The sequence below is a fragment of the Ammodytes marinus genome (genome assembly GCF_949987685.1).
Source record: "Ammodytes marinus genome assembly, chromosome: 9".
Lineage (NCBI taxonomy): Eukaryota > Metazoa > Chordata > Actinopteri > Uranoscopiformes > Ammodytidae > Ammodytes > Ammodytes marinus.
The window spans coordinates 11,077,339-11,218,843 of record NC_137213.1 but is presented as its reverse complement, the minus strand read 5'-3'; the positions used below and the strand labels follow the sequence as shown (position 1 = coordinate 11,218,843).

Here is a 141,505-nt window from a genome sequence, read left to right as displayed (position 1 = left end):
AGGCTTTTTGAACGCACATCAAAACAACCTCAGCAAACCCAGGGACGCATTCCTGAGGCGTTTAATGTGAGGGCAAATAGGCAACCACTTCAATAAAATACCTTTTTGGGTAGAATTGCATAAGTCAGAAAAACCAAGCGCTGGCCGGATCGGGGTGAAACGCAGGATACACCAACGGTTGAAGGTTTACCTGAAGTTTTTAAGGACTATTTAAAGAGAGCAGATTTATTGGGTTGACAGGTTTACAGCAGACATACATGCAAGTGGTATGTGCAGGTACAAAAACTTGATTGAGTGAATACTGAGGCTGTCATGTCAATGTATATCAAGATGTTGATCAGTGCCGCCACCCCTGAGCAGAATTCATTCATTGAATCTATGTAAAATATATAGAAGAGGAGGTAGGAGAAAAAGCTCTGGCACATGTCTATTTTTACATGCCGTTTTTTGAGGTTGCCGAGACAATAACAAGTTGAGGCCTGCGAAGGCCATCCTATTTTAATTATATTGTACCAAAGCTCCCCCGCCCCATCTCCCTCTCCTTTCCGCAACCCCTTCCCTTCACAAACACACACAAAATGGCATCACATTACACGCTAACATCCCTGCTCCCCGCGCCATGTAATTATACAATTGGCAGAAAACATTTTATTTTTAGGGTCAGTAAATGTTTGACTTCTGCTGTTGTGTGCGCGGCTGAGAGAACAGGCAGGGGTATTTCACTATAAAAATGTTAACAGCTCAAGCTTCATTGTCCAGTTTGAGGATTTTATGAACTGTAGGCGTTTACTTTTGTTGAAATGTTTCCAGTTCCAGCATCATCCTAGAAAAGCACACAGCGTTCTCAGTTTAACAGGTGTGACTAGTTAAAGCTACTTTGATTACTGTACGATGGGTGGAAGTATCACTACTGAGATCCTGTGCATTAATTAAGTATTGAATGGACAATGTGATTATAAATGTTCATTATTCATCCCTGGAGGATTGTCAACCATATACAGTACAATAATTGTCTGATTAAGGTAGCCTGTAGTTGACATGTAGTTGACTTTCACAATAATATATCACGATGCCAAGTCAGAAGTAGCAAACAGCAGATTGTGTCATGAAATGATAAATAATGACCCAGAACAGCAGCACCATTTATTTTTATCTAATTAGATTTTTTAAATGCTTATTGCAGCCAGAGAGTGAGTTTGAAAAGCCAAAGCTCTCTAAAGGCTGGCAAATGTGTCTGTGAGTAAGTGGGATTGGTCGCCTACAGCACATTAGACCCCTGATCGCGTTATAATGTAAATCTTTCAGGTGGCAACATGGTGAATTTCATTTTGTTAAACCGTGAAATGGTGCGAGGAAAACTACAGATGGACTCTGTAGAATGGCCATTATTTTCTTTCGGAAAAGTAAAATCTGAGTCATCGGATCTCCAACCTCCCGATGAGTAATTCTCAAATGTTTTCGACATGATCAGATCAGATACTGCACATGTTCTGATCAGCACTACAACAATGAAGGGAGGCACGACCATTGTAAGTCTTTGAAGTAAATAAAACAGAACATGAACAAGTCACGTTTTTTCTTTTTTGTGTGTGTGTGACAAAAACACGTAGAAGTATCTTTCTCTAAGGGTAAGTCTGGTGATGTTCTATATGTTCTTTAGTGTGAACAAATATCATGGAATGATTAAAACCAACAATACATGTATCCTACTGAATAGTTTGGTCTGTGCAGCTAAAGCTTGATATATGTTATCCCTCTGTGACAAATAGATCCATTGTTTTAAAAAACTGGGATTGTGCAGAGATATTTCACAATTTCCTATTACGCTTGGTGGTGAATATGACTACGATTCAGAAAATGGTGACAGATTTTACTTTTACAGTATGTATGCAGCCAATGCTTTTTGTAGAACTTTCTATGTGAGGGTCTGAACAGTGCATGGCTAATTACTCAGCGAGAACTAGAGTCATTATGCTCATCAGCATCGCTTTTGGCAATGAGTACAAGACTGCACATGGTTTGTGCTATTATTTATTACTCATAATAATGTTCATGGCATAGGTATTTTAATTTGAAATAGAACAAAGACTTAGGAGAGATAATTGCTGCTGCCGTGTGCTGAGACTTGTCTGTCTAACGTCTTGGTGTCCATCACACATCTTCTAAGAGCAGACAAGAACTTGCGGCTCTTCTCACTTTGTAAGTCATTGACCAGAGGGAGGATCAGGCGTGATGGCCACAGTGCCAGCTTGAGGTCTTTACCACATGTTCTTACAATCAGTCTTCACCCCTCTTTTGTTTTCCAAGCCGTGCGATCACGCTAAGCAAACTGTTTGCAGAAGTCGAGGCCTTATCTTAGATTTAGAATTAAATAAAACATTTACTTTAGAAGTTATTGGATCTGGTGATGTGCCAGGTTGTTATCTAATCAACAGCAGGAGGAGATTGAAAACATGCCAACAAGTTTCATAATGCAGCACTGTAATTATCCTCAGGTCTCCCCGTGTGGTTAATCTTATCTAACAGTGCCTAAAGGTATCCGATTATCAAGAACTGGAACAGATTTGAGTTTTTATCCTTGCCAAATGAATTGTGTGTGCATACTGTCGACCGAGAAATATACACACAAACAAAAAATACCAAATGGAAAGGAGAAAGAAGCAAGCTTGATATGTGGGACCGATCTCTCTTTCGCAAGATCCCCAAATCCCATCTTGGCCGAATTGTGTTATCTCGGGCAAATGGAGTTTGATGAGGGGACAATAAACGGCACACCCACGGTTGCGGTTGTGGTGACTCATACTGAAAAAAAAAGCTGCTGGCACATTCACACTAGAACCTTCTCAAACGTTTAATTACACACAAGCATGCAGAATATTTTTCGAGTGATACAAGGAGTTCCTAAATGATTTACAGCCTATTGACTTAACAACTTGTTTGCTTTTACCACAAAGTAGCAGAAAACCACCAATGTTTTTTTGCAGCAATAATTTTATTTTTTTATGTAACAGATAACATGCTGTTTGTCTTTTTGAAAGAGTCAGTTCATCATTATCATAAAACATTTTTTCTCAAATACATTTTAGTGTTATCGATCCATGCAGAGGGATATGGTTTTATTCGGGAAATGCCCTTCTTCTGACAATAAAAAAGATGACTTGTGAACTCTTTCTCAAAAGATGTGTTGCTGTTTTTCTTTTTTTCACAAGCTTGTATTAATAGACTATAAGGGTTATGTGTTGGCCCCCTAACCCTCACAGGACTTCACATTAATGTTAATGTTGGGGAAAGATTGTGATTTTGGTTGAATATGAAGCACGCGACAATAATCACAATAGAAACCCCAGCAAAGTGTCACTTTAACCTAATCAAATTCTTGCACATTTACATTTGAGCTGGCATATAAATCTAGAAATTATATGAAAAGCAGTACCTTAGAGATTACTTTACTACGAGATACTACCCTTTTAATGTGTTTTACTGGTATGTGCTTGTTATAAATTTGATGTTTTTTGTTGTATCCTTTTCTTCATGGACCCTTTATTCCTTCATGCAACCTGAGATCTTCAGGCTGAAATGTCCAGACTGTTCCTCTTTCAAGGTTATACACCTATGGTGAGCCTTCTGGCTTTAGAAAGACCAAAGACCGAGGAGCTCCAACTGGAGAACTCTAATCTAATGCAGTATCATAAAGCGTCTATTAATCTACTTCTAATAGACATTGGCTTCTGCTCTCTTTATCTTTACCTCTTTTATTGTTAGTCTTTTTTTTTATTACATCCTGTTGAGAATTGCATGTTGAGTCTAGTGAACCGGCTCTGATGTTATAATGAATCACAGCTATTTAAAAAGGACGCCGCTGCTGGATGATTCCAGTTAAAAGCCAAACTGTTTCACATTCTAAGCAAAGCAGGAAGTTAATCAACCTTAGACAAGAAATTACCTGGGAAATTCCAAAGAGAGAACATGGACATTGTTCAGTTCCAGTATATACTTTATGAACAATAATAAGCCTTTACCAGAATAAATTATCCTACCTGAGCTTTACTGATCGCTGTTACTGTCTGAGAAAAAACAAAACACACACCTCTGTTTCATATTGCCTGAATGTTTTTCTAACAACACAATTGAGATTTACTTCTATTGTCATTCTTGATGAGTTTGGAGACAGAAGGACCTCAGGGCTACAGCTTCATTACCTGCACTCAGTGTTTGGTGTTGATGGTAGGTGGAGAAGGGGGGGTTACTTTACTCCGAGATGCTATCAGATGACAGAGTATTTACCTCCATTGGTGTTTTCTGTAATTAAAGAGTTTGCCTTTACTAAATGCTGTGACCACTAATCACAACAATTGTGATCCTCCAGTGGCCTTTCATTGTCTCGTGGATCCACTTCTCCATTAGCTTCGAAAAACAGACTAACTCCGACAGATGTCATTGGAATACTTTGATTTCAGATCATTTCTCTACCGCTATTTACAATATAAAACCATTGGTCTTACTCTAATGTGTTTCGTATGTCATTGCACCATTGAAATATGACACCAACATCGCACAAAATCTGCAGCCTCCGGGGAACGCCATGCCTTAAGGAAACCACTGAGAAGCCTTGGCTGTGTTAAGCTGGACAGCTTATCTACAACACATCTCCAGGGCTGCTTAAAAAGTTAAAAAGTCTGCAATTATAGGCTGTCACAAAGGAAGACATGATGAGTTAAGCTGACCTGGCTGCTGCAACAGCATCAAACACCGATGTAGCACTTCATCCTTGTCAATCCATAACTTATTTTTTCTCTGTGAGGTTTTTCTAAACATTTTAGTAAATGTTAGCGGTGAAGAACAATGGGGATTTAGGATGAAGCCCTCCAGCTTCAGAAAACAATCAGACAAAGACAATTGATTTGTTTTTTTGGTTTGTTTTTGTTTTGACGTGGCTCACACAGAGCATAAAGAATAGCTTACACACATAATGTTGAAAATGAAACAAAAAAAATATGCATAGTTAATCACATAAACCTGATTTCACGTGGGGACATAATATTGTTGTATACCTTAGCCGTTACAGTTTTTTTAATGCACTTCGCCCTGACTTTTCATTCAAAGGCCCAAACACAGATAAGTTGTTGCTTTCAAACGTTACTATACAAACTGTTCCAAGAACTTAGTCCCTCAAGCAAAATCCACAGAACTTCGCCAACATTTGTTGGATCTCATTTTGTTGAAATATCATTCAGTATTATTGTTGGACTACTTTTTCTCCATTGTCAGCGTGGACAATGAAACATAATGCCTCCACTGAGACGCTTATAATATCAAGAAACATGACCTCTGTCATGCATGGGCAATGCGATATCGCTGCAGCAAGCCATGTGATGTCATTTCCTCCGGGCGTTCAATTTAGCAGGGCAGTGGGAGATTAAAGGTCTTTCCGATGTGCTTCCTCTACATCTGAAGAAGCGCCCGTGCTCCCCCTTCTAATTTGCCTCCCGCCTGCCATTTACTTTGTGCACAGATTGGAGCCTTTGAAGTGGCCAAGCTTTCTTGAAAATAATGTAATTGTGTGTGTGTGTGTGTGTGTGTGTGTGTGTGTGTGTGTGTGTGTGTGTGTGTGTGTGTGTGTGTGTGTGTGTGTGTGTGTCTGCGTGCGTGTGTGTGTGTGCGTGTGTGTGTGTGTGTGTGTGTGAGTGTGAGTGTGTGTGTGTGTGCCCTCAAAAGCTCCAGCACTGTCTTGATAATAGAAAATATAAGAGTTTAACAAAAGGTGGGTTTCCTGCCGTCCTCATTCCCATGTAACACAATGCAGGTAAACAATAGATGGCAGCTCAGTCACCGTCATTGTCCACAGAGATCCACTGCGAGCTTCAGTTACATCGGTCCCGCGCACATCCCTCCACTGACTCCACTGAGGAGGTAACATTGGGTTTATCTGCATGACCGTCAGTATAAGGTTGCATATGATGAAGGGTTTGAGTTTCCAAATGCTACTGTATATGTGCTTTGTTTACATATTTGGGAGTACAGTTCTCCATGCTGAACACAAGATATTATCCCACATTACTTCATGAGTTTACATTTACTATTACTATTGTTAAAACTGCATGCCAATTCCTTCTTGAGATGCTTTTCCACATGCTGTATTTTTTTTAATTGTAAAATATAAGCTGCTCTTCGATATTTCCATTAAAAGAAACAAGCACATTTCCAAAATTAGCTTCAAAGTTGCTTCTCTTTGTCCACAAAGTTGTTCTGAGAGAGGGAGTCTGTTATCAGGCCCTCTGCTTGGTCAGTCTGCTGACGGACATTAAAACGTTCCCTCGATCTGATAGCAGCCGAGGCTTTGATGAGTAAAGCGAAACAATGGCTCTGCAAAGAGAGAAATCATAACACAGACCCGCGGGGAGAAGGAGAGCAGATATGGATATGAAGGTTTGATTACGGCATCCTGCAGGGACAACGTGGAGTCCAAACACAAATACTGTATGGTACATTCCTTCATCCTGAATGTGTGATTTGAATGTGGACTGTTTCTCAATGTTTAATCACAAATTGTTTACATGTGTGCATTGTTGTGCTAAAGGGTTGGTAAGCCTCCCACAATTGCACTAATACAGAATTGTTTCAAGTATATTCTAAGAAGAAAAGTATTTTTTTTCTAGCCCTGCGACGTCAGTTTTATTATTTCTTTCAGTGTCAGACATACATTTTTGGAGATTTCCTGACACAGGATTCTTTATATATATACTGTAGGACATTGGCTGGAATATTCTCATTGCACTGATATAGTGTAAGTTGTTTTAAGAAATTAAGGTTTTTATGACTCAATTGGTTAATGTGACTCAATGATCATCACCACTTTTTCTATTTTACCTTCAAAAATTGCAACAAAACCAGGGTCACTTTTAGCACCATTGGGCTTCCGTACTGTTTTTAAAATGAATGCTACAGTACATCAGGTAAACAACACATGGTTTTATGTCTCATGACTGTTGTTGAGGTAGCCTACCACTGATTCAATCCATTGTACTTGTTCACTCTTTGGGATTGTTGTAAATCCAGACCAGCAGCCGTTTGTCCACATTCTATTTTGGTGGCCTGATGGACTGCATTCAAAAGACCTCACAGGAGCCACTGGCAGCCAGTTGCCCACACCGCCAATTCTCCAGCACTCAGCAAGACAATATTATTAGAGGGCCCCCCCTCACAATGCAAGTGGCCCCTCACAATGCAGGGCTCCCATTAACAATGACGAGCGGGGACTAAAGCAGCAATCAATGCAGGACTCCCGATGAGGCAGACTAGGGCTCTGCAGACGTCTGGGCTGGGGATTTAACCGGAGGCCTCGGGCCATCGTAGGTGACTGCAGGCAACCTGAGACACAGTGTGAGTGGAAGGGAAGGGGGGAGGGAGGCGGCAAAGGTGAATCAATTGAGACAAATCTAAAGATTGAAGAGAAGTTTAGGTGATTTATCCTGCATATCGCCGCACAATTTGTTGTTTAGTGATTTCACATGTTTCTGGAAAAATTCAGTTCAAAACATACAAATGATCTCATCACATCCAGATGTTTGCAGCAGCTACGATGTGCAGCAGAATACTTTAGTCTTCTTTGTAGATGATTCAAGATTGAAGATCCTTTATTTGTTATGTGCACACCAATTACAGGATCAAGACATGCCTCATCCATCTACCCCAGGCTTGGGGCCTGTAACATGGAGAGATTATTGGGCACAGACCGAGGGGCCCAAGGAGTCAAGGGGCCTCACCTAAGCCAGTCGAAATGACTGTTCTTATCATTTCTCAAGTCAGGTAGGTATACCCATGATCCCAGTCCATTAATATTGATTATACCCCAGGTATACTGGTTACATTCAGATACAGTATGCATCTTAATATACAGTAGGGCACAGCAGCACATTGTGCACAATTGTGCATTAATGTTATCTGCAGTAAGCCTTACCAAAAATACGGGGGTTAGGGGGACATAGCTACATGGTATGGGATGCAAATAACATACAGCATATAATATTGACTGAACAATGGCTCCCAGCAATGTAAATTATCTTGGGGTAAGAAATAGTTAACCCAGAACATACCTAGTTTATTGTGTTTATCTTAGAATTAACAAAGATATAAATGGGCTGTTTATGTGATATCCGTATCTTTAGTTATTTATTCATCACCCTAGCCAAGTGTCTGTCACTTTTATTTTTTGGATGCAGTGATCAGCCCTCAAAGCCAAAACACAATTACACAACCCAGATAAGTGCTATTTATCTACACAAACATTCATTAGTCAATTTAAAGTGGCTTTCGCGTGTGGAAACAGAACTCAGCAACAAAAAGAAACACTGGAAAAAGATTGCTGATCTTCTGTGGTCTGATATAATCCAATACGATCTCATGAATCCAGCCAAAAAGGCCTGGTGAACCAGTTCCAGTTCTAACTGAAAATAGAAAAAGGAAATCTGAACAAATGGGAGGGTAAACGCATGCTTGCCTCTGTGTGTCTGTTTGCCATTTGTGTGTACACGTGCGTGTGTGTGTTTGTGTGTGTTAGAACGCGTTTGTTAGAGCACGCATGTGTGTTTGTTTGTGTTAGAACGTGCATGTGTGTTTGGTGTGTGTGTTTTCTGACACGCCGCATAAATATTTGCCATCTCTTACCAAATGAGTGTGCTGATGTGGATTTAAAAACTAACATTACCGAGGATGAAATAATGAGCTTGTGGTTTCAGGGAGCCAGAGGGAAACACGCTTGGACAAATAGGGATAGTGAGTAAATGGGGCCTTTGTCGAGCTCTGTGATACTTCTCGCTCTGCACAAACAGAAAGGAGGTGTTGGAGGTGATTAGGAAAACAAATGTCAAGTTCTTTCACTCTGCTATCAGCTCTTTTCAACTCGCTCCAGCACAGGTGCATGGTGTGTGTGTTTGTGTGTGTTTAAGTGAGTGGTGTGTGTGGAAGCACGCCCCACTGCAGCAGAGTTGTGCCGCTGATAGTAACGGATTGACTTGATATCACCTTTAATCAAATCTTACAATACTCTTGGATTTAAATATAAAGTTTGACAGAATCAGACATATGCTATAGTTTCTCAGCAATCCATTTTTTATCATCTGGTCGCAATTTGTTGGGAGAATAATGTGACAAGTTGAGCACACTTTTTCTTTTTGCAAAGTCAACAAGCTACAAAACAACTCAAGGATCCTGGGTTCACTCCACCAACAGGTTGAGTCAGGAGGTGCATAAAGATCACATGCCTACTACCGTGTACCATCACTTGCCTTATACTTTCATGACTTGATGCGCCTCATAAATGGTAAATAATTACAAAGTAATGGAGAGGTTCGGCACAGTGAGCGCATAGAGAAAAGCAGAGACGAAACAGAGTCAGTGCTCTTTTTTCTTATTTTTCTCTCCCTGTCAACAGAAGTGCATGTTCAGTTTATGATGTGCTCATTAAAATACTTGCACAGTCTTAGATACTGGTTTACAGCGGGGTCATGCTCAAGGAACTCCTCTGTGAATCATTTTATTACAGTTTTATTGCTCCGAGATGTAAACAGAGCAGGTGAAAACAAACACTCTCTCGAAAGGTTTGCAGGAGTTTTCCAGCTTTGTTGGACATTGTGTGCGTATCTGCGGGAGGCACAGTAAACTTAAACTGAGAAAATACAGTTTTGAAGTGTCGTGTCAACTCAGAGAAGTCCCTCTTTTTTATGGGTGTGCAGATTTACCAGTTATGATACTCCCAACAAAATACAAAGAAGCAGTTGGTGTTTTTTTATTATTATCGTGGCATAAGATGCTCAAAATACAGTACAAGTGTGTATTGTTTTTATAAATTGACGGACGTGCTCCAACGGAGACGTTCGTTTACATGAATCCATATCTTACTATAAAAACACACTGAAGGTGTGTTCGTGGATGAGACCTGAGCGGACAGGTACACACACACACACACATGGAATGTAGTAATAGTTTTATAAGCCTGTTCAACACAAAACACACCTTCTCTGTGACTACAAAAACATGTCCAGGGTTGATTTATAGGTATTACTCAACGAAAGTCTAGAATGGAAACCTCGCTATTGTCCAACAGCTACGAAACATAACATATCTTTCTAACATCAGTCACTGCAAAAAATCAAAACTGAAGCGATCGAGTTCCAGCACCATGACATTGATGAATCAGCTTCACCTTATCAATAGAAGATATATCACTTATCACTCATAAAGATTAGTCAAAAATGAAAAAAACTAATTGCTTTAAAGCTAATGTCAACGCCCAGTGCTTTGCAAACAGTTTTGACATTCTTTGAACTCTGCATTTACCTTGGACGATAGCAGGGACATTATCAGTTGAGAGGGATGAGTGAAGAAAAGCACGCAGATTTCCTTGAAATGCACAAGAGGAGAAGAAAACATGAGGTTGATAGATGATAGGGTTCAATTTTCTCTCTGATTTCTCTCCATCTCTTGCCTTAAATAGGCCTATTATGCTTTTCACTTATTTGGCCCATTTTCCTTATTTTACTGCAGCTCTCTGTGTAAGCATTTTTTTCTCCTGTTCGCTTCAGATTTAATTGTAGTTTATTTCCATTACAATTTGGCCCATGTGAGATTTGTGACATAAAAATCAGATCCAAACTCGTACCAGACACGCCACCTGTAATATGCCAGCGCGTCTACAACAAAAGTCTTTCATCTGCTGATTTGTATTAATATTGCTAGGCTGAGCCAGAGGTAGCATGAAGCAACATGACACACAACAACAGTGAAGCCAGCGAAACCGCAAAGATGACTAATATTTGGAGATGTGCCACAGTTCAGACAGAACATTTTCACTACAAATTCTATACAACTCAGGTAATAAATAAAACATTTGAATCAAGTTTAGTCTTTGTGTGTGTGTGTGTGTGTGTGTGTGTGTGTGTGTGTGTGTGTGTGTGTGTGTGTGTGTGTGTGTGTGTGTGTGTGTGTGTGTGTGTGTGTGTGTGTGTGTGTGTGTGTGTATCACATATGTGCACCAGAGAACCACCGGATAAAAAAGGCATAGTCACCTGTTGCATTAAACAGTTTTTGCCTTGTGCATTATATGTAATTTCCTTCACGGAATGCTCAATTGCCAGACGTCACTTGAGAATGGGCCTTCTCCTACAATGAAAAGTCAAGAAGCCCATATTTACACACATATAAGCAAACCCAGAAATTTTACAGATTCCGCTTCTGAAAGGATCTTATCTTTACAGCTTTTTGTTCTGCTACTGTGTTCCCTTTTTCTGCATCTCTCTATACATCTCTCCGTCTCCCCTCCCACAGTTGAGAAGTCATGTCAAGTCTGTCTTCAGCTGTGGGGTCAGGCCCGGGGCACTGCTTTGTCACCAGGTGAGAGGAGAATCCCCCTGGTACTCATGTTTATCACTGTGGCTCTGAGGAGCTGCTGAGTGAGCTCAGTGTAAAGATGGGATTAACCCCTTCACACTTTCTGGTTGACCACAGGGTGAACTGTCATGCCTCTAACTCAACTCCCCTTGTTTTTACTTCTTTTGTCTGGAGGAGCATCTGAAATATTCCAATCATTTAAAGAGCCCTTTTCTTTGCTGAGAGGTCGGCCTGGAACAGAGCTCCTTGGTCCGTTTGTGAAGGAGAAACAGGAGAAGTTGTGGGGCCTGAATGCCGACATTTGAAGAATTATTCGGGGATTCATTCCTGAGATGCCAGAGGAGTGAATGCCTGGGGAAAAAATCATATAATCTAAAGTGACTAAAATATTAGAGAAATATCTTTAAAGGTGTCATCATCCAATCAGTCAAGACCATAGGTAACGTAGTATCAGATCTGCGATCATTTGGTTTAATTTAATGTCAGCAAGAGGGGGACTGCCTATAATCTGACGGCCTACTAAGTGTGTGTGGGGGGGTCTGCTCCAATGTCTGATAACATCATGCATTATTTCTCAGCGGATGTCTATGGGAAGATTTAAATCGCTGACAGCCTACATCAATTCCTTCAAACACGAAAGATCGCAGACCAAACCTTTTAAGTTGAAAACAGCAATGCTAAAATGATGGGTGGAGACATAAGATGCTGCCAATTACTGTGACAGATCGATCAGCTAAATCAAAGTTTGAAGAGGAGACAAAAGTTCATAATGTGCGTTCTGTACATGAATGCATGTTGGAGAATTAGACTTTCCATTGAAACAGAATTTAATGAATACATCCATTTGTTTGTCTTTCAAATGATTATTTAGCTCTAATGCATTGTTGTGATTTGAAATATTTTTCATAGTTTATTTTTATCATAAACTTGTTTTGTTTTAGTGGTTGAAAGAAGGCCATCCATTTATTTGTTCCGTCAGAGTTTCCGTTTGAAGAATTATCTCTGGTAATAAAGGTAAAGTTGTTCGTGACATACAGCAATGTTAGCTTGTCTATATATCAGCTCGTATAGGTTACCCAACGTGGAATGTACAGTATATTATCATTTTCTTTGCAGTCACACATTTAAATTGGCCCATTACTCATAATGCAAATAACCATGCCATAAGAAAACATGAAGTGGGCACAGAAGGTCTTCCATAGGACTTCTTATATAGTGTCCTGGAGTTGGTCTGAGGACACTACGGAGCTCCTTATGGGCACAGTGACCTCCCAGGCAGTGTTTGCTCTCCGACGCAGCACGGACATGTTTTCACTGTGGATACTGGGCTCATAAAACACACTAATTAGAGGGCATCCTTCAGCTGAGTGCAGTTATCAGTCAGGCATTCTATGTTTATGGCCATTTTTTTCTGTCGCTATAAAATCCTCTCGCTGAAGTGGTGTGTAGCTGACTTAAGGAGCCCGGGGCAGAGATAAGACACCTATAATGTCTCCGTATCAGCAAGGATGATGTTAAAGCTGTCTCCATGTGGCTATACAACCCTTGGTCAGGCACCAATACAAGGCTCCCTCTGACAGCCGCCCACGTATGTTTCCGAAGAACTCTGTGTGTGCACAGTGCACTTATATAAGCGTGTTATGTTATAAACATTGTACTTAGGATTCTTCGAAAGATAAGAAAAAAAGCTTAATCCCCATGCATGTGCTTTTGACAACACTGCAGATTCCATCATGAGGCCGTCTCTTGAATGACATGTGAAATGTAGATTTAAAGAGAAGAAAGATGCACAGTGAGGGCTTCTGTTGTCTTTGTAGCCATGTTGCGACTACGCTAGCATGCAAAAAACGCAGATAGGAATAACTCGCAAAAGCTTAGGTCGAACAGATAGCCTACTGAAGGCATGAGAAAAGATAGACTGTCCGGGTCCCATCCAGCAAGCATGCCATGAGTCACGGCGTCTTGGGCAAACAACGTTGTCTGGCGTGAGTCATTGCCACTGACACATGGGCATCAAGAACACGTGGACGGGCACACTACGGGCAAGTCCAGGCAAAGGGCTGCATCCAGCCTGGCAGCCCTTTAGACCTGGATAAATCCTTCTGCTCTGCAGTAATTCACATCAAATCCTTCCTCTGCGGCAATGTGTAAGAGAGTGTGTATGCACGTGAATGCAAACGTTTTGGTTTGGTGGCACCTTCCTTTTTTCCACTGTTGTCTTGGCCTTTACTGTGTGTCTAGTTTGGTCCATCTCTTCTTGGTCCACCTTTAGTAGGATCCTGCACCTCCTTCCGCTCACATGGCCATATGCTCAGCCCCGCGCTGAGTCACTAAGTCAACAAGCAAGTTGTCTTCTTGTCTTTGGCTCTGAACATTTCCCATCACATTGTCCAAGTCTGGTCTGGCCTCAGAGACAGCGAAAACAGTTATTTGCGCACCTGTATGAAAAAAGTATGTGCAATATATATAAACTTAACATGAATTTGATTTTGTCAAGGCAAGTTTCCAAAAGCAACACACACACACACACACACACACACACACACACACACACACACACACACACACACACACACACACACCTGTCACCCTGGCAGTTATGCAGGCTTTGCATATCCTGTGTGCCTTTTCAAACAGGATTTAAAGATTACTATTTTTCAGTGAACAAAGTCATATACCGTGTTGTATATTTATTCACTGTTTTCCAGGAACTAAAGTATATACAGACATGTGGCAACTACCAGTTGAGGTATTTGTGAGGTTATTGTAAGGCAGGGTTGGTGGGTTGGTTAGTCTGTTGTTTGACGGTGTTCCCACAGAGTCGAACAGGGCAAGCTTTCTTCAACCTGACAACAGATGAGACTTTGTGCCAAATGATGAATGCCTTGAGAACATTCAGAACTCCTGGTAGAAACTCTTTTGTTGTGTAAATGTTTGCCCATACAGTTTGTAATTAATTTGGTGGAATGTGGCTATTCCTGCTGATGCCTTCGGGGGAGAATGAAAAATAGAAACTTGACAAACCATCCCTAGTCTTAGGACTAGTACCTACGTACTTCTGTGATATAATTTAATTACTTTTTTTGAATAAAAATTAGCATCTACTAGATTTCATTTGCCGTTTATTTTAAATTCTCAACTTGTTTGAAATAACTTTTCCAAATGACTTAAAACAGATGGCATATTTGATGTAAATTGTAAACAAGGTCTATGGTTACAATCTGCATTGAGCAAGAAAGGTGTAGCTGTTGCTGAAAGGGTACTTTAAATAGGGTAAATAAATATCAATAAATAAGTTCATGATGAGCAAGGTTATACAATATTATTACAAATGTGTGATTAAACCCCCTGGTGAGAATGTGTATTCTGTCAATTTTGTTGCAAGGCGGAACAATTGTTGTAACGTTACCCCCCCTACGGACTGATGAGATGAGAGAACATACAAGGAAGTTGGAGCGGTAATCACGTTGTCTTTAGCTCATCGAACGATTTCCAAGTTATATGCATTGTATTATAAGTAAATTCAAACAAATCTCTGTTAGAACCTCTTTTCGTTACAAGCAGCCAACGAGGTATTGTATTTTTGTGATTTCATTTCTTTATTAGTGTTTATTGATGCGAACTATTATCTGACGTACTGTATTGTACTGTGTTTAAGTTCTCACGGCGTGGATGGTGTGTACAGCAAGAAGAAAGGCATCAATAAACGCCCGTTTGACAAAAAGGAACCGTTCCTGTGTTGCCGTGTATCGAAAGGAGTTACAGTGAGAACTCGACTGCCTTCGCGGGTAGGAGAGACACGGGACCATACGGTGGAAGAAGACGACAGAAGCAAGATCAACGAACATTGATAGCTAAGTTTCCATTCATGCTAGCGCATCTCGAAGACGTAGGTTAGCCTGCCTGTCAATCAAGTCGATTTCCAGGACAAAGAAGCCTCGCCAAAGCCGAGTGGTGGGAGAAGAAGTTCCTGGAATTTACAAGGACTCAGGTTATCGCTTTGCAAACGGTGCTTTGTATGAAGGTTTCAAACTAGTATTATGTTCATTTGCTGATATTGTCGAACTGTATGTGTTTAACTGCAAATTAGTCCAACTGCAGACTAAGAAGGCTTTAGTTTCAAACGGTACAACGGCATAATTCAAAAGGAAGATTGTGTAATTTCGATTTATTGTGCCAGGTGTAAAAGGCATTCTTAAGTTAAAGAAATATTTGCATATTTCTGTTTATTAAGCCAGATTTATAAGACATTTTTGAGTTTGGTCAAGACTTGTACATTTTCTGTTTATTAAGCAAAAGGCATTTTAAGTTGAATTTATAAGTCTATGGGAGATTCAATGTACATATAAATCCAAAATTAAGTGATTATCAAAATAGGCCCAAGTAACTTCCTCTTAGTAACAACTTTCTGCACAAGCCTGTAGGAAGCATTTGCAGTATTAGCAAGTAAACAGTAGGCTATTCAAGTCAAAAATATCCTAGGCTAAATAGGCCTAACTTAAAGGACTAGGTATTTCAAATAATTTAAAACTACTACCAAATTAGTTTAATTAATCTTCTCAACACATTGTCAATTGACAAGCCTCATTATTTCAATATGTCAGATTCAAACACAAGCTCACACATTACCGAACAACATACAGACAAACTAGCTCAGCCCGAGGTTGATGCCCAAGCTGTAGAAGGAGAAGACACTGTGCGAAGAAGCAAAAGAACTCGAACCTTGACGGAAAAAGGGAAAGAGCTTCAAGAAGAAAAATCAAAAGGCATTCATCGCAGATACAGGATTGCTTATGAGAAATGGAAGTGTAACGCAAAGGTAACTAAAGAGTTGATGAGTGATGAAATCTCAGAGGAAGAATTAAACAACTTGATTGATAATCTGCAGGCCACATGCACTGACGTTAAGACAACATATGAAGAACTCCGTCAAATACAAGCTCCTGATGCAGACGTGCGACGTAAAGTGGATGCATGTGTAGCGATGTCTGAGTTCATGATTAAAAGAGCACAACAACTTGTTGACGGCGATGCTGCAGTGAATGAGGAGCAATGGCCAGACGTCGGCTCCATTTTCAATTCATCAAGTCCATCATTAAAGTCCCTATACCTCCGCTCAGAACACAACACTCAGTTGAGTAATCATTCAGTCAAGAGAGTTGAGGCTGTAGCTGAAGCAGCTGCTGCCAAAGAAGTGTTGTCAGTGCTAGAGGAGCAGGACAAGGAAGTCGCTGAACTTCAAAGATTAGAAGCTGAAGAAAAGCTACGCGCTGCACAGTTTGAGGCTGAAGAGAAGCTACGCACTGCACAATTTGAGGCTGAATTGCTAGCTAGACAACAGGCAATGAAAAATCAACTCCGAAAGCTTGAACGCCTAGAAGAAGTAAAAAGGCTGAACGCAGCCACAGCCCGAGTCAAGGTGTACGATGGACACAGTGACAAGTCCGAAGTAGGTAGCCTACCACATTATGTCAAACTACCATATCATTCACAAACCCTCAAAGCATCAAGCCCTGCATTCATTCTTCAACAAACTCAAGTACAAAGTCATTATCGCCCCGACGTTCAATCAGTCGCACAAGTTCCACCAAAGGTGCAGGCACATGGTCCTGATTTAGCAACTGCTCTCGCTGAAGCCATGAGTGCTAATCGTCTCCCAATACCTGAACCTACAGTATACATGGGAGATCCCATAAAGTACAACGACTGGAAATTGTCATTTCAAATACTAATTGACCGAAAAGGCATTCCAAAAAATGAGAAACTCTACTACTTGAGAAAGTATCTAAGCGGTGCTGCGAAGAAAGCTGTTGAAGGACTCTTCCTGATCGGCACAGAGGCAGCGTACGACACTGCATGGGAGCTGCTAGAGAAGCGCTTTGGAGACCCTTTCGTAATCGGGAAGTCCTTCAGAGACAAGCTCCATGCGTGGCCAAAGGTAAACTCTAAAGACGGATGCGAACTCAGAGAACTTGCAGATTTCCTCCAGAGCTGTGAGGCTGCAATACCTCATATTAAGACGCTAGAGATTCTCAACGACTGCACTGAAAGTCAGAAGATCTTGTCAAAGCTCCCAGACTGGCTTGTGTCGAGATGGAATCGTAAAGCCATGGAAGCAAGACAAGCAAAGGCTGAATATCCTTCTTTCAAAGAGTTGGTGAACTTCTTATCAAAGGAAGCAGACCTGGCGTGTGACCCAATATCCTCTGTCCAAGCACTCAAGAATACACAGAATGAGAAACCAAGGCAGACAAGGACTGAATCCATAAAGGCAAAAACATTGTCAACAAATACAACACAGAACACTGTCTCTTGTGTCTTCTGCAAGAAGTCTGGACATCGGCTGGAGAAGTGTTTTAAGTTTGTGGAAAAGACAGTCCCAGATCGCATCAAATTCGTACAAGAAGAAAAACTCTGCTTCGGCTGTCTAAAGACCGGTCACCACTCCAGAAATTGTGAGGATAAGAGCAAGTGTGATACATGCAGACGAAGACATCCAACATGCTTGCATGACGACAACTTCCAAAGGAGTTCTCAAGCAAAGAAAGTGGAGCGCGACTCAAATAAGGCCAGAGGAACAGAGCAAACCCCTGCAACTGCCACTGCAACCACCAATAGAGTTGCCCAAAGCAATCAAGGCTCACACACATCCTCAATAGTACCAGTCTGGGTCTCCTCCACAAAACAGCCTGACCATGAGATCTTAACATATGCATTGCTGGATACGCAGAGTGACACGACATTCGTCCTTAACCAAGTTGCTCAAGAGCACAACACGAAGAAAGAGAATGCCTGTCTGCGACTTTCCACAATGTCTTCAGTTTCTACAGTCATATCCTGTCAAAAACTGTACAACCTTCAAGTGAGAGGCTACAACATGGACAAAGTGATTTCACTACCACCTCTCTTTTCACGCGAGTTCATTCCTGCTGAGAGGTCGCACATTCCCACCTCAGAGACAGCTCAAAAATGGCCTCATCTTGAACCATTGGTCGACAAGATTCCTCCACCATTGGACTGCCAAGTCGGCCTACTGATAGGTTACAACTGCCATCAAGCTCTTCTTCCCAGAGAAATCCTTTGCGGAGAAGAAGGCCATCCATATGGTCAACGGACCGACCTTGGATGGAGCATTGTAGGCTGTTCCAAGCCAGCTACTGAGTATGAAGATGCAATAGGTGTGAGCCATAGGGTCATTGTACGACAAGTGACTCCTGCCGCACAACCTCTAAGTCGACTCAAGGAAGAAGTACACTTTGTCTGCAGAAATCAGGTCAAAGAGCTGAATCCGTCGGAAATCATCAAAGCACTTGAAATGGATTTTGCAGATCATTCAACAGACGACAATCCAGTCTCTCAAGAGGATCTTCTCTTCATGTCAAGAGTGAAAGAGGGGATAAGACAGAAAGACGATGGGCACTATGAACTACCACTTCCGTTCAAGAAGGAGAAACCCAGTCTGCCAAATAACGAAAGATGTGCAGCTAACAGATTAGCAGCACTGGAGAGACGACTAAGAAAGAACGAACAGTACTACAATGACTATGTTCTATTCATGAATGACATCATTGCTCGTGGAGACGCTGTCAAGGTCCCAGAGTCTGAACTCCACAAGCAACCAGCATGGTATATTCCGCACCACGGAGTCTACCACCCTCACAAACCAGGGAAGATACGAGTAGTCTTCGACTGTTCTGCACGTTTTCAAGATACATCGCTCAATGATCACCTCTTAACTGGACCAGACCTGACGAACGCTTTGGTTGGTGTGCTGATCCGATTCAGGAAGGGCCCAATCGCCATAATGTGTGACATTGAGAAGATGTTTCACCAATTCCACGTGGCAAGGGAACACCAGGACTACTTGAGGTTCCTCTGGTGGGATAAAGGTGATATGAACTCTAAACCCTCGGTGTACAAGATGCGCGTGCACTTGTTTGGGGCAGCTTCATCACCCGGCTGCTCCAACTTTGCCCTCAAGCACCTTGCCGCACAAGGCCGCGGACACTACAAAGAAGAGACAATAAGGTTCATCCAAAGAAGTTTTTACGTCGACGATGGCTTAACAAGTGTTTCTACAACCACAGAGGCAATTAGCCTGATCAAAGAGTCAAGAGCCCTATGCAGAACGGGAAACTTGAGACTACACAAGTTTGTGTCAAACAGTAAGGATGTTATCAACTCAGTGCCACCAACAGAATGTACCCAAGTCAAGGATCAAGACATGGCACTAGGAGAACACATCGAACGAGCCCTTGGTGTCCAGTGGTGTGTTGAAGCAGACGAGTTTCAATTCAGGATCCTCGTGAAGGACAAACCACTTACTAGAAGAGGAGTGCTCTCAACTGTCGCCTCTGTCTTCGACCCACTTGGCTTTGTGGCGCCATTCATACTGCTCGGTAAGCAGATTCTTCAAACACTGTGCAGCGAGAAGGTAACCTGGGACGAAGCGCTTCCAGAACACGTCCGCCCACGGTGGGAGTTATGGCTGAGAGACTTACCTGAGCTGGCATCTTTGAAAATCCCAAGAAGTTACTCACCTGATGAATCCGGGAAGACTTCAAAATATGAACTACACAACTTTTCAGACGCAAGTCGCATAGGCTACGGTGCCTGTTCGTACCTTCGAGTCACAAGTGAAACCGGGCAGGTCAGCTGTTCACTCATCATGGGAAAGTCGAGGGTCGCCCCCACGAAACTGACCACAATCCCAAGACTCGAACTATCATCTGCAGTAACCTCTGTGCGCAGTGGTGACTTCATCAGAGGAGAGCTGGAAATAGAAGCTCTGCCAGAGTACTACTGGACCGACTCAAAGGTAGTGCTAGGCTATGTGAATAATGATGCCAAGAGATTCCATACATTCGTTGCGAACCGCATACAGCGAATCAAATCAAGTACCGACTCTGCACAATGGCACCATGTCCGCTCCGAAGACAACCCAGCAGACCTGGCGTCTAGAGGAGCCAGTGCAGCCCAATTGAAGGACTCTTGTTGGTTGAAGGGACCAGACTTCCTTTGGCAACCAAATCTGTCAATCAAAGAACCAATAGTAGAAATGGATGACGCTGACCCAGAACTGCGGAAAGCCTGTGTTCATACTGTCAAAGTCGAAATCAAAAACCCATTGCTCAGCCGTCTAAGTAAGTTCTCAGATTGGTCAAGAGCTGTGAAGGCTGTCGCCAGACTAAAGAAATACGTCAGGAAACGTAGTGGAGGTCAAGTAGGGACCGGCAAAACTACAAACCTGGAAGAGAGACGCGAAGCAGAGCTGTTCATCATCAAGCTTACACAAGAGGAAGCCTTTGCTGATGAACTAAAGAAAATCAAATGCAATGGAGCTGAAAAACTCTGCAAGCGCAACAAGCTCTACCGACTGAATGCTTACCTCGATGTGAATGATATCCTCAGGGTGGGAGGACGGTTGTCTCAGTCAGCTCTGCATCACGATGTGAAGCACCCAGCAATACTGCCACGGAAAGCACACGTGTCAGACCTGATTGTCAAGTATCACCACGAACGTGTACACCACCAAGGAAGAGGGATGACAATGAATGAGATACGCGCAAATGGAATATGGATTCTTGGATGCGGAAGTGTCGTCTCCTCTCACATCTACAAGTGCGTCCCATGCAGAAAGTATAGGAGAACCACAGAAGTTCAATAAATGGCAGATCTCCCAGAAGAGAGAACTCTGACAAGTCCTCCATTTACCTACTGTGGACTCGACTGCTTCGGTCCATTCCTTGTGAAAGAAGGAAGAAAAGAACTTAAACGATATGGGTTGATCTTTACCTGCTTATGCTCTAGAGCAGTGCATATAGAGACCCTAGACGACATGACCACTGATGCGTTCATTAACGCTCTCAGAACATTCATAGCCATCAGAGGCCCCGTGCGACAACTGAGGTGTGATCGGGGGACGAATTTTATGGGTGCTAGAAGAGAGTTTGCAGAGCTACTCAAGAGCATGGATCAAGAGCGCCAAAGGGAAATCGGTTGTGAATTCATTGTGAACATCCCATCAGCAAGTCATATGGGTGGAGTCTGGGAGCGCCAAATTCGAACAATTAGAAGCATCCTGACGACCATGCTTGACAAGTGGGCAAACAGACTTGATACCACAAGCTTAAAGACGCTCATGTACGAAACAATGGCCATTATCAACAGCCGACCTTTGAGTGTTGAACATCTTCACGACCCGACGGCTCCAGAGCCTCTTACGCCAAACCATATTCTCACCATGAAATCTGCAGTCATACTGCCACCGCCTGGACAGTTCTGTAAAGAGGATCTGTATCTGCACAAGAGATGGAGAAAGGTGCAGTTCTTGACAAATGAATTCTGGCAAAGATGGAAACGGGAATATCTGCTGAACCAACAACAACGTCAGAAATGGCACGGACCATCAAGGAACTCACAAGTGAACGACATTGTTATCCTCAAGGACGAGTGCGCTCCAAGAAATGAATGGAAGCTCGCAAGAGTAATCAAAGCTCAGCCTGGAAGAGATGGCAAAGTGCGCAAGCTGAAGCTGGTGCTCAGCGAGACTTCTGTCGACAAGGGCAAACCTCACACAAGACTGATTCATTTAGAAAGACCTATTCATAAAATAGTAACATTAGTAGAAGCCGTTTAAGACGCACACATACACACAGTCATGCACACATGCATACAGATACTTGAAACTAGTAAAAAAAAAAAGGGAAATCCCGCATTTCAGGTCAATGAGTGATTTGGTGGGAGTGTAGCTGTTGCTGAAAGGGTACTTTAAATAGGGTAAATAAATATCAATAAATAAGTTCATGATGAGCAAGGTTATACAATATTATTACAAATGTGTGATTAAACCCCCTGGTGAGAATGTGTATTCTGTCAATTTTGTTGCAAGGCGGAACAATTGTTGTAACGTTACCCCCCCTACGGACTGATGAGATGAGAGAACATACAAGGAAGTTGGAGCGGTAATCACGTTGTCTTTAGCTCATCGAACGATTTCCAAGTTATATGCATTGTATTATAAGTAAATTCAAACAAATCTCTGTTAGAACCTCTTTTCGTTACAAGCAGCCAACGAGGTATTGTATTTTTGTGATTTCATTTCTTTATTAGTGTTTATTGATGCGAACTATTATCTGACGTACTGTATTGTACTGTGTTTAAGTTCTCACGGCGTGGATGGTGTGTACAGCAAGAAGAAAGGCATCAATAAACGCCCGTTTGACAAAAAGGAACCGTTCCTGTGTTGCCGTGTATCGAAAGGAGTTACAAAAGGCAAATGTTACCTTCTATATTTGTCTCGATTAGGCCCCTCTGAGCAAAAGACTGGTTGGCTTTTTGAATTAATATCCTTGTCTTAATATAGCCTTTAATACATCTCTCATCATTGGTCTTGCGGAGTGCCTTCAGTGTTTTATTTTCTGTTATCAGGTGTTTCATATTCAAAAGCAGTTGATGTTTCCCTGGACTACCTCCATGTGAAACTAATTGAGCATTTGGCCTCTGCATACCTTTCTAGTTGATTTGATTTAAATTTCCTATTAAAATCTTGCATGATATCAGAGAAATAATCACAACTGTGTTCGCTGTTTCAACTTTCTATCTTTTTGGCGAATGTGTTCACTATAGTTAGCGTATGACACAATCTGCAAAAGGCTGCACAGTTTTCCAATTTTTGATTAATATTAAACAAACTGTTTCATGGCCAAAATGTTGGCTACTCCTCTGTCTTCAATGTCTGTATGGCAGCAGCAGGTGATGAAAGAAAGAGAAGGAAAAGAAAGCTCAACTGGAAAAGCTGGGTTTTTAGTTATACTTAACTGAAAAATAAATATATTTGGGAAACATTCGTATTTGTTTAATTGTCGAGAGTAAGATGAGAAGATAGATACCACTTTTCATAGCTGTGCATTAAGTAGAGCCCTGAGTCGATTAGCCTAGCTTAGCATAAAGAGCCGCTGATGAGCACAGTTAGCCAGACTCAATTCAAGGTTTGATAATATACCCACAAGCACCTTTAAATCGTATTTATTAACACAGAGATGTAAGAATAATACATTAAAGGATAAGTAAGTGATATGGTCCTTTTAGCCTTCCTTCCTGAACGAGAAGCCGTCTTTGTCAGATAGTGCCGTGATGGAGAGCAGCGAGTCATCGTTCACGGGCACAGAGACAAATATCACTTACTTCTCCTTTAAGTGTGAGTTAGAGGCTGTTACAAATTCTGCATCTGCCTGACACAGGAACATCTCACAGCCTTGAGCAGACTTAGAAGTATGGCCTACTGATACCATCCAAAAACAACTTATTACATAGAACACCACCATAAAACCACAACTTTGTGGTTTTATAAACTCAGTTTTTGTGCAGATGAAAAAAAAAGGATAAAACGTATATTTGTGAGCTTATGAGGCATTGATAAGTGCATTCTGCTAGCTTTGGATTGAGCCAAGATAGAGGCCTATGTGTTATTTATGGCTGCACTGTTCCTTTAAATTAAAGTATTCTAGCTTGACATATCATATTTTAACAACATTCAGTCCAACTTATTTCCTATCTTTGAAAACCTTAGAAGACTCCACGGAATTGAAAATACAACTCTGAAAGTTTCAATTATGTTTGGCTGCACAGCAAGAGATTGACTGACCCACAGTCAGTGTTGTGTTCCATGCCAGACCACGGCTTTGCTAAAATCACATATTTGACATTCTGTATTTGATAACTTACATGTCAAACTCTGGATGTTTGGAAGTGTATAGTTTACGCAGGTTACAGTAAAGGCATACAGATGCGGGGAGTTAAAAAGTACTTGATCCCTAACGTTCACAACTCAGCTGCGCCATGTCAAAGCCATGCTGGAAATAAAGTATCTGGTGTTTAGAGCCAAGAAGCTGTTGTACTTTTCAGTTATGAAATATATGAGAGTGATAAGGGGAAATCCTAATTGAGAACACATGTTGTGCTACAAATGAAGCTTTAAAAAAAAAAATAGCTGCCACTGACATCTGCAATGACAACTCGTAATCCAAAGGAATGTGACAGGTTGAATGAACATTTTTCATGTTTTTTTTTGGTCCCTCATAACCCTGGTCTAGTGTACATTTGACATCTGCTGTTGTACTTTGTATGATCCACCCTGGAGTGACTTGAAAGTGAAGCCCCAAAGTCTCAGCGGTCACTCAGGGTCTGCTGAAGAAGGGTTGAAGACAAGGTCTCCGGGGTCCTGATGCGGCCGCTACACTGGACACCACAGACCTGAGGTTTAGAAGAGAGAATGGCAGGCGTTTTTTATATATATTTTTCTACTTCTTCTTTTTCTTTTTTTTTCTTCAGGGTCGCGTAAACACCAGCGCCAGACCTGAGTGGGATCAAAGTGCTCATTAAAGAAGCCCACAACCCTGAGAAATGGCAGACCAAATAGCAGCCCATGGTGGCTGGCGAAAACTAAATCTGGAACAAGGGCACGCATTCATTTCCCAGGAATGGGGTGTCTTAGGCAATTGCCATTGAGCAACGACAGTGCTTTAAACAGTAGGTTTTTAAAGCCGTAGTAAGACATGGCTGGGTTTTGATTTGGATGAACAGAGGAAGAAATTGTGATAGATAGATAGATAGATAGATAGATAGCTGGATGGATGGATGGATGGATGGATGGATGGATGGATGGATGGATGGATGGATGGATGGATGGATGGATGGATGGATGGATGGATAGATAGATAGATAGATAGATAGATAGATAGATAGATAGATAGATAGATAGCTAGATAGATAGATAGATAGATAGATAGATAGATAGATAGATAGATAGATAGATAGATAGATAGATAGATAGATAGATAGATAGATAGATAGATAGATAGATAGATAGATAGATAGATAGATAGATAGATAGATAGATAGATAGATAGATAGATAGCTAGATAGATAGATAGATAGATAGATAGATAGATAGATAGATAGATAGATAGATAGATAGATAGATAGATAGATAGATAGATAGATAGATAGATAGATAGATAGATAGATAGATAGATAGATAGATAGATAGATAGATATAGATAGATAGATAGATAGATAGATAGATAGATAGATAGATAGATAGATAGATAGATAGATATAGATAGATAGATAGATAGATAGAAACACTCATCTTGATTTGGATGTTGCATTAAAATCAGTGGATGAAATTCTTAAGAAATACTTTAATATGTGGACAATTCACTTTGTGTCATGTGCAGAAGTTCTATTTACGTTGTGTTTCTCTCAAACATTAATGCGTCTTGACAAGCCGTACAACAATATGGAAACGATTGCGTCATTAAAAAGCAAAATGGTCCACATAGAGAGAAAGCCCTGCCGGCTATTCAGATCAGTGCAGCTCCTGCATGATCAACAGGTCTATAAACAGGTGACCAACCTCCAGTTAAAACAACATGCATGGAAAGAAAATGTGCATTAGGTCTAATTTTCATACCATGGAGGTGTCATAGTTTCTGCTCGTTTAACGGTTTCCGCCAGCTGGGCTAAATAGTGGAAATGCAGGGTTTGTGTGTGTAAGAGTAACACACTGAGGCATCTGTTGTACGCGGGTGAACACAGGAGCGTGATTCACAGTCGGCTACTGATTCAAGCTTTTTTTTCTCTCCCTCTCTCTTTTCGAGGTCACGATCAGAATCAAACTGCCTGCTTCTATCGACTGGCAAGACACAGAAAAACAACCTTTGATGTGGCGGCTGAGTGAAAGCAAAAACACGAAAGCACAATTGCATATATCCCCGCTTACAGGCTTCTTCGGAGGCTCAATCAGAGAAAACGTTAACATTTGCACGCGGGACAATAGGTTCTCCAGTTCCGAACGTATAAATCAAAATGGCCTTGTGTAAACAGAGGGAAACGAGTCAATCTGGAATCATCTGTTGATGTAGATTTCTATTTGAGTCTTTGTGATTATGGCTTTCCCACCATTGCTCTGTAATTATAGGCCTGCGCTCCCCCTCAGCAGTAAGGTTCACATTACAAGTGTGGTTATCAACATGTGTGTGAGAGCGAGTGAGAATGTGTGAGAGTGAGTGTACGTGACGGGCAGTGGAGGAGTGACAGTGCAGGCTGAGCATGCTTGTGGTTGACCTGTTACCCTTGACGTCCAGTGCGGAGGCCTAATTATCAGAAATCATGCCTCTGGTGAGAGTTCATGTACACAGTGTGATACATGAGTACACTGGTGACAGGCATGCATTTTCATCAGTGTAAGAAAATACATTACCTTTACTAAAGGTCTACTGAAGGCAAATTTTGATGCTATTTGAGTATTTATATTTCATGCTGGTATATTTTCAGTACATTGTAGAGGGTAATAATGTACCTTCTACTTCACCAGATTAATTCGAAAGCTATATTTGCTAGTGACTGTCCAGATTAAGATTTTGTTTAAAAAAATGATGATGATGTTATACTGTATAATGTATTATTATGGAATAAACTACCAAACATTGCATGGGATAGATAACATTTTCTCCACCATAGCCAGCTGCAACTATAACACACTGCTAATATATTCATTTATCACCATTTGCAATCAATAACACCATGATGAGGGAAAATCTGCGTACTTTATTTATGATACATTTTGCAGACAATACTGTTGTGATAATACTGTTGCAAAACTTTTGACAATAATAGCAGAATTTTACAGTGTAATTACAATTTTGTGTTGAAAAATCCATGAGATTTCAGTGTTGGTTGATTTGGGGACACCTGTGGTGAATAACGGTAACAGCAAGTGTGTTCTAATAGAATATGACATCACACACTATTCCCTGTTTAATAGACACTGTGCTGTTTTTTCTATGGTGAGTTGTACAGTGAGATTTTGGAGATTATGAATCAATTCAATTTTGTGATATTACACTTGGACAGGTGTGTCGCATAACTGCACATTGCACAAATCCAAAATGTATTTCATTGTTAGGAGTAGTCTACATGAACTGAACCAATTTTGTTTTTGTTTCATTGTGAAAACATATATCCAAGAGGTGCATTGTTTAAATCCAGAAACACAAAAATCTTAATCACCTATTAAGTAAACTTTAATAAAACGTTTTTTTTGTTCTGCTATCCCAGATAATACCAAATGTTACTTTAAGTACTCTATTGAACTGTATTATCCCCTCCGCGCGCGCACACACACACACACACACACACACACACACACACACACACACACACACCATCATTCTAACATTCAGTCAACACATCATACAAATCACAATGTAACAAGATGATCTAATCTAATGCAGGAATTTTAGTTTTTTAATAGATGGTGTTTCTCTTTGTTGCTTAAGTTGTAAGTATATGTAGACTTCTTCCACCACTGATGTGTGCCTGTTGTGAACACAGCCAAAAAAATCTAAAGGATTAGGCAAAATGCTGTTTCCTCTGACAAACGGGAGGACCGCTTGAGGAGAAACGCAGGCTTCCAGTTTTTAGGTAAAACCACATTCGGACTGTGGAATTTTGATTCTCCAGAGAAGTCATCAGTCAAACGGAGGACAGGACTGAGTTGTAGTTTCTTTAAGCTCAAGAGACAGCGCCAACGGTCCCACTTTTTAAGTGTAGATAGAGATATTCCCAGATGAGGCTTAGACAGGCCTAACCCCGAATGATGAATTAGGCTATTCACCTCTCCCAAATCCACACAGGCCTCTGTGTGTTTTGTCACATGAAAACACAAGGTTGCCTCTTGTACCCCAGGCCCAAGTATGTAAAAACAGAGGAAATAGCTGAAAGAAAAGGTGTCATTTTTCTTCATCTGAAAGAGGGCATGTGTGTGTGTGTGTGTGTGTGTGTGTGTGTGTGTGTGTGTGTGTGTGTGTGTGTGTGTGTGTGTGTGTGTGTGTGTGTGTGTACGCCTCAGAGAGAGTGAGTGAGAAAAAGAGAGAGCGCCTGCATGCGTGAGAGGCACATTGAGGGAAAGTGAGAGCGCGAAAGGGAGAAAGAGAAACCGGCCACTAATTCGCTGATCTCAGCTGATTACATTTTCCCGTCCAGACGGTAGACATTCCTCCAACCTGCGGCCACAACCATCGGGCCCCTCGGTTTTTCACTCTGCAGCAGAGTCCCATTAGATGTACACAAACCTGAGTCTATGCAGGCCACAGAAACAGGTGGGCGTGAGGGGTGAGACTGTTCACTGAAACCCTGCTAGAGGTCAGCACACCACAATATCTTCACATAAAACTTTGGAGGGAACCCATGAGGATTCAGAGTTAGAAGATTTTTAACCCCTTTGTATGTCTGTTTTCTCATGGATGTCAAAAATGGAGTAAAATAAAGTGATTCTTTGAGGTCTCTGTTGGTTTTATTGGCTGTGAAAAAACGTCCTCTGTGCCTAAAAGAGTTAAACATCAGATGTGTTTGCTGCTGTAAATACAGACTTGGCACGTGATGTGCCTCAGTTGATCAGAGTGAAGCTGTCATTCCCACAGGGAGTAAACCGCTCCGCATCTGTAGGTCGGCGTGTGAAACAGCAGGATCTGCCGCCAGCCAGTGTGACCCTGGGAAGACATGACATGGCATAAATGTTCTTCGTCCGTGTCGTCCGTGTCGTCCGTGTGTGTGTGTGTGTGTGTGTGTGTGTGTGTGTGTGTGTGTGTGCGTGTGTGTGTGTTTGTGTGTGTGTTGGTGAAAAAGTATTTAGATGATGTAAATAACTCATACATTTATTATGAATTATGAATGTTGATGTTATACAGTATACTACATTATTGTTAATCCAGATCAATGTGTAACATTTTACTGCTTTAGCTGGTCAAGATGGAGCTATACTTTTAACTATTTATATACAGTTAGATAATTTAGTGCAGTCATTCTCAACCTTGCTTTGAACTTCTCTATTTAGCCCTTTTTTTGTGTGATCTTGACACAATGTTTTAAGTTTGTTATTCATGGACAACAACCAAGTGCAACATTGAATGTCTTCTAGAAGAAAGGCTTTTCACCCATTTGCAACAGCTATAAAAAAAATTGCCAGGATCAAACAACAAGTCGTATAAACTTGTTATTTTCTATCAGAACCCGACCCTTACAACAAACAGACATCTGTAACATGACAAGGGGCCCCAACTGGACGATGCTCTTTGTTTAGGCCTAAAAGGTTATATTGGAGTAGAAGTGGAAAATGCCGTGAAGTGGAACTACTCGACTTCTAAATTGTACTTGAATAAATGTGCTTAGTTACTTTCCACCACCGCTGTACACCGGCACACTCACACGCACAGTCAAAACACACACCTCAGCCCAGCGACAGCATCAGTTTTTCCGCCATGAGGGCCACAAAGGTCAGGGAAACACTGGCAGCGCTTCAACAGGCCCCCCTCCTCCCTGCCCCCTCTCTGTTCCTCAGCCGGCCGCACGTTTACTATCAACAGGAAACATCTTTCGCGGTAAAGGAAGTGTTACTCTCTAATTGGCCTGTTGTGATTCAGTGACCAGTGCGCTCTCAGCCAATGGGAGGGGGCTTATTTTAAGAGGCGGTATAAAACGGAGCCGAGGCCCTTCCCGAACGCTTAGACGGCACAAAGTTCTCACACCGTCTATACACGATGTGCTCTCGTCTCGACTTCTGCAAACTTGTGAAGACTGCGCATAGACGCATTACTAAGCACATCTGGTTTCATTGTTGTTTCATGGATCCCATAACACATCCCGAAAACCACAGTCTAAGCAAAATAAAAATGTGGGGAAACCCAGAGACTAAAAAAAAACTGACCTCATTACGATTCCCCAGTCTTGGCAAATGCTTTCGTCCTCACACATTTTGTGTTCAGACGAAAAACAATCCTTGTATCCAGTAATGTATCGAATCATGAATCATACAGGAGCTAACACACATATGAAGGTGAGAGGAAGTTCCCATTCAGAGGGATTTACTGTTTTCTTTTTTCTTTTATATTTCTTTTTGCTTTTGGAGTTCTGCCTCATGACGGAGCAGTTACCCCCTCAGCTGCCACTGATGCCACAATCTAATTTTTTAGCCTGCACATTCTTAAAGGTGAGGGTGCTTGCCAATTTTGACTTTTTTCATACATTTTTTTTCTTTGCTTCAATGGACCGTGAGAGGCATGAGAGCAGAGAGCCAAAAATATCATTACACAGAGGGTGACATTATGGGGAGCGCGGCCCAGCCACGGGGAGCCATGACGGAGTTCCCTGATTAGTGAGTTACCACGCAGAGACAAAGGGCCTCTGAAATCACAGGAAACAGAACAATCAAAGAGCCAGCACACATTCCAAGAAAAGCAGCGCGCCACAGAAACACAACATGATCCAGGACGTCGCTGCGCCTGAACATCTGATGAAAGCTTCAGCAGAGCAAGTGCGGTGAATTAATAGTAAAGAATGAGGCCGGGCCACCGAGCAGAAATCTTAAATTACGGAAACGCATACATCAGATGCTATCTTTGATCGCTGTTGCTCATGTTTTTCCTGCTGAGAGAGGGAAAAGCTGAAAAAAGACATGAATCCGACGCATATTTGAATAAGGACTGACCCTAATTATAACCTCCATACTGGTTGAATTGGTCTCACAATGTCTCCCAACAGCCAGGTATTTTCAGACACTTGCGGATGCAAAAAACCCCCCCAAATAAACACAACCGGGCCCACACAGCTTCCCTGTGATCCATTAGATCTTAGGCCTCTTGGTTTGGGAAATAACTGGCTCCATCCCTCTCTCCAAAATGGCAGCTCTGTTTCCGCTGCATTGGTTTGCTGGATTAGAACAATTCCCCACCAGCCCATAATTTGTGGGATTCTCATAACACGCCACGCCCTGCCATACGTTTCCATTATAAGCCCATTATGTCCTGTGATGAGGATATTTTTAAGGATGATGGAGGACATGGTATTCAGTCTTTGGTGAAGGACCCTCTGGGTTTAAAGGCTGCTTTGGGTTATGGTCGACACTCGGATGAGCTTCCAGCCGCTAAATGTCTCAGATTTCCCCTCAATTGTTCAGTAGCAGGTAACAACAGGGTTTAGTTGCAAAACCTCAATGTGGGCTCACAAATTCTTGGTCAAGTAGAGATGAAGGGGAATCTATTTTCGGCTAAATGCACTGTTTATCTCTGTGTGTAAAACCAGTGGGGAACCTCTTCCCCCCACAAGTCAGGGCCACTTCTCTAACTTGTGGCGTGTGTGGCTACCGATGTGATGCGGTTGCTAAATTATCTGTTTTCTCTTTCGCCTTTGTCACATCCCCCTCTGTGTGCGATATAAACTACCAAATTGATAACAAGTTAATACTGAGATAAATAGCAACATGACACCTTGATAGAGAGTTTCAGTATTGAGTATTACCACAAGATGAGAAAAGTGACTATTTTTCATATCCCTCAATTGCAGAGAACAGAGCAAGCTGTGAGCCCTTTCTCTGTGTGTCCAGGCTAACAGCGCATCAGTCAGGCTTGTGCAACGCAATGGGGCGAGGGAGAAAAAGCGGCAGAGGAGAATAAATCTTTGCATGGTCGACCTCAGAGTCTGCAAAAACAAATTAGGGCCCGGCAGTCGCCTTGGCTCACTTCTGAGACGCGCACATTATATACACAACTGGTGTACATGTGTTCCTGCTAATCGCTGATTTCGAAGACAACATTCGACGTGGGCCTTGAGTGTGAGGGAAGAATGTGGTATCTCTGTCACGATGCCTGTGTGAGGTCCAACGCTGCTGAGCCGATTGTAGACAAAGCACAGAAAAAGAGACACGCGGAGATCAAGAGACAATGGGAAAAGCAGCTTTCACATGTGACAGTTTGGCTGAGCAAGAAGGGTTACAGTGTGATGCCGGAGTGGTGAATGATGCATCAGTGTTCCTGATAAGACAAATAAGCTTTGACACATGCCTCTCTGACTAAAAAAAGGGGGGGATGCTCGTTTTTTTTTCCATTACACTATCCCTCCGTGAACACAACTCACCACACACCACACATGAAGCTACACAGATTTGCATAGCTGCACATGCAGATGCACACATACATACACATAAAAACATTGATATGGCAGTAATTGCTGCATTCTTGCCTTTAACTTTAGAAAGATAGTATTTGGAGCTCAAAAAGGCGCGCCACATAAGGTAGAGAGAAACTGTGATTGTTCATTACAAACCTGCAAGTTTGCACAAACCCACAACACACAGAGGCTTTGCACTCGCACACACGAAACACACTTCAGGAAATTATGGCCAAACTGTGAGAAGATTCACTGTTCTAAAAACAGGAAGTGGTTACCAGCTGCATTTAACCAGAGGTACACCTCTGTAATACTGACAGTCGAAATACACTGACAAACTTGCAATATGTGACTACTTTAAAACTCAAAAGCAGAAATGAGAAAACTGTTCCCCTGTCTCATTCAAATATATGTTTTATGGTTTATTTTCACGAAAGACGCACGTTCAAACCAAGAAGCGGCTGCGTGTCACTAAAAAGTTGCGCACATGCATGCAGGCCTCTTTTAAAGAACGTCTCTATCCCCTTTCACGAAAGAATGTCTGAATTGCATAATATGCCAGGCAGGTAGATTAGCAAAGGCTTATTCTCCTGGACCGTGTCTGCCTGTGCCTCAGGTTAAGCAGAGCAGCTGCTTCTGAGAATGTCAACCAGAGCTGCAGGGGCCCTCCTTCTTAAATGAGCACACATGCATTTATGGATCAAGTGTGCTTATGCCCTCGGCCTGCCGCAGGTTGAAGTACAGGAGTCGTCCTGCTGCCAGAGTAGTGCCCGGGCACGCTGACTGATTGCAAGGGCTTAGACGGGAACAAAAACATGAAGGGCATTAATCGAGCCAACAGTCATTATCAGAGCCTTAAGTGTCAGCGGCTCAGGGGACAACAAGGCAACAGGGCTTGTTACAAGCCGGTGTGAGAACAGGTTCTGACAGTTGAGCTGAGCTGCAAGCCAGATCGGCCTGATAATAAGTGCTTAACGTGTAGATCAGGTGAGTTTTAAGTGGTCAGTCAAGTTGCCTCAGAGCACTAGCCACTTTGACCTTTGACCCTTAAAGAAGCCCGTGAGACATGGTCCGCAGGCTCAGATTTTGGGACTGTTGCTATGTGCCGGCTTTCCCCGCTAGATCATAGCGCATGCCGTTGTTAAGCACTTTGTTTGTGTGTGTGTGTGTGTGTGTGTGTGTGTGTGTGTGTGTGTGTGTGTAAGCAGTGTGTAAGCCACGTTATACCGTCACTATAAAGTGCGATATTACTATTAACCCTACTATAGACCTGAACCTGCCTTGAGATATTAGATAAATATGCATTGAAGCCTAGAATTGGATAGTTATATTGTTATGTAATCATCTTGGTAGGTTTCAACTATGCTTCTAGTTTAGTCTCCACCCCTCAGCATTACAGCTTTGATAAGAATCGGCCCCTGTCTATTTTTCACCCTGCAGAAAGCCCATAAATTATGTCCTGATCAATAGAGGGCCCCATTCAGGAAATGAGTGAAGAGGCACAGATGATACAAGAGATACAGGTTATTAAAGAGCCGGGGGGAGAAGGGGGAGTTTGAAGTTAACCAGTCGGGTGAGGCCCCTCACGGTTAATTATACCTCAGCTGAAGTGTTAAATAGACCAGTAACCTGCGCTGAAGCCAGGTGTAGTAAATAAATCAATTAGGTATGCAGCCTCTGAAGTAATTTGATTCTCTATGCTCCCTGGGGTGTTTTCAAAATGATTTTTGACTGCGTGGGCATTTTCAGTTCTGTTATAGTAGTAGTGAAACACAACCGCATTTAAAAGTAGATTAAAGTCCTCCAACTGTAAAAGACTTTGTACAGATTTTAAATCAGTTTACATCAGTGGATCGCACACAGCCACAAAAGAAACTGCTGAAAGTTGGAGAGGAAACCGACATGCGGCTCAGCAAACCACTCTCTCCGTTGAGGTAGCACCCACCTGGTTAGCTGACAAAACCACTCTACAAACACCAATTCCTGTCAGCAGGCTAAGAGTGAAAGAGGGACACATCAAAATATGAATGGTGCACGTGCCAAATGGTCGGTGCACACCGGATCTCGTTTGTTTGTCAACCACAGGTTGTTATCTTCTCTGCCGTTTTGCAGCCAAACCCAAAAATCTAAATTACTCAGTTGAAGATACACCCTCAGCACCTGAACACTCCCTTTAACTGTTCTAACTGTCCAAGGTCGAGAAAACATGATTTTGCACTTGTTACACCCAGAAATCACTTAACAATTTGTATTTTTCTCAATATGAAACCACCATTGTGGCCACCATTGATGAAGAATCTGTTAATCAACCAAAAATACAGTTTCAATATTACAATGTGTGAGCCAGCAATACGTGATAGAAAGTACACTAGATACCATCTGTCAGCATTTTTCTCACCCCTAACCCGCTTGAAAAGCAGGGGTGTTTTATGACAGTTTGACTCGGGGTTAATGTCCCCGTGTGCCTTTGAGATAGCATCTGGGATGTGCAGAGGAACCTGTCTCACCTCCCCAGAGCCACGGCCTGATGAGTTATTCACTGAGTGAGTGCTGGACGGCTTGAAGGCAGACTGCTGCATCCTGAATGACCAGAATGAGAATACCTATGTGGATTGGAGTTGATGTAATAGTTCTTACCAAACCACTCTGCACTCTCGTTTCAAACACCACACTTCCAGCGTATCCCTCTGGGTCACAATAATGGCAGTCAGGTTCAGGTATGAGTTATCTTCATTGATGTGGTTTGAATTAATATTTTTATCAAAACAATGTATCAAATGTCAATCTGTGTCGATCATTAACCTAAAGAGGATTATCACATAATTCTGAAGCTTCCCTCAACTTTACGAAGCATAGTAGAAAATTTCACCTCATGAAGTCAAGAGGATTCCGTTGAAGTGATTCAAAATGTAGAAGGATATTTTTGCGTTCACATGAATAAGTCTTAAAGCCATTCCACACTTCCAGTTTGCGACACAGGAAAACTGTGTCGTGCCCAAGCTCGATAACCCTGATGACAACATTAGGGTTACTTTTATAAACCTCGGAAAAATCTCTCCAGAGTTACCGTAGTCACTGTTTGTGCAAAATCTGTGGCATGTATCCTTACAAAATAAAATACTCAACAGTCACACCCAGTCTTTGATATGTGATATCTAAGGTCCCGAATATTAGATTGAGAAACTCTCCCCATACAAATGTAGTCATGTCTTCCTGTTGTAGCTTTGTCACATTCACCGAGAGGCTACATCTCACTGACACATACATCCCCACCTTTTGACCCCCGTACTTACAGCTTAAAGCGGAGCAATAAATGCCTCCCACTTGATTTCATACACAATGACTTGTTGTCACTACACAGTTTCCTTTATTTCACCATCACATCATAACTCATACTCACTTATTTCCCAAACAACTCCCCAATAAGCTCCTAAGAGTTTGGCCTGAAATGGTGTCAGGCTTTGGCCCTTTAAGGGCCCCATGTTTTCAATGTCATGCATTTAGAAAAACAACAACGCCATTTCATGAGTACAGGATCAATATCCACTCCCTGAAAGAGCGTGGTTCTGTGAAAACAGACGAGTGCACTCAAGGAATCGTAACCAGGGGCCTGTTTCAGGTAGCTGGTTTTACATACTCTGGGTTTAACCCTGCGCTCTGAGTTGGTAAACTCAGAGCGCAGGGTTGATAAGCAACTCTGGGTTTTCGGTTTCAGAACAGTGGATCAGCGTTGGGTTAATCAACTCTGAGCGTGTTCACTCTGGGTGGAGCGTGTGCATAAAAGCCATCGTCAATGGATCGCTGATAACATGATTCACCATGGAAACAGAAGAAACAAATGATTGATCCTCCCACTTCTCCACTTCTCAAAAAAGAAAAAAAGAAATCTCCGCTCCTCCCACTAGAGTTAGAAATATTAACGAATGAGCTTATGGTAGCCTATGGAGAAGAATTAACGGGATATTGTCTCATAACTCTGATCTAATCTCCTCGGCAATTCAGAAAAAAAAACAGCAAACATTTTTTGTCAAGAGAATAATTTCGCTTCCGTATGAGAAGCCATAGTCTATTTTAAAAAGTTACGCATATCAGCTGTAAAGTAATAAAGCTGGCGCGGCACAGCATTGCTGCTGACAGTGTTTTATATTTGCTGTATAATATGTTGGCAAGCTATAGTCTAATAGCCTACTGTGCAGCAAACAGAACAGACTGTCGCTTCTTTTAAATGGGGAGTGAAAGACATTAACGTCAGGACACATTAGGTGACAGTTTCCATTGAAGAGCCTGATTGATTTATTACCAGATCCATTTTCCTCAAGTGATCACAGTTTACATTATTATATCATTTTTATATTCATATTAGGCTATTTAACGAGGCTCGTCTGTGACTTTAGGATCGCAGAAGTGAACTGTAACGATCGCGTGCAGCCGCAGCGTTACGTTAATCCACCTGACATAAATCTGTTCAGTGACACAGACGTTAAAAAACATACAATACAAATAGGTTTATTAATCTGAATGTAGAGCATGTCACGATGTGTAAGGTGGCCGCCTATATGAACGGACCGAGGGCTGAGAACAAGGCTACTGATCAGATAAATGATCGGTCAAACGTAAAATCATCAGGAAATGATAAAAACATCCCGATGGAGATTTCTATAGAGTGATTTTGCTTCAAACTGTACAGGGACGCGTGTGACAGTGACACTCTTTCTTCAGTCGGAGCTGCAGCGTAAAGTGAAAACAAACTCGGGTAGGTCTAACCACCTACCCAGCAGGTTAGACCCACGGCGTATGTTGCCGCAGTAACTGACTCTCGGTTGCACTGAACCTGCTACCTGAAACGGAAAACCCAGAGTTTCCACCAACTCAGCGCGAACAAACTCTGGGTTGCCTCAAAACCAGCTACCTGAAACAGGCCCCAGGTGTAGGAGAGGAAATACCTGGAGCATTCCTTGCTGGAGGAATGTTTTTATAAGCCCTTTTACAAATGTCGCCATTTCGAGGTGTGTACACTATAAAGTGCACTGCAGGCAGGATCACTCCATCAAGTGGAGCGTGGCTTCAATGGGGAACCTGTGTCGGAGTCGGGGTTATGCTATTTGAACAGCTGGCACAGTTTAGTTCGGCATGTTCAAATGTGCACAGGTCTGAGACTGTCGTACCACACAGAGGGAAAAAACACAGGCCTCCCCGAGCTCTCAGAAGGATAGACTCCACTTTATACAGTGTCATCATATTGGAAGTGAAACAGTTGATTTGACCTGCTGACATCAGATGGGTCAGAAATCAGTGCAGAACAGAACAGAACAGAACAGAACAGAACAGAAAGAGCTAAATACTGTTTAAATTGACAGATCTAAGGAATAGTCAAAGGCTTTCTGCATTATGAACAGTCACTACATGAGCTTTAAAGGCGCAGTTTGACTATATGGAAAGTACCCCCATTTGATTTCTTGACAAAAGTTCAATGAGAAAAATTGATACCATTCTCGAAGTTGAACGCTAAATATGGAGCTACAGCCATCTTAACTAAGCTTAGCTTTGTATAAATACTGGACATGGGGTGAAACAGCTACCCTGGCTCTACTCCACAACAAGTTCTTGTTTTTCTGAAATCTCAGTACAAGGTGTTGGAGACACTAGACTAGCTGTTTGGTCTGTTTCCAGTGGTTGTGCCAAGCTTCCGGGCTATAACTTTGTTTATAAGCTAGTGTACAAACATTACAATCGATTTGATTTTATTCTCTAACTCTCACTAAGCAAAGCAAATGTGAGTATCCCAAAAGGTCGAAATACTCTTTTATGGTGTAGAATAACGCATCGAAATAATTCCTATAATAATTCATCTGTGTCCGAAGGCCATCCTAAAATGTTCCATTCTTCTCAGAGTGGTCCACTTCAGGACCCCTGAGAACCTGCCCATTCTCATTTATCAAATAAAAAGCACCTTTCTTAGCACTTTGGAGAAGAAAAAAAACATTTTCACAGCCAGTGAAGCCATGTGTGTGTGGTATGACGAGTGGGACCGGTATGATTCCTGGTGTTAACAGCTAATAAATTGGGGCCCATCCCCCCGGTGCTCTACTGGCTCAATTATATCCACATGTAGCCATTACTCCTGCCATGTTAGCCGGAGTGAGCTGCATATTTTTAAAAGGTTGGTTTCCATAACACTTGCTGAAAGCCAGGTTGGTTGTCGAGACACATGTTTGGGTTCTGTGGAAGCCAGACGCTGGCTGTTTTTTAATGCAAAAGTGCTGTGGAAACGCAGCAGGGGCCAGTGTGTTCCCTTTGTTTCCAAGAGTCTCACCTCAGTAATGTGTGGAGAGACAATTAACATGTTTATTACCTGGAAGCTGCACAAGATAAAATTCGGTTTTCTTCCATGTTCTAAAGAGAGAGCAGTTTTCCATTTTTAGTTTGTTCAACCAAACTGTTTCGAGTGTGATGTAGCGTTATTGTCATTTTGTAGTATGTGGTGCTGCTGAACTGTACTGCGTTAATATCTAATATTTGGTCTACTCTTGTTGATATAAATGGGATGGGAAACATATTTAAAATAACTTTCGGTAGTAGATTAAGTCGTCCCTACATCCATTATCGTGATGATATCGGGATTATTTTAGCCCATATCAAAATACATTTATTTCATAAATACGGTAATCTGAGTTTGAGCATGGATAAAACAATGTGTGTTCTGTTGAAGAAATTGTAAAGATATATATTGTAGATATTTGCCTCACTGGTTGACACTGTAACAGGTTGCATTGATCTCCCTGTCTTCTAAAGCATAAAGTAGTTTGTATTTACTCACAAACAATGTAAACAGCCAGCCAGTGTCATGCAACGCATTATTCAAATGAGTTTGGCGCAATTAACGGCAGGTTACTGGCAGCTCTGTTTGGTGACAGTTATCTTCAGTGAAACTCAACTGTTCTTCATAGAAATGCTAATTGACCACAGAAACCTTGTTGAATGCTCCCCAGCAGGTACGAGCGGTAGTTCAGGACTCACTGCCTGGTCCCCTTACTGTTTTTTTTTACAAATGTTTGAGGTTTTTCCGAAATTGGAGCAGGACTAGAGCCAGCTCTTTGAATGTCATGCCATTGGCGCGTGCCAACCTTTTCTGCTAAACATTTCTCTCTCCCCCCGTCCTTCCCCCTCCTACTTTTTCCAACAGGGGGGTTGGAGAGCCTCAATGCTATCATTCTTTGATTCTGTTTGAATCTGGCCGTGTGTGAGCAGGAAAAGGAGCCAAATGTGCTTCCTGAGTGGTCCAGGGGGGTGGGGGGGGAACTCTGTTATAAGCAAGGGGTGGGCGGATAAAAATAACCGGGGTATATAAGCCCAGAGCAGGATCCCACTCACTCTCAAACTCTCACTGCCTCTCGCACAGTCAGGACGTCCCGTGTAGGCCCGATGCTACCTCTCACACTTACACACTGTTTTTCCATGGAAGTTAACAGAGTATGCCACACGAGGCTGAGCATGATGTGTCCAAATTCTCACCACAGTGACGGAACACTTACAGACCTGATCCAGACATAAAGCATGCCTGTATTCATGTCACTGACTTGAACAGCCCAATAACAGCTTACGGGTGACAACACGAAGTTTCATCATGGAGCATATGAGACGACGTCTATATGACGAGCTACGTAACCCACCCTTCTGAGCTGTTGTTTTTGAAGCAAATACAAAATCATGAGGCAAATCTCTGATTCACTGTTTTGTTGTTGACGTCACAGGTGTGCAGCTTGTTTTCTTTCCCAAAACTTTACATTTTAGATGAGGTAGAGGAACACTGATTTCCATGTGGAGGGACGCTTTTTTATGTATAATAGTGTTTTCTCGTTCGTCTCTTTTGCTGTTTCCAAAATATATATACTTTTGCACTTGGTTTGAGGAATCTTGTTTCTGTTTGTCTGGGGTTCGGACTAAGAAGTTCAACTTTTTTAAATAGGCTGTCTTTTTTTGATTTACATAAGTGATTAAAAACTGCAAGTCACATAGAAGAAAGGAAATCTCAAAATGATCTTGTAGGCTATTAAAGCAGTGAAGGAATGCTTGAAATCTCAACATCAACATTATTCTTATTTATACGTGAAAAAGTTGTTGTAAGAACAAGTGCATTGAGAAAGAGAATATTTTAAAGAGTTAGTGTCACTATGGCTTCTGCAAGAACATGTCAACAAGTTCATGACTGGTTTACAACTTGACAACTTGATGATAACTTGGTCACTAAACCGCAGATAAGTCCGAGCCAATAGCACACGTGTTTACCATTGTGAAATGACACAGCGAGTTGCCCAATGGTAAAACTATTGTGTAAATCTCGATTCAGGGAAAGAGATTTTTTTTAAAGGGCTTCTTTGGAAATGTTGCTCCTCCACAGTCAACACTTGTTTCATGCAACGATTTCAGCCGCTTCCTCAAATGTCAAATGTGTGGCTGACTTGAGGCTGCAGGGAAGAGAGAGGGAGCTTTTTGATGAAAGGACACAGGGTCAAGAATCCCTACCAGCTCCAAGGTGTTTGTCCTATAGTTGACCTCTGACCTCTCTGTGGAGGGCGCTATCAAAGGGAGAATTTCCTTCAGGGATCAAGTGAGTGCCAGCTGCATTATGAACTTCTTACAAACCTCTTTAGCTGAACCCTCCACTCGTTTTTCAGTCGAACGTTTGTCCCACCCAATCGTAAGTTAAGTCCCCGAATTCGCCCAAATGTAAATTCTCCGGTCGGGTACGTACACTTCTCCACAGGAAGTGATGAAGCAGAATGAAACACAAACCTTGACTCTTAAACGTCACGCGAATTAGTGAGCGCTCCCTCCTGGGAAACACCAGACTCGCCAACTGCACTTTTCTTTTTCTGCCTTTCTCATCTCTTTGCTGCACGTCATAGAGGAGAGCCCCGGCTGTGTGTAGTTTCACATGATTTCGGCCAACTCTAGTACTCAGGTTTCAGATGTGACTGGCTGATATTTGAATCCACCAGGTTGTCCAGTGAAGTCTTTATACAGTTATGTTGCAAATCTGCTGTTAAACCAGGTCTGGTTGCATAATAGTATGCAACTGAGTGTGTGAAACTAATGGATAAACCAGCCAGGCTAATAATATGAAAAGCTTCCACATCGTAGTGTGAGTTGTGGGTAGAACCAGTAAGTAATGTGTGGTCTGTAATATTTTGAGTTAAAGTAATTTAATGGTAAGATGGTCTGGAAAGGTGGATTTATTTAACTAATTTCCTAATGTATGGTTACAGAAATGGAACTTTACTTGTCTTTCTAAAGGTTAATCGCGTGTAGTCACTGCATTTGTCCAGCACATAAGGCCCCCATGAAACCACAAATTGGCATTTTACACTTTGCTTTTGTAGGAGATACGTGTTCATTAGTGAGCTTTAGAGGTGCTTGGAGTACAATTTTTGCTACCTTTGGATATGAGAAAGGCTAGCTGTGTGTCCTTGTTTCCACTAAGCAAGTACTAAGCTAAACAAGCAGTCTTTTGGCTGTAGCATCATTTGAACTCACAAATATGAAAGGGGTATCAGGGGCATCAGGGTTAGCTCATGTAACGCACTGAAAGAAAGCAGGTAAGTCTGTTTCCCAAAAAATTATGAACTAGTTCTTTAAGAGCAGGACCCTCAACCCCAAACAAAAAGGGGAGGTCATAAAAAGTTTGTGTGTGTCATGTGAAGTTCAGTTTATCATATTCCATTACCACCACAGCCAATGATATCAACAAGTGAGAACATACACCACAGTGAGTAAAACAATGTTGCAACAGGCTTTTGAAGGAAAATAAAACTGTATGATGTGATCTCAAGAGGTCAGCGGTGGATGAAGTTCCCTAAATTGGAATTTTGCAGCATTACAAAGCGTTAAAGGTAAAGCTGAGTAGCAGGGGGGAAGTGAAAGCACTCTCACTGGTAGCAGCAGATCAGCGAAGGGCCTGCCTGCTGCACGGAGCCCGGGGTCAGAGTCAGCAGTCAGGGGTTCAGACATCAGGCCGACCTCTTCACTGCTGCTGCTAGAAACACACTTCCTCTCCGGCCTTACTGGACTCCTGCCGCGTGACACACTTTCCACTGAACACACACACACAGCACAGATCAGGGATCAGGATGTGGAAAGCAACACAGACAGAGTTTACTGGGGCTGCTGGTGGACATGACAGCTTGACGAGAGGTGAAGTGTCTCTCGTGAAGGCCTCACTGTGTTTGTTCAGAGTGTCATCATGCTGATAATTCTTCTTTTTTTTAAGAGGATGAATTCCCCTCTTCGGGATACTATAAGTAGCCTACAATACTGAAGTACTTACTTACTTATTCTTTACTTGATTTTTACCATTAATGCCACTTAATAGGCCTACTTAAACTGCCTGACATGTTAACTAGCCCAACAGTATTCAACAAAGTAAAAATGAGCAAAAGGACCAGATAAATGTTTGTTAACAAAAAAAAAGAAATAACCAGAATACAAATTTAAATAAATGTAATTACACTGAAATAAATGCAAAACGTGCATAGACCTTACTTTGATTGTGGTCCCTTTCTTCATATTGCAGGTATTTTATTAATGTGGGATTTTATCCATAAACTATATGTGTTATTGCTTAATTTGGGTTGGGGGGGTGGGGAGGGGTATGAGAAGATTATCTCAACATTTAGATATCAACTTCAGGTGATTGACGTAATAACCAAAACAATAATTTGAATGATTAAAATATGCTAAATTAAGAGTTACAGTTGGCCTAACGACCTCTGGAGCCAAAGGATTCCCACCGAGACAATTCTGACTGGCTCCACGTCAGAAACCAGATCCCCAGGGCCGCCGCTCCTTATACGCAGAGTACGCAGACTGCGTAGGGCACCAAGTTCCTGGGGGGGCACCCCAAAAAAAAAAAAATTATAATTTTTTTTTTTTTTTTTTTTTTTTAATTAAAAAGGAAAAAGAGATGGTCCGGGGGCCCCCCAAAATAGTTTATTTTTTTTTAAAGTTCATGATAATCATTACATTACAAAAAATATATAAATTAGTTATGAACAGGCCCATCGTTGTTTTTTCTTAATTGTGTAACCTATCCAGGGGTGGATTACTGCACAGGCACACCGGGCACAGGCCCAGGGGCCCAAGGGCTCAGGGGGGCCCTTAGCCAGAGATACTGATAGTAACTTTTCATGTTGCATAGTCAAAGAGCTCAGTCACTGATGTCAATAACAGGGTCCAAAAAGGAATAGCCTAAATATAAATACTCATTAAAATGTAACAAGATAGAAATCATCATGGGCCCCTCAACTAGTAGGGGAGAAATACAAAAGCAAGTTAAAAACAACAGCATTAGTAGCTCTGTCTAAGGGGGTTGAAGGCCCCCTCACACATACACAAATAAACTTTATATGTGTGAATTCTAAATTGTTCATATCGGTTGGTTACGTTGTAACCTAGGTTCTCTGAGTGGAGAGACTATCTCTCCACCCTACATATTCCATATGTACGGGGGCTGGAGAGATAGTCTTGACACGATAGAGAACGGTTGGTTACGTTGTAACCTAGGTTCTCTGAGTGGAGAGACTATCTCTCCACCCTACATATTCCATATGTACGGGGGCTGGAGAGATAGTCTTGACACGATAGAGAACGGTTGGTTACGTTGTAACCTAGGTTCTCTGAGTGGAGAGACTATCTCTCCAGCCCCCGTACATATGGAATATGTAGGGTGGAGAGATAGTCTTGACACGATAGAGAACCACCCTTTATCTGTTGAAATGGGCCCCTCCATCATAGAACATGGGTCTGCAGACCAATCTACTGTTTTTACAGTTGCAGAGTAAAGAGTGCTACCTGTTTAAGAAAAATCTGAAAAATAATGTTCCTTCTGCATCTCATGATTTGATATCTCTCTAGTCTCTAAAATTTCCTCACAAAGTGCACCAGATTGATGCATTTTACTTTAAAAAGGTAAAAAAAATTCCACCCACCCCCCAACAAGGTACAGGGTCCCTCCAACAATACCCCAAAATCCTGTGGGAAACACTGACTTCCTTATTATGTTTTTGCCATTAATTGTATGTATCCGTGTAGAAAATTCAGTGTACCTGACTGGATAGGGACAAGTGAGGGGCCCTTTAAGAGTGTAAGCCCAGGGGTCCATTATCTCATAATCAGTCTATGATCCTATCACTCAATTCCTTTGCAAAGGCAGTTTTTTCACAAGTTAAGCTGTTCTTTCTGTTAGTAAATGCTGGCAAATGTGCCAAAAAGCAGTCGCAGAGATCTTGCAAGGGCAAAAAAAATTTGCTCGCGCCCTGCGGACGCGAGCTTCTGGGTGTTTTTTTTGGGGGGGGGGATGGGGGGGGCATCACTGACAATTTCTGCTTAGGGCACCCAAAAGCGTAGCAGCGGCCCTGCCTTTGGCAGAAACAGCAAACAAGCGGGCAGGAGTTGTAATGTAAATTCGTCTCCAATCGACACCGCAGCAGCAGCCCCCCTCTGTCCGTCATTTACACCTGAATGGGACGTTACCTTAAATCATGTTTACATCACTAGTGGTTAGAGCGTTAAAGAGCCGTGAAACCCGTTATCAGACGACCCTGGCGCCTGTTTGGACAAGCCTGCTGCGAGGGAACAAAAAAACCTTCTTCCATTTATGATAATGAGCCGAGAGCGAGACGCGCCAAACAGGTGGAGGCAATGGAATATATCTTCATCTGCACATCACACAGCACATTACATCATTTATAACACGTTTTTTCAACATACAATAATGGTTTATGGACACTTTTATAAACACTAATGTGAAAGTTTGAAGGCAGTAAAGAATTGATTTGGGCATTTTCTTGGGTAACACATTTGTGTGAGGCTCGAAATGATGCAATCACAGGGAAGTCTTAAGAAAAAATGTCTGGTGCGATTCAACCCATACATTGTAATGGTCTTCTGTGACATTTTTGTGCCAAGTTTTGTAAGTAGTAGGCTATGCGCCATGATCTCAATTCCCTGCTTGTATTTATTACATTTTTAAATCTTATTTAGTTCTGTATCTTTCCTTCCATTGCTTCAACCCACACCTCTGATTATTATAATATGTTTTATTAATGTTAAATCAAAAAAGCTATATCTCCTTTTGTTGTGGTGATTAAGTGAAGAACTGCCAACACTTCAATTAAATTGTTGGTGCGGCTTGGCCTGCAGCGCTTTTCTGTCATTAGGGCTTGTTCTTTTCGGCATATTACGTAAGAAGGCTATGGTTGCTATAGCCTATTGCTCGTGTGTTTATAATTTGCCATCAAACATTTTTTTTTTCAGCTCAGGTGGGTTGGTCCGTTGAGTGTCTGCGTCAGCCTTTGGGGGCGGGCTTGTGCTTTATAGGTTCCTCTACGCTGCTGCCTGTCACACAGAGAGCAACTGAATCCACTGCTTGCAGGAGCCGCTTTATAAAGAGCTAAATTTACCAAACTTTACGTTGTTTCCTGAGCTCTCACAATTGGCCAGGCGCTCTCGGGCCAGAGAGTTATAAGGTTCGGAGGACCTCCTACCACTTTTAAACTTGTTCATGTCTTTGGAGCGCAGCTGTGAGAGGCGACAGTGAAATAGTCGCACGGACTTTTCTTGCGCGACTGCCGCTCAACGTAACTTTGACAAAGAGATATATATTATTTCTCCAAACTATGGCCTTATCCGGAGTGATGCTACCTTCATTTGCGACATTCTCAAACCAAAGAGAAAGAACCTGGGAAAACGTAAGTTAAAAGATCCTGTCATATTTTAAAATCTGTGTGTCACTTTATTTCACCTGTTTTGATCTGGATGGTAATGTTAATATCTTGCAAAGCTGCTGGACACAATTGATTTGCCCTAGAAGAGCAAGAAAACACATGTACATTCTTTATTCTAACAAAAAATATTACCGAACAACTTGTCCAGTTGGATATCACCTGCAGTCTTTCATGCTCAATTTTTGAAGGACTTCTATCTAATAATTTCTCTTTATTCTTTCAGAGGTGGAAAGGAGACATGGACAAACTAGTCTCCAGCAGCTGCTCCATGCTTGAAATGGTACACAACCTGGACAATCACTGCAAAAAGGACGACGAGGATCTCAGTAATTTCTTGGATCTGGATTTTATTCTCGCCAACACAACTGGCTCAGACAGCGTGGCGGAATTTGTGGGCACGATTGACCCCAGCATGTACACGACTGGAAACTCGGTGCCTTCCTCCTACCAGTCAGACGACCACCGCTCCCCGCCGCCCCCGTACGGCGCCAGCCCCATGACAGAGCTGCTCCGCGCCGAGGGTACAGGCAACAACTATGGCATTACGCGCAACCCAGGCGTTCAGGGGAGATTTTACGTCAACGCGGTGCATTTTCCACGCCAGGACATCAAAGTAGAGCCACCTATGGACGGTTATGGCCCCGTTTGTGGCATGGTGCCCCAAAGCTGCAGCAAAATCAAACAAGAAGGGAACGTTTCATGCATGATGTCCTTCGAGCAGCCCCGGGTGGCCATCTCCCCGCGGGCAGCGAGCAGCATGACCCCCCCTCTCAGTCCCGATGCCCAGGGAGCCTCTGACTGCCAGGCGCATCTGTGCCAGCCCATGAACTTCTCACAGAAGTACCACACGCCGGCGGCTTTCCCGCACCACCATCCTCAGGCTCCCCAGATGCAGATGACCTACCACGCTCAGCACACTGCACACTTTGGCATGTACGACGAAGGTCTGGGCATGCAGCCCGGCGCACAGAGGGTGATGCTCACACCCCCCTCATCTCCCCTCGAGCTCCTGGAGTCCAAGCCCAAGAGAGGAAGGCGCACGTGGCCGCGGAAGCGCACTGCCACGCACACCTGCACTTATGCCGGCTGCGGGAAAACCTACACCAAGAGCTCACACCTGAAGGCACATCTCCGAACTCACACCGGTAAGTTTGAGCTCATATCCATCAACGATAGTGTCAAGTCTGTGCGCAATTACACAAATCATCAAAACCATGTTTCCCTCCAGAGCACAGGCTAATATTCTTCCATTTTTTCTCAACGCAGGTGAGAAGCCATACCACTGCAGCTGGGAAGGCTGTGGATGGAAATTCGCCCGCTCCGATGAGCTGACCCGTCATTTCCGCAAACACACAGGACACAGGCCCTTCCAGTGCCACCTGTGTGAACGCGCCTTCTCCAGGTCTGACCACCTTGCACTTCACATGAAGAGACACATGTGAAGGAGCCCACATAAGGACTTGGGGTTCATTGGGGGGGTATTTTTATTGTGATTCAACTGATGTATTTTTTATTTAAGTTGTTTTCCACATGATCATCATAAAGTTTTTTTTATATATATATAATATTGAATTACAGAAGTTTGTGTTATTATTTTCTAATAACGTAGCTGGTACTACTTTGGTTCTAGAAAAAGCTTTAGAAAAGCTTTGTTTGCTTTGGAGCAGGCCGACCAAGAAGGGGCTGGCCCTGTACATACTACTCTTCTTTGACAGAACTGGAATGCTGTGTTTGACACAAAAGTGCCTTTCTTTGACTCTGTGCTACTGTAAAACTCTTCGTGACAGAACGGCGTGGCCATGAAATAGTAACTTGTTCTTGTTAACAGGGGGGGAAATGCATACGCAGTTGCCTCACATGGGAAAAGACAATGTTTAATTTAAACTGCCTCAATGTCTGAATGGCCTGAACTTTTAATTGCTTTCTACTATTTGGAGTTGATGTTGTGTAGAACTCTTGAATCCAGACCGTCTGTTCACTATCAGGGCTTGATGTCCTGTGCATTATTTTTCACTTAAATTTATATAAATATGTACATGGATTTTATACTGTCAAATGTATTTATTGTAAATATTAAAACACAATGAAATTGAATGTTTGACTCTCTAGTATTCATACATGCTTAGTCATTTTTGACACAGCTTGTTCACACATTTAGTTCAATGAACCACATCCACCCACTCAACGAGGACAGGTTCCACACTGTGCGCACACCAGGTCTAAGTAGGAGCAGACCAACAGATCAGTTACACTAAACAGGTTACACACGTTGCCATTGTATACCCACTTTAATTTAAAACATTCTCACTTGATTTCCACTGTGATGTCTTGCAGCTGCGAGACAGAGAAGGGCAGCCGCTTGTGGGCTTAGCCTATAAATACAAACACTCTATTTCCATAATTACAGAGTGAGCAGGGAGATGTCTGGACAGAGGGGCACAGCAAACCCTCATCAGGGAGCCCATAGACTCCCTTTCTGATGGGTAGAAATTATAGTAGGACATCAAAGGGCCTTAATACTACAATTACACAGTCAGTCTGCACTATAGTTTCAAAGTATCCGAGTCCGTGCATATTATGTCGGCGTGGTGTCCATGAGCATTTGTCTGTGCCGCATCAAAGGCTACATTGAGTGGATGTATCAAAGCCAGATGGGATTGAAAAAAATGCAGATAAATATTTAAAAAAATCTTTAAATATGTGGTTGATGATTGACAAAATACTCTGCGTTCTGTTGCATTGAGCATTTAAAAAAAAATATTGATTAAACCACACCTTTCATCACAAGTGGTGTCACAGTTCCACTAAAATTCACCCTTATAAAATAAAGTGTATTTATGGGAAGTGTCTTAAATATGCTGATCAACACTTCAATAGAATGTATCTACATGTTTAAGAGGAAGTACACACTAGAAAAAGATCTGCAGTTGATGCAAATGTAATATTTTCATTTAACTTTTTGTCCAATATTGATGCAGGACTACAAGAAATAAACAATCTATCCTCAATGTACAACTCTGTACTGTACATTTTTTCAATTGTCAGATAAAGACCTAAGAATAGAGTTGACTCAAGTCCTTCCTTCATAACTCGTCATGTCTATACAATGCTGACCCATTGTTCCTCGAGGCCATCGACTGCATGTCATTTCTATATTTAACGCTGATACCTTTATTTCACAGTCAAACTATTTGTGACCTGCTGCGACAAGTTACTGGCTCACATTTATCATTTTCTTTAAAAACTTACCTTATTCCAGGAATGTTAAAAATCACTTTTATTCAATTAAAAGTTATAACAGCTTTGAGCCGCTCAAAACTCTTGAGATTGTTTTAGAATCACATACATACTGTGCAATATTACATGCTACAATGTTGGTAAGTTATGATAAATAAGGCGCTGTCACTCTGTACATGTCCAGTAAGCTCTGGAATATACGATGCATACATTATGTGCCCAAATAAACCTGATTAGTGTTAGATAATTACACGCAAGCAAAGTTTTAAGGCATTTCAACCAACTGTCCTCCAACTGGATTATAAGACAATAATGAACAGAAAAAAAGTAGTCCAAAGAAGAAAAAAAGATTCCATGGTTGATTTTGAGTGTTCAGCAAAAAAGAAAAAAAAAATGGTAAGAGATGTCACTGTGCATCAGTGGTAGTGTGAATCAGTAAGGACATAGCTGAGTGTAAAAGCACCAGTATCAACATGTAGGTTTACCCTTTTTTCATTTTGTAGAGGCTTTTAGTTGTATGGGAGTGCAGGTTGTTTGGGCGTTACAACAAGAAAACCAATGATAAACCATCTGACAAACACCAAGCTGTTGACATCAGAGGGGATGGTGCAACAGCGCTCCAAGTGGATGGAACTTTGTCCAATAGACAGAAGGGGAAGACTAAGACTTGGATGATTATCGCTGGCATCTTAATCATTGTAAATACAAGAGGGGCACTGGAGGCTAAATCATAATTAACTGCATCTATGTTGGGGCTAAAAACGTTATTAGGGATTAACAAAACATCAAGTTTTTACTTTGATGTGTATATATCCCTGTTGAGGGTTTGATTATATTCAAATAATTCTTCAATTCATATACTTTAAGGCCATAAGTAGTCGATATGCAAGCATAATTGGCAAAAATAATAATACAAAAAATACTTTTGAAATTATAGATCTAAATCCTGCCACTGATGATGTGATCACTAAGCTCCAGTCCTGTAAGACTTCCTGCTTTTTAAAGATGGACTCCGCTCTTCCATGGCTTATACATCAAGCCATCATCTAACAATATTTACAGTACACAAAGGAGTTTCTTTAAAAAAGACATTTGAAATTGGACAAGCTCGACCAACAGATGAGCTGGCACTGTATATAGTTTTACTTTTCAATTCTAATTTCTTTCTGAGTAATTCAAGATTATAGAAAAACTGTTTGTATAGTGCATTTTTCATGTACTTCATACACCCATATATTTTTGCTTTAGCAATTAAATAAAACTGTAAAATATTCTTAAACGTTAGTTTAGTTTTTTGACGGCTTTTGGATAGGTCCGCTTGATTAGCGATAACAAGACATGGACGTCGGTTCTTGTAGTCGAGTACCGTGCTGGCTCGGGTTGTGTTTAAAACGCTATGTTCGTGCAGGATGAAACCAGGCTTAGATTGAGTGGCCTCTGTATTGTCCCTGATTATAGTGTCCATGTAGTTTGGGAGCAATGAACCCTAACTGGTTTCTAAATGTGGAGTCATTTGACGAGAGACATGTCATGGCCGGAGAACCGCTTGGTCTCCAACACAAATTGGTAAGAGGGGCTTGCTAGTGATGTCGGGCCAGTGTTAGCGGTGTTGTTATGAGCCAGTGGACGGAGGCCAGAGTCTGTGGTGGTGGGGGCATGCCTGGTCAGGAGCTGGGCATGTCGGCCCTGCTGAGAGCCATGGCCAGCTCCAGGTCCTGTTGCTCCTGGAGACGCAGCCTGCTCATCCTCTCCTGCTCCTCGCGCTCGCTCTCCCGCTTGGCCCACTCCAGCTGCTGGTTCTCACTTCCAAACTACAGCACAGAAAGTAGGATTAGATGTGGCCAAAATGCAGGCAAAGTGTTTCATTGACATGTCATCTTAATTTAGTGGACGTCACTAGGCAAAAAGCTACATGTAAGACTTACGGCGAATGCAGAGCTGAAATCAAATGTTTCTAATTAAGTAGAACGTCAAAAACAACATCAAACATAACAGGAATGATTGGATGTATAGCAGTTCATTGACAAAAATAAATTCAAACATGTAGACGCTTAGAGAAGTTAAGAAAGCAACACTAAAGGCTCACTAGTGCCATAAATTACTAGTTGCATATTGCCCTTAAACAGTCAGTGGTGTTGGATCAGTTTGACTGGGGATATTTATTGGATATAATTGTGCTCATGAATCACAGTATTGAGATTATGCAGTGCGGAGAGGTTTTTCACATGCAAAGGATCGACCACCACACCCTTTGTACAGTCTTACCTTGACATGTTCAGATCCTGGCAGAAAAACAAAAATTACAATACAAAGCTCGATGTATACAGTCATATGAAAAAGTTTGGGAACCCCTCTCAGCCGGCATTATAATTGACTCTGCTTTCACAAAAAAAATATAAAAGTAGTATGTCTTTAATTTACCAGGAACAGCTAAGTACTGGGATGTTTTCCAAACAAAGATTTTTTGAAAAGCAGTATTTGGTTGTATGAAATAAAATAAAATGTGAACAACTGGCTGTGCAAAAATATGGGTACCCTTGTGGTTTTGTTGATTTTAATTCCTGTAACAGCATGTAAAACTGATGACTTTAAACACAAAGTTGGTTGGATTATGTTGTTAAGCCTTGAACCTCATAGAAATGTCTGTTTAATCATGAGAAAATGTATTTTAGGTGCCTAAATGCAAGTTGCACTTCTCTTTGACTCTCTGCTGAAGTGAGACAGAATGGGATCATCAAAACAGCTCCCAAAAGATCTGAAAAACAAAGATTGTTCATTGTCATGGTTTAGGGGAAGGCTACAAGAAGCTTTCCCAAAGGTTTCAATTGTCAATTTCGACTGTAGGGAACGTTGTCAGGAAATGGAAGGACACAGGCATAGTGGCAGTTAAACCCAGGCATGGCAGACCAAGAAAAAAACAGGAGCGGCATAGGTGGAGGATTGTGAGAATGGTTGCACACAACCCACAGATCACCTCCAAAGGCCTGCAAGAACATCTGGCTGCAGATTGTGTATCTGTACATCGTTCAACAATTCAGCGCAATTTGCACCAAAACATCTGCTTTTTATAAAGACCAAATAACTTAATTTTTGTCTCATCAGTCCAAAGCATTTTCTTCCAATATGAAGCTGGCTTGTCTAAATGAGCTTTTGCATACTCCATGCAACTGTATCTGTGGCGTGGGCGCAGAAAGGGCTTCCTTCTCATCACCCGGCCATACAGATGTTTTGGTGCAAATTGCACTGAATTGTAGAACCATGTACAGATACACAATCTGCAGCCAGATGTTCTTGCAGGTCTTTGGAGGTGATCTTTGGGTTGTGTGCAACCATTCTCACAATCTGCCGCATATGCTGCTCTTGTACTTTTCTTGGTCTGCTAGACCTGGGTTTAACTGCAACTGTGCCTGTGTCCTTCCATTCCCTGACAACGTTCCTTACAGTAGAAATTGACAATTGAAACCTTTGGGAAAGCTTCTTGTAGCCTTCCCCTAAACCATGACAATGAATAATCTTTGTTTTTAAGATCTTTTGGGAGCTGTTTTGATGATCACATTCTGTCTCACTTCTGCAGAGAGTCAAAGAGAAGTGGAACTTGCATTTAGGCACCTAAAATACCTTGTATCATGATTAAACAGACCTTTATATGAGGTTCAAGGCTTAACAACATAATCCAACCAACTTTGTGTTTAAAGTCCTCAGTTTTACATGCTGTTACAGGCATTAAAATCAGCAAGACCACAAGGGTTCCCATATTTTTGCACAGCCAGTTTTTCACATTTTATTTAATTTCATAAAACTAAATACTGCTTTTCAAAAAATCTTTGTTTGGAAAACATCCCAGTACTTAGCTGTTCCTGGTAAATTAAAGACATACCACTTTTATCTTTTTTGTGTGAAAGCAGAGTCAATTATAATGCCGGCTGAGAGGGGTTCCCAAACTTTTTCATATGACTGTATATAAAAAAATTAAATAAGAACCCCCCACAAATCCCGTTCATACCTGTCATGCTGGCATCAGGGTTCGAATTAATGTAGGGTCAAATAATACAAACCACACACAAAAAGCTGGCATGCATCACCTCTCCACGTGAGAGCACACACAAACGCAAAGAAGCGAAAGACGGCGGACAAAGAGGTAGATTTACTCAGCTCTGCTTGAGGCATATCATGCTTTGACAGCAAATAAGCCTTTAGCTTGTACTTCGATACTTGAAAAATGCTCCTTGAGTGCTACTTGACCAGGCAAGTTCACCCACTGGCTGAGTTTAAGTGTATACATTCTGACTTCCTGTCAAAGGCTGAAGCCATGACAGCGGCAAACATGCAAAAGCCCCTTTGCCAGACAGACGACAACTAAATAAGACACAAGTACAGGTACTGTGCAAGCCAGTCATGTAAACATTTAATTTCCTTTCACACCAAGCCTTTAAAAAGCACTTCAGATGTTCGGCCGGTTGTTAGCCAACAGCCAGTAAGCATGACGGCCCTGTGATAGCCTGCTAAAGTCACTGATACAGCACTGTGTGGGAAAGTTAACAGAAAAAGGGGCCTCTGGCAGACAGTTCACGCCTCTGAGCCTTCAGCTCTACAATGGTAAGAGTGAGATCATAATATCAGCAGCTCATGCAGACAGAGATACTTGACCCAACAGAAAACTGTAAGTGGACTACACTTACAGAGCCCAAACCAGCAAGGCTGTCTTTGGATGATTTACTCGAGTCTGTCGCAACAAAAGAGCCAGAACGGTCTGCTGTGGAGCAGACGCTGTGGAACGGCTCTGATGCAGTCGAACTGAGCGTACCGCCTGGAGAAGGAAGACATTTCAATAAACACCAAATCCATGGAAGATGACACTTTTTGGTGCCTTCGATTCAGACGTTCCCCACTGGTCGCCCCTTGGGGAAAATAAGATCACACCTAGAGAGGCTGCTGTGTAATATTGTGTTGCTACATCTTCACAGGAAGCCGACTTCTTTAAGCTGATGGCAGGCAGACGTCACCAAGGGGAATGTGATATTGGTTTGAAAAAGGTGTTAAACACATATTTTGAGTATGGCCCACCGAATCGTTGAAGCTTTACAAGCAAATTGTTGTTTTTTTTGGAACACATTGTAAAAGACGGACACACCCTTGTCTACGATAAGCTTTGAACACACTTGGTATACCCAACAGTTTTATACTGTGGCCATACTTATTCATCTATTGAAACATTTTTCACTAATGCCACATTTGCTGCATCTGCAAATTGAAAAGCTTCTAGCAAACAAAGGGTTTTCACTATCTAATAAAGAACAGACGCTTTTTCAAAGTAACATTTTTATATTTTCATTTGATCTATTTTTTAAAAGATGCCTGAAACGTTTCAAAGTAATGCGAGAAAAGACAGAGGAGTCCTGTCCTGTCCTGTCCTGTCCCTGTCGTTCCTGTTTTGTTTTTGTCCAAATATCTGTAACTGTAGCTTTTTCTTTACACCAGAGCCAGGTTGTAAGTTTCTACCAAAAAGACACTACAATTGCTGCAACACAGTTGTAGGCATATGGAAAAATTAGACCTTTAAACTGGACCAAAATTATTGTGCAATTGTTCTAATGATGCAAACAATCAGAACAGCATATGACTTCAGGAGTGGGCATCTCACTTCCTTTATCACATATAACATAAGGCACAATATCCTGAGCTAGCTCACTGGCTAAGTGTGGCAACTCATCTCTAACTCTTCGCTGTGTGTGGTGAAGCAAAGGGGAAGAACAACTTTCTCACGCTGTGGCTTCTGCTAAAAACAATAAGTGCAAGGTAACAGCGGAAGGGCACGCGCTGGGCAAGGCCTGTGGGTAGTGTGGGAACAACAAGAGGAAACATGAGGCTAAATGCATCCAAAATGGTATTTAAAAAAAATAGCTTTCGATCTCATCCCGCTGCATACTAGTTTAACCTTAGACAAAATAAATTAATGTCTTACTAATACTAACATGGGAACATCATTCTGTAAACCCATAGTTCTACCTCAAATCTAGCCACAGCTGTTACGATTACAACTTCAGAGGCATTACTTTCTCAGCACCCAAAAAGAGGAAGATGTTTTTTTTCCCCACATATCATCAGGGCAGTGAGGGCACATAGATGTCTTGTTAGTAAGACAACTGTCAATCACCACAGCAATGACTACACAAAAAGCTCCGATAATGTAGTGCCGACAACATTCTATTCATTTTAGCTGGTTTATAGCAACATTACATGTTAATTATAAACATCCCTGAATCGTTAATATCAAGTCAGGCTGCAGGCTCATGTCATATTCGTGCACACACACAGACACACACACTAAAACAGGCAGGGCTTACCATAGGGAGGTGCAGGCCGGTTAGGCACATTTTTCTTTGATGGGAGTACGGGGTTGTCCGATTTCTGTACACACACACACACACACACACACACACACACACACACACACACACAAATGGGAAAAAACGAAAGAAGTTATCAAACTATCACACAGAATCATGACTATTACAGAATTGTCAGCCAAATTCTAAAGCCTCTGGCCTCACACCAGAGAGATTGCTTTTATTAATGTGATACATTGGCAGAAAAATAAGAAAATCAGTCATGATGAGAGTAAAAATAACAACCCATCTTGCTACAGCTTAAGTGGAACGTGATGCTTTACGGTGCAACTGATTCATAACTCAAAGAAGTCTCCAGAGCGTACCTTTGACATCTGACTGAAGTCAGCAAATCCAGCCCCCTTGCCTCCGAAAGAGTTGCTCCCAAAGGGGTCCGCCTTCCCAAACACATCTGCGACAAGAGTACATATGGAACATTTGTATACGTTTATGGAAAGAGCCAGAAACTATAATGAAGTTAACCCCCAAACCACACATTCAAAATCAGCTCTGCATCTTGCCTACTCTGAATGGGCCCTGCGTGCTATTTTCAGAAAGGGGGAATGTGGCGTGACCCACTTCATTTTCCGTGACATTTCGCAAAAACCTGGAAAGCAGAGTTTTTTGTTGAACCTGACGTATGCATCTAATCAGCTAATTAAAGGCGTCAGTTGGCGCACTGTTAACCAGCACTGTGCCCGGCTTGTTTTGAAGCTCGGTGGTATGCCGCTTAATGAAGAAAAAGAAAACGGCTGGTTACAGTGAAAAAACAAAACATTGTAACAGAATATGTTTGTTGTGAGTGTGCAACCACAAGAGACCCCATTCATGTGAAGGACGCGGTGTTTTTCTTTTACGCACAGCAACGTAGCTTGGGCCTACAGTTGCCTCTGTGTTCTTCTGAAGGTGTGTAGCATGGCAGAGCATGGACCAGAGTTAGCCACTAACTTAAAACAACTTCCGCAGCGAATGAGGCAGAGCATTTCAATAGCAGCAGATATAAAGACAGGACAGAGGCAGCAGAGCACTGGTTAAAGGAGGGGCAGTGTATTCTAGTAGAGCAAGGACCAGCAGTCACAGAGTTTCTGTTATGTTTGGCTCCTGCAAGCCTCCTGTTTTTCCAGGGTAGGGGGGAGTATTTTTAGTTGGCCAGTAGTTAAATGCGTAGGTACTTGACTAAAAATAGCCTCAAACCACAGGAAAAATTGAAGCCACAGTGAGTAAAAATTGTTTGCCCCTAATGTCCGCCCCCTCTCCCCCCCTCAAAATAAAATCTAAATCCAACACGTCACCCAGAATGGCAAAGAATGAACTCTTTGAGACGCGTTTCACAATTAGAACGTTCTTTCACGTTTAGATGTCAGTGAATAGAGGCACATTCTGGGAAATGTGCATGGAAAATCAGCACGTATTTAGACCAGGAGTGACCTTGCATCAGTGCCTTTATTTACAAAGTCACATGGCAATAATCTGTATTCTTACAGTCATCTTAAATTCCTGACCACAGTAATGACAAAAAGCTACAAGATAATATACAACCCAAATCTTGGATGAAAATAAAACAACTATTTTTTTTTTTGCAAAATATGCAGTTAAAATGGAGAAAAAACTTCCTGCTGTGACCTACAGCATAGGGAATAGACCGGGCCGAAGAAAATCAAGAGGGACCCTTCCCGATCCTGTGCACCTTTCATGTTCACATATGAACTGTATTATTGGGCCTGATTACTTCAATTGGGAGTTATTTGAATGACATAAATCTATTCAGATGAGATTGTAATGAGCGCAACATGGAAGCATGTATTATATAATGAAACAGCGAGTCAGGAGGAGACAGTGTTATCTGCCAAACTGTCACATATTAATGGATTACATATATTTTTTTTAAGTGTAATAATTTATACTAATTTTTATGTATTGCAATGGGTGAGGTTTGGTTGATAATGTGAGTCTCTGTGTGTGTGTTATGTGCTTGTCTTTGACATAGTTTGTTTTGTGTCATTGTATTTTTATCACTTGTATATTTTTACTTGCTTTCCCGAGGAACCCCTCGAAAGCATCAGCAGATTCTGCATCTCAAAAAAGGGGCTTATCCTCCAATACATTTTGAAATTAAAAATTTAAGTTGTAAATACATACAACATTTCTGTATATAACACCATAACTTACTCCCCAGTCCCACCCATATTAATAAAAAGAAAACGGAACCTTTCGTCAATTTAACCTCAACTGCAGCCTACCTGAATCCTTTGGTTTTGGGCTGTTAGATGTGAAAGGGTCCCCACTGTTGAAGGCACCCGGCTGAGAATACAAAACAAGCAAAGCACAAGTACAATAAGCAAGCTAATCAAAGGATCTTGTTTATAATACACACACACACACACACACATAATGGCCACATAAGCATTAATGCTGAAAATGTCTCTTTGTTGTTATCTACAATAGTTAGGCTTGGCTCTGTTGGCACTGACAACTATAGAAAGTCATTAAACACAGAGTATTTTGACAGAAGCGCATTGGTTTTCTCACAGTCATATTGGTAAAAAGAAGACATTCTTGATACCTTAGCTGGCGGTGTGGGTCTTCTAACAAAGGGGTCTGAGGAACCAAACATGTCTGACTTGTCTGGTCTCTTGAAAAAATCTTCAGGTGCGGTGCCTTTGAAAGGGTCGCTTTCTTTGAATGGATCTCCAAACGGATCTAGATAAATGACAAGGCAGGGACAAGAAATAAACCAAGCTTTCTTTGATTTATTTGTCCCGCAGCACGAATTCCAACTGGAAAATACAGCATACATTTTCAATCCCTTAAAATATGCCCAATTTGGAAAACTGTAATGTAGGCGCAATGAGGTATTCAGTGAGAATTCTTATTCACAGGGACAAATAAATAACATCAATGCTTACTGAAATATACGTAGCAGCAAATGACAAAAAGACAGTGTTCAGACCTTTGAAAAGGTCAGACTTGAAGGGGTCCTCTGACTGGAAGGGGTCTGCTGGAGGCTCCTTAGAGCTGCTGTTGTTGAACATGGCGATTCTTGACTTGAAAGAGTCATCCTGATAAATATATCCAGAAAAGAAAAATCAATAACATATTAGCATATTTAAATTTGCATTATTTTGGCTCCCCGTTTCTTCCATGAAACAGGGACCATAGCAGTAGATTATAAGAAAACTGTAAATTGAGTTTCTTTTTTTGGCCAAAGGCAATTAAAAACTATTGTGAAAAAAGGGATATCTTCATAATCTGCTCACCGAACTTCTGAAACCTCTGTTCTCCTTCTCAGCAAACCCTTCACTTAAGTCCGGCAGGTTGCTTAAGTTTCCCCCGTTGATGTCGCTCAAAGCGCTGTTGTACTGATCGATGGTCTTGGTCATCTCCTTTTGGCTGTCCTGGATCAGCGACAGCTTACTGCGAGCCTGAAAACACACAGAACAAGGTTTGATCTCTATATAAATCCATAAAATATCTTGATTGGATTTCCTTAAGTGTCTCTTTTCAATACATTTCCGAACTGTTCAACACTGGAGAAGTTCCCACTTGGCACAAATGGGTAAGCCACTATGAATTAAAGCCATGTATTCAAAAGTTGTTTTCAAAACAAAAGAAGATTTAGTGCATCATTACGTGAATAATAACTTTGTTGTTGTTGCAGAATTCCAATCTGTCATGGAATGAATTACCTTTGCTAATACTGTACAGTAAGTGGTTAGTCTTTAAGTGGTTAAGTAAAAAAAAAATATGATGAGACAGTTTCAATTCAGTTTGTTTCATATTTGTGTGCTTCAGATGATCCTTAATACTTTAAACAAAGTGTTCATGGAACTTAAAGTAAAACTAAAACTAAAAGTGAATAGTCAGTATTGAGAAAAGATAACCTTCATGTGTCAACTTGCAAATCTTCCTGACTTCACAATCAATCTTCATGCTACACCAAACTGATCTGAGCTGAGAGACAAAGTGTCAGAACATCCTAATGTAAACCACTGACTGACCTGGTTGATCTCTTCCTGAGTGGTTTTGAGTGACTTGATGATGCTGTCCAGCTGGACGCGGCCAGAGAGCAGGCTCTGCTCCAGCTGGGCCTCCTCCTCCTGCAGATGGTTCAGGTCTGTCTTGGTGCGACTCAGTTCATCCTCCTGACTGCGCACGTCCGTCTCCTGGGAGCGGATCTGGCCCTGCAGGGACGCGATCTGGAGGGGGAAGACAGAAAAAAAAAAAAAAAGTATGTATATTTGTTGTTTCATAGTTGTGTTTAATAGTTGTACATTTAAATTAATTTCTGTTATCAGACTTGGGTTCCTTATTAGGACAGTTCAAAGCAGCTATAATCTAAGGATGTTCTCATTACAGAATAATCTGCTCCTCTTTATACTTTAAACGGAATTGGCCTTGAAAGCAGCAATGTAATGCTTATATTTATGTAATTTTACAACAAACCAAAGTAGGCAAAACATTATACAACAGCATTATACAGCTACAGCATGTAACCTGCAGCATGTTCATTTAACCGTCTGATTGCCATGTGATTGACATCAGGTATTTCGCAACCAATACCAAAAATACCAAAGCATTATACCTTTATCGCACAAAATAATTGTAACCAAAATAAGATGACAAATGTGTACAACCATGTCGCCAGAGCCACACTATTACAACAGAATGCATATGTTCATGTTGTAGGAATAGGTCAAGTCGCGCACCATCTGTGACTCGTCCTGACACTTCTGCTTGACGTCGTTGAGCATTCCCTCCAGTTTGGAGCGCTGCTGGTCCATCTCCTCCAGGCGCTCCTGGGCATCCTGCTTCTGGGACTCCAGGTCCTGCAGGCTGCTGCTCTCACGGTCCAAGCCACTTTGCATGTCCTAAAAGGTCCGCCACACACACACAGACACAGACACACACGCACAGACACACATGCACAGACACAGACACACACGCACAGACAGACACATGTGTGTTTGCATGGGGCAGCTACTGAGATACATCTCTATCAAACCATTACCCCTCAAACCAGTTTACCTCCCAAATTGTATAATGTGGGTGGGCATCAGCAAGAGACTTTTTGATACTCTTCCACATGTTTGTTTCCAGGCACTAATAAAACACTTGTGAGCTTTTAATCTTTAACGAAGGACTTATGCCTCACCTGAACTTCGCTGTTTTGTTGTCTGATGGCTTCCTCCTTTTCCCTGACCTCTTGCTCCAGAATGAATTTCTCTCTACAAGATGGGAGAAGAGCAAGCAGCAACAAACGTTATGACAGTGTCGTGCAAAACTGTGTCGGGAAAAACCGTGTCAAATGATATGCTTGGGGAAAAAACAGACTGATGGGTTTTTCAAAATGACAATGACACGAGTAGCAAAAATATGAGATAACACGCAACTTGAAGATGACTTTATTTGCTGCTTTTTGGTATAATGTAGATACGTCCAAATAATGAACATTAAGTCAAGAGCAAAAGATGGGGAATCTGTTCGAGCCATTCCATACGTTCTTTTCCCCATGACCTTTGTGACAATATGCACACACTTGAAACACTACTACGGATCAAGTAATTGTGTTCCATTTATTTATAATTTAATTTTCAAAGATCGCAAGATAATTTAGTTCAGCTACTTGCATGATAACAGCAATAAATGTTTGCCATGTCCTTGCATACAAATTATTACTAACTAGCTGACTGTAAATGGTCCAAAGCAAGGCTTCAGTGTGAAGCTGCTTTCTTTGCTTTGCCAAATTGCTCTTGGAATAGAAAAAAATGAATAATATGAACATGTGGTTAAATAAAGGTTAGCATTATTTGATTGAAATATATCTAACAGTTTAACAGAGCTTTGATGCTGAACATCAATTCACTGTAACCTCCCCTCCTTTTTCTTTCTCAGAGGAAAAGAAACAAAGTCTTGGCAGTGCAGGGGCTCACCTCTGCAGCTGAGCTATTTCCTGGCTGAGGTCATCCAGCTCTTTGTTGCCCGACAGCTCGCCCGACCCCGTGGAGCCGCCGCTGTCCTGAGGCCAGAGACGGAGACGGACAGACAAGAGAGAGAGAGAGAGAGCGAGAGAGAGAGAGAGAGAGGGTAGATACAGTGGACAGTTGAGTGACAAATTCCATGGACGTTAAAAAGGTCCTGTCGGCGATTCTGGAGAACGCTTATTGTCAAAATCAGTGAATAACTCCTCATTAACCGTTACCTGTTCGTACTGTGTGTGTAGCTTAAGAAAAATCTGGTGTCAATACACAGCCTAGGCTCTGTAAACTGGTAAGTAAACAAACAGGGATGGAAACGAAGGCGGCGCACAGTAGCTGGCAAAATGCACTAGCCTATAGGCTGTGTATTAACAGCCGATTATGTTTCAGCACACACACATACACACAGTACGGTCAGGTAACGGGTTAGTAAGGAGATAGTCACTGGTTTTGACAAAAAGCGATCTTGACAACAAGCATTCTCCAGAATCGGTGACTCCACCTTCAAGGTAGACAAGAGACATGACAAGAGTGACAGCGGCGGGCAGGACAGGGAAACGAACAAAGCGGATCTGAAAGATAGGGAGGACAAGAGGACAAGGGGGGGGGGGGGGGAGATATGTTCAAATGGGGAAAAAGGGTCAAAAAGGACAGAGAAAAAGACAGCAGAGGGGATGTGACTAGTATGCATGGGGAGAGAGGAGCTCCCTGCTGATGCGTCTAACTAAACAAAAGACACAGGAAGGAAACACAAACACTTCGCACAGCTAGGAAGGCAGCAAGAGGAACAGGCAATACATGAAGGAGGAGGAATGCACACAGACCAGGGAATACAAAAGTGTTTAACTTGTTCGACATATTAAGGGGTCTCAATAACAAATCCCAAGATCCTCTCCTTTTATAAGCTCACCACTTTAATTTATGTTCCATAAGTTTCATGTTCAACCTCAAAAAGGGAACTGTGTTTTGATGGTCTGACGCAAGAATAAACATGAGAATAGAATAGATGTCAATGGGTCACAGGCTTGATGCGGTTATTGCAAGCTTAGGATTTGCGACAAAATAGTATGTTTTATTCACTTTAATCTATTTAAAGTCTATCTGTTCCAATACTTCTGCTCGCCTAAAAATGTGGTGTTCCTTTACAAATAATGATATCTTCTCAGTTGTGTATCGGATCCAGATGTGAATACCTGGAAATGAAAGCTGAAATGTTGATCTATTGTCTCATATTCATCTTTTGTTGTCAAACCCAAATGTTTCCAGTCTACAGCAAAAATAAAAGGAATTGGCCTCACTGTTCCGATACTTATGGAGGGGACTGTATATATATATTTAAGGGTTCAACATTTATTTTTTTAAATATATATTTTGGGGATTTTTATTTTGTTTTAATCGGCCGATTTAATCGTAATCGTAATTTTTCTTTGAAAATAATCGGCATCGGCACTCCAAAATCAATATCGGTCGGGCCCTAGTAACTATGCTAGCCTTTGGCATTAGAATATATTGCCATCTGTTTCATTGATGATGAAACTGCAGCAGGTGGCAGTGTTCGCACAGTTGAGGTTTAAAAAAGACATATTTTGTGAGAAATCCAAGACATGGACAAATATGCTTCAAGAGAGCAAACAATATACAGGAAAGTATGTGTTTCCCTTTGTTGGGAAATTAAATTAAGAAATTTAAGAAAGACACCTGGTGCTTCAGACTGAGGCAGACAGAGAATATGACAGAACAAAGGCGCCACCTTGTGACACAAAGCTCAACTACTCACTCTGCGCATATTAGCTAATGCAGCAAGTTCAGGTCTCATTGATGACATAAGCCCCGCATAGCTCTGTTAGACAGGACAGAAGGAAGCTCAAACAAGCAAAAGCACAACAAAACAGTTTAGCAAGGCAAGGCTGAAAAGGCAGAGAGCAGAACTCACCATATACTGTAAAATGCATATTGTAGCAGGAAAACACACACTCTTTTCTTAAGGAACAGATGCAAGAGAAAAATGTTGCTTTGGAAGAAAGGGCTATTGACGGATGAAGCAGTGTTTGCATTGGGCTAAAGGGAAGACTCACGGGACTCGCCGTCGAAGCCCCAGTCCTTTCTGATGGGGGAATCATGTCTGGGGTCAGAGTGGAGGGAGGGTCTACACCTTTAGTGGCTTTCTGCTGGATCAGATACATGGCCAGAGAGAACTGCTCCCGGGTCAGCTTTCCCGTTGTTTTGGTGTCAGCGAGTCCCCTGCGGAAAGGAGGAGACACTTCACTCACTATTAAAGATACTGTATTCTTTTTGAAAATAATACCCAGCATCCATTGACACCAACTGAGATGTTACCCTTTGGCAATGGTCAGTTTCCACTGCAATGTGTTAAGACAATTTATAATTTTTTGTATCTTATATTGCTTCCAGCTTCTGGATATGATGAGATAGTTGTCCACCAGATGGAGCTAGAGTTAAACTTAATACTATAGTAAGATCAGTTTTACTAGGGTATCCTTTTTCTTGACAATGCATGTTATGCATTGTCAAATTGGAGGTTGGTGTTTACTAATTTGCAAAGCTTTGTTGGCCTCTATCATTTTCTTAATAAGTTAAACACGTCTTGTGAAAATGATGAGGAAAACAAATGCAAATCAATTGGATCTGAACTGAGCTGTGGCCTCACCATATCTGTGCCAGCATGGTCTGCGAGAGACTGGAGTGCATGAAGATCTCTATGACCTCAGTCCCGGTAACGAGGCCGTCGTTGTCGGAGTCTGTTTTCTTGAAGATCTCATCATATCTCTCCCTGTCTGCCAACGGTACCACCCAGTTTACCACTGGCTGGAATGAACAAAAGACAACATATATGTGATTGAAGACGAGGGAGATAACATTTGCCAAAACCTTAAAGTTGCAGTGTGTAGTTAAGGTGTATTTTGGCGTCATCTAGTGGTAAAAGTTCTAGATTCCAACGCTCCGTGACAACCCCTTCCCGTTAGGAGAAAATACAGAAGCTACGGTGGCCTTCAAGGACAAGAATCCAGTTACTAAAGATAGCATCATCTACCACGGTCTGAAGTCATCCCACAATATCAGGTGATGAGGTGAAGATGTATTCAGTTATTTAATCAATAGTACATCTTTGTCTTCCAACAGGTGGATTTCTGGCGGGGACACACTATATATAAAAACGTGTAAGGCCGTTAAGTTTGTCCGTTCTGTGCTATTGTAGAAACATGGTGGTGCAACATGGCAGCGTTCCCCGCTACTATGTAGATATAAAAGGCTCATTTTAAGGTAATGAAATAAACAACAACTTTTATTCTCAAGCGATTGTACACTAATGAAAACATACTTTTAAATATTATATTCCATTTCTACCAAGTTTGTTCTGACAAATGACAATTCCCTTTACACACTGTGCCTTTTAAGATCCTTGACAGTTTTTTTATGATGTGGTATTTTTTAATTATACTTGTTTAAGTCTGACTTTTTATCTCTGATTGGCTATAAATAAAACATAGATCTTTAGTAAATATACTTAAGCTGGCAATTTAAAAAATGGAAAAGAACGGGATTGAAAACTGGCATTTAAAAAAACAGGTGCTGTGTCAAACCACGTCAGGTGATCATGGTGCTGTGTGAACACAGCCTTCCCTGGCAGAAAAACCTGTTTCTCCCTGCAGCTATAACAAAGCAGTGATAAACACAATGGGCACAATGCTCAAAACAACGTGGCAAAACAAGTTCACTATTAGCAACACAAACGATTCAATTCATGAAAGGCATGTCAGGCCCTGCCTTAGGGGAGGAGCGAGACGACTTAATCTATCGATCATTTTAATGATTTCAAAGCTCTGTGTTTTTAACATTATACTACTCGACATATCAAGCCACATTCAAAAAGTAAAAGATTACCCTGGACTACATGACACCGCACTTATATGAAGCATGCATTTTTTTTTAACAGTTTCAGCATTAGTGGCATAACATAATAAAGGACCAAGAAACAAAAACCTAGTGAAAGAGGCGATAGAACTTTTTCACAAGAGGATACTGTTTTGCTGCTAACTAAGTGTGTACATTGATCAACTTCCAGTAGAATTGGAATAGTCCAAATACAACAATATGTTATCTTTTCAGAAAATTCTGTTGTTGAAATGAATAATTCTGATTGTACATTAATGAAGAGCTGTTTCATGAATCGCAGAAAAGTACTTCATAGTTATGCAATATACCATTGTAATGAACATTACTGTGATTGTTATGTATTATTACCCAGCACTGATAAATGCTCTGTTCTGTTTGGTCAATTACGCCATTCTACGGCCCGTTATTCCTCGATAGTGACAGCTATTGAGGATAATTGCAATAATTGGCTATGTGTAAAGGTGTAATTGTTGCTACGGTCATCATTTCAATTGATCGCTTCCTGTCATATCAATCCACGGATAGGCGACAAAGTTATATACTACTCAGAGGAAGCCATTTCTAAACCAATAAAACCTCATTCAAATCAGTATTTTGCTTCAATTAATTAATTAATTTAGTAAGTAGTCATGTAACAAGCTGGATAATGTATCGGAAACAGGTCTACTTTGAGAAATAACAAGGTGAACAGGAGCCCTATGCGAAGCTTTACTTAATGTAAGTAATGTGTCTAGACAACAATGAAGGATATGTATGACTAATCATATTGTGATGTTAATTATTCTAACCATATCACCCAGACACCCACTCTCAGAAAGAGCATTTCATGATTCACTAATAAATGCAGAGATGCAGTCACTACACCTACATCAACACTTCAAGAGAAACATAAGTGAGGCCACATACCGGTGAGCTGGATTTAAAGGAGTGTTTTGGAGAGAGGGTGACAGTATTGCTGCTGAGGAGAGCAGCGCTACCCAGTGGAGGAGTGCTTCGCAGGGAGTCTTTGATGGGAGTCAGGCCAGCCGTGAACCCGGACAGAGCCGGCAGCACAGCCACAGCACCTGGCAGAGCACCTGCAGTCTTCTTCTTTTTAGACGGGGGGATGAGGGAATTGGGTAAGGTCGCTGGCACAGGCTCATTCTCCATGGCGCGATACACAAGATGCATTGCCTACAAATTGGAAATCAGTTTGTTTATTACTATAAAAAAATTGTACATAAAACCTATTTTTTTCCTTCTTCATTTAAAAAATCAAGTATTAGCTTTCCAGAATTAGTCTGGAGTGACAGTAAAAGGGCAACATCTTACCACTGTGAATTCTTCTTTGTCCAAGTATCCATCTTTGTCAACGTCACTTAGGTCCCAAATCTACAGAAACATTTAGTGAATTAGAAAATTAACAAGATTTAATTGCTTTGTATTGTTAATAATGCAATGTCGGAAAAACAGTGCAACCGTGCTAACCTATGTGTACAATAATTTTAACAGGTAGTGTCACCTTTCCCAACACATCCAGAGGTAGCTTGGAGTTGATCAAAATTGGCCTGACTTTTTCGCCGGGGAGGAGACCATTTACAGGGGACAGACTCTGAAAAATGCCCTCAAACTTCCCTTTTTCATCAGGCTGGGGGATAAAAGAAATCTCAAAATTTAGAAGACGGGATAGATATTTTTCATATTGTCAGGGATGTTCTTGTAACAAGGTATGAACTCACCCTTATTGCCCACTGTGAGTCATGTCCTGTCGTTGGAACATTTACTAATGGGCTGTTTGTGTCTCTCTGTAAAAAATGAAGAGAGGATATGATACTAAAAAGCAGAGCAGACAAACACAGTAACAATTGCATGTAGATGGTGAAAGACAGTCAGGGCATTTTGAGACATTCAATAACCATTAATTCCTCCTATGTGCTACATACATACTTTTTCTTTGCCCTGCATGTTACATATCAAACCTTGGGGTATTGCAATCAGCAGGAGTCATTTTATCACTTACAAATTTGGGTGCAGCTAAGTTTTGGTTGAGGTTGTGAAGGCTGATATCATTTCCACCCTGTGCTGAGGCCACAAGTCTCAAGGCTATGAAGAAACCCTACAAAAGAGGAAGAAAGGCAAAGCAAATCCGGGGGTTTATGCAAACATCAGCAGCACCAACCACAGCAAATCTCCAGAGAAAAGAAATCTGTGTTTTGTTACCCGCTTATCCAAATAGCCTTTTCTTTCTGAATCTGCCAAATCCCAAATCTGCAAAAACATCAAAATAAAACAGTGTTTGGATGCTATTGGCCAAATATAAGAGTGTGTTTGTGTGTGTGTGTATGCCTGCATGTATTTTGAGTCTGTGACCCACCTTCCCCAATGTACTGTCCGACAGTCCTGACTTCTTAAGAAACTGAGCTGCATCTCCGGCTGATACTTTGCCTGTGTTTACTGGATCAAGCTACAAAAAAAAAATCATAAAAAAAAACAATGTGTATTTTAAATTTGTTTTTAATCAAATTAGAAGAAAAAAAGAAGAGAGTGTAAATCAACCTTACCTGTCTGTAATAGTTATCATAGGCTGAGGATCCATTTGATAACTGTAGAAGTAGACAGGGGAGAAATAAATTAACAGTTAAGTTATAAATGAGTGTCTCAGGAAATGCAATTGCTAGAAAGCTATAAATAGCTATATAACATAAGCATACCGTAAATCATTATGTTAGCGCGTAAGATAAACACGGCATTGGTCGCTAATATAAGCACAACAAAGGGTTGTTTTGGTTCAGTTTTAGCTACTTCATACAGGTAGCCATGTTCTTGTAATCATTAGTGGCATCCTCGCTACTGAAATAACCACTCTCCTTGTAACATTGGGTTCATTCTTCCACTAAAATGTAGCGAAAGTTTGCTATCCTCACTTAACCTAGCCAACAATGTGAACTAGTCAACAATGAAAGGTCAGTAATACGGTTAACACTAGCTTATATCGACAGCAGTTTATATAGTGGTGACGTTGTTAGACAATACGAATGTCACCGTCACTTGATAATGGTTGGTTCTATACATTTGAGACTTTTTTTGAGGTATATAGAGTTGTTACCTGATCGAGAGTCATGAGCGCCGCCATATTTCCTGGTGTCTCGGGAGTGCGCACACGCCCCTTAACCGAGCGGGCACGAGCGGCGACAGATCCCGGTGCTTGGGTGTACGCGCCAGCAAAATACTGTGAACGAGGCTGATACGGCTGAGTGGATGGGTCACCGTCATATCCATAATCCGTTAAGGGAAATAATAACATATGCCCAGGCAGAAGTGGTGTTCTTACTGAATACAAAAAAAAATATATATATATATATATATTTTTACCTTGTTTGGTACATATTCCAGAATAAAGTTGTGCTTTATTTCCGAACAAACTATAATCCTGGATTTGGGTAGCATTCCAGCAAAATAAGTTATACATTAGTTTTGAGGGGTTCAGTCTTGGTTAAGTTTAGTATGATGAAACTATCAATTGCCTTCTGCTGTGTTTTTAAAGAAAATACGATACACACAGCGTTCAAAGAGAGTGCGACGAACCAGTGGGGAAAAACACAGCGTTTATAATCAAATGTATCACTTTGCGGTTAAATCAGAACACTTAACCCCTGCACAATAATATTCATGTTACTTTCAAAATATGCATTTGCAATACAAAATATGACCAGGAAATAAGGTTATAATCTTTTAATAAAAACGTATCAACAACATCCTGTTGAATAAAAATAAACAAGTGACCCAAAGATGTCATGAGTCAATCCAGGGGCTCACCATCTATTTTACCTCCAGAGTTTCAGGATATCATGCAGCAGGTCCAATCAAATTACCATGAAAACATGTTGAATTCATGTCATTTCGATACTATTTTTTTTATTTCTGTCCAAACACTTCATTCAATTATGCCTTAAAGGGTTTGGGAATTAAAATAAGAAGTCAGTGCCACAGACATTACCAAAATAAATTGCATTACAATCTTGATTTCTGTCTGCATTTTGAGATTATTTTGGGGAATTTTAGGTTCCAACAGGCTGCAATGTACATTTTCTTTTCTCAATGGCTAATTATTACTGTCGTCAAACCGCAATTTGTCATATTCAGCATATTTTAACCACAGCTCCTGGCTAAAGGTGTAAAAAGTAGATGTGTAAATCGAGAAAATCAAGAAAACAGTGAATGTCGGTGTCCCCTTATTATCTTTAAAATGAGGAATGGATTTTGTGGGTGTAGAACCTTCGAATCCACCCAGCAGTTTAGGGACAACATGGTAATATCATGACCAAAATGAAAATATAACGTAAATCCATTATCACCAACTTTTGCTACATTTGCCCCCTAAATTGGGTTGTGTCCAAATCTCAGGGAAAGGATGCACAGCAGCCACAATAACCCTGGAAAATATAGAACAGTTTCTGAAGGAGGGGCACAAATCTCTGGCCGAACCTCCTCAAAGCTCATCTTTAAGCTTTTCTTCCTCATCCATTTCTGAGAGTGCCTCCTCTAAGTCGTCCTTTGGTTCTTCTCCGTCCATGTCTTCGCCTTCATATTCATCCTCCTCCTCCTCCTCCTCTTCCTCTTTCTCATCCCCACCTTCAGTGTCTTGTTCTTTGTTCTTCTCCTCCTCTTCTGTTCGTTTCAGGTCATCTTGTTCCTGCTTCATTTTTCTCTCTGGTTCCTGTGTGTGTGTGTGTGTGTGTGTGTGGGGGGGGGGGGGGGGGGGGAGGGAGGAGGGGCAAAAGCATTAACCCCATTTCATGATCTATTCAGAATCTCATTGACAATGATTTTATGAACTGTACAAATGATAAAATATTGGTAAAGAGAACAACAGTCAAAGCGTACCTTTGTCACACCCCACGTTTCATTTCCAATTTCTTCTGCTTCCTTCACATCGTCTGAGATCAGGAAGTTGTCAAAGATGGTACCGGATTTTACCTGATGAACAAACGTGAGACTGTAGGTCAAGCATCCCTACATAACAATAACATTCCTATTTAAAAGTGTATCTCTTTGTTTCTCACCTGCCAAAGATCGAGACCCAAAACACCAATTTTGTCAAACTGGCAGATGTTCGCATCAGGACTGTATTCAGGATTGTCAATCTCAGGATGCACCCAGGTTCCTTTGTAGTTGGGGTTGTCGATCTGCTTGGGTTTCCATTCTCCCTGCAATACAGAAATTATTTATCAGGCAACAGGGTTATAAGCAGAGAGAGTATAACACATTTCTCAGGCTTAAGGGAAGCACATGAAGAATGCGCTCTAGCCATGACCATCCAACTTTAGATTTACCTTGTACTCTGGGTTGGGAATCATAGGTGGCTCCCATTCTCCGTCCATATCCTCATCCCAGTCTTCAGGCTTTTTTGCATCAGGGTCTGGAATGTTTTCAGGTTTGTCCCATTCCTAGTGAAAGGGAATAAACAAATAATCCCAAAATGAAAGTTAAAAAAAATAATACAAAGATAGACATTGAACTGTAAAAGTTCATTTGGCCTTTTTAGACCCAGAACTGTTAAGGAAATATGATAAAAGAAATGGAAAACACTCCTCCGGTCAGCATTTCACATGGATGCAAGAGCACTTACAGTCAGCGTAGAGCAGAACAAAACGGTACATTTTATGCTGATTGGGTTTGATTAGCTTTATTATATTAGTAAGATTATTCACCTCAGGTTGGGTGTCATCAGCATCGTCGACCTTGGCACGATCATCCCAGTCCTCTGGCTTCTTGGCTTCAGGGTCCTTAATTTTCATGGGAGGCAGGAAGTCCCAGTCTTCCTCCAGGCTGCCAGATTCTACCTTCTCGTTGTCAATCTTCACCACATAGGTGTGATCTGGATTCAGGATCAGCGTGTACAGGTGGGTCAGCTCATCATCCTAGAAGAAACATATGGATATAGTCACTGGTGCAGAGGCAGTGCATATTATTTTTTTATTAGAAAATGGAAATGGCAGAATTACCTTGCACTTAATCTCTTTCTTGATGAGGTGATTCTTGCCCTTGTAATTGAAGATGACATGGACTTTTTTGGTGCTGTAGCCACAGATATCAGGACCTGTGAGAATGGTATGCTATTACTAGATGTTCCAAATACCAATATTGAAATCATTCAATTCATGATTCATTCCATTGTAAATGTCCGAACATCTTCCCTTACCAAACATGATGTAGTATGAGGATTCTCCATGCATTTCAGTCTGTTCCAAGTCCGTAGGGAAGACCTTCACATAGCCCCCACCACAGTCAATCTTTTGCTCATGCTTGACTGTAAACTGAATGATCACAGGCTTGCCCTCGTTGCTAAAAGGCTCAAAACGGGCAGAGGCCGCATAGAAACGAGCATCCTGGCTTGTTTGCAGACCTGAAAAACAAAATGCATAATAAATCTTTAGCGAGAAAAACGCTAAATACCGTAAGTTATCTTAGGCTAACAGCCTATAGCGACACTGAGGCATTTCAACTTACACTGGATATCAAAAAACTTTAAAATAAAGAGCTGTTCAAGAGTTTTTACAGACAATGCAGAAGTTGCGCTGATAGGGCAGTAATATGTTTATCTCTGTGAATATTTAAGTTGCAACAACTGACTTTTTATTTATTTGTTGTTCTTTAAAGATCATCCAGTCTACGATTAAATATAACTTCTTTATATCTTACCTCATTACATGAGCTTTTTAGCCATAATGAATATAGCAGGAACAACACTGACTAACTTAATTAAAGCCCTTGAAATATGTTATAGTAAGTCGATCTGAAGACCAAACATTTACCTTTGTCTTTCTCAGCATCTCCATAGAAGTTGCCAGCCGTCAGTTTCCACTCTCCATAGTCAGATTTGTGTTTGGAGTTCACCCAGCGACTTCTCCATTCATCTGAAGGGAAATACAAGGAACAGCAAGTTTGTAGAGGTTTAACACTTTTGGCATCTCTTTCAAAATACGTCAAGCTAGTTCCCAATAGCCAGTTACCCAACTATCCATTCACTTTGTGTTACTCTTCGTTTGTTTAGCCAACACATCTTTACTCCCAGTTAGTAACAGCTACTTACTTAGGTTTCAGTGGTATATATACGTTTGCTAGCTTTGGGGCATTGCTAGTTAGCAAGCTAAAATCCAAGTTAAAGTTAGTAAATTGAAAACCCGATAGAAAACAAAATCGCGAAGGAACAGACTTCATAGAAAAACTCACGATGTGAATTGTGACACAATGATGGCTCAGTCAAGCTAACATGCAAAATTAATTTACCTCCTGCACAATCTGTGTAATAACGTAATATCTTTGATAAACTTACCACCGTCCAGAAACTCTTCCCGAAAGTAAACCGTTGCATGTACGCAATAGACAGCTAATATTACTGCAACTACACCCAAGACTTGCATTTTCCCCATATCTGCTCTACTTTCCTCCTGCAGACAGCGTCCTTGCTGAGTAAAGTGAAAACGTTGTGGAAGAGGAAGAGAGCGGAAGAGAGGATAATATTTTAGAGTCGCTCCAGAGAACAGATGTCGACCAGCCATTGGACAACACCACGGTGTGTCTGGACCAATGACAGTAGACCACGAAACACATGTCGGCTCTACAGTCTGATCCAAGATCAGTGGTTATTTTAACCATTTTGACTCTTTCATTAGGCTATATCAACAGTCCTGTAGAGGGGGCCAAATAACAGATGTAAAAATTAAAGTAGGCCTACCAAGAGTAGGCTCTCCTACGCGAACTCGAACTGCATCTTTACCTATGAGCTTTACCCATGAGCTTAGAGGTGGGATAAATGCCATGCCACTATATAGCATCAATGAATTCAACAAATACTGTTTTTTCAATTTGTCAATTGATCTCAACAAGACAGGCATTGCATAACATAATAAAAAGGAAAGCAGGAGAAATTAGGAGAGCAGGAACAAACGGGGGTGAAGAAATACATATTTCAAGAATCAGAGTATTATAGGCTACTTGTAGCTTGTAGCCCATTTGCTGTTTGCCAACCTCCAAACAAACCAGGCTATAGCCTACCTAATGTGTCGAACCAATTTCAACCGCTAAGTAGGCTACAATACCACAAAACAACTAATAGGGCCATAACTGAAAGAAATAGCCTAAATGGACACGTATTGTTAATATTTGACAAACCCCTAAAAAGTGAACTAAAGGTCAAAAGCGAACTCTAATTTGACTAGTAGTGACCCTAGTAGTGACCCATTTCGAACAGAGCCTACATTTTGACATTTATTTTTCACGTCATCTTAACGGCCAGGGCGCGCGGCATGCCAGTTGTTCAGGGTAGTCAACTTTAAACTGCATTTAACGGCTGGTTTTGGATAAAACATTTCCGTTGTCAGAAGTCAAACAGCAGGAAAATTCAATGGACTTTTTCTACTTGGAAAACTGACAGTACAAATCGACAATGTGGCCATCCATAATTGTATCGGGTGCCTGACTTTTGGTAAGATTATAACCTTTTTTACACTTATGTTAAGTTAATGAGAGGTATGATGTTAACGTTAGTTAGTTAACAGCCAACTGCCTGACTACGAAATAGTTAGCTGACCGTAACTTCGAAAGTGTCGACATGAGGTGAATTAACTATTTTAAGGCAAACCTAGTTACTGGAAGCGATTTAACAACAAATACAGTGAATCAATTTGTTTTAATTTGTATTTAACTGTTACTTTTCAAGTTGGAGTCAGACTATGTGTTTGCAATTTACAACGGTACATTCGCTAGCTTAGTTAAACGTTAGCAAAATTGTTACCACAGTTTGTCAACGCTATAATGCATCTGTGGTGACTGAGGTGAGTTGAACCATATCCCGCCCCACGAAAGTTAACCCTTCAACTATTGACCTATATGTTCCCGGTGTCAGGAATGGCAGTTCAATGAAGAACTGCCTTATTTTACTGTGGGAAAAATATATATATAAAATACGGCCATTTACCATCGTAGAAGTAACTGTATGTTTGAGCCTTTTAGCTAGGCCCTATACGTATTACCATCTTGTTATTTTTATGATTAATTCTAGAGAGAGGATAAGCAGAAGAACTAAGTTTTACAACAGTAATGGAGGTGATTTTGGATGCTCATGATCCAAAGGCAAACAAGCAAGGATGTCAGGTAATGGCTTCAATGCCTTTACACATAGGCCTAAGCTTACAGAGTACAATTAAGCAAATCCATTAATCTCATTTAGTATTGTATTGTGTTTTTTTATTTGTTTGTTTTTCTAAAATGTTGCTTTATTTAGGCCAAATACAAGCAGGCAAGAGAAGAGAGGAAGAGGCTCCTCACCCCTGCACACAAGTATATGTTTGACATCCTGGCTGACAGGCTGTCCTTGGAGCCAACAGCAGTGGAGGAATTTATTTTAGATTCTTCATCTGTAAGTGTTTTCCCATTGGTTGATTAAATAACCTTAAATATATTTAATTCCAGTGGTTTTTGGACAATTTGGCCTACAAATGTCAGCACAATCAGGTCTCTGAACACAACAAATAAGAGAGCCATTACTTGACATTATTAGCCCCTTTGACATTGGCCGTGGAAGCTGGGAATATTCTCAACTTTTTTCAGCCTCGCCCTGCAGTGTAAATCAACACAGAAATGCGTAACGGATCATTCCGGCAATTTTTCTGTAGTACATTCCAAGAACATTCCCGGATCGCTGTCATAACTTTATGTTGCAGTGAATTTGACGTCGTCAAGACGTGCTAAAAGTCTCACCGCAACCAGGGGATTATTTCTGAGGGAGCAGCCCAAGACAACAAGAAGCAAAAATGTTTGAGATGTAGCTTTTTTGTTGTTGATAAAGCAGCAGAGCTATACAGCGTTATCTTATACAGTACTTCAACACAGTGATGCGGTTGCATCACATGTACCTCTTTCATTCCAGGACGCGGAACACTGTAAATGCACACACCAATATGCTGGCTTTGCTTAATTCAGTGTAAAGCCTGATTTATACTTGTGCGGCTTTGCGCCTTTGCGTTCTCTGCGGACACCGAACGTTCTCATGAACCGTTGGTAGTAGTTTCGCCCGTGTCGCAGATTGCACACTGCACTTTTGATGTTATCGGCGAAATCCGTTGCTAAACAAATGAAAACTGGAAGATTTTGAGTTTGATGACAATGAGGAAGAGCTCCTGTGCTGTTGAAATCCCTCCTTGTTGCTTTGATGCCCCAACCAAACCTCTGCGGCGTCTGCGGCATCTGGCGCGTAGTCACAATTTTCAGTTGGTATGCGGCGGGGTCTGAGGCCACCGCACAGGCTCTCTGCGGCTCCGCGGAGGCTCTGCGCACGTGGTACCGCACAAGTATAAATCAGGCTTAAATGCACAAAGCAGGCATATTAGCGGATCGTCTTTCTGTCAATATGCCTGAATCGCTGTGTAAAAGGGGCTATATGAAGTAGGGGTGGGAATCTCTTGGCACCTCACGATTCGATTCGATTCGATTCCGAGGTCAACGATTTGATTCTAAATCGATTCTCAATGCATCTCGATGCAATTTTTTTTTTACGTACATACCTATATTTTCAAAATTATATTTATATACACATCTGAGTTTGCCACTCAGAGTTTGCTAATCACTTCCTACTTTTGTGATGATCATTAAATACAATCAACAGATGAATTACTTCTCTAATATTGTATTAGAGAAAAAGCTTTTCTTGTCACAAATATGACTTTCTATGACCAGTCACCAGTGCAATAATCAATGCAGCTTTCAACACAATATGGAAGTATGTAAAAACTAAACCGATTCAGTTTAATTTTCTTTCTACTCTTGTGAATCATGTTTCTATAGGATTTCTATTCTATTATTTTCTATGTCAGAACACATAAAGTATGGCTTGGAATTCAGCTCTCATACAAAAACGTAAACAGACACAAAGCCAGTGCAGGGGCCTATTTCAGGTAGCTGGTTTTGAGGCAACCCAGTTTGTTCGCTCTGAGTTAGTGGAAACTCTGGGTTTTCCGTTTCAGGTAGCAGGTTCAGCGCAACCGAGAGTCAGTTACTGCGGCAACATACGCCGTGGGTCTAACCTGCTGGATAGGTGGTTAAACCTACCCTGAGTTTGTTTTCACTTTACGCTGCAGCTCCGACACGCGTTCCTGTACAGTTTTAAGCAAAATCGCTCCATAGAAATCTCCATCGGGATGTTTTTATCATTTCCTGATGATTTTACGTTTGACCGATCATGTATCTGATCAGTAGCCTTGTTCTCAGCCCGGGAACAAGGCTACTGATCAGATAAATGATCGGTCAAACGTAAAATCATCAGGAAATGATAAAAACATCCCGTGTCCGTTCATATAGGCGGCCACCTTACACATCGTGACATGCTCTACATTCAGATTAATAAACCTATTTGTATTGTATGCTTTTTAACGTCTGTGCCACTGAACAGATTTATGTCAGGTGGATTCATGTAACGCTGCGGCTGCACGCGATTGTTACTGTTCACTTGTGCGATCCTAAAGTCACAGACGAGCCTCGTTAAATAGCCTAATATGAATATAAAAATTATATAATAATTTAAACTGTGATCACTTGAGGAAAATGGATCTGGTAATAAATCAATCAGGCTCTTCAATGGAAACTGTCACCTTATGTGTCAGACGTTAATGTCTTTCACTCCCCATTTAAAAGAAGCGACAGTCTGTTTACTGCACAGTGGGCTATTAGGCTATAGCTTCCCAACATATTATACAGCGAATATAAAACACTGTCAGAAATGCTGTGCCGCGCCAGCTTTATTACTTTACTGCTGATATGTGTAACTTTAAAAAAAAAAACTATGGCTTCTCATACGGAAGCAAAATGATTGCTCTGTTTTTTTCTGAATTGCAGAGGAGATTAGATTAGAGTTATGTGACAATATCCCCGTTAATTCTTCTCCATAGGCTACCATAAACTCATTCGTTAATATTTCTAACTCCAGTGGGAGTAGCGGAGACGTTTATTTTTTTATTTTTTATTTTTTTGAGAAGTGGAGAAGTGGGAGGATCACGCATTTGTTTCTTCTGTTTCCATGGTGAATCATGTTATCAGCGATCCATTGACGATGGCTTTTATGCACACGCTCCACCCAGAGTGAACACGCTCAGAGTTGATTGACCCAACGCTGATCCACTGTTCTGTAACCGAAAACCCAGAGTTACTCATCAACCCTGCGCTCTGAGTTGACCAACTCAGAGCGCAGGATTAAACTCAGAGTATGTAAAACCAGCTACCTGAAATAGGCCCCTGGTCATATGGGTTTGCTGCTCTCTGCCCTTTTGTCGCCACTTTTAACAACTCACACTTGTGTGGTGTGCATGCGCAGTTGCGCAGGAAACACTAATATTAAATACTAGTAAAAAAATAAACAATTTTTTTTTGTATAACTCGATTATTAACTTTTATGAATCGATTCGGAATCGTTCGAGAGAGAATCGCGATTAATCGGAAAATCGATTATTTTTCCCACCCCTAATATAAAGTAATCCTTTGAGCGTCTGGAAAAAATATGTGGCAGTAGTACCATCTCTATTTAACTTCTGAATGGAAACAGGTTATTATTACACATATGACACATGCTTCTAAAAATTCAAAACAAAGAACAGATTTTGTGGCATTCAAAAAAGCTCACCTATATAACCATGTCATTTGTCGTTACCATGTCGTTAAAAATAAATAATAATTTGTGTCTCTGTTTTTTTGCTAAATAGCTGTCTGCTTTTGATGATTTCTTTGCCAAAGGAGGTGGTAAAACCATTTCCTTTGTGTATCAAGAGTCTGAAGTCCCAGGAAAAGGTAGGAATTGATCAATAGAGGTTCCAATTTTGGACTCACATGAGGCAGCATGCCTCATTTAATTTGCTATTAGACTGTCCTTAGTTTAGCATTAGATGCTAGTAATATTTGTTTAAATTAGACCATTATTACAGTATCTAATTTTTCTAAAACTACCGGAAGTATTTGAAATGAAAAATATTCACAAAAATATCATAAATAATAAAAATAAAAATAAATTGATATTATTCACTTGATATCTGGAATTGTCAAAATAACTAGCAAAGTTGGAATAATTTTTTAATTAAACCAAAATGATAGCACTACTAGACACATGATAGACAGAGTTTTATTGATAAGCCTTAAAGCTGCAGTTGAGAGTTTTTTTACTGTAATATTTGGCAAAACTGTCATAATAGCCATTCAGCTATATGTAGGTGAAGTGGTCTGAAAATATTTTTTTATCACTTTGCTCCCCCCTGCCTCTGTGTGCTGCCCCCCAAAATTGCCACCGCTCATGTTAATTTTGACCAATCAGAGCGAGGTCAGATTCTCCGTTCTTATTGGCTGTGGGACCTTGGCAACGACGTTGATGCGTCAGTTGCGTGAGCGTTCACGACCCTAGCAGTCTGACACTAGCCTACTGTTTGGTACAAGGCAACTACGGCGGACAGCGAGTAGCAATGTCTTCACAAACGAACCCTCAATTTACCATTCCCAGGATACTAACAACTAACACCGCTAAGACAGCAAAAAAACGAGGAAAGACGAATGTTGAAAAGTTAACTGCTGAAAGGGAGACGGAGAGAGCTTGAAAAAAAGTACACCGGCCATGTCTTCTTGCCCTATCTCATCAAGACCTCTCCGACCGCGACCTCGTCCCCTTCCTCTGCCTGCCGCTGGCCCCATATAGCCCTCGTCCTGTGATCAGTATTGCCAACTCAAAGCGATTTTGTCGCTATATTTAGTGACTTTTCAGCCCCCCTGGCGACTTTTTTTTCTTCAAAACAGCGACAAGCGACAAATCTAGCTTTTTTTTCTGGTGTTATTGGTGACTTTTTTCGCCAAAGCAAGTATCATCTCTTCTCAACGAGCAGCGGGAGCACTGACACGCAGCCCGCTCCTCGTGCAGCAGCCCCGAGCTGAGATGTGTATCTCCTGCTCTGACCGCAGCTGGGAGGGGCAGCTGCGCGAGGACCGGGCCGTCTGTCAGTGCTCTGTGACGGGGGACGGGCCAGGAGGCTCCCGCTGCTCGTTGAGAAGCGTTAAAAGTGATATTTGCTTCGGCGAAAAAGTCACCAATTACACCAGAAAAAAAGCTAGATTTGTCGCTTGTCGCTGTTTTGAAAAAAAAGTCGCCAGGGGGGCTGAAAAGTAGCTAAATATAGCGACAAAATCGCTAAGTTGGCAACACTGCCCGAGCAGCCCTCTGCGGTCAGAGCAGGAGCATATAGTAGGAGAAACACACACACCTCTCCGCTCTGTTACAATTAGTTTGCTATCTTGCCTGGCTGTTACAGCTACTTTTGTTAGGCCTACCAGCACACTTACAATGATTTTAAGCTAACATACATGGTCTGTGATTAAAATGTATGCTCAATATGTACGTATGTAGTTATCATTACTAATGTTTAATCACCTCGGAATCGGACATGGTGTCTGTCAGTAACTGAATTCACATGAACGCGCGTAGCTGTCGTTCAGAGGGAGGAGCTACAGCAGGTAGAGCGTTGGGAAAACAGCCGTTGGGATCCCAACGGCTCAAATTATCAACTGCAGCTTTAACCTCTGGGTCTTTCTGGTAACTCTATGTGACTGAGTGTAAATTCAATCCAACTTTACACGGGTCATTTGTATAATTTTGGGATTTTTACAAAGTTTGCTGAGCTTGATGGATTGTATTTTTTACCCAAACTGGTGCATGTTCTAACTTTAATTCATATAAAGAATGATTTTATTAGCCCACTCGTCTCATTAAAATTATTAAAATTTAATTTCAGAGTGTGGACGCTCATATCCTGGACCTACCAAAGGGAGGATAATGAGGCTGTTTTTAGCCGATTTGTCTCAAACGTGCCTTACAGGTGTGTGCTGCTCTTTCACAAGGATTACAGTGGACATTCCTGTGAATTCAGAAAGCATACATGAGGTAAGACACACTCAATGTAAAATTGGGATTTTTCTGTAATTGTAACTTGTTTATTGTTTTATTGTGATATTTCCATTTTCCCTTGGACTTAATGCATTTTAATATACAAATACAAAGGAAATATGCATTTAGCGGATGAGCTTTAATTTTTTTTGCCTTAGGAATTTGTGAATTGATGGATGATTTTTGTCTGTTTTGTAGGAGATCTTATTTTCAATGGTTGATGCCAGAGATGGCCTCCTGAAAGGAACAAGGAATGCCTTCGACTTTGTTCTACCATCTCTTGATGCAGCACAAAACTGGGGTGTCTTGGATAAGTCTAGACATGGAGAAAAATTTAAAAAGAACTTCAAGTACACCATCAAACGTTGTCTTAGCTCCTTAGATGGTTAGTCTTTTTTTAAGTTGGAGATTTCACGTTTTAAGGGAACTATAACCTGTCATCACCATTTTCTATTGCATTGTTAACAATGGTCTTAGTACAATGTAATAGCAGTCTTAAAGTAGTTTTGACGATCTTGTAATGTGTCTTTCTTGTTTGTGCCACAGACATTCAGCTGAGCAATGAAAGTATTGTTCATCTGAAGACAGTCACAGATATTGACTTCTCTAAATTGGCCTCACTTGAAGATATGAAAGTTGCGGCTGCCAACTTTGACATGGTACATCAACTGGAGGAAATTCTGATGCAGTGGTATAAACAAATTGAGCAGGTTGGTAAAATTCAAATTGGTAAAAAAAAAAAATTTATAACACTAACATGTGGTGGCAGTTATGTGAACAGAAAAGGGGTCTCCTCAAGTATCAATCATCAGAGTACTTAGACTCAAACAATACAATGCCATTAAGATGACATTCAAATATTATCATGCATATTTATGGCCTATGCAGTTGTTCTAAAATAGAAACGGAAACTGCTGATAACATCGGACATACTGCTACTAAATCAATATTTTGAAATGGTACTGTTAATCATATTCCAAATTAAAAGTATGTTTTACCTTTTTTTTTTCATAATTATCAGGTCCTAATAGAAAGTGATCAATTGAGGAAAGGTGTTGATTCTGCAGGGCCTCTGAGTGAGTTAGAGCACTGGAAAAAAATGTCTTTAAGGTTCAACTCCATCATCAATCACATCAAAGGCGCAGAGTGTAAGGCAGTGGTAATGGTTCTCCATATCAGCCACTCCAAGATGATGAAGGTAAGGATGCTTGAGTGTAAAACATCAACAAAGTCATACATAAAGAAGTGATTAAACAGCATTTGCACCTGTTTTTTCTTGGATCGACGTATTGTGCGTATTGAAGCAATGTTACTAATTGATTCCTGTAAAATATACAAATAAATGTAAAGATTGAAAATGTTATTGTTGAATGAGATATAGAAAATTCAACTTCCACCATGTGGATTAGGAATCTTTGTGCAAATTAAGTAAGAATCATCGCTAATATGTAGTTATGATGCTAAGTATTATGACACATGATCATTTAAGGGTTTGTCAATCAGCATTAGAATCAATCCATTTAATTTAGATCCTTGATATCTTTTTAAAGACCTATTATTCAATAAAGATGTCACACATTGGCTCCAACTTTGACTTCCAAAGTTGGAAGCTATGGGTATGAGTGTTTTTGAGTGTTCTGCCACTGGAAAACATCACTTAACCGCTGTACCTAATAATAAAGTGGCTGGTGAGTAGTATTGAAGAATCGTAAATAACCTTTACCATAACCATGTAGATGTGGCGGGAGCTGGATGCCAGGATAACCGATCGTGCCAATGAGGCAAAAGACAATGTAAAATTCCTTAACACACTGGAGAAAGTCTGTCAACCTCTGTACAACAGTGACCCGGTATGTATAGTCAATCATTTGATGTGATAAATTCCTATTCATGTTTAATGAAAGGCTGTATTTCTGAGTATGAATCAGCATCTCTATGTTACATAATTTTGTAAGGACTAAAGACTAGTGGATTTATGATTTCAGGTCACCATGATGAAAAGCGTTCAGAACATCATCAACGCCATTCAAATGATTTACAGCGTTTCACTATACTACAATACAAGTGAAAAAATATCTGCATTGTTGATCAAAGTAAGTGTATTGAACTCTCAGAAAATTATATTTTGTGTTTACAAAATGTAAGGAGCCAATAAATTTACTGAATCTTTGTTATTGCGTTTCTAAAAAATGTTCCAGGTCACAAATCAGATGGTTACAGCATGCAGATCATACATCACTGAGAATGGCACATGTCTTATATGGGACCAAGATGCTGATGACATCATCAGGAAAATGCAGGTGATGATGACAACTACCTTCATCTGTGGAGTAGGGCTGGGCGAAATGGGCTAAAATCAATATCTCGATATTTTTTTTACTATATCTCGATACACGATATCTCGATATATTTCAAATCTCCTCTAGAGCACATCCTAAATGCTCTATTTAATCTATTTTTTGCATAACATCACACCAGTAATATGATTTAAATAGTCCCTGCAAAATGTGTCTGCACTAACGATGCATTACGCTACATGAAACAACATCTTGTTTATATTCTTTAGTGCTTTCTATTGGAACAATTTGAAACTTGCACATGGCAAAGAGTTTGCACATTGTATTGATTATTCCACATCCTTCCACTCCCATACAATGGATCCAGCATTATTTTATTTGGAAACAGTTTTTTCCATCTTCTGTTAATCTGTAAACTGAGAACACTAATTATGACTCAATACAACCACTTACTAATTGTTTATCACCACTAACCCCCTGAAGATAGCAGCCACACTTTAAATGCAGAACAGGTTTTGTTCCATAATAGTATGTGTGTATAAGGCTCTGACATTTATAATGGTTATTGTCGCTTTAAGAGCAGTTGCTCCCAGTCTATGGTGTATAAGTTACGTTTCGTTTTCTGCCTGTTAGTCCGAGAGAGATTCATGCGATGTCCTGTATTGAGCTCATGAAAATAAAACTGGAAGACAATCGGAGGATTTAAATAAATACGGCTGAGAATAATATGGTCTAAAGCAGGGGTCACCAACACAGTGCCCGCGGGCACCAGGTAGCCCGCAAGGACCATATGAGGCGCCCGCAGGCCTGTTCTAAAAATAGCATAATAATCTGTTTCCCACCTTTTTTAAGTCATTGTTGATCATTATTGTGAGAAATCATTAACATGATCAGTGTCTTCACATAGATGAATAGCATTAATCATTAATAATAATATAGAACTAAAGGCAAACTGAGCAAATGTGTTATTTCAGAAGAGTGTATCAAACTGGGTGCCCTTCGTATGACTCAGTACCCATGAAGTAGCCCTCGGGTTCAAAAAGGTTGGTGACCCCTGGTCTAAAGAAAGCAAAGTCTCATCATCATCATTCCTTGCATTCTAACCGATGCACCATTCCTGGATGCTATTCATACCTATTGATCTAGCCCTCCTGCATTATCACTGAACACTATGTTTTATTTTATAAAAAATACTCGCAAATGTAGCCTACTCTACATAAACTTTTAGTTAATAAACGGTGTGCACCTCCCTTGGTGCTGACATGGACCTATTATAAGTGGCTGCCCGTAATAAATGTGATGCCGTGGTTGTGTGATGTTGGACCAAAAACTCTCATAAGGATCAGACGTGAAGTCGGAGTAATCCGCCCCCGGCGCTCGTTCGCCTTCCTCTCATAAGGATCAGACTCTGTACAGCGGCCGCTTATGCTGTCAAGAGCCCACCTCCCTCGTTCTTTCGCATGTGTAGCCACTAGCCTTCCTCTCATAAGGACCAGGGCAGGCTGTGCTGTGTACAGCGGCCGCTAATGCTGTCATGTGCGCCCGCCTCCCCCGGTCGTTCGCCTGTGTAGCCTTCTTCTCATAAAGCATGGACCTACAAAAAAGGTCCATGCTATGAACGACGGCCACCATCGCCGTCTTTCGCGCCCCCTCCACCCGCTCGTTCGGCTGTCATGAGAGCACAAGAGCCCTCGTCTTTTTTTCTACCCCTCTCGTTGTTTTCACATGGCGATAAAAGTAAACACACACAGGGCGCACTGCAGACTACGACAGAGTTGCGCGCCCAGGAGACTCTGGTTGGGAGGGGGGAGTGAGTGAGTTGTCAATGCATGTGAGTCTGTGTGGTAGAGAGCCACTGGAAAGAGCGAGAGAAGCGAACACCAGCGAGTTTGCCAGTGGCGGCAGCGGCTAAAAAAAAAACATTACGTGCCAATTTGTATTCGATGGTCGCGATAGGGTCATTTTATACATCCCGTGGAGAACATCTCGCGATACATCGCATATATTCGATATATCGCCCAGCCCTACTGTGGAGTCATTGCGGATGCTTGAATATAAAGCAAGTTCATGTCAGCATGTAAATGATTTCATTCATCTTTTATGTTTGACAGGACTGTATTGGTTTGTATCAGGAGTATCAGTCTTGCTTCCAGAAGACAAAGAAAAAAACAATGGAAAAACCTGGAAAGAGGTCCTTTGAGGTTTCAGAGATGCAGATTTTTTGCAAGTTTGAGGGGTTCTGCAAGCAACTTGATAAGGTGCAGTCCACGATAACTCTTAACATTTTAATCCCAGTAATGCTATAGCCTTGTAAAGTAACGATAAGCATTATCTTTGATAGATCACACGCATAATTACAGTGTTCAAGAAGTTTGAATCACTTGGAAAATCCAATATTGAAGGCATTGATATACTGGCCAGACAATTCCACACTGTATCCATGAATCTTAAACGGAAGCAGTATGACATGTTGGCTCCAAGGACAGCTGAATTCGAAACAGATTTTGCCAAGTTTTTGGTTCAAATCAGCCACATTGAGGTATGTATAAATTCCTACCATTAAAAATATGTAGTGTAAGTATCTTATATTGTCTCATTATCTCTTTTATATCAAGTATTGTTTCAGATAGTGATTGTTTAATATAACATTACAAACATTTTAGAAAACATTTGTCTGTCCTTATCAATAGAACCAGCTGCAGGCATTCATGAGTTCTTGCTTTTCAAACATCCTCTCATCTCAGCAAGCTTTGTCCCTAATACAGCGGTGAGTATAGTATTGTAAATATGACACTGTAAATAGTAAAACAATGATGTTGTATAATAATCATAACATTCTAGCACAGGACTCATGAATTCCTTTATTTGTAGTTTTCAGAGGCTGAAGATACCCTGTCTTGACACAGAAATTTTCAACATCTTGGGTCTTATTCTTCAGAGTTATGGCTCAGAAGTAGAGTTTGTGAAGCAGGTATCCCATTTTCATGCTAGAGCGTTTACTGAAAAAATAATATATTTATTGTCTAATTTATTGTCAAAAAAACGTTGACTTTTGTGATAAAATGACCGGATCTTCTTGTTTACATTTCCTTTACAGCTCTATGACAAACAGAGATGCGACCCACCATTAGCTAGAAACATGCCTCCTGTGGCTGGAAGGATTGGTTGGGCCAGGCACCTCTACAAAAAAATAGATGAACCCATAACATACATTAAAGTAAGCCTATATTTCTCCCACCAAACCAACAAAAAAGACTTCATTATTGTACTGAAGTACAATCATATGAAAAAGTTTGGGAACCCCTCTCAGCCGGCATTATAATTGACTCTGCTTTCACAAAAAAAATATAAAAGTGGTATGTCTTTAATTTACCAGGAACAGCTAAGTACTGGGATGTTTTCCAAACAAAGATTTTTTGAAAAGCAGTATTTGGTTGTATGAAATAAAATAAAATGTGAAAAACTGGCTGTGCAAAAATATGGGAACCCTTGTGGTTTTGTTGATTTTAATGCCTGTAACAGCATGTAAAACTGATGATTTTAAACACAAAGTTGGTTGGATTATGTTGTTATGCCTTGAACCTCATATAATTGTCTGTTTAATCATGAGAAAATGTATTTTAGGTGCCTAAATGCAAGTTGCACTTCTCTTTGACTCTCTGCTGAAGTGAGACAGAATGGGATCATCAAAACAGCTCCCAAAAGATCTTAAAAACAAAGATTATTCATTGTCATGGTTTAGGGGAAGGCTACAAGAAGCTTTCCCAAAGGTTTCAATTGTCAATTTCTACTGTAAGGAACGTTGTCAGGGAATGGAAGGACACAGGCACAGTTGCAGTTAAACCCAGGTCTACCAGACCAAGAAAAGTACAAGAGCGGCATATGCGGCGGATTGTGAGAATGGTTGCACACAACCCAAAGATCACCTCCAAAGACCTGCAAGAACATCTGGCTGCAGATTGTGTATCTGTACATGGTTCTACAATTCAGTGCAATTTGCACCAAAACATCTGTATGGTCGGGTGATGAGAAGGAAGCCCTTTCTGCGCCCACGCCACAGATACAGTTGCATGGAGTATGCAAAAGCTCATTTAGACAAACCAGCTTCATATTGGAAGAAAATGCTTTGGACTGATGAGAAAAAAATTAAGTTATTTGGTCTTTATAAAAAGCAGATGTTTTGGTGCAAATTGCGCTGAATTGTTGAACGATGTACAGATGCACCATCTGCAGCCAGATGTTCTTGCAGGCCTTTGGGGGTGATCTGTGGGTTGTGTGCAACCATTCTCACAATCCTCCACCTATGCCGCTCCTGTTTTTTTCTTGGTCTGCCATGCCTGGGTTTAACTGCCACTATGCCTGTGTCCTTCCATTTCCTGACAACGTTCCCTACAGTCGAAATTGACAATTGAAACCTTTGGGAAAGCTTCTTGTAGCCTTCCCCTAAACCATGACAATGAACAATCTTTGTTTTTCAGATCTTTTGGGAGCTGTTTTGATGATCCCATTCTGTCTCACTTCAGCAGAGAGTCAAAGAGAAGTGCAACTTGCATTTAGGCACCTAAAATACATTTTCTCATGATTAAACAGACAATTATATGAGGTTCAAGGCTTAACAACATAATCCAACCAACTTTGTGTTTAAAGTCATCAGTTTTACATGCTGTTACAGGCATTAAAATCAACAAAACCACAAGGGTTCCCATATTTTTGCACAGCCAGTTTTTCACATTTTATTTTATTTCATACAACCAAATACTGCTTTTCAAAAAATCTTTGTTTGGAAAACATCCCAGTACTTAACTGTTCCTGGTAAATTAAAGACATAACACTTTTATATTTTTTTTGTGAAAGCAGAGTCAATTATAATGCCGGCTGAGAGGGGTTCCCAAACTTTTTCATATGACTGTATATTAACCTTGAATGTATCTGCTGTCATCAACAGAAAAACTCTGACATCCTGTGCAGCCCTGAGGGTCACGATGTGGTCAAAATGTACAATCAAACTGCAGCTGCATTGGTAGAGTTTGAGTCTGTTTACCACAGTGCATGGATGGTTGAAGTGTCGAAACTAGATTATGGTTGGTTCACTGGCTTTCATTTAATTAGTTTGTACATAATGTCCCTTATTTTTGCTTCAAAACGTGCTTTTAATATTAATTTGAATTGTTTTTCCTTCCTATTCTGCTTCACAACAGTCTTGAATATAACACTGCTGGTTCGTCACCCAAAGAGTGGAAAATTAGTTGTCAACTTTGATCCTAAAGTAACTGAGGTCATTCGAGAGGCTAAATGTTTGTTGAAGATGGGTCTGGATGTTCCAAAGCAGGCTTTTCGTCTGGTGAAGCTGGAAAGCAAAATAAATGCTAATCACCTACGACTACAGGTAAATCATAACAAAAAAAATCACATATAGATTGATTACCTCAGTGCTTCTCAAATGGTGGGGCGCGGGCTGCCTTGATTTCCAACTGACCAAAAATAAAATAAAATTTATTTTAATTTTTAAGTGCTAGCAAGCGCGATGTGTGCTTGTGTATGGTCATATCCGCGCGAAAGGCCGCGATTTGCAGTAAATAAATGTCCACATGTATCTCCAAGTGTCTCAGTAGGCTATTTCAAAAGAATTCAAGCAAGTAGACTAATAATAACATTAATTAATTATTGGTTATCGCATCACAGAAGGCCTATTGGCCTATAATAATAAAAAAAAACACCACCTTAACTATGTTTACAGTTTAAAAATGTTTTGAATTAAATGCAAACCTCTGAATCATTTGCTCTCTGTCCTGAGATTCACACAGACTGCAGTCTTGTTTAAATGTTACAAATTGAGCTAATAAACTGAACTTCGAATTTTTTTTTCTGCAGAAGTTATCTCAGCTAATTTTTGTTATCTAATTTCGTGGGCGGCTGTGGCGAAGTGGGTAGGAAGATTGCCTCTGGAGTGCACGGTCGGAAGTTCGATTCCCCGCCTACCCGCCACATGTCGAAGTGTCCCTGGGCAAGACACTGAACCCCAAATTGCTCCCGATGGTTCAGAGAGCGCCTTGCATGGCAGCTACTGCCATCGGTGTATGAGTGTGTGTATGAATGGGTGAATGTGGTAAGATATGTAAAGCGCTTTGGGGCTGAGAAAATCGGCTAGAAAAGCGCTATATAAGTCAAGTCCATTTACCAATTTGATAATAAGGTGATTGTATGCAGAATGCTCGTGCCAGAAACTCATACAGTGGTTTTGTACAGATAAATAAATAAATATTAGCAGGTTCTCAAAAGTATTTCAATTTGGGGGGGGGGGGGCGCGAAAACATTTCTGTCCCCTAGAGCATGACAGAAAATAATTGAGAACCACTGGATTACCTTAATATTAGCTGACCTGTATGTTTTCTTTCTTTTTTACAGACCATTTTGGCAGATTATGAGTCAATTTGTAAGAACATACCAGCAGATTTTGTCAGCTTGATGGCTTCGAAAATCAAAAATGTAAGCAGTTTGCAAATACAGTACATATGAACACAGAAAATGTACCCAATTCATAAGATATCCAAATGTTAAATAAAAGGTATCTTGATGTTTTTGTTAATGGAAACTTAAATACACTCAACAAAAATATAAACGCAACACTTTTGTTTTTGCTCCCATTTTTCATGAGATGGACTTAAAGATCTAAAATTCATTCCAGATACACAATTGTACCATTTCTCTCGAACATTGTTCACAAATCTGTCTAAATGTGTGATAGTGAGCACTTCTGCTTTGCTGAGATAATCCATCCCACCTCACAGGTGTGCCACATCAAGATGCTGATCTGACATCATGATTAGTGCACAGGTGTGCCTTAGACTGTCCACAATAAAAGGCCACTCTGAAATGTGCTCAACCTGTGAGGTGGGATGGATTATCTCAGCAAAGCAGAAGTGCTCACTATCACACATTTAGACAGATTTGTGAACAATGTTTGAGAGAAATGGTACAATTGTGTATCTGGAATGAATTTTAGATCTTTAAGTCCATCTCATGAAAAATGGGAGCAAAAACAAAAGTGTTGCGTTTATATTTTTGTTGAGTGTAGTTAATCTCCTGACACAAGTATGCTTAGTTGCCTAGCAAGAAAATTACAAAAGGAATTGGCCGTTTACACGCATTATGAATATGGTCTGAACCTGCTTTGTCACTTTTTTTACTTGTTTTTTTTTTAAAGAATAACTGTTTCCTAATAAATCAGTTCTTCCAGAGTTGGTCAGTTTAAAAAAATTATGATTTTGGCCAATTAAAAGGTGGAGTCTGTGCTTCGCCATGGGTCCGTGCTGCTCACCTGGTCATCCTTCCTCCTTGACAAGTTCTTCCAAAATGTTGACATAACTTTGTTTGAGCTCGAGCATCTTGTAAAGAAGGTATGGTACTGAATACACTATTAATTGTTAGCCGTCTTTCCTGTTGCTAGGGCATGGTTATTGCTTGAATATTAAAGTGTAACTGCACCCTTTTACTTGTTTTTTTAGATAGAAGCTGAATTAAATGACTATGTTGTGAAGGAACACATATGCTGGTGTTAATATTGAAAACAATTGCAATATGTTAAATAACGGCAATTTAAGATTTTTTTTGTATTGTAAATTATTTTAGAACTTTACTAAGATTTGAAAAAACCTTTTTCCTTCGGGTTCGAAAAATGACGTACATTAAGCACATTTTGTCTTAATGTACGTCATCACGTCGCTGAAAAGCCGGTCACGCTCTTTATAGGTCCATAGCTGGTCCATGAGCTACCGTCCCTCTAAGGATGTTATTTCGGGGGTTAACACCCTCACTTCTACCGGCAGTGTGTCTGCATTACCTCGCTTGCGCGAACACACACACACAGACCTGGACTCGCTCGTTGCTTCACTTGATTGACACACGCTACCGCTGGCTCTCTCTTCACTCACACACACACACACATACACTGCCGCTCGTTCACTTGCGCTATTCTGTCTCGTAACACTACGATAGACACATCGTCTACATCCCAATTGCCCGCCAACAATTTAGAATAAGAAAAGTCCTCCACCTCAAACTTTGTGGCATATGAGCCCAGTCACATCGTGTAGCGACAGTGCAGTTAGACTTTGTGTCACTCCATTTTTCAATGAAGTCATGTCATTCAGATCTTCCTGAGTGACAGCTAGCAGCTAGCCCCCTCCTTCACAGACACCGCGCAGCCTCCTCCCTCCCGAATGTGGGCCGGCTGATGTCGGAATGTTTAAAAACATTGGTTCTAAAACGGGATGTAGAATCCATGGTCTGAGCGCATTTTTCAAAATCGTACAGTACGCTCAAACAGGGAGTGCAGTTACCCTTTAAGAATCATTAAAATACTATTACTCAAGTGCCATGATATGAGGAGTCATATTCATTATTTTTTTCAGGTGCAAGATATCTGTAAGATACACATTGACGATGTTCTTAAAGACATCTCAGAGACTGTGCTGGTTGAACTCCCAGAAGATCACGTGTCCTCAGTGCAATCCCTTATTGACCGTAATGAGGTATTGATTCATAGTTGTTTTTCACTTCTTTTGATCACCATCCTACTTTGGTGCTCCAAATTAAAACATTAAAACTACCTGCTCTGCAGGCACAGTGTGCAGACACATTTAGTAACTAGCTGGTTACCATATCAACCAAAAATATGATGATTTCTTTGTTACTGATATTTTGTTTCTTCTGACCCACTGTGACAAAAATAAAGGTTTGCACTGGTTCACCAACTAATACTTTCGGGGAGGTTTAATTTCTTTCATTTCTTTTTTCTTTTTCAGAAATTAGGAATTGTGTCTAGTTCAGCAATTCACTCATTATATTTCTTCTTTTTGTTTAGCTCGAATGTAAGGAGCGGGCAAAGACATTGGACTACAAATGTGGTCGTGTTAAAGAAGCAGTGAAGGAGCTGTGTAATGTGTTCAGTCCCATTTATGAATCAAAAGTCACCAAGAAGACTGTGGAGGAACCTATTTCAGGTGCGTTTAAGTCACCATTTTAAGTGGTGAACACAAGTGAAAATTATGTAAAAGGTTTATTAATGCAGCACCAGTAAATTAAATACAGTATTTTTTTAAATTATTCTTCCGGACAATTACATACAATACACAATTTTCTCTTTGCATATTTATACATATTACTTTGTGTTATCGTCCGAAGGGTGGCAGGAGAAGCCAAAGGCTTATCAGGTCCCGCCCCCACTGCCATAAGATTCAGATACAGATACACAGCTACTGATACAGTTAAAACATTTTTTTTTTTTTTTTTTTTTTTTAAGAAGATGCATTCCAATACACAGACAATTTTAGGTCTCATTATTCATTGCCAGTGTACAACAGACATGCTTTCCATTTTCCTCTCTGCCTGTGACAATGCAGATAGTGATATGGCCTTGTCCATTTCTTCTCTAGTAGTCTAAACACATCTGCAAAAGTATTCAAAACAGTCAGTCTGTCTGCTGACCTTGGCTGCAGTCCCATAACATGCAGTGTATTTACAAATTCTTCAGTCAGTGAACAAGTTTTTTTTTTAAAGTAAATCAATGTTTGTATCCCCACAGATAAATATCTTCTTTTGATTTGCCTTTGAAAGTAATTCTCCCATGTATTCTATAAAGTCTTCAATTTTTGAATCGGGTGTTCTGTACACACAGCTGATAATTAACATTTATCTTTCATTTGAATTTCAATAGTCACACATTCCATTAGGTTATCAATTGCAGAGCACATTGTATTTACGATTTCAAACCTTACATTTTGACACAAACTAAATCCCTTTAGTTCAAAGTCCATGCTTTTGCCTTCTTTAATCCATGTTTCTGACACTGCAATGATGTTGAACTGGTTGGAGACTTTCTGTAGATATGCCTTAATTTGTGAAAAGTTTGTGTAGAGACTCCTGCTATTAAACATGAAAGATGGACAATTTCCCATTAGTTTGAAAGCATCTGATGAATTAATCCTCAGTATGGTAATGACAGTCTCTTTTTCCGATAGTGTAGAAGTGATTGTCTGGGTCATTGATTTCATTTGGGTCCGATAATAATGATTAGCTAATAACTCCAGACTTTCATGATCATTTATCCAAGCGGATGTTTTGCTCATTCTCGCTGCTTGGGTTGATCAGATCCTCGTCCGTTTTGATTTGCACAATCAGGGTGTAGCTCCCTTCATTTTGATGAAGATTCTTCCATCTCTCGTCCAAGTTTGTTGGACCTGTCCACATATTTTTAACCCTCTCGCTTGATAGGCCAGATAAGACTTTCTCTTGGTTAAATTTTCACTCATTCCAATTTGTTCACCTTTAAGCTTCTTGCCTTGACTGAGCAGATTTATCTTATGCTTTCTACTCACAAATTTCAGAATGACAGCACGCTTTTTGGCAAATTTCCCAAACAGGACTCCACGTTCTCTAGATCCAGATTAATGGCTTTGCTTCTCAGAAACATTGCCACTTGATTTTCCACCGTTACATTCCCTGTATCGCCCTCTTCTTCTCCATTCCCGGCAGCTGCATACAACCTTGGTTTAATAACCATACCAGTCAGGATCACATCTCTGTTTTTTGCTTGTTGTTCTTGGTCATCAATTTTATCTCCAAGCTCTTTCAAGAGCTGATCTTTTTTCTTACATTTTTGCATCAAAATGCCCCATCCATTCTTCAATGATCCCAGCCTTCAGCTGCACCAAATCAGCCTGCAGCTGTGCCAGCTCAGACTCCCTCTCACTTTTCATTTCTCTCATCAAGTCTGCCAACTGTTTTTTCATTTCTACCGCATATCCTTTGTCTTCCTCCTTCTCCTGCTTATCAATGTTTTTTTTGTTTTCTGGACATCTCCAGAGATTTTTCAGGCAGTGAATCTGTGTTCTCCGCTTCTCTTGGTAAATAGGTCTTACCCCCACGGCAAGCTCAACTCTAAAAAATTGGTTATACAAAGTATATCATTTATGTGTATCTTTTTCTCACCCTATGAACATTTTAGGACGGAGGAGTGTGGCATTCTCAGGAGAAAACCAGAAGACCTCGTATGAGGATCAGGGAATGAACTTAGAAGGACCAGATAGAGATATATCAATTAAATTTGAAAGGGTATGGTTGCTTGCCAACACCCAACACATTGCTCTAATCCACATTATATCAACAAATGTGTTAATTCTTCAAACAAACAATTTTAATTTCAGGAGTTTAAGAAGCTTTATGAATACTTCACTGCAAGGGTATTAGATGCACTGGTAAAAACAACCAAGTTATCCCTGGAGACCCTGAAAAGAAGAATCCGTGGCTCTAAGTAAGTAAAGTATGTCTGTTTGTCAGTATGCAAAAAGGAAAAGAAAAAAAAAAGAAAATATTTAGGAACAATATAATCTCTTACAGATCGACATCAATCATTTCAAAAAGTAGTACTTACCAGAAGAAGTCAGGGTCTACGATGGTTTCGCTAATAAAATCTGAGGTCCATCTGGTGAAACTTAATGTGGTGAGTTTCTACTATTCAATGGCAACGGGTTTCAGTTCATGCAAGTTACCTTGTAGGGGGGAAAAAATTGTCTAGAAATTCCAAAGCAGTCACATTAAAAGGATACAAATCTTTCAAATGTGTTGTTATTAGGTGATGATTCCAACTGTAGATGAGATCCAACATGCCATCAATCAACTAATTGACTTGGTTTTGGAAGTAAGCAAGGGTATTTCATGGCAACGTGAGTACAGTCATGATGCCACAAAGAACAAAGGTAAGTCATTGTTAGCGTGCTAAAAAGTAAGAAAAAGACAAGTTGACAGAAATGACATATTTCCTAAAATGTAATGAAAATCGACATATTTTCCTTATTTTCTTATTTTTTTTTAGTAAAGAACAATTCAGCTTCTTAAATTGAGAACAAAGTATATAGCGTTTCTACAAATTAGTTTTTAATCTATTGATCTCTTGTTCTTGTTTGAAAAAATTCAACTGATATTTTTAATTAATCTGACATGGCCAATATCAATAAAATTTGTTTGGAGCCCTAAGATAAACACATTTTTATTTAATGAATGATCAATTGATTGATAAATCTTTGATTGAAATGGTCAAGATCAATTTTGGTTATTTTTTTGCTTCTTAGGTATAGAAAAAGAGAATTTCTACCACAGAGTTGTTGAACACAAGGACGTTAAAAAGGTTGTGGTCGTACTGAAATCAGCGGTCAGCTCCCAGAGGGGAGCAGCAGCTGATGTTCTGAAGCAGTTCAATCCTTTCAGAGTGATATGGGAAGAAGACAGGAACCTCAAAGTTAAGGTTTGTTTTCCTGCGGCCATAACAAGTTATTTTTTTGACCTTTTTTAACTGCTTATTTTTTCTTGTAATAATAACATGATTGTCTTGTCCCTAAAAAGGAATTGATGGGCAGCCGTCCATCCTTAACCCAGATCAAGTCTGAAATCCAACACTACGACTCAATTGAACAAGAAATTAATAATATCAATCCCATCATTGTTTTGGGGTCTACTGAATTGTCAACAGGTAAGGAAGCTGTAAAGTGTTCTAGACATCAACAGATACATTCTAAGTTACAATTTTTTCAACCGAATTACTTCATTTTGCATTTTATTCTGCTGGGTTGTATTCCACTAGAAAAGTGAGAGAGATAGTTACAGTGTTACGGTACACAGCCAGTGGATGGAGCTAAAGCTTTAGAGTTTTCCCACTACTGCTGTTGGAAGCGTACAGTATGTGTCTGCTCACACACAGCAATGCTTTCAATAAATTGATAACTTTCTCACAATGACAATGTAAACATACTCAAGTTCACCAGCTCAGTTAAGTGTGATAGGTGTTAGTTCAGGGAATCACAAAATTAGATGTATCCTTTAGGAATCACAAAAATGTTTGAACAAAGTTTCATGACAAAAAAATCAAAAACGTTTCAAACAAATTCTGTGTGGACCAACGTGGACGAACTGACCTACCATGTCATCTCTGCCATACTACTGAAAAAATGTGTACCAAAAAAGCAACGTCGTCTTTGTCATTGAAATTTTTTGATTTGATTGGAAATATTGAATTGTTAATTTTTGTTGAGAGTATTGTTGGTGTAGGTCAATTTCATAATAATGATATTGAGGTTAAATATACTTAGACTTTTAATCTAAAAATCTCTTAAGATATATTTTTTTTTTTAAATAGATCAAAATCTTCTCTTACAGTTTATGTCATCACTTCTATGTTGTGCCTGGTTTGGGAACTGTGTGTGTGAGAGGAGAGAATGGAGCATTCTGCACTGTAAAATGTTTCTCTTGTATACAGAACCATTAAAGAAGTCCTTGATAGTTGAAACCAAAGCCTGGAAGAAACTGTTATGCAAATATCTCAAGGAGGAGTACAAGAAGAAAATGATTGACACCAGCATACATACTAATAAGTACCTCGCACAGCTATCTCATCCTGTGTCTAATCTGGAAGATGTGCGTTGTGCCATGGGGGCCCTGTCTAAACTTCGAGATGCTGAAATACAAACTGACATGACATTGATTTCCATTGAGGTAATGAGTTATCTAGGATATAATATAAGTTGTCTTCAACTAAAATCTTTTGACTGTGTACGGACCAAAAATAGCACTGCATGAAATAACATAAAGGGCTGCATTGGTGGAAATGTATCACTACCAGTGTTGCCACAGTTACTTTGAAAAAGTAATCCGATTACTGATTACTAGTTACTCCTTTAATAGTAACTTAGTTACTTTACTGATTACTTGATGTTAAAAGTAACTAAGTTAGATTACAAGTTACTTTAAACGTTACTTCACAGGTTTTGAAACCCATATATCTCAATTTAAAACGTGCACATATTAAGAATCATTGAAAATATATAAAATAAAGCTTGTAGGCTAGTAGCCTTTAGGCATACTGTTTTCAAAATAATAAAAATTATGGTTTAAAAAATGTAGGCTAATAAAAAATAAACGTTTTTTCCCCCCATGAAAATAAATGCATTCCTCCAATGTGCAAAGACAGTAGCAGTGTCTTTAAACTTAACTTGCTTGGCCCTTCACTCTCATGCATTCATTTGACTTTTCTCTACGATGTGTTGATAGACTGGGTGTGTGCGGCCACTGGTCGCCACGTGACTATAAATGTCCAAGTTTTAAACACTTCTATCTCTTCAACGTCTCCGTACCCGAATCCTAAATATCCCCATAGCAGACGCTATATTTCATGGGGGGAAAACGTTTGTTTTGCGCCACGAGCTTAGACTCGGCCGTAATGCTGCCGCACACACACACACAGACACACACACAGGCACACACACACTGCATGTCAGAGACGAGGCGCTACCAAAAAGACGAGAGGAGCAATTGGAGCGTTTTAGACACATGCGCGCACATTTATTTACATTAAATCGCAATCGCATTTGTGCAGTTATGTAAAATGTTTTATTAAGGAAAATGACAGAAAAAGTAACGCACAGTGATTTTGATGAGTAACTTTAATCTGATTACTGGTTTGGAGATAGTAACGCGTTAGATTACTCGTTACTGAAAAAAGAGGTCCGATGCCGGTAACACGTTACTAAGTAATCACTGATCACTACAGGTACTGGTGAGATGATTAAAAGAGATCCAGGAAGTCAAGTTTAACTTTAAGGGTTTATAATAAACAAATCCACAACACAGCAGTGTATATGACTATTTAAAAGAATTTCACAAACCTGGAAATCTTTCACATTTAGAAATTATTGTATAATGTCTCTTAAAAGATGGTCAAGTGTATGGCCGATCTGTTCTTTCTAAAATTGGTGTGCTCATAAAATTCCTTTTATTTTTTCTTCCTAGGTTTGCCATGAAGTTTGATTTATGTAGCTGTCAGATAACAATCTTGTGATAATGTTTTATTTTACAGGATGCCTTTGAAATTTTAACTAAATATGGGGCAGATGTGACCAAAAGAGAAGCAGAGGGGGTGCACAATCTGAGGGATTTCTTCACAAAGCTTCAGTCTAAAGCTGTCAGTATTATATATTTTTTTTGTTTTTCTTGCTAGATAATTTTAAAATGTATTATTCTCGCTCAGCTGTAATGCTTTTTTAATTTTTATTCCTGCCATTTCCAGAGATCAGTGCAGGAGGAGCTTGTTCGTAAGCAGCCAAAGTTCAAACAAAGCCTTGTGGAATGTGTTGGCACTTTCCAAAATAATGTGGGCACTTTTTTGGAAAAATATGATTCCGTAAGTAATCACTGAATCTTCAAGTCTGATCAGTTTTCAGTCAATCAATTAATCAAGTGAATTAATAGTTAATCAGTTGTAGTACAATTTTGATTTTTAGGAAGGCCCCATGATTGATGGAATATCCCCCCAAGAAGCCAGCCACAGGCTACAGAACTGTCAGGTAACCCTGTCAATTAACTTAATACTATGAAAAGCTTCTAAACAATTAGAAATGCCACTGACTACACTGTATGAGCTTATAAGACACCAATCAAAGAAGCTTATTGATAAACTAATGACTAATGGAAGTTATTTAGTTCTACTTTGTTTGGTCTTTCAATGTTTAATCCATGTTAATGCCTTTTTTTAACTAGTTGTCTTTCTACTAAATAAAATACAAAATTATATTTCTATCCTACTTTTCTTATATATGAGATAATGTAACAATTAACAAGAATCACAGATTTTCTTTTTTTTTTTCAGGCTAAATTTGAAGAACTGTGGAAAAATTTCAGCACATATAACTCTGGAGAGCAGCTTCTTGGCCTACCAGTCACCGAGTATGACAGTCTACTAAAGAAAAAGTTTGTAACCACTCTTCAAAAGCCTAAAATACATACCTGGAATTAAGTGAAAATTCTATCAGTAATTTTTTAATGGAACTTTATAATGTTTTCACACTGGGTCTATGATTTCTTATGATTACCACAGAAAAGAGCTTGACCTGTTACAGAAACTCTATGGCCTATATGACGCAGTGATGAGTAAGATTAAAGGGTACTATGGCATTCTATGGACGGATGTGGATATTGAGAAGATCAATGGAGAACTCTTGGACTTTCAGAACAGGTAATCCAAGTATTTCTATTAATACTCCCCACTTTGATATGATTGAAACTAACTTGTTTTTCATGTATTGTCATAGTACCACAGTCTTGCCCAAAATTAATACCATGTTTTCTCTATAATTGCTGTAAAAAGGTGAAATTGATCAAAATTAGGAAGTGAAAATAATAGGTAACACTTTACAAAAAGGGTACATTAATTAACTATTATTTAATGTCAGTTAATGTTATTAACGGTTAGTTATGCCTATTAAGCATTAACTAACCGTTCATTTTTAGTTATTGATGGAAAGTTAATGACTTGGTTAGATATAACTATGCTTAGTTAACTATTGCTTAGTTAAGCATTTCCTAAGCATGTATTAACAGTTAGTTAATGATGAGTACATTTTAAGTATGCATTTACTTAGCATTAACTAACAGTTCATTAATGTACCCTTATTGTAAAGTGTTACCAAATAATAATTTAATAAATAATAACATAATACTACAGCTGTTTTGATCTTTATTTATACACATATATAAATGATTAAAATAATTTCCAGGTGCCGAAAGCTACCCAAAGGACTGAAGGACTGGCAAGCCTTTCAAGACCTGAAGAAAACGATTGATGATTTCAGTGAGTCATGTCCTCTGCTTGAGTTGATGGCAAACAAATCTATGATGAGGAGACACTGGGACAGGATCACTGACCTGACTGGGCACACGTTTGAGGTGGAGTCTAAAACATTTAAACTGCGGAACATCATGGAAGCGCCTCTGCTGAAGTACAAGGATGATATTGAGGTTTGCTGTCAGATTGGAAACTGTACCACAAGCTGACGGATTTCTGACTTGTTATTTTGTTCCCTTTCTGAAGCCTGTCTTTCTTTGCATTTTCACTGTAGGACATCTGCATATCTGCTGTAAAGGAGAAGGACATTGAGGCCAAGCTTAAACAAGTTAAAGACATTTGGGTTGGCCAGACCCTGAGCTTGAATTCATTCAAGGATAGAGGAGAACTGATGCTGAAAGGGGCAGAGACAGCAGAGATCCTCACCATTCTTGAGGACAGTCTTATGTTGCTGGGGTCATTGCTGAGCAACAGGTAGAACAACGTGATCACTGACTTGCCGAACAAAAGAGGATTTAAAGTATCTATCGAAAATTTATAATTAATACTGTTGTGGTGCCAACAAATGAAAAAGGGGTTGGTGATGTTACTGGCCTGATTAAAAATCAAAAACAGATTCATTAACAAAACTAATAAACAGTTCTAAATCAAGCTTGAAAAAAGTACAAAATCCTAAACTAGACTAAAACCTACAGCTTCACAGCAAGCTGCCTTCTCTGTCTTTGGGCTACTACCCTACTCAATACTTTTCATCTATTAAGGCCCTACCTGATGAGTGAAATCAATTACACACAATTCATCTCATTAAACAGGACAGAAGAAAACAATCCCATTAAGATTTCTCCTGCATGATCAACAATTTACAAACCAACAACAAAATGCAATGGCCTACAATATAACCTGTATTACATTTTGCTAAACATTGCCTAATTTGAATAAACAGTAAAATAATTGCCTTACTTTTACAGGTATAGTGCCTTCTACAAAGCAGATATCCAGGATTGGGTCTCCAAACTTTCAATTTCATCTGATGTACTTGAACAGTGGATTATTGTTCAAAACCTGTGGATCTACTTGGAGGCTGTGTTTGTTGGGGGTGACATCGCCAAAGACCTGCCTCAGGTACGGTCAATACATTTTATATCTTTATATTCAGGAAACAACTATGTAGAGCTCCTCCTCAACAAAATAAAATAAAAATACTTATTTTTTCCCAATGTAGGAAGCCAAGCGTTTTCAGAACATTGACAAGACCTGGATTACAATCATGCAGCGAGCCCAAAAATTCCCAAATGTGGTGGAGTGCTGTGTGGGTGATCCAATTCTGGGAGAGGTCTTACCAGATCTTCAGAAACAACTGGAGTTCTGTCAAAAATCTCTCGCTGGGTAAGGCTTTGTCAACCACTTTTTGTTGATATTAATTTATGTTAGAGATGTTTTTCTAAAAACACTTCTTAGTAGTTCTATCGAGTGCATTTCATAACTGTAGTTCTAAAAATGTCTGCTGTCAGTATTTTGTTAACCGAGTAACCACAAACGTGGTTCTATCAAATCACATTGAATTCATTTTTTATTTATTTATTTGCTCTTTAACGTTTTCATAAGACAGTCGTCATGACACTATTTTTATTTTTATTTATTTTTTAATTTAATTTTGGTTACTCACTCTACTCACTGCGAATGCTTTTGACCCCCCCCCCCCAAAAAAAAAATAAATAAAAAATAACATAGGCCCTAGCTTCTCTGATACATTTGATCAAGATGATGTGATCTAACTCAACAGATACCTTGAAAAAAAGAGGCTCCTGTTCCCGCGATTCTTCTTTGTGTCTGATCCATCCCTCTTGGAAATCCTCGGACAAGCCAGTGATTCTCACACAATTCAGGTTAGAACTATTGTGATACAAGTACTGACAGGGCTACAGACTGACATTTTCATTGGTTGCACCGGTGCGCCTAACTTTTTCATCTAGGTGCAACAGCATATATTTTGGGTGCACCTTTAGTGGTGCACAATTTGGAGAATTAGTGCGATTGCGATTACAGTGGCCAATATTATGATTTGCGATATAATAAATAAATTGTATTATGATTCTACTTGCTTGCTTTCCAAGGAAAATTAGAGAATATTGATATTTTTGAAACCCGTATTTCTCAATTTAAAACATGCATAAGAATCATTGAAAATATAAAAAATAAAGCTTGTACTAGGCTAGTAACCTATAGGCCTACTGTTTTCAAAATGATATAAGTGATGGTTTAAACAATGTAATAATAGAAAAAGTTGTTTCCCCATGAAAATAAATGCATTCCTCCTAAGTGCAAAGACAGTAGCAGTGTCTGTAAACTTACTGAAATTTGCATGGACAGTGGGCCTCATGCATTCATCTGACTTATTTTCTCTGTGCTGTCACGTGTTGATAGACTGCCACCGTGGACCTATTGTAAGATATTGCCACCGGTCGCTACGTGACATTGCGACTATAACTTTCCATGTTTTAAACTGCACTTCTATCTGTTCAACATCGCTGTACCCAAATCCTAAATATCCCCATATAGCAGACGTTGCGTTTGTTTTCCGCCTGTCGGCGTCCATCTTTGTTTGTTTTACTCACTGGCCAGTGGTTGGAAAGTTTAGACCATAGATAGTAAATAATATGGATGTAGCATCCGGGCTGACCTCAGTTATTCACACGGCATCCAATAATCCTGGTTTGTGCGCGTCGCCATCTTGTGAGATTTTTACTCCGCCTCACTCCTCTTGCCGAAAAGGGGAATCAACGTCACGTCGGGGGGAGGGAGATAGCTGACGTATACCTCCGAGGCAAAGTGAGGGACAACTGGCGGAGAGCTGTCACTCAAGAGATCGCGCCAATACATTTTAACCTCAAAAAGAATAAAAACTAGCGTGGGCCAAAAAAATTCACCCCCTTTAGTGTTGTCATGGAGATATGACCTAAACATACAGACTAAATTGGTTTTGTGGCCCAGGCTGTAAATAGGTTTAATAAGACTTTGAAAACGGCCTATCTAACAAGTGAGTCAAAGAAAAACTGCTCGTCTTGGCGCCACCCCCAGTGGCACTTTCTGGTTACTACAGTTGTAGGTCACTTCCTTATTGGATGCCGGTAAAAATCGCTGAGGTTGGGGCTTGGTTTAGACACACGCCACGCGCATACATATATTTACAATAAATCGCAATCACAGCCATTTTGTGCGGTTATGTAATTGCACTAGCTCACATCGTGATTAGATTAGATTAATCGGTCAGCGCTACATCCAATATTACATTTAATATGATGTGATACATTTCAGGTGCACTGGTGCGACCAGTGAAAATACCTAGGCGCACTCCACAGATTGCACACTCTGGAGCCCTGACTGATCTGTCTTACTGACGTGTTGATTTCTTGAAAAAATACCTGTTGATAATCTAATTTTAGCTCCTTAATTTTTTCAGCCACATCTACTTGGAGTGTTTGACAATGTGAATACAGTGGACTTTCATTCAACAGAATATGACAAGATTATGGCTGTTGTTTCACAAGAGGGAGAGAAACTACCGGTATGTAATGCTAACTGCATTTTCAGATTGTTAATGTAATGTCATTTTACATTTGCGGAATGGAAATATAATGTTGAACTGCCTTTGTTACTCTTAATGTTAAAAAAACAATGTATATTGTTGGGTAGATGAATTTATAAAAATTCATCATAGTGTGAGTGTATTTTGTCAATGAGATCTGTTAGATAACTTGTAATTGTAGATGAGTTTATTGACTTTATTGCTTTAACTGATCACAACTATACTTTAAAATACCAAATGTGTGTTTGTGGTTTCAGCTGGACTGTCCTATCATGGCACAGGGAGCAGTGGAGCTCTGGCTTGGAGAGCTGTTGTTACAACAGCAGGCATCATTACACTCTGTTATCAAGTCTTCAGATCTAGAGATCAGCGATGAAGACTTTGATCTTCTCACTTTCCTGAACAAGTTCCAATCACAGGTGAAAAGACAGTAGCAAAAGAATGACACTTGCCATGCAGTTATGTCAACCTATGTTTGTACAAGGTATAATTATGATTGCGTAAATCTGATACCATGAACCAAGTATAACAAGCCCGTAACAACCATAACAACAGCTGTTAGCAACCTCAGACTACATCTTTTTATACTGTAGGTGCTTCAACAACACCACTTCTAAACACTATGCTGTGTGTAGTTCCAAAACATTGTCATTTTACATTTTTTATAATGCTAATCTGGATTTTATTTAAACTACTTCATAGTGATCACTTCAGAGTTTAGCCTGAGGGTCCATAATAAGTGCCTGATGCTTCATTAAAACATAAAGTTGATCATGCCTATAATTAGCTTATTCACCTAACAAATGAAAGTTTGTAATATAACAAAATTGTAACCATTTCAGTGTTCAGAGGTGTAAAGACTTTTTCTTAGTAGTTTTGTAGTTGTTTCATAGTATAGTATACTATTGCAAGTAGGGCTGTGTCAAAAAATCGAAATATCGATATATCGCGATACTTAGTTTCCCGATATCAGTATCGATTTTTATATCAAAATATCGATATTTTTTTAATTAATTTTTTTATGATTTTTTTTTTTTTTTTTTTTTTTTTTCAAGGCTTTATTGACAGTGCAGAGATACAGATATGACATGGGGCAGAGAGGGAATGAAACAACCACAGGTCAGATTCAAACCCATGTCTGCTGTCAGGCCTGAGCCTCTAGGATACTGACTATTGAAGTTAGATCAGTTTTGTTTATAAGAATACTTAAGATTCACAAAAGCACACTGATGTGTTTTAATTTTCATTGTGTCCTGTACAGTTAGTACAAGAGTGAATTGGATTTGTTATTTTGATGTTATGGCAGCTGCAGCAGTGTTTGATAATTTGCCAAAACCAAAAAAAAGGAAGAAAAATAGTAAAGGAAGTTGTGAATTAAATAGTTTTGACTTCATTTGTCTGTACAATTATCACTATATTGTGCTGTTATGTTTGACAAGGCAACTTGTTTATGGAATATCACAATATATCGTGATATATCAAGATACGCAATATATCGTGATATATCGTGATATATCGTATCGTGACCAGTGTATCGTGATACGTATCGTATCGCGAAGTCCTTGACGATACCCAGCCCTAATTGCAAGTCAGTTGGATGAGTTCATACTTTCAGGCTACTTAAAGATAATTAATCATGCATGAGTTCATTCTATTTATGCATCGTTTTTCACAAGGTTGGCTTGCTGGGAATCCAGATGCTTTGGACAAGAGATTCAGAGGAGGCACTGTCAAATGCTGAAGATGACAGGGAGATCATGCCTCTTATGAAAAAGAAATTCCTACTTCTACTCAGCGCCCTCATTAAACAAACGACCCATGACCTGACCAAATTTGACAGAGTCAAATTTGAGACTCTCGTCACAATCCATGTGCACCAAAGTGATATATTTAATGACCTAGTAGGTTTTTTTTCCAAAATCTTCCTCTATATTATTTTATATTATAGCCTGACAGTTTGATGTACAGTATGTAACACATTCAAATTGATTTTCCACTTTGTCCTCAGGTAAAAAAACGTATTAAATCTGTCAGTGATTTTGAATGGCTGAAACAGAGCAGGTTTTACTTCAAGGAGGACTTGGATAAGGTCCTTGTGTCCATTACTAATGTCGACTTTATGTATCAAAATGAGTTCCTTGGCTGTACCGACCGTCTTGTCATCACCCCTCTGACTGACAGGCAAGAGAGGATGAATTTGATTTTGTTTTGACTTTATAATTTACAGTAACTTACCTTGTATGAAGTGTTAATTTTGGGGTGGGGTTGAATGTAAGAACTGCTTTTTATCTACAGGTGTTATATCACCCTGTCCCAGGCTCTGGGCATGAGCATGGGTGGAGCTCCTGCAGGGCCAGCCGGCACTGGGAAGACTGAAACCACTAAAGACATGGGTCGCTGCCTCGGCAAGTATGTGGTAGTGTTCAACTGCTCTGACCAAATGGACTTCAGAGGACTTGGCAGGATATACAAAGGTATCCAAGGAAACTTAACACTTCTTCCAGAACTGTGAAGTTATCAAGTTCAATTATCTCATTATGTTTTCTTTTTCAGGCCTTGCGCAGTCAGGATCCTGGGGCTGTTTTGATGAATTCAACAGAATCGACCTACCGGTGCTTTCTGTTGCTGCTCAGCAGATTTACATTGTATTGCAGGCACGCAAGAAACACAAAGACAAATTCATCTTTACAGATGGAGACTTAGTTAATCTGAATCCAGAGTTTGGCCTGTTCATCACTATGGTAGGATACAAAAATGCACATTGTTACTTGAAGTAGAAAGACATTAAAAGTAAGAAGAAAACATTAAATAAAGTGTTGCTATTCCATGTCTAGAACCCTGGATATGCAGGTCGTCAGGAACTTCCTGAAAACTTAAAAGTGCAGTTCAGGACAGTGTCTATGATGGTACCAGACCGGCAGGTGGGTCAAGGATACTTTTGCTGGTAAGTTATATTTTTCCTTTTGCTATAGTCTTAATAGATATCACTTCTCCTCTTTTGTCTTTGGCAGATCATCATGAGAGTCAAACTAGCCAGTTGTGGATTCAATGATAATGTCGTCTTGGCCCAGAAGTTCTTTGTCCTTTATAAACTGTGCGAAGAACAACTTACAAAACAGGTGAGAATGTTGTCGCCAGTGCTTTATTATTATTTTTAATAATTATTGACATACTGACACACAACCACTGCTTTTTTTACAGGTCCATTATGACTTTGGCCTGAGGAACATCCTGTCTGTGTTAAGAACACTGGGAGCCTGTAAAAGAGCACGGCCTGATGACACAGAGTCCAGCACTGTCATGAGAGTGCTGCGTGACATGAATCTTTCTAAATTGGTGTGACAGAAACTCATTGATGATCATCCATCATATCACGTTTCGGCATGTAATGTATATGTTAATCTTTCTGTATTTCTTAAGGTGGATGAGGATGAGCCCCTATTCCTTAGTCTGATCAATGATCTATTCCCTGGGATTCAGCTGGATGGGAGCACATATGTTGAACTTCAAGCTGCTGTTTCTAATCAAATTGAGCAGGCTGGTATTGTCAACCACCCGCCATGGAACCTCAAGTTGGTTCAGGTACCTCAAAACCAATTTTTTTCTGCATGTTATGCCCTGTTCTGTTTTGTTTCTTTATTGTTTGGAATACAACTCACTGATATATTACTGTTACTAACAGCTATATGAGACTTCACGAGTGCGCCATGGCCTGATGACTTTGGGCCCAAGTGGAGCTGGCAAGACCACAGTAATCAACATTCTCATGCGCTCTATGGCTGAATGTGGAACTCCACACAGAGAGATGCGCATGAACCCAAAAGCAATCACTGCACCACAGATGTTTGGTCGTCTTGATGCAGCCACCAATGATTGGACTGATGGGATTTTTTCCACTTTGTGGAGGAGGACACTTAAAACCAAGAAAGGTTTGTTACATGCAAACTTATCACAACTTGCCTCTATAGAAATAGGGTAATATAGATCGTAAAGCTTGCATGTACATGTACTAAGTAAATGGGTGGCAGTAGCTCAGTATGTGGGGACTTGGGTTAGAGACCGGAGGGTTGCTGTTTCAAGTCTAGCACGGACCAATCTTGGAGTGTGGACTGGTAACTAACTGGAGAGGTGCCTCTTCACCTCCTGGGCACTGCCGAGGTGACCCTTTAGCAAGGCACTGAACCCCTAAAACTGTTTAATAAGGTATTGTCTTTTTCTTTTTCTTTTTATTCTAAATCGACCACAGCTTGAGGACCATACAGTTTAGTTGTGTCCAATAAAAGTAGATTCAGTCCACTTTTTGCCTAAGAATTAGACATCATGTGATAATGGAAAAAAAGGGCTGTGCTTAAGACAGAACAACAGCATGAGTAATAACGGAAAATGTGGAAGATTTTGTTTGAGAATTTAAGGATTCATTTAGGATTGCTTTGAAATGTGTACACTTAGCGGATTTCATATGGATTGTGCTGGATGGGCCTGTGGATGCTATATGGATTGAGAATCTCAACTCTGTGCTGGATGATAACAAGACTCTAACCCTGGCTAATGGTGACCGCATCGTCATGTCTCCATCCTGCAAGCTGGTGTTTGAGGTGCACAACATGGATAATGCCTCCCCTGCTACTGTGTCAAGGGTGGGTATGGTCTTCATGAGCTCCTCAGCTCTAACCTGGCGACCAATACTCCAGGTACAGTTGTTTTTTTATAAATCATCAGAGGCCGTGTGTTAACAGAAAATAGACGTATTTTACAATCAAGTGCTTAGGTTGAACATGTGCTTTATGTTGTAGGGATGGGCTAACAAGCGCAGTGCAACAGAGGCAGAAATCATTATGAGTTTATATGACATGATATATGAGGATACTGACTTATTTATGAGGCAGAATCTCAACCCCAAAATGGAGCTTTTGGAGTGTAACTACCTAATGCAGGTATGCATCTAGAAAACTGATGAAGACAAACAGTTATTACAAGATGGCTCAATACATGTTTCATGAAACACTGAATTTGCTTAATACAATCCATCCTCAGTCTGTAAATTTGTTGGAGGGCCTCATTCCAACCAAAGAGACAGGGGGCTTAGCCTGTAGCAAACACCTTGAACGCCTCTTCGTGTTCTGCTTGATCTGGAGCCTAGGAGCCCTTTTGGAGTTAGATGATAGGGACAAACTGGAAGGATTCATCAGAGCTCATGAATGCGAAATTGATGTGCCCCAAACACAGTCAGGAGAGACTATGTTTGAGTACATGGTCAACCAAAAAGGTAGTAATTTTTTAACATTAAATACCACCTCTTTGCTGTCTTTATCCGTCTTTTTAAGTGACTGTTTGAATGACTGTTTTATCAAGGCCATGAAACTCTGTATGCTGACCTCCGTTTCAGGTGAATGGTGTCATTGGGATGACCATGTAGGAGAATATGTCTATCCAACTGACTGTGTGCCAGACTATGCCTCTATCCTTGTGCCAAATGTGGATAACACAAGAACGTCTTTCCTGCTGGATACTATTGCCAAACAACGCAAGGTGATCTTGCCTCTTTTAAATCAACAAAAGTATGTTTTATTTAGGGCTGTCAAACGATTAACATTTTTAATCAGATTAATCACTGGATTCTGTGGATTAATCACGATTAATTCTACCATTCAAAATAGGCCCGAAAAATTACCATTTTCTCAGTATATTGTTGTATGAATGGAAAGATAAAGGACAGAAGGTGAATATATACATTTAAATGTAGTTTTTTTATTAATTGAAAATCCAAATGATGGTGTAAATACTGCAAATAAATTATAATCAACTAAAACATATGCTACCACACCATACTTCAATTTGGCTGTCTCTATTCCTATGTCTTTGAGCAGATATAGGATAGGCTATAGAATGGCATTTATTTGGTGAATCCATGGTTTTGCATCCCTGAATACAACCTGATTGCAGTTTGCGTGCGCTCGTTCTATGGGACTGTTCATTTGTAATAGAAAGCCGACGTTATGTTGATGTCGCGTATTAATCACACACACCTCTGAAAACTGCAGACGTTTGTTTCCTCCCGTGAACGGAGCAGAATGTTTCTCCTGTTGCTTCTGAGAGCAACTGCCGCATGTGACACAGACGTGGCCGTTATCAGCAGTTATAGGTCCGTGGTTAGCAGTTTAAAACACAGACTAGCGTGCTGCTATGTTTGGCCGCGCTCAGCTTCTGATCCTGGGTCAGCCATAACGTTAGAGTGACTGTAGTGCAGAGCGGGTGGGATGCACGGGGCGAATAATTCTGCACGTGTTAATTGCGTTAAAAAAAATAAAGCGTTAATTCCAGAAATTAATCACCCTGCGTTAACTCGTTAATTTTGACAGCCCTAGTTTTATTGTAAATGTAATTACTTTTTTGCTTTAGGGTATGTCTTTGAAAGATTTATATTGTGTTTGTATAGGCTGTACTGCTTATTGGTGAACAAGGGACAGCTAAGACAGTGATGATAAAAAGCCACACAAAAAAATACGATCCAGAGACAGACCTGTCCAAGTCCCTGAACTTCTCATCTGCGACAGAACCCATGATGTTTCAGGTAGAATATTTATTGTGTTCTGTATGCATGGATTTGTACAGTTCTGAATTGAATACATCTCATTTGTATTTTTTTGTATTTTTTTTTCATCGCAGAGAATAGTGGAAAGCTACATTGAGAAAAGGATTGGCAGCACCTATGGACCCCCAGGCGGACGCAGAATGACAGTCTTCATTGATGATATCAACATGCCTATTGTCAATGAATGGGGTGATCAGGTGTTTACAAAGCAGGTTTAATACAATTAAATACATTTAAATATATATATATCCACATTTGTCTGAACTACTATAAATTACTTTCCAACCAGATCACCAATGAGATAGTACGCCAGATGATGGAAATGACTGGCATGTACAATCTGGACAAACCAGGAGACTTCACCACTATCGTGGACGTACAGATGATGGCTGCCATGATTCACCCTGGTGGTGGGAGAAACGACATCCCACAAAGACTGAAGAGACAGTTTACAGTCTTCAACTGCACTCTGCCATCCAACACCTCCATCGATAAGATCTTCGGTAGCTGTCTCTTAAATGAGAATGTCTACTTGATTTTGATGTTTTATGAAACACTTGAATTGTTTTTCATGCTCTTTTTCTGCAGGTGTAATCGGCTGTGGGTATTTCCATGAATGCAGAAAATTCACCCCTGAGATTTCAAAAATGGTGAAGTGTCTTGTGTGTGCTGGGAGGATCTTATGGCAGTGGACAAAGGTAATCACTGTTGAAGATGATGTTAAATATGTTATAGGGATTGATATATTATTGAATACATGACCTGATTTGATTATTTCACACTGAAGACAAAGATGCTTCCTACACCGTGCAAGTTCCACTACATCTTCAATTTGAGAGACTTGTCCAGGATCTGGCAAGGAATGTTAAACATTAAGGCAGAGGAGTGTGAAAATGTCCCTACTCTCCTGGCTCTTTTCAAGAGTGAATGTACGAGGGTGATTGCTGACAGGTACTTCGCTTACAAACAATATGTTTTAGTTAATGTACTTTTAGCTACAAAATTATGGCAAAAAGTCTAACTGAAACATGTATTTGCTATAGGTTTATTTGCTCTGAGGACAAAGAGTGGTTTGAGAAGGCTATAACACGTGTCATACAAGAACATGTTGACACCAACCTTGTCTCAGAACTTCATTCTGAGCCATACTTTGTGGACTTCCTACGAGAGGCTCCTGAGCCCACTGGAGAAGAAGATGAGGATGCCTGTTTTGATGCCCCTAAAATTTATGAAATGGTATGAACTTATAATTAGAAGACTTTTGTATGATTTTTAACTCTAAATATATATATTTTTAAATTAAACATAATCTAAGCAAAGTAACGTTATTACAGGTGCCAAGTCTTGAGTTCTTATCAGACAAGCTGATGATGTATCAGGGCCAGCACAATGAGGTCACTAGAGGCTCCAGCCTAGACCTGGTATTCTTCACAGATGCCATGACTCACCTTGTAAAGGTCAGACAATTGAACCAGTATGTAACCTGTAGAGTTGAGTAAACTACAGATCATTCTTATTCATTTGAGACTTGCCTTCCCTTAGATCTCACGAATCATTCGAACCGATAATGGTAATGCCCTGCTTGTGGGAGTGGGAGGATCAGGAAAACAGAGCCTGACTCGTCTGGGCTCATACATAGCTGGATACAGCATCTTTCAGATCACATTGACAAGGTATGATCAAAAATATAAAATGGCAGTCTATTTGAGGCAACTTGCTTCTATGGTGGTAAATAATTAAGTATCTTGTTATTATAATCAACAAGTGGAAACTTAAAAATATACTTGTTATTTTAATTACACTAGAAAACATGCTTGTACCTAATTCTCATTCTGACTTCAATGTTGACAACGGAGAGAGAGAGAGTATTCCTTGAAATCTTGATATTTTACATTCACACTTTTAAGGAAAAAGGGATATATAAGATATACTTAGGGTTTGTTTCTTACACTACTATGTTCGTTTTCATCAGAACATACAACGTAAGTAATTTCATGGATGACCTAAAACTGCTGTACAGAACAGCTGGGGCTGATGGAAAAGGCATCACCTTCATCTTTACCGATAATGAAATAAAAGATGAAGCCTTCCTTGAGTTCCTCAACAACGTTCTTTCTTCTGGAGAGGTAAGGACTACAACAGTAAAACATTTATTTTCATTGAAGTCCCAATCCGTGGTCACACAAACCAACTGAGTCTGCATTCAGAAAATTTAGTTTTGTATTTATTCTCATTCAAACACTTAATTATATCATATATCGCAGAAATAAAGAGGTCAGATCTTCATAAGGACAATGCAGAGCTTAATTTGGTACTAATTAAATCACTGTGAATTATCTGTGTTCAGGTCGCCAACCTTTTTGCTAAAGATGAAATTACAGAGATCACCCAGAACTTGATCCCTGTGATGAAAAGAGAGTTGCCTCGTATTCCACCAACTTTTGACAATCTTTATGACTACTTCATATCCCGGTCCAAAAAGAATCTGCATGTAGTTCTTTGCTTCTCACCGGTAGGTAGAAATTTGTATATTTCTCACCCAATTGCAATAACCCAAAAGTACCAATATACTTACTTAATTATAACTGCAATCTCCTATATTTATTCTGTTTCATTTATGTCATGAACTTACTAAACTACCACAGCCCAAGGGAACAATCCCATTTGAACTATATTGTATCTACTTGCCTCAACAGGTAGGGCAGAAGTTTCGTTCCAGATCCCTAAAGTTTCCGGGTTTAATTTCTGGCTGCACCATGGACTGGTTCACCTCTTGGCCCAATGAGGCTCTGGTGGCTGTGTCCAACTATTTCTTATCAGAGTTTCCAATGGTTTGCTCTACTGATGTGAAGGCTGCTGTGGTGTCCACCATGGGTACATATCATGAAAAAGTATCCATTACCTGTGACAGCTACTTTGAAAGGTATACAGATCATACATATAGGTTTACACTCTTCCATTGTACCGTACTTATCTCTGGATACGCTCAAGTTTTTGTCCTGAGACATAAACTTTATATTGCATGTGATTTTTATTTTTCAGGTTTCGGAGAAGAACTCATGTCACCCCTAAATCCTACCTCTCTTTTATAAATAGTTACAAAACTCTGTACAGTGAAAAGTACAACTTTATCAACACACTAGCAGAACGCATGAATATTGGTAAGGAAGATCAGAAGCAAGGCTATGACGTGACACAAATATTTTGAAAACTGCAGGGAAACGATTTTTAAAGTTGTTACTGATTTCCAGGGTTGTCCAAACTGATGGAGGCTAGTAAGTCTGTGGCTCAACTATCCAAAGATCTTGAAATCAAGGAGAAAGAGCTAGCCATTGCATCAATCAAAGCTGACAAGGTGAAAAATAATATAGACTCCGGCCTCCTGCGACCCTTCCCATGATCATGTTAAGATAATAGATGGATAGTTATGTCTAACATAAGAATTTACAAAGTGAAAAAAACAGCATAAATGGTTGTATCAAGTGTCAAATATTGTGATTAAGGGAAAAAATATATCTTCTACAGTTTTTTCAAAAACTGGATGAAATGTCAACAGTGAGTATATGATTAATTTATTACCTGACACATTTCTTGTTTTATTCACATAGGTGGTGGCAGAAGTTACAGTCAGTGCTGAAGCTGCTACTATCGTGAAGAATGAGGTGCAGATTGTTAAGGATAAAGCCCTGAAAATTGTGGAAGGAATTGAGAAAGAGAAAGCTTATGCAGAGGAGAAACTTGAGGCTGCTAGGCCAGCTTTGGAAGAGGCTAAAAGTGCACTTAATGTAAGATTTTAAATACTTTTTTGTCTGTTTATTTACACTCATTTTGTGTACTACATGATATTCCTAAAAATATTTTTCAGACCATCAAGCCTGCTGACATTGCCACTGTGAGAAAATTGGCCAAGCCTCCACATCTGATAATGAGGATTATGGACTGCGGCCTACTTTTATTCCAAAAAAAGTTGGAAACTGTCACTATTGATCCAGAAAGGCAATGCATTAAGCCATCATGGGGAGATGCACTGAAGGTTAAACATTATGTTATTAGTTTTTTCATGGTTGTCATTCTTCACCAATAGGGCCCTACTGATATATCGGCCGGCCGATTTAATCGGCCGATTATAGCACATCTCTGAAAAATCTGCTATTTTTTGCAGATTATTTTTTAATTATTTTTTATTTATTTTTTTTATTCAAGCAATCATGTTGAGTGAGATGCATTGCTGCCCCGGAAGTAGCCTACATGCATAGCATTAAAGTTATAGTCTATTAACAGCAGCAGCAGGTGTGTTTCCCACTTGACAGTTCCCCCTGACACCAATAGCAGAGTCATTGGTCATCTTTTAACTGTTAATATTAATTGATGTAAATTATATAGTACGTTAAGACACTTAACATCATACATATAAAAAATCATACTTATAAAAAACAAAATACAGACAAATTAAAGATAAGGTTTGGAATGGAGTCAGGTGTAATTATGCTTTCTTATAGAGGTGAGTTTTGAGTTGACTTTTGAATGAGTTTATCTAGTCTGAGATGCTGATGTTTGGAGGGAGGGAGTTCCAGAGGGTTGGTGCAGTTACATAAAATGCTTAATGTCTGAGTTTAAAAATGCATCATGTAACTTTAGACATATTTGTAACACTTTTTTTTTAGATAAATAAATAATAATAATAATAATAATACATTTTATTTCGAGGCGCCTTTCAAAGGCTCTCAAGGTCGCCTTACATTCAAAGAAATTCAATAACATATACTGTTTAAAAGCAAGGTACACAAATATAATTAAAAACAGTTTAAAATAAAATGAAAAGTTCCTGTACACCTATCGATAGTAACAAGTATTTATATATATTTAAGGGTTCAAAAATGTTAATTTTTTCAATATATGTTTTGGGGATTTAAAAAAAAAAAAGAATCGGCCGATTTAATCGTTATCATAATTTTTCTCTGAAAATAATCGGCATCGGCACTCAAAAATCCATATCGGTCGGGCCCTATTCACCAATAACTCGCACTCAGCACATTTGAAGGGCTTTCTGAAAAACAATATTGAGAGATATGATTGTTGTATGTCTGTACAGTAAGTTCCAGCTTATGTATAGCATAAATAATCATTCACCAAAAATGATCAACATTGTGAGGTTACTAAAGGCTCCCTTTTGTAATTTTTATTCTTGTCTACTCTTCAGCTTATTAGTGCTTCTGGTTTTTTGAACAACCTGCAACAGTTCCAAAAAGACAAAATTAATGAGGAAACTGTAGAACTGCTGCAGCCGTACTTTGAAATGGATGATTACACATATGAAAATGCCAAGAAAGTGTGTGGTAATGTAGCTGGTTTGCTTCAATGGACCCGGGCTATGGGCACATTTTTTGGCATCAACAAAGAAGTGCTGCCACTCAAGGTAAAGTTAATCTTTGTCAAAGCAGTTAATATTATTTGGGGTTTACAACTTTCTACTTAAAACTGCATGTTTTAGGTGGTTCACGTTCATTTTAGAAATTAATTGTAGACATATAATGACGCTAAAAAAAAAGAAATACTGCCTTCATTTTAATTCCAACTGCTCTACCCTTTTTCGCTAATTGAAATTCAAAGTTCTTTGTCTGTGTATAGGCTAACCTGGCAATTCAGGCAGTCCGGTTTAAAGTGGCTAATGCTGAGCTAAACACAGCAGAGGCTCTGCTTGATGAAAAGCAAGCAGAGTTTGACAAAGTCAAGGCCAAATGTGATGCTGCTATGAAAGAGAAGCAGGTTTGGGTTAAACTTATAAAACATTGTACAACACAAACAATATACTTTATATTATGTTAGAAATTGAAATTGTGAATCAAATAAATATCTTGTTCTTAGGACTTGTTGGATGATGCATTGATGTGTAAGAATAAAATGGAGGCTGCATCTGCACTTATTGATGGACTTAGTGGAGAGAAAATTCGTTGGATAGAGCAAAGCAAAGAATTTAAATCACAGATCAACAGGTAAGTAAGAATAATTTAGTTTTTAAAAATGTATATTCTAAGGGACACTTTATTCTTAATAACATAATCTTCAGTGTTTCATGGGGGATTTGCTTTTTTCTTCTGTTCTTCTCGGCAGACTTGTGGGTGACGTGCTCCAGCTCACTGGCTTCCTGTCTTACTGTGGGCCATTTAACCAGAGTTTCCGTGAAATGTTGTTAAAGGAGATCTGGGAGAAAGAGCTCAGGAGCCACAAAATCCCTTTTACAGAAAACCTTAACCTCATTATTGCCCTAGTGGACCCTCCCACTGTAAGAACAACACAAACTTCATTTTAATTCAACCTAATTTCTAGCTGCATAAGAAGTTACTCATGTAAAAAACCTAATTTATGCCCATCTTTACACTTTAGATTAGTGAGTGGAACCTTCAAGGTCTTCCAGGAGATGACTTGTCTGTTCAGAATGGCATCATTGTCACAAAAGCAACAAGATATCCCCTTCTCGTCGATCCCCAGACTCAGGGGAAGTCTTGGATTAAGCGAAAAGAAAAGGATAATTCATTCCAAGTAAATGGTCAAATGCTGTGTATTTCTGCCATTTTCACCCAATTTGTTGTTTTGGTAACACATGGTATAGAAATAATCTGTGTCTCTTTCAGGTGACATCACTCAACCACAAGTTCTTTCGCTCTCATATGGAAGACTGTCTCTCCATGGGACGCCCTCTGCTTATTGAAGATGTAGCTGAAGAGCTGGACCCTGCCCTTGACAATGTCCTTGAGAAAAACTTTATTAAATCTGGAACCAGTTTCAAGGTATTCAACTGCAATACCATCTTGAAATCAACAATATAACTGTAAAAAACATTTCATCTTGAATCCTTGAATTTGTCTTTTGTAGGTTAAAGTGGGAGACAAAGAGGTAATTGTGATGGATGGTTTCCAGCTCTATATAACCACCAAACTGCCTAACCCAGCATACTCCCCAGAAGTCAGTGCCAAGACATCCATAATTGATTTCACTGTAAACATGAAGGGCCTGGAAAACCAGCTACTTGGTCGTGTCATCCTTAGAGAAAAATATGTAAGTGTTAGTTTTTTGGTTAAAAGGATAACATTAAATGGTGATAACAGCCCAACAATCCAATGACCTAGTAACACAGTGTGTAATGAGCATCGCAGCACAGCCTCCAACTGAGTCAGTTATGTCAGGCTTTCTGAATCCTGTTGCATGTATTATTGATCATGCCTCAGGTGTCACATGGCTAACAAGTTATAATAGTTATTTCTATTATTTTATCAGGAACTAGAGGCAGAAAGATTGAAACTTATTGAGGATGTTACTGCCAATAAGAGAAAAATGCAGGAGCTGGAAGACAACTTGCTGTACAAACTCAGCAGTACAAAAGGTACAGTTACTGGTGTAGGTTGATGCTATTTTTTCTTTGTTTTTTTGTTTTTTCAAAGAAGCAAAGCTAATGAATTTATATATTTCTCAAAATGAAAAAATCTCTCCTTATGTGTTATGAAAGGTTCCTTGGTTGATGATGACTCCATGATTGGCATTCTGATTACAACTAAGCAAACTGCTGCTGAAGTTAGTCTCAAGCTTAGTGTTGCAGCAGATGCAGAGTTGAAAATCAATATAGCTCAAGCAGAGTATCGTCCGGTTGCCTCCCGAGGCAGCACTCTTTACTTCCTCATCACAGAGATGAGCATGGTCAATGTCATGTACCAGACCTCCCTGGGTCAATTCCTTAAAGTCTTTGACCTGTCACTGCTAAGGTATGGCTTCACCATAACTGTTTGAAGAAGTATGTATGAAAAATGTAGGGCTGTGTTCGGAAAGCCATACTAGCTTCCTAAATCCTACATACTCGCCATCTATATACTACATACTGTCAAAGATCGATTGTGTATGCGAGGTGCGTCGAAACGTTTTCAGTTGAAGTATACTCAAGCAGTAAAGAATTTCTTCTTCTTATAAGATTCAGGCCGTGTAGACGCTGTTTAGCGTATAACCGCCCTCCACAGGTTATATACAATCCTGTGTTCATCATCTGTGCGTTAGACCTCTTGTTTTATAATCTAAGTAGGTCTATCTTTAAGAACACTAATCACGTTTCGTGACGACTCAGTAATGAAACTGAAAGTAGTAGGGATGGGCGTGAGTAATCGAGTACTCGAGTACTCCTCGTTTCAAATGAACTCGATTGGTGGATGAGGAAAATCGATTTTTTTTTATTTAATTTGTTTTAAGTGTCTGTAGCCTGTAGGCTGGCCCTATTTTAAAATGTTATACACGTGTAAAAAAACGACACAAAACGGATAAAATATAGTTTAACAAAATTAAATATTTTGATCCAAGTGAAATAAACTGAGCGTTGTGTCAAACAGCAACCGCAAATAACTGCCACCTCCGTGCAGCGCAGCCAGTGTGTGGTCTCCACATCACCGCGGAGCTGAATGCGGTGCTGGAAAACTTATATTGTAAAACTAAATATTGTACTTTGGGTTTTTACTAGAAACTGTTTTCAAGGTATCTAATGCCTTGTTTCCGCAGAGCGGGCCGGGTCGGAGCCGGGTTACGCTAAATCTGGTGGTGTTTCCACCGCCGGCCCTTTATGCCTCGTTTCCACCGAGTAGAGCGGGTCGGAGCGGAGCGGCTCAGAGCGGGACAGCTCACTTTTAAGAATCTCGGTGTTGTTTCCACCGCCGACCCTACCCTTATTGGTAGGGCGGGGTTTAGGCTGGACTGCGATAGCCGCCGCCAGATTGTGGGTCAAACTATCGGGCTGTGGAACAACTGTGGTCAAGCCAGCGGTCTCTTGTTTTTGCTTGGTCAAACCAGCCGCTTCTTTATTCATTCCCCCCTGTGTTGTGAGCACAGAGACGGCTCGATGCAACTGATAAGAGACGATGAGCGAACAGCGCTGGCTGCGGCAGCTACGTGACATCGTAGCAGTGGGACACAGTGTAGCCAACTGGTTCATTTAATGACGAGGAAAAACACCACACAATAAACAGTGCCGCGCTCACATTGTCGCCAAAACTCTCTTCACTCTAGCCGAGGTGACTACAAACGGCGGAAATGATTCAAACCAGCCGCTTCTTTATTTATTCCCCGTGTTGTTGTGAGCGTGTATTTACTACTATCTATGGCGTAAACACACAGAGACGGCTCGGCGCAACTCACAGAGACAGTGAGCGAACAGTACTGGCTGCGGCAGCTACGTGACTATGGGACACAGTGTAACCAACTGATTAATTTATTGACGAGGAAAAACACCACACAATAAACAGAGCTGTGCTCACATTTTCGCCAAAACACAAGACTATCTTCACTCTTGCCGAGATGACTACACATGGCGGAAATGATTCTTCCGACCAATCAAATGACGGCTCTGCCGTTTCGGCACCCTTTCAGGCGGCCAGTACCCCTACGGAGGAGTACTGAGATTTGGAGCGGCTCAGAGCGGTTAGGTGCGCTTAAACCGTACCCTACCCAACTTTTGGCAAGTGAAAAGCCAAACTACCCGGACCGAACCGCTCCGATCCGACCCGCTCTACTCGGTGGAAATGAGGCATTAAAGAAGCCAGGCTGACTTCGGGCACATTCACTCCGAGCCAACGACAGTTAAGAAGCCTTTATTATGGAATATGGGATTGAGATTCAAAAGCCGACCGGTGTAACATTCCGTTAACGAGGAATTAGTCGCGGTAGGCTAAAAGTATTTATAGTCACAGACACGGGTGAGCATTACGCGGTATACAACTACTAGTTCTACTGCTTTGGTGAGTTATTTATCTATGTATTTAAATTATAGGACAATCATTTTATTGTATTTGCTGCCCTTCTTATTTTAAATGGTGTCTTTTTTGATTGTTAGCCAACTACAACCCATGCTTTTTTTTCTCTTTTTTTTCTCCCCACCTCAGACTCGATCGGTTTAAATTGTGGCCCGCCTATTTAATTACTTTCAGTTAGGAAAATGTGTTTTAAACTTGTGGAAAATAAATCCTTACAATCATATGGTAACTGTGACTGTTTTACAATAAGCATTAAGCGCTGGGTCTTGGCATTATTGCGCTGCACCGTTATTCTGCAGACAGGTGCGCTGCATTCTAAAAATAGAAAAAAGTTTAACGAGGAATCGATTGATCCTCGAGGAATGCAAGCGATCACTCGAGTAGCGAAAACACTACTCGTGCCAATCCCTAGAAAGTAGATATAATAATATCGCTAATAGCCTAAATACAATAAACAGTAACATGGCACACTTATTTTTAGGTAAGCTCTAATTGATTATTCATTTATTTTTTCACACGTTTGTTTTGAGGCAGAGGATCCCTCCGAGGCTTTCTGTCCGGCTCATCAGACAGCACTCAGCTGTCCACTCAGTGCGGGTAGAATTGACCCAGTGCATTGTGGGGGGGTTGAGTAGGAAAAGTATCCAATCGATCCATACCCAAAATCTTCCCGGGAAGTTAGTATTCATCCAGGAATTTCTCGCATACCCAAACTCGCATACCCAACCGTCACATACTCAAATTGAAGTCAAAATTAGTATGAGTAGGACGTTAGTATGGCTTTCCGAACACAGCCTAGGTGTTCGTTTTCATGATGAAGCATAGGGCTGTAATGGCTTTTGCTCTTTTCTAACTACCAACACATTTCTCTTAAAATAACTTAAATTAAACATAAAAGATGGTAATGGTAAATGTATCGCTGTAGAAAATAATCGTCTTAGTCACAGAAATGCCAGTTTGTTTCTTAGCACTCTTCACCTGAGTCATTGTATCACCTTGTTGTACTCTCTCATCTTTGTGCTATTGTTACTTTCATGAATATGATTTTGTAGGTCTGAGAAGTCCTCTAAAACTCAGAAGCGCATTGCAAACATCATTGAATATCTGACCTATGAGGTGTTCAGATACACAGTAAGAGGCCTATATGAAAACCACAAGTTCATCTTCACACTCTTGCTGGCCCTCAAGATTGACCTGCAGAATAACAAAATAGAGCATAACAAATTTCAGATTCTTATTAAAGGTAAGATAATGATCACTGTGAGTTAAAGTTAATGCCCCTTTTTGTTACAGCATCCTAAAACAATATAACTGATTTGGAATACAAATAGGTGGTGCAGCTCTTGACTTGAAGACCTGCCCCTCAAAGCCTTTCAGTTGGATCTTGGATATGGTATGGCTAAACTTGGTGGAACTCGGCAAATTGCAACAATTCTCTAACCTCATAACCCAGGTGAGATAAAGTTCCATGGATCATACACCTGAGGATACATTTACACGACAACGGTATCACTAAAACCGGAAAACGTTTTTAAAAACTTCTGCGTTTAGACAACAGTGTTTTGAATACGCTCCACATGCACACGGATCTGCAAAAGGGACTTCAGTCGTCCTAGTATGCTTGCCAGGCCAGTTGTTGGCGCTGACACTTTTTAGTACATAGCCCTTCCGGTGCAATTTGCCGCATGTAAACAATCCATCTCCATCTATGGTCACTGCTGATCACAGTAACGGTGCAGAAGAGACACCATGCAGCAAATCTGAACTTTGTGGGAGGAGCAAGATAACAACACAAACACAGCGTGGTAATCTGCTACTCAGTTTATGTTGTGTTCTAACTTGCGTGTGGCTATTTCACTGCAAATGTAATATGCATGTGCGAAGTGGAGCCATGATGTCATCGTTTACACAGGGAACAGCCCTAGTTTACATGGTGACGCTGGAGTTGCATATTCAAAATATTCCAATCTGGAATCACTCTGGATTTTAAGAGTTTACGTTTTCAGCCCCCCCACGCTTGTGTCATGTAAAGGAGTGGCCCAAAGCGTACAAATATGTTGCGTTTATGTTGACTAGTTGCAGTGTAAACAACCCCTGAATCCTCCATTAAGGAATGTACACACTGCTCGCGATGCTGCAGTATTACATACAAAGTCAATGTACATGCGCATCTACACGCGTTTGGGCATCAAGCGGAGCAATAAATGCGTTTGGCACGGCGCTGTGATTAGGGGAAATGTTGATTAGGGGAAATAAAATACAGTAGCTGGAGGAAATCGATGCGCTATAGAAGCGTTACACACGATGGACGCAATTCTCCAAATATGACCCATATATGATCAAGTAGAGCGTCAGTAGCGTTACGTGCGACAACCATTGCGTGCAGTCTGTATGTACCTTTTAAAGTGTTCTTATCAGTTGTTGCTATTGACATTTGTTAGGTGTCTCAAAATGGGAAATACTGGAAAGCGTGGGTAAATCTTGATGCCCCAGAGGAAGGGGTCATTCCAGATGGATACAATGCCCTTGATGTCTTCCTAAGACTTCTGCTAATAAGGTTATATCCTGCCTACAGTTATGTTGCTTATGTGTTCAGTTACACAATATGGTATATAATACAATATTCTTACTTGCTATTTTTTTCACAGGTCTTGGTGCCCTGACCGTACATTGGCTCAGGCCACAAAGTATGTAGGAGAATCCTTGGGCATGAGATTTGCTGAGCCGGTCATCTTGAACCTTCACTGCACATGGGAGGAGAGTGATCCTCGCACACCTCTAATTTGCTTCCTCTCGATGGGCTCAGATCCCACTGAGCAAATTGAAGCACTTGCTAAGAAACTTACACTGGGTTAGCTGTACTGCCCTATTTTAAACTCATAACTTTTATAATCTTTTAATTTTAACTCTGAAGTAATTGACATGTGCTGCATGTTATGATCCCAAATGTGTCTTATAGAATGCAGAGCCATATCCATGGGGCAAGGGCAAGAGGTGCATGCACGAAAGCTTGTAGCGACATCAATGTCACAGGTGTGTATTGTAATCTAAATGAATGAAGTAGTACATTCTATGGATGAGTGCATTCAAAGGCAAAAAACAGACTATTTCACTTAAATGTTGGCCTCTGCATATTTTGTAGGGAGGATGGGTCCTTCTGCAAAATTGCCATCTTGGCCTCGATTTTATGGAAGAGTTGCTAGAAACTATCACAACTGCAGAGACCATGCATGATACTTTCAGGGTGTGGATCACTACAGAACCGCACGATTATTTCTCCATTACACTTCTACAGGTGATATTTTACTAAGGTTTTATGTAAGGTGTTATACATTTATTTATTTGTGTATATTTATTTCCTGACCTAACCTTTAAAAATAGTGTTATATGGAGTTCTTGTACAAACTAAGAGCACATTTTTCTCACCTTTTTACCTGTAGTCTTCTATCAAGTTTACCAATGATCCACCCCAGGGAATACGCGCTGGCTTAAAACGAACTTTTACAGGAATTTCACAGAATCAATTGGAAGTCAGCAACCTTCCCACATGGAAGCCTTTGTTGTACAGTGTGGCCTTTCTTCACACTGCTGTGCAGGTACTGTCCATTCCAAGGTCATTGAAAATGTAACAGAGCTTTATTTGACCCTATAGAAATACTGTATTTACCTCTTATTTAGCCCTACTTGTTATTAATGTTGTTATTTGGGAAAAATAATGAATTACTATGTTGTCATTCCATTGCAATTTTGCCATTCAGGATGTAATGTAAATAGTCGTCTACTAGAAATGTCTTCTGAATATATAACTCAGCATTGTGCATTCCCAAAAAGGAAGTAAAAATAACAATACTATATGTAAAGACTTTCTGAGGTTTCCTTTACGAAATTGCGAGCCGATGCATTACCTTGCTATTTCTTTAGTATGTATTGTTTATGTTTGTTTGTTTTTAGGAAAGACGCAAATTTGGACCATTAGGTTGGAACATACCGTATGAGTTCAACTCTGCTGATTTCACTGCAAGTGTTGAATTTGTTGAGAAACACTTGGATGATTGCGGCCCCAAGAAGGTGAGGGTTCTGCAAGAGTGGTCTAACTTTAAAGGTTTTCTTGTCATATGACTTAATATTTTGTTCTTTTCCCTCACAGGATGTGTCATGGGTCACTGTACGATACATGTTAGCTGAGGTGCAATACGGAGGAAGGGTGACAGATGACTATGATAAACGCCTACTCAAGTGTTTTGCACGCGTAATAATCCTATTTCTTCTCAATCATTGGTTACATCTCCTTGATTAATACATTTATTCATTTTCTTTACAATACAATATGATAATTGCTCTATTATTGCAGGTGTGGTTCAGTAAAAAGATGTTTGACCCAGCATTTTGCTTCTACACGGGCTACAAAATTCCACTCTGCAAGACAGTGGAGGAGTACATGGAAAACATTCAGAATTTACCCACTGCGGATTCCCCCCAAGCATTGGGGCTGCATCCTAATGCTGATATCACGTGAGGAATCATCCTTAAACAATTAGCCATATAGATAGTGTTTTTATTATGTATAGCATTATACTGAATAATGAATTGTGACTTAAACTATAATGTGTAATATTATTTATATCATAGCATTTATGCTTCTGTTCTATGTTTTCTAGGTATCAGACGAATACATCTGCTGAAGTGCTTACCACAATCACTAATATCCAGCCCAAAGAAGGCGGAGGGGGAACAGGAGAGACTCGGGAGTCTATTGTTTACAACATGGCAGCGGACATGTTGGAGAAACTGCCCCCTAATTATGTGCCACATGAGGTCAGTTTGTGTTATCATAAGGGGTTTAAGTTTTTAAGTTATTTCTCATTCTGGCACCAACTAATATCTTAACTTCAACTTTAATTGGTTAGGTCAAAGCCAGGCTGTTGAAGATGGGAGCTTTCAACCCAATGAACATCTTCCTAAAACAGGAGGTGGACCGAATGCAAAGGATCATCAGTGTGGTGCGCATTAGTCTGACTGACCTGAAGTTGGCCATTGATGGTACTATCATTATGAGCGAGGTCAGATTACAGATTAATTCCCATACTTACTCTAATACACTTGCACTTACTGTTAGCTGTACTGTTTTTTCCTAAAATGCTAACTTCAGTGCTTTTTAACTTACTTTTAAACACAATTGTAACATTTTCTTTCTAATTAATACATCTTCTTAAACAATATTTTCATTATGGTTTAAAATGCTGCCAAAACTCCTGATCTGTACTTGACTTCTAGAACCTCCGTGATGCCCTGGATAATATTTTCGATGCCCGTGTGCCAAGTCTGTGGAGGAAAATCTCCTGGGATTCTTCCACCCTGGGCTTTTGGTTTACAGAACTTCTGGAGAGAAGCAAACAGTTCAGTAGCTGGGTGTTTGAGGGAAGACCCAAAACCTTTTGGATGACAGGATTCTTCAACCCACAGGGTGAGTAACAGGTTTTTCAATAACAAGTTATTATAAAACTTATCTATAACAATAAAAACAATAGACATTAAAGTGTTTGTAATAATGTTTAAATCGATATAGTTTTGAGCTTAAAGTAGAATAAATGAATCAACAGCATAATCCAGATTGATAAAGACATGTTGAGTTTGTCGATGGTAAAATGAGCTAACATTTTCTGAATCTAGCAAATGTCACCAGTAGCTGGCTTTGAATTGATATCAGACTTATGCAAATAATGTATTTCCTGGTGAATGTTTGCAGGGTTCCTAACGGCTATGAGACAAGAAGTAACAAGGGCAAACAAAGGTTGGGCTCTGGACACAGTCACCCTGACCAACAAAGTGCTGAAGCAGGCGAGGGAGGAGATCACTACCTCGCCTATAGTAAGTCAATAAGCATGGAAATACTAATAGTGAACCAACTAACAACATTAGTGGGACATTTCACTGAGTATGACAATATTGTCTTCTCATTCTGATAGTGAACAAATTATTTATTTCCGTGAAACATGCAATAATCTGTCACTGATCGCCTTTCTTCAACAGGAGGGAGTGTATGTTTATGGCCTGTACCTGGAAGGCGCCTCCTGGGACAGGAAGAACATCTATCTTGTCGAGTCCTCTCCCAAAGTGCTATTCGCACTCTTGCCTGTCATTCACATGTATGCTATTAACTCCACTGCCCCTCCGGATCCAAAGATGTATGTCTGCCCAGTCTACAAGAAACCAAGACGCACGGACCAGAATTACATCACAGCTGTGGTGTTGCAAACTCTCCAGTCACCAGACCACTGGATCATGCGTGGGGTGGCCCTTCTCTGTGACATCAAATAAAGGATAGATGCATGTCTTTCTTAATGTGTAATATTGTCTAAAATAAATGGAGCATGGATTTATTAAGAAAGTGGAGTAACTAACTATGATTGACGGATGGTAACTCCTATCATATGAGCTTTGACAGTCATTTGGCCAATCAGATCCAGTATTTGTCATTGAGGGGCGGTCACCTCAGTCTGCAGTAAAGTTGACTTTTTTGTTCCTCTCCGAGTTATCGGAGCGTGCAAGTAGCCGCAGTGTTTTTATTTTATCGTGTTAATGTGCCTACTTAGTTTATGTGAATAACCTTTTATAAATAAATTCACAGAGTTTGCCAACCGTTGTTTAACGGCCGTTTGCATTGATGTATGCTCGCGCTGATTAACTGCCGCGATTTGCGGATTGTCACTGCAGATTACCGTCACCTCAAGTTAATAATGTGCTTTTGGCTATTGCTGTTTTCACAGTTTTTAGAAGGTGCATGGTGTTCTGGCCGACACACCTGAGGTGAATGTAGTGATTATAGCAGATCAGAGCCGAAACTACACACTCACCTGTTTCCTCCACTATTGTCATATTTTGCACCTTATGTTCCAGCACACAACTGAGAGGTGTGTGCGTGTGTGTGAGCGTGAACACAAGAGAAACTATGGGTGACTACAGAGTGTATTTGTATGTGTTTTATTAATGGTTGTGTAGCAAAGATAATGCAAATCCTGTTTAAGGCAATTTGGTGATTGATTTGGGGCTCCATGTTATTTTGTGTCTTATTTAATGCTGGTTTTTGCCAGCATTTTTAACCGTTTTTTCTTAGTTGTTTATACGTTTTTCTTGGTAAATAAGATAAGAAGAAAAAGATTAAGCTCTTATTTAGACAGGCGTTCTATTATACACAGACCAATGTATCTCTTGCTTGTTGTGGCTGATTTCTGGAAAAAGCAATGTGTTCAGCTTATCTTGGCAACAATGTTAGTACAAACATGTTTGGAACATACAGATGCCGTTTTTTTATACATGTCCCTATTCTTATCAATTGTAATATACCGAATTCCATTTGACCACAGCCTGTGTTTTCCTTTGACGAGGGAGGAAAGTACCATTTATTTCCAGGGGACGTGGAAATGATTATGTATGGCCTTATTTTTATTTTTTTAGTTCAAAACATGTAACAGAATGGAGAAATTACTTAACATCTACAACAGTCTGATTTGACATACAGTAGCCTATTTGTCTCGTGTTAGTGCTTACAATAGCTTAAAGAAAAAAAAAATGTGTACTGCTTACACTTTTGAGAAGAAACCAACAGTAAACATTTGCAAAGTTGATTGTCAATCAATATTGAAAACCAACTTTGCACAAGTTAAAATGTTTCTAAAAGTTGCTGCTGGGGCGGGTTAGTTAGACTTGGATTGGCTTCTTATGGTTAAGATAAGTTACAGAGTTAATCTAACTTGATGCATTTAATGCAAATGTAAGCCATTAACATGTGTACCAGTGCGTGCTACGCACATGTGTGCAGGGCAAAGGAGGGAGTGCTATTTGAGTGACATGTCCTTTTTCTCAAAGTGAACACTGGGAAGAAGACGAGCAACTGGCGCCAGCCATCAAATCCCCCCACCCTCTGAGTGATCTCCAGTTACGTCCTCCCCAGTGTACCATACAAAGGGCTCTGGCACGCCCATATTAGATAGAACCAATTGAAACGTGAGCCCGGATTTCTGGTCTTTTTGAAAAAGCTTCAACGGAGAGTGTCCAGACTCCAGACTAACAGGCGCAGCAAATTTAATTTGTCTTCGCCTAGTGGCAGGTCTGGGAATGCCAGGCTAGGTGTCCCTTTGAAAAGTGTTCTTAATCAAACCCAATTAATTCCGCTCTTTTCCCTTATTATTTCCACCATGGACCATGTCCCGCTAGTCAGACTGTTAACTAGAACCTGTTCCCCAGCGACGGTCACGCTTGGCAGAGCAAAATCACTTAATGTGTATACCTAATTGGTAACACTTTATAATAAGGGTACATGAATTGATGGTTAGTTAATGCTTAATAAGGGTTAACTAACCATTAGTTAACTGTTAACTAATGTGTGTAGTAAGCATTTACTAATGGTGTTCATGTTAACTAAGGTATTAATTAATACATTATTTAATGTTTATAAATATCCTATATTAACCTTAGTTAATACATTAATTAAGCATGAACCAAAAGTTCAATATAATATAATAATAAGCATTTATTAACTGTTAACAAATGTCATTTTGTAACATTACTTAAGCATAATTAACCATTTACTAATGCTCTTTGTGACCCTTGTTGTAAAGTGGGAACAATTTATCCATTAAGTGACACTTAATAAATGCACATCAGTGCTGAATAGGCATTACCGAAGTATAATTAACCTTAATAGGCATTACTTAAGTGTAATTAACCATTTATTAATGGACTTTGTGACCCTTATTGTAAAGTGGGAACCATTTCTCATGAAATAACACTTAATAAAGGCATACTAGTGCTGATTGAGAATCACTTAAGCATAATTAACCATTTCTTAATGTTATTTGTAACCCTTATTGTAAAGTGGGAACTAAGGTTAATATAGGATATTTATAAACATTAAATAATGTATTATTTAATACCTTAGTTAACATGAACACCATTAGTAAATGCTTACTACACACATTAGTTAACAGTTAACTAATGGTTAGTTAACCCTTATTAAGCATTAACTAACCATTAATTAATGTACCCTTATTGTAAAGTGTTACCAATTAATTACTAGGTCTGTGTGTCTCTCTAGCAAATTCTGAGTGTTGCTACATTAACTCTTTCTGACAAAAGTGTGGCAAGGGAGGGTTTTCAATAAATGTAGCATAGTGCCTGCGGGACTAAAGTGCATCTTGTGTTAGCAAGGTTGTGAGATAAATGTCTTTATAATTTGCATTATGTCCTATCCTGGGCAATTATTTGTATGGGGCAGAGTTAATAATATTATATATATTATACATTAGTATTATTTGGTAAACCCTAATATTAAATCTTCTCATAATTATGTTGCCATGAGTTCACTAAATCTCCTGTCTTTGAAAAAATGTCCAAGGCTCAAAGATTAGTATTAATCTTCTGACGTATGTATGTATGTAAACACAAGGCAAGATTCTCCATCTGGTGGCTAATCATCTCGGACTTCAGCAGTAGTAGGCTAGTACATTTAACATGGTAAGCGTTGGGGCATTTTATACGTTTCTTATTTTATTTTTATTTTTATATATATCATACCTGCAAACTCGTCGCTTTTCGGCGAAAATCGCCGTTTAGAATCAAAATATATGACCCACGTGAATCGTATAGATCCGAAGAGTTTTTGGGAGGGGGGGGGGGGGGGTAGCGGCAGCTGCCAGAGAAGTCAGCCAGCGCTTCCCAGACTGGACTGTGTGGGCGAGTTACCGTAGTGTGAGACAAGGGAATATCGTTATCTTGGCAATAAAACATCTTTGGTAGACGTCATGAGTATTGTCCAATCAGCGTTAAGATCGGGCACAGTAAAGCATCACTGCTGCCGCTGTGTGTTCAGACTTTAGAATTGGCTAAAAGTCTCGATCAAAGCCCTTTTGATAATAAAAAATTAGAGGCTTTGATTAAACACTGTCAATGCTTCAGAGGTTAATGTAACAGCCTACTGAAACAGAAACTATACGGAGGGACGCAGCTCACTGTATTTAGTCGCGCTGCCAGTTTGCCGACATGGCTCTCTGTTAGACTCGAGACATATGCCTCGTTTCCACCGAGTAGAGCGGGTCGGATCGGAGCGGCTCAGAGCGGGACAGCTCACTTTTAAGAATCTCGGTGTTGTTTCCACCGCCGACCCTACCCTTACTGGTAGGGCGGGGTTTAGGCTGGACTGCGATAGCCGCCGCAAGAAAGTGGGTCAAACTATCGGACTGTGGAACTGTGGTCAAGCCAGCGGTCTCTTGTTTTTGCTTGGTCAAACCAGCCGCTTCTTTATTTATTCCCCCCGTGTTGAGAGCACAGAGACGGCTCGGTGCAACTGATAGAGACAGTGAGCGAGCAGCGCTGGCAGCTACGTGACATCGTAGCAGTGGGACACAGTGTAGCCAACTGATTCATTTAATGACGAGGAAAAACACCACACAATAAACAGTGCCGCGCTCACATTTTCGCCAAAACTCTCTTCACTCTAGCCGAGGTGACTACAAACGGCGGAAATGATTCAAACCAGCCGCTTCTTTATTTATTCCCCCCGTGTTGTTGTGAGCATGTATTTTACTACTATCTATGGCTTAAACACACAGAGACCGCTCGGCGCAACTCATAGACACAGTGAGCGAACAAACAGTGCTGGCTGCGGCAGCTACGTGACTATGGGACACAGTGTAACCAACTGATTAATTTATTGACGAGGAAAAACACCACACAATAAACAGAGCTGTGCTCACATTTTCGCCAAAACACAAGACTCTCTTCACTCTTGCCGAGATCTACACATGGCGGAAATGATTCTTTCGACCAATCATTTGACGGCAGTGTGTAGCTCCGCCTTCTCATGCATTTTCGGCCCGCTTTCAGGCGGCCAGTACCCCTACGGAGGAGTACTGAGATCGGGAGCGGCTCAGAGCGGTTAGGTGCGCTTAAACCGTACCCTACCCAACTTTTGGCAAATGAAAAGCCAAACTACCCGGACCGAACCGCTCCGATCCGACCCGCTCTACTCGGTGGAAACGAGGCAATAGAAAAAGATTGCGGAAGCCGTTCCCGTAGACAAAGTTAACGGGCAGGATATCCCCGACTGATTTCATCCATCAAACCACAGAGTTATATATATATATATATATTGTGGCGTGTAGAGACGGGAGTCGGAGGCGGAGTGTCAAAAGACGGAGCTAACTGCTTTAATGACATTAATACACTTGTCGAGTAACAACAACGGAGCAGACAGTAAACTCTTGATAGTCTCAAAACGCCAACAAGACAAAACAGGAAATTCCCCCAGTCATAACAGTTCCCCCGGAACCCCGGAACTTCAGTTCCATAGGTGAATTATGTAAGATCACTACACAAGCCCCCCCAGAATTCACCCATAGTCAAAGTCCCCGTGCCGGAAAGGCACGATGGCCCGGCCGCGACTAGAACGAGTGGCAGGGGCCGAAGAGGGGAGGGGCGTGGTGGGTGCGGCAGGACCAAGCCCAGGACTGGGCGGCAACGGCACCGACAAGGCGGCAGGGAGCCCAGCGGGGCGTGGCAACGGGGGGCGTCCACGGCGCGGAGCCTGGGCCAACTCCAACGGTCTGGAAATGTCCACGTGGGCAGGCTTGATCCTGTCGACAGAGACAGTCTCGGGCCTACCACCGACGTCCACAACCAGGCTCTTATCCCCGTGTTGCAAGACCCTAAACGGCCCGTCATAGGGGGGGCGCAACGGTCCACGGTGGGCGTCGTGGCGGATGAACACAAACTCCGCCGTGTGCAGATTGGGTGGCACCAGGGAAACGGGGGTGCAGTGATGCGAAGTGGGGACGGGTGCGAACTGCTTGGCGACCTCCAGCAGAGAGGTCCGCTGCCTGGCCGCCGACCAGGGTGTAGTGGCGTTCGGAATGAAATCCCCTGGAACTCGCAGCACCTGACCGTAGACTAACTCGGCAGACGAGGACTGCAGGTCCTCCTTAGGCGCCGTCCGGAGCCCCAGCATCACCCAGGGAAGTTTGTCCAACCAGTTGCCGTCCGTCAAACTGGCACGCAAGGCCGCCTTCATGGAGCGATGGAACCGCTCGCACAAACCATTAGCCTGAGGATGGTATGCGGTGGTGCGATGCAGTTTAACCCCCAGATCCTTGGCAACCACATTCCAGATCTCCGAGGTAAACTGTGCACCCCGGTCGGAGGTGAGGTCCGAAGGTGTCCCAAAGCGCGCGACCCACGTGCCGATAAACGCACGGGCCACATCGGAAGACGATGTCGAGGTGAGTGGCACAGCTTCAGGCCAACGCGTCGTCCTGTCCACCATCGTGAGGAGGTGGGTGAAACCATGCGAAGGGGGGAGTGGCCCCACCAGGTCGATGTTGACATGGTCGAACCTCCTACCAGGGACGACGAATGGCTCCAACGGGGCCTTGGTGTGGCGGTGCACTTTTGCACGCTGACAGGACACACACGAGTCGACCCAGGCCCGTACGTCCTTCCTCAGTCCTTTCCAGACAAACTTCTGAGAGACCAGCCTCACGGACGCCCTCCTACCGGGATGGGACAGGCCGTGTATTGCCTCGAAAACAGCCCGCTGCCAGCCGGCAGGGACCAGTGGCCTGGGCTGGCCGGTGGAGAGGTCACACCACAACCTGACCCCTGAGTCGCCGATCGCCACTTTTTCCAGGCGCAGCCCGGTGTCCGAGTCTTTGAGGGACTGAAAACCGTGGTCCGTGGCCTGTTCCGCACTCATACGCGAGTAGTCGAGATCCAGCTGCACCGCGCCGACGATCACTCTGGAGAGGCAATCCGCGACCACGTTGGATTTGCCAGCGATGTGCCTGATGTCCGTGGTATACTCAGAGATGAATGACAGCTGGCGCTGTTGGCGGGCGGACCACGGCTCGGCTACCTTGGACATGGAGAACGTGAGGGGTTTGTGGTCCACAAAAACCGTAAACTGACGGCCCTCCAGGGCGAAGCGGAAATGACGGATCGCCAGCCAGACGCCGAGCAGCTCCCTGTCGAAAGTACTGTATTTGCGCTCCCGGGGTACCAGCTGGCGGCTGAAAAAGGCGAGCGGTTGCCAGGCGCCACCGTCCCACTGCTCCAACACCGCGCCAACCGCGTAGTCGGACGCGTCGGTTGTGAGGGCCACCTGAGCTCCGGGCAACGGGTGGACCAACAACGCGGCCCGGCTCAATGCAGTCTTAGTGTCCTCGAACGCTCCGTCCCTCTCTGCAGTCCAGTCGACGTCTTGGCCGGGCGCATTGTCCTTGAGGGCCTCATACAGCGGGCGCATAGTGTGGGCCGCCCGGTGTATGAATCGGTGATAGAAGGTGACCATCCCCAGGAACTCCCGGAGCCCCCGGGCCGAACGTGGGCGGGGAAAGTTGGAAACAGCCTCCACCTTCGACGGAAGGGGGACGGCACCATCCCTGTTGATGAGGTGCCCGAGGAACTGGATGGACGGCACCCCAAAAACACACTTCGCCGGGTTAATGATCAAGCCGTGGCGGTCGAGCCTTGTGAAGAGGGCCCGGAGGTGTGTGAGGTGCTCCTCCTCCGAGGAACTGGCGACCAGGACATCGTCCAAGTAGACGAAGATGAAAGGCATGTCCCTCAGCGCCGAGTCCATCAGCCGCTGGAAGGACTGGGCCGCGTTTTTCAGGCCGAATGGCATCCTGAGGAACTCAAACAACCCAAACGGAGTGACCACAGCTGTCTTCGGGACATCCGCAGGGTGCACCGGAACCTGGTGGTAGCCCCGCACAAGGTCGACTTTGGAAAACAGGAGCTTCCCCGCCAGATGCACGGAGAAGTCCTGAATATGGGGCACTGGATAGCGGTCGGGCGTGGTGGCGTCATTCAGGCGGCGGTAGTCTCCACATGGGCGCCAGCCGCCATCCTGCTTCGGAACCATGTGGAGTGGCGAGGACCACGGACTGTCGGAACGGCGAATGATGCCCAGGCGCTCCATGTTGGCGAATTCAGCCTTAGCAACCGCCAGTCTCTCCGGAGCGAGCCGTCGGGCCCTGGCATGGACAGGGGGCCCTTTCGTCTCAATATGGTGCTCCACACCGTGTTTCGTCGACGTGGACGAGAAGGTTGGTTGCAGCAGGCTAGAGAACTCTCTGAGCAGCCGCTGGTACTTGTCACCCTCAGAGAGCGAGCTAGAAAGGCCGTCGTATGTCCCCTCATCGCAGACACATGCGAACGAGGAGAAAGTCAATGCGTCCACCAGGCGCTCGTTCTTGACATCAACCAGCAGCCCGTGTGCGCACAGAAAATCTGCGCCGAGGAGGGGGAAGGAGACGTCGGCTGTAACAAAATCCCATGTGAACCGTTGACCTCCAAAACATAAATCCACAGACTTCGTGCCATACGTTCGGATCGGGGTGTCGTTGGCAGATGTCAAGGGAGGGCCGTGCAACCCGCCGGCGGCGTCGTCCACCGTAGCCGGCACCACGCTCCTCTGTGCACCGGTGTCGCAAAGGAATTTACGCCTGGAGAGGGTGTCCACGATGAACAGCAGCCGGCCCTTTGTGCCTGCGCTCACGGCCACTACTGAGCGCAGGCCTTGGCGTTTCCCGCCGCGTTGAAAGTGCACGGAGAGCGGCACTTTTTTGCCTTGGCCCCGAAACGTGCATGGAAATAGCACAAGCCCGCAGCGGTAAGGCTGTCGGTGGACGCGTGTCCTCCGCCAAGGGGAGCGCCGCTGCCCGCACGAGTGTAACTGCGTGTCGGGGCCAGCACATCCGGGGCGAAACGCTGGGTGGCCAGAAAGAACCTGTCTGCCTCCTCTGCCAGAGCCCGTGGCTCCGTGATGGATGTATTCGCGAGCGCTGTCTGGACGTGTGGTGGCATGTGTCGCAGGAAGAGTTCGATGAAAAGGAAATTTGGTACCTCCGTGCCCAGCAGGTTTAACATCATTTCCATATGTTCGGAGGGTTTGCTGTCCCCCAAGCCTTGAATGGCAAGAAGACGCCGGGCTCTTTCCGATCTTGACAGTTCAAAGATTTTGAGGAGGTAAGCCTTGAGCCCTGCATATTTATTTTGGGCAGGAGGAGATGTAATAAAGCTTACTGCCCTGGCTGCAGTGGAGCTCTCCAGTGCTGAGACGACGTGGTAATAGCGTGTGGCATCATCCGTAATCCCACGGAGGGTGAACTGAGCCTCTGCCTGTGCGAACCACGTTGCCGCGGACGTCTCCCAGAACTTCGGCAGTTTGAGAACGATGGAAAGCGCCATGCTGTTGCGATCGATATTCAAATCAGTCTCGGAATCTTCAGCGGGACTGACGTCGGGGTCACCAATGTGGCGTGTAGAGACGGGAGTCGGAGGCGGAGTGTCAAAAGACGGAGCTAACTGCTTTAATGACATTAATACACTTGTCGAGTAACAACAACGGAGCAGACAGTAAACTCTTGATAGTCTCAAAACGCCAACAAGACAAAACAGGAAATTCCCCCAGTCATAACAGTTCCCCCGGAACCCCGGAACTTCAGTTCCATAGGTGAATTATGTAAGATCACTACAATATATATATATATATATATATATATATATATATATATATATCTATATATATATATATATATATATATATATCTATATATATATATATATATCTATATATATATATATATATATATATATACAGGGTTCTCAACCCTCACGCAATGAGAGTGAGACACACGCATTTCAGGCAATTCACACGCTCCACGCCACACCTTGCATTTCTCACGCAAATTATAATAACTGCCAAACAATATAGCTTCGATAAATCCTGGCCTTCACCATAGTGTTGCCACCTTATTTATACTATCTCTTGTTGCCACCCGTCCCGTTTTTCCCGAAATTGTTCTCTTTTTTCACCAGCTGTCCCGAGGAAGGAAAAATCTCTCCCGGGACACAATTTGTCCCGTTTTTTTGGGGAAAAACTCATTCGTTTTTTTGGGGAAAAACTAATTTGATTTCCTTCGTTCAGTAGTTAAGGCCGTTTCACACGGGCCGTGGCGTTTGTTGCGCCCACTAATGCATTCTGCGAGAGCCGAGCGGGCAGAGAGAAGGCGCAGCGTTTCGTCAGGCTACGCTACACGACAAGCGTGCAGGGGCGGTCCTAACGATCTCGGGGCCCGTTTCAAGACCCTGTGTGGGCCCCCCACATTTATTTTTTATTTTTTTCTATGAATAATGCTTGTGCATGCTCCCCGCAAAAATAAAAAAGATTGTGGAAACTAGTTGGTTCATAGACGGATTATGAGATAATAGGCCCAGACTCTTAAAGCCCCCCCGCCCCCTCCCTATCCAGTCAGTTACATTGACTTTTCCGCAAAGATACATACGTTTACTGGCATAAACATATTAAGGGAGTCAGTGTTTCCCACAGGATTTTGGGATACTGTGGGAGATATCCTGTACCTTGTTGGGGGGTCCGGGGGCATGCCCCCCTGGAAGAAAATTGGTTCAGTTTTAAAGTAAAATGCATCAATCTGAAAAATCAATCTGGAAAATTTAGATTTAAATCAAATCTTGAGCTGCAGAAGGAACATTATTTTTCTTAAACAGGCAGCACTCTTTACTCTGCAACTGTAAAAACATTTCAGAAGATTGGTCTGCAGACCCATGTTATATGATGGAGGGGCCCATTGCAACAGATACAGGGTGGAAAGCTACTTTTTATGAACAGTATATAATTTACATGTAGAAAGTTTATTCCTGCATGTGTGTGGGGGCCTTAGAGGCCCCTCATGAAGCCCATAAGACATAGCTAATAATGCTTTTGTTTTGCACTTGCTTTTCGATTTTTCACCTACTAGTTGAGGGGCCAAGTTGGTTTTAGTGCTCCCACATTCAAATGCGGACGCCGAAAGAGTCTTCGCCATGGTTGGTCTTCACCAGCACCAGAAACAGACTAGCCCTAGAAGGAACATTGTCCTCCATTATGATGGTCTAAATGGCTGGTGTGGAGCCACAGTGCTTCAATTGGGAGCCAGAAAACCCCTATCCTGAAGGCCTCAAAATCTGCCACTCGAAGCTACAACAGCGAGCATCAGTAATATCCAGTATCCATATTTGCTGAACTGAACTAAGAGTTTTACTGAAATAACTACCCCGAAGAACTACCCTAGGCCTACACCCATCTCACTAGTCTGGCATTTGGTATTAATCCAGTTATACTTTCATCATAAAATTACTACAATAGGCTATATTTTAACTAAAACAAAGAAATTATATTGAACTGAACTTGTGTTAAAAACCATTATTATGCTTTAAATTAATAAATAAACACAATAAAATTTCGCTCGCGCGCATCGCGCGCTCGCATGGGAAATCCGCTTCTGTCTCACTCTAAACAATTTCCAAAAGTTGAGAACCCTGTATATATATATATATATCTATAGATATTTATATATATTTATATATCTATAGATATATATCTATATATATATATCTATAGATATATATATATATCACTATCTAAATAGTTCTTATATTAATCTCAACGTCTTTTTTGACTAGAGAGAGGCTGTAAAGCAACTAAAAAAAGCATTTATTTGAGGTCAACAAAAAGAAGTGGACTGTCACAAAAGTTGCTGGGTATTGTGTTTAGGTTGGGTGCCTACTGATTGTTGCAAAGTACTCAGATGCAAAATACACCTCTTTACAAACCTCAATCCAAATATAAATTGGAGCAGCTAAGCCAAACAGGCCACCGGAGGGCAATTAGACCTTGAGTTTTTGTGGCCTCGGCAGCCTAGCAGGCGGGGCCTCCTGACACCCCTGGTTGGGCCTGATCGAGTGGAGCTTCATCTGTCTAACGGCCTGGCAAAGCTCCATGGGCCTGGATGAACACAACCGGCCTTCATCAGGCAAGCTTTCTCTGTCACTGCTTACATGGCCTATTGTGCACTAGCGCTCATTAACAGCACTAAGTCATGTTGGTTACTGATGCACTTGTAAAGAAAAACAATATCCACTTTCAAACTTATTCTACCGTGGTGCTCCTGCAACTTTATTTTGTGTTTTACACATGGAAAATAAGTCACATAAACACTAGAATGTGAAAGGACTAGACATTACTTTATAGGGCCTACTGTATGATATTGATGAAACAATATTCTAAAATAATAAACATCATCACAAATTTATAAATGTGTCTTCCAGTAATAAAAAAAATTATATATATAGCCTATATTTCTTTGGCTTTTTAGTCCACTGTTGTCAACATGGATTATAACAGTTCAAATCACAAAACCTTGCCATTTCTAAAGGCCATTACATGCAAACACTGTTTTCAGATGATAAATGTAAATAATAACCCCTACTAACACGATTTCAAAGCATTGAGGCAGTACTCAGTATCACCATTAGGTATGTATTGATAACACTAATATAATGACACAATTTTAAAGGGATAACAGAAAACATAGGTAAATTACTTTGCATTCAATTATGTTTTTTTTACTTCAAAGAAGTACCCATCACCTTTCTGCATAATTTTGACACATCAAATACACACATACAGTATAAAAAGTACACACAATATCCCCATTACCATATGTCTTTGAAAAACGTAATGTCCTTCTAGTTATGGTCCAACAGTTACATCAAACTTTGCTTCTTCCAAAGAGGTATGAGATGCTGCCAGCACCCATTATCTTGATTACTCTAAATCCATCTGACTTAAGTGAATATTTTGTCAACAATGCAACAAGGTGCATCCTTTACCAAAATTATTGAGACAAAAAAAAAAAAAAACATTGATATGTTGGGCTATATCTGTAAATTAAAAATAATAGAAATGGTTTGAGGGGAGGGGCAAACTCAATCAGGTCTTGAAAATGTTTTTGAGAGGCATCACAGGGCATTCTGTCTATGGCTGAGAATCCGGGTTAATCGCTTTAAAAGTAGTAATTAGGTGTTAAGCGGTATGCTTGTCTGTTCAAATTAGCCTCTTAGCCAGATTACACTCTGTGACTTCCTATGACGTCCTCCCCCATAAGTGCACAATGCTCTCCAAAGGCCAATTTCATGATTTAAATAAAAAACACATATTGCTTGTGAAGCGAATCAAACTTCAATGTAAGTACGAATGGTTTCAAAATACACAAATGCATACTTTCAAAGCAACTTAAAATATAGCAAACTAAATGTTTAAAATGTTCTTGTTGTGTTCTTGCTGTTCTTGTTGTGAGGGCACGTTTTGGTATCTAAATATACCAAGATGTTCATTAATCCTTATCAAATTATCTCACACCAAGGTTCATGTTGACAGAGCTTTATGTTATTACTATATTGTTTTATAAAATAACTTATTTCAAGAAAAAAAAAATTCTCATCAAGTTATAAGTCCAAATACAAAAACATTGCTACTACTGACCACATGGAAGGCTCTATGTAGCCTATCATATACTATATTGCAGTTTGCCAGTACTATCAGATATTTGTCAAATAGATACCAAATTAATGTTGACACAAAGGTTTTTAACATCAATGTTGAAAATGTTCTCTTACCCAAATAAATCTATTCCCAACCCGTTTGAGCTAAACAAACTTACAAAAATGTGTTACATTTTGAGGTGAATATTTTTAATTAAAAAAAGGGAACTTATTTTCGGAGTTACTTATCAGTCTCAGTGTCTTAATATTTGACTCCTTTGATAACATGTACCCTCTTGATTGGTACATGAAAAAAACTGTGGAAAAGCAGATGTAAACTTTCACGGTAGCAGCTCAAATACCTATCCAAAACGCCTCATCAGATCACATATGCTGCCAAGTTTTATCCATTGACTGAATGTGCTCTTTGGCCTTCATCCTGAGCACTGCAATGCTTGAACTCCTGTCGGCCTCCATTGGGTATTTATCGTTGAAGCTTGGCGGGCACTGGTAGGCAGGAGGGCCCATTGGCTGCATACCTTGGACCATGCTAGCTGAGCTATTTAGGTAGCCGTGATTTGGATAGGCAGGCTGCAGGCCCTGTGGAGAACCCATGAAACCTGGGATTGTATGCATGGGCGTGGCACTGGAGATCGGCGAGGTCAGCCAGGGATCTAGGGGCATCGGGTTGTTCACTTGTCCCATGCTAAGCTGCATTGGGGGACGATTGAAGGATAGCATGGGGGAATCATGGAGCTTCATGCTGCTACTGTCCATCTTTTCTTGACGCCTCCACTTAGCCCTCCTGTTCTGGAACCACACCTGAACAAAGATAAATTAAATAACATGAAATACAATTGATTAAATTAAGCATCAAAAAAATATGGTAATAAATGCTGAGCAGATAGTGTGAATTACTTTCCGATACTACTACTAGGTGGTGCAGAAGAAAACTTTCAAATTAATCTTGGCATATGTGATAATTACTGTTTAAATAAATGTTCAACCCCAATTCATCCCTGAAACAATTATGCCTCTGATTCGTTTGCAATTTGGAGCTTGTGAATGTAGGAAAAACTAATTTGGAGGTTGTGACAGTGGTTTTGGAGAAGTGTTCAAATTTAAACATTATTTGTCTCAAAAATTGGACTAACTGCCTTGCAGCTTGGTGGATAAAACATTTAAAACAATGAATTAATGGTAAATTTAGAATGCTTATGACAAAAATGAAACATGATAAGCTAGTGGCTGTTGTTATATGTTAAGTACACCACAGACTGGGTGACCAATGGCACACAATTAAGATATTACATATTCATTACCTGAACTCGAACCTCAGGCAAGTTGACCTTCATTGCTAATTCCTCACGGCTGTAGACGTCTGGGTAGTGAGACGTTTCGAATGCTCGCTCCAGTTCATGAAGCTGATAGGTGGTGAAGGTGGTGCGGTTTCTTCTGTGTTTCTTTTTGGTGTGCTCTTCCTCTGTAATGGTCTCTGGAGACCCCTCATCAACATCCAGTTCTTTCTGCAGATTGCTAATTTCTTTATCACACTTGTCACCGGAGAAAAGGTCTGATTCTAAAATGAAGGACAGGATACATTTAGTAAGAAAATATACATCAATGAACACCTTCAAATAAATGATAATAATTCTGTTAAACAACGCACGCAAGTAAGCAGTCCTTAAATTCTGACAACTCTACCATTTTGACGTCTTATTTCGCCAAGGACGTGAGGACAGAGAAATGTGGAGCTAAAAGAAGAAAGAGCAATTTATCTTTGAAATGCAGGACTACTGTACATTCAAAATCCCAAAAGCAAACCTTTCATTCAAGGAGTCCATCATTTTAAAGACAATCAGTTTTGTACTCTACCTTACCTTACCTACAACTTAACTTAAGAGTAATAACATGACATATCAGTTAATCTTTTTGAGTGTATACCTCTCATCTTTTCTTTTTCCAAAAGTCGGTATTTATTTAAAAAATTATATAACAAAAAATTAAATACTTTCTTATTCTAAATACTATAGTAAAACTTTCCTTACTACCCTTTTATGTTTTCTTTTGATATTAAATATATAATGAATGCATTATTCCTGGTCTACTTTGTGTTGTCTTTTGTCTAGTTTGAAGGGCAAATGCTGTTATGGTTATGTTATGTTAAGGAAACATCTTATCTGTGATTGTTGATCATTTTAAATTAAATTTCACAAACAGCCTGATCAAAAAGTGAAATTTTAATTCATCAGCTTGTAAACACCAGGGGTTCGGCAAATCCAAATTACAGCACATCTTTCACTGAATTCATCTTTTGAAGTAATCCCATAGTAACAGATGCTATCAGTTAAAGATAGGAATCCCCACCTCCTCTAATAACAAGGGACTTTAGCTGGCTTCTGCACAAGCCAAGTAGTCAGAGTAAATGTTACCTTCCAATGAAGCCATTTGTGTGATGCACAAGAGCTCGTTAAGTACACCAAATCGTTTAAGGCAATATGGTCAACAGAGCACTGGTTCGACAAGCTTAAGGGGAAATCTTTAAAGCATGATTGTTTTAAATGATACAC

At 40.7% G+C, this 141,505-nt stretch overlaps 5 protein-coding genes across 6 annotated transcripts in view; 2 read left to right on the top strand and 3 right to left on the bottom strand.

Moving 5' to 3' along the window:
• The first annotated feature begins 45,804 nt into the window (after positions 1 to 45,804).
• LOC307255651 (Krueppel-like factor 2) lies at positions 45,805 to 48,266 on the top strand. Its single transcript, XM_080034378.1, has 3 exons — positions 45,805 to 46,136; positions 46,396 to 47,317; positions 47,439 to 48,266. Exons 1-3 carry the CDS (start codon positions 46,065 to 46,067, stop codon positions 47,612 to 47,614), a joined length of 1,170 nt encoding a protein of 389 aa, XP_079890504.1. The 5' UTR covers positions 45,805 to 46,064; the 3' UTR covers positions 47,615 to 48,266.
• Positions 48,267 to 49,434: 1,168 nt separating this feature from the next.
• On the bottom strand, positions 49,435 to 68,816 carry LOC307255650 (epidermal growth factor receptor substrate 15-like 1). 2 transcript variants are annotated; one of them, XM_080034376.1, is made up of 23 exons: positions 68,771 to 68,816; positions 68,226 to 68,267; positions 68,039 to 68,128; positions 67,885 to 67,932; positions 67,685 to 67,780; positions 67,404 to 67,469; positions 67,187 to 67,312; positions 66,997 to 67,056; positions 66,592 to 66,858; positions 64,439 to 64,596; positions 63,846 to 64,011; positions 61,726 to 61,811; positions 60,948 to 61,020; positions 60,502 to 60,663; positions 59,794 to 59,991; positions 59,053 to 59,217; positions 58,746 to 58,854; positions 58,359 to 58,495; positions 58,036 to 58,096; positions 56,122 to 56,207; positions 55,754 to 55,817; positions 54,089 to 54,216; positions 49,435 to 51,220 (listed from the first exon to the last, which is right to left on the bottom strand). In XM_080034376.1, exons 1-23 carry the CDS (start codon positions 68,795 to 68,797, stop codon positions 51,074 to 51,076), a joined length of 2,562 nt encoding a protein of 853 aa, XP_079890502.1. In that variant the 5' UTR covers positions 68,798 to 68,816; the 3' UTR covers positions 49,435 to 51,073. The 2 variants fall into 2 exon arrangements, with proteins under 2 accessions (XP_079890502.1, XP_079890503.1); XM_080034377.1 differs by lacking the exon at positions 54,089 to 54,216 and having other exon boundaries at positions 51,093 to 51,220.
• Positions 68,817 to 69,381: 565 nt separating this feature from the next.
• On the bottom strand, positions 69,382 to 73,148 carry LOC307255675 (calreticulin-like). The gene is made up of 9 exons (XM_080034416.1): positions 73,001 to 73,148; positions 72,480 to 72,581; positions 71,867 to 72,070; positions 71,670 to 71,764; positions 71,376 to 71,585; positions 70,998 to 71,111; positions 70,728 to 70,871; positions 70,549 to 70,641; positions 69,382 to 70,381 (listed from the first exon to the last, which is right to left on the bottom strand). Exons 1-9 carry the CDS (start codon positions 73,095 to 73,097, stop codon positions 70,154 to 70,156), a joined length of 1,287 nt encoding a protein of 428 aa, XP_079890542.1. The 5' UTR covers positions 73,098 to 73,148; the 3' UTR covers positions 69,382 to 70,153.
• Positions 73,149 to 74,766: 1,618 nt separating this feature from the next.
• LOC307255338 (dynein axonemal heavy chain 8-like) lies at positions 74,767 to 125,876 on the top strand (the record flags this gene model as incomplete). The annotated part of the gene is made up of 92 exons (XM_080034019.1): positions 74,767 to 74,820; positions 74,951 to 75,085; positions 78,417 to 78,501; positions 80,481 to 80,629; positions 80,831 to 81,017; positions 81,179 to 81,342; positions 81,654 to 81,830; positions 82,369 to 82,482; positions 82,618 to 82,725; positions 82,831 to 82,932; positions 85,041 to 85,187; positions 85,271 to 85,468; positions 85,620 to 85,696; positions 85,801 to 85,900; positions 86,027 to 86,146; positions 87,875 to 88,010; positions 88,128 to 88,315; positions 89,335 to 89,415; positions 90,210 to 90,326; positions 91,341 to 91,460; positions 91,793 to 91,931; positions 93,935 to 94,041; positions 94,134 to 94,240; positions 94,354 to 94,429; positions 94,562 to 94,685; positions 95,058 to 95,230; positions 95,329 to 95,455; positions 96,239 to 96,474; positions 97,835 to 97,939; positions 98,045 to 98,158; positions 98,259 to 98,321; positions 98,624 to 98,724; positions 98,852 to 98,989; positions 99,531 to 99,771; positions 99,873 to 100,072; positions 100,567 to 100,720; positions 100,821 to 100,984; positions 101,382 to 101,484; positions 103,059 to 103,163; positions 103,442 to 103,603; positions 104,861 to 105,085; positions 105,193 to 105,365; positions 105,480 to 105,658; positions 105,738 to 105,925; positions 106,019 to 106,105; positions 106,196 to 106,303; positions 106,386 to 106,520; positions 106,605 to 106,766; positions 106,867 to 107,113; positions 107,634 to 107,875; positions 107,978 to 108,118; positions 108,219 to 108,450; positions 108,571 to 108,713; positions 109,621 to 109,755; positions 109,851 to 109,973; positions 110,066 to 110,279; positions 110,365 to 110,474; positions 110,564 to 110,727; positions 110,820 to 111,012; positions 111,111 to 111,233; positions 111,319 to 111,449; positions 111,749 to 111,902; positions 112,124 to 112,288; positions 112,473 to 112,699; positions 112,819 to 112,937; positions 113,028 to 113,131; positions 113,385 to 113,561; positions 113,642 to 113,809; positions 114,977 to 115,192; positions 115,405 to 115,542; positions 115,642 to 115,769; positions 115,888 to 116,059; positions 116,161 to 116,316; positions 116,409 to 116,564; positions 116,650 to 116,832; positions 117,052 to 117,157; positions 117,281 to 117,533; positions 120,611 to 120,801; positions 120,890 to 121,011; positions 122,000 to 122,115; positions 122,207 to 122,409; positions 122,518 to 122,591; positions 122,701 to 122,853; positions 122,999 to 123,154; positions 123,510 to 123,626; positions 123,706 to 123,807; positions 123,910 to 124,070; positions 124,217 to 124,373; positions 124,466 to 124,618; positions 124,833 to 125,022; positions 125,305 to 125,426; positions 125,589 to 125,876. The coding sequence occupies 92 exons, from the start codon at positions 74,767 to 74,769 to the stop codon at positions 125,874 to 125,876; spliced, it is 13,680 nt and encodes a 4,559-aa protein (XP_079890145.1).
• Positions 125,877 to 139,319: 13,443 nt separating this feature from the next.
• LOC307255033 (retinal homeobox protein Rx2-like) overlaps positions 139,320 to 141,505 on the bottom strand; it is a gene marked incomplete at both ends in the record, with an annotated part of 3,422 nt that continues 1,236 nt past the window's right edge. The window contains 2 exons of the mRNA XM_080033632.1: positions 139,320 to 139,757; positions 140,258 to 140,514. Of these exons, the coding sequence (XP_079889758.1) occupies positions 139,320 to 139,757; positions 140,258 to 140,514 (695 nt within the window). The remainder of the gene's footprint in view (positions 139,758 to 140,257; positions 140,515 to 141,505) is intronic.

Bases quoted from the DNA above. Each gene is read 5' to 3' on its own strand.
- LOC307255651 (XM_080034378.1), top strand. From the start codon at position 46,065: ATGGCCTTATCCGGAGTGATGCTACCTTCATTTGCGACATTCTCAAAC. The intron at 46,137-46,395 runs GTAAGTTAAAAG...TTATTCTTTCAG, and splicing joins GAGAAAGAACCTGGGAAAAC to AGGTGGAAAGGAGACATGGA. The intron at 47,318-47,438 runs GTAAGTTTGAGC...TTCTCAACGCAG, and splicing joins ACATCTCCGAACTCACACCG to GTGAGAAGCCATACCACTGC.
- LOC307255650 (XM_080034376.1), bottom strand. From the start codon at position 68,797: ATGGCGGCGCTCATGACTCTCGATCAG. The intron at 67,057-67,186 runs GTGACACTACCT...ATGTTTCTGTAG, and splicing joins CTCTGGATGTGTTGGGAAAG to ATTTGGGACCTAAGTGACGT. The intron at 59,218-59,793 runs GTCAGTCAGTGG...GTGTGTTTTCAG, and splicing joins CTCAGGAAGAGATCAACCAG to GCTCGCAGTAAGCTGTCGCT.
- LOC307255675 (XM_080034416.1), bottom strand. From the start codon at position 73,097: ATGGGGAAAATGCAAGTCTTGGGTGTAGTTGCAGTAATATTAGCTGTC. The intron at 72,071-72,479 runs GTAAATGTTTGG...TTTGTTTTTCAG, and splicing joins AGATGCTGAGAAAGACAAAG to GTCTGCAAACAAGCCAGGAT. The intron at 71,112-71,375 runs GTGAATAATCTT...CCCTTTCACTAG, and splicing joins CTGATGACACCCAACCTGAG to GAATGGGACAAACCTGAAAA.